Below are 144,179 nucleotides of genomic sequence, written 5' to 3' on the forward strand. Positions count from 1 at the left end.
ACTAAAGATACAAATTTCGTTAACTGTTGTTGATTTTTATTCACGACATGCTTTTTAAAGAGATATTAAGGTGTAAGTAAGGTACTGAACCTGAAAATATTGAAATGGCATTGATTCTGTGACATCTACTTAGACAAAAATTGGGGTTAAGTTTAACTGAAAAGATTAAATTATTTGTAGAATCTGGTAGAAGAATTTATTTAAAATAATAAAAAAAAATTTTTTTTCAAAATTTTAAAATATGAATTAACTGAATAGATCACAATATTTTCAAAAGGTAGATATAATTTACCCCCTCCCTCTTGGTATTGTGAGGGTTGAACTTTTTAATTGGAGCCTGAATGTTGATGTTGTAAATGAGTTTTAAAATGTTCATAACACAATAAAAATTACTTTCGTAAATAACCTAAATCTTCGAGAAAATGCGTTATGAAAAGACGAAAAAATATCTTTGAGATATAAATAAACGGTAGGCTCAATAAATTAGTCTGTTATCATTTCCCTTTGTGGTGTAGGGGTAGCGTCTTCGGTCCCGGGTTCGATCCCGCCACTGCTTAAATTTTGATAAATAATCAGCATTGGCGGGCGAAGACTCATTCTGCCAACGGCCTTGTCAAAGAGGGCGGAGGAGCGGATAGAGGTTCAGGGCACTCTCTTGTCCTAGGGGTGGGAAATTGCCCCTAAAGGCGAAAGAATCACCAATGATTAGCGACATGAGGATGCAGAAGGCAATGGAAACCACTGCATTAAAGACACGTAACGTGTATCCACAGGACATGTGGCCTGTAATTGAAGAAGTGTCATGATGATCTCTCCATTGGCAAAGGATTCCGGAATAGTCCCCCATTCGGATCTCCGGGAGAGGACTGCCAAGGGGGAAGTTACCATGAGAAAAAGATTGAATAATCAACGAAAGGATAACGTTCTACGAGTCGGGGCGTGGAATGTCAGAAGCTTGAACGTGGTAGGGAAACTAGAAAATCTGAAAAGGGAAATGCAAAGGCTCAATCTAGATATAGTAGGGGTCAGTGAAGTGAAGTGGAAGGAAGACAAGGATTTCTGGTCAGATGAGTATTGGGTAACACCAACAGCAGCAGAAAATGGTATAACAGGTGTAGGATTCGTTATGAATAGGAAGGTGGGGCAGAGGGTGTGTTACTGTGAACAGTTCAGTGACCGGGTTGTTCTAATCAGAATCGACAGCAGACCAACAACGACAACGATAGTTCAGGTATACATGCCGACGTCGCAAGCTGAAGATGAACAGATAGAGAAAGTGTATGAGGATACTGAAAGGGTAATGCAGTATGTGAAGGGGGACGAAAATCTAACAGTCAAGGGCGACTGGAATGCAGTTGTAGGGGAAGGAGTAGAAGAAAAGGTTACAGGAGAATATGGGCTTGGGACAAGGAATGAAAGAGGAGAAAGACTAATTGAGTTCTGTAACAAGTTTCAGCTAGTAACAGCGAATACCCTGTTCAAGAATCACAAGAGGAGGAGGTATACTTGGAAAAGGCCGGGAGATACGGGAAGATTTCAATTAGATTACATCATGGTCAGACAGAGATTCCGAAATCAGATACTGGATTGTAAGGCGTACCCAGGAGCAGATATAGACTCAGATCACAATATAGTAGTGATGAAGAGTAGGCTGAAGTTCAAGACATTAGTCAGGAAAAATCAATACGCAAAGAAGTGGGATACGGAAGTACTAAGGAATGACGAGATACGTTTGAAGTTCTCTAACGCTATAGATACAGCAATAAGGAATAGCGCAGTAGGCAGTACAGTTGAAGAGGAATGGACATCTCTAAAAAGGGCCATCACAGAAGTTGGGAAGGAAAACATAGGTACAAAGAAGGTAGCTGCGAAGAAACCATAGGTAACAGAAGAAATACTTCAGTTGATTGATGAAAGGAGGAAGTACAAACATGTTCCGGGAAAATCAGGAATACAGAAATACAAGTCGCTGAGGAATTCGCCCCTACTCTTCAATCTGTACATCGAGGAAGCAATGATGGAAATAAAAGAAAGGTTCAGGAGTGGAATTAAAATACAAGGTGAAAGGATATCAATGATACGATTCGCTGATGAGTGAAAGTGAAGAAGACTTAAATGATCTGCTGAACGGAATGAATAGTCTAATGAGTACACAGTATAGTTTGAGAGTAAATAGGAGAAAGACGAAGGTAATGAGAAGTAGTAGAAATGAGAACAGCGAGAAACTTAACATCAGGATTGATGGTCACGAAGTCAGTGAAGTTAAGGAATTCTGCTAACTAGGCAGTAACATAACCAATGACGGACGGAGCAAGGAGGACATCTAAAGCAGACTCGCTATGGCAAAAAAGGCATTTCTGGCCAAGAGAAGTCTACTAATATCAAATACCGGCCTTAATTTGAGGAAGAAATTTCTGAGGATGTACGTCTGGAGTACAGCATTGTATGGTAGTGAAACATGGACTGTGGGGAAACCGGAACAGAAGAGAATCGAAGCATTTGAGATGTGGTGCTATAGACGAATGTTGAAAATTAGGTGGACTGATAAGGTAAGGAATGAGGAGGTTCTACGCAGAATCGGAGAGGAAAGGAATATGTGGAAAACACTGATAAGGAGAAGGGACAGGATGATAGGACATCTGCTAAGACATGAGGGAATGACTTCCATGGTACTAGAAGGAGCTGTAGAGAGCAAAAACTGTAGAGGAAGACAGAGATTGGAATACGTCAACCAAATAATTGAGGACGTAGGTTCAAAATGGTTCAAATGGCTCTGAGCACTATGGGACTTAACATCTATGGTCATCAGTCCCCTAGAACTTTGAACTACTTAAACCTAACGACATCACACAACACCCAGCCATCACGAGGCGGAGAAAATCCCTGACCCCGCCGGGAATCGAACCCGGGAACCCGGGCGTGGGAAGCGAGAACGCTACCGCACGACCACGAGATACAGGCTGAGGACGTAGGTTGCAAGTGCTACTCTGAGATGAAGAGGTTAGCATAGGAAAGGAATTCGTGGCGGGCCGCAGCAAACCAGTCAGTAGACTGATGACAAAAAAAATTCCCTTTCTACTCTTTATCTCTTTTTTATTTTCTCTTAATTGCCCCATACTTATGTTTAGATTCCGTAATGTTAATATTACTTAATCAAGTTTGCACATTTGTTAACCAAACTCACAACTGTAAAAGTTTGTAAAACAAATCATTGTCATGTTGCAAACTCAGGGAAATAAAGATGTGGTGGTAGCAGACTGTGGTCAGGTTTTGTTATCGCTATGTACGAAGCCATATGGTAAGCCTTACAATGTTATTACTCTCCGGTAGTTCCCACATTCTGGGTGTAGGTGACGAGGATAGTTATCTTTTGAGGAATAGCAAGGGGTATCCTTGCGACCGCGTAATTACAGTAATTCTTCTTTTACGTTGAGAATGTGGGTTTCGCGGGAGGCGTGCCAGAGATAAATCCCTGCAGTCGCACTCCCTTCTGTGTGCTCGGTGGCTCAAATGGATAGAGCGTCTGCCATCTAAGCAGGAGATCCGGGGTTCGAGTCCCAGTCGAGGCACACATTATCATCTGTCCCAATTGACGTATGTCAACGCCTGTAAGCAGCTAACGGTGTTCATTTCATTGTAATTTCATTCTTTACTTCGGCACTGAAGAGAAGTGAAAAATAAAAGATGAGACGAACCTCCCCTTGCAATCTTATGTTAGTGGAGGTATAGCTATAATATTGCAGACTTGGCAGCACTGACTTCTGTTATGAACTGTAATTAATGTTGTCATCTTTGGTCATTTTCTAAAGCCCAGTATGATACAAAATTTATTTTACAACAGCAGTCCGATATTTGCCAACTGAGTACCCTGAGGGATCCGAACCCATGAGAGAACTGGGGCCATCATGATGCCCAGGTATTTTTATCTTCCCCCCCCCTCTCGTAGGGACTCTTCTCTCTCGGTTACGGTTTCTCCTTTCGTCTTTTTTTTCCCAACGCTACTGTCTCCGCAATTTCTCGGCAGTTCAGAAATTCTGTATGGCCCAACTTACTTTTTCCCCGTTACCCATTTGTTTAAAATTTCGGCCCAATGTGCGCCCTCCACTGTAGTTGTTAAAGTTCGCCGCTCTGAAAGGGTCCAGACCTCCCAAGCATATGTATGGTCTCGACTCAACTGTATTTTTAATTTCCAGTCTCCCCTCAATTTCTCTGTCTCTGTCGGTCTGTCTGTCTGTCCCTTTCTCCCTCCCTCCCTCTCACCCACTGGCACTGTCTCCTGTCTCTTCCACAGTCACTGTGTCTCTGCTACTGTCTATTGGCACAAAAAAAAAAACGCGAATACGTTCGCAAGCTAAAATTTTTTGTGAGGAAGGCGGAATGAGGAATAAAGCGGCTGTTTCCAGATTTTTCTGTGAGTCTTTTACAGAAAAACGTATTTGATTTTTGCTGGTCCTATTCCGCTAGTTTTCTTCGTTTTCCTGCTACAGACGGGTGTGCTGCTTATATAAAACGAATTCTACAGGTCAGTAAAGTTTCGAAAGTTTATTTGTACACTTTGACACTTATAAATAACAAATAAGTACGCTTAATATAAGATTAGTATAACATTATTTCCTGTACGTGCCTTCTGGATACTTTGCACATCGATCGCAATTTACCGAAAACGCATCTTGTATCTTAAAAAAGGAAATCTGTTATTAAAAATATTTTACTGAATTAGCAGTCTTTCCAGTTTTACGTAATTTTTGGCAGTCATTTTAAGTTCTTTTCAGGCATGTTTAAGACCCTTTTCAGCCCATCTTTTGTCATTACATGACCATTTTGTGCATATTTGTGTTGGCGTGATGTACCCCATTATACGGAGACGGCGCGTCATAAAGTTTTATGGTTGAAAAAATGGTAACCAAACATGTGGTTCGGTTACCTGAGAACTCTTGCAGCGGTCCTAGAACAATCGCCTTGACACTTAAATCTACAGTTATATCTCACATCGGATATTACATTAAATTTTACGCCGATAAATACAGTAAAATTTAACCTCTTTATTTCGGTAATGGATAATGATGCCGAAAAACATTCAGGGTTTCCCGAGAACATCATCTTAAGGACAAGTGGTGCAAATTTCGACGATTTGCCGTGAACAGAAATTATAGAATTGACCGCCCCATAATTGCTATTTTTGGTAACCGAAAATCATAGTTTTCCGCATGTATCTTGTAACGGTTACAGGCTTTCGAATGAGGGAAAAGGTGTTACTAGATGAATGTCCAAGGAATGTACAATTAAAATTTCAGTCATTTGCTTTGGTTAGTTATTTAGATAATTGCGGCCCACGGCGCAAAAACGGCTAAAAACCGGTTTTCTGCACGTACGCTAACTTTGAACATCTGGATATCGGCAGCGGTTAATGATATGGATAGAAGTTTCGCGAGAATGTCGTTTTTAGCACATATGGTAAAAATTTCGCCGATCTGCCATGAACAGAAATTCTGGAAGTGTCCGTCCCCACACCTGTTAATTTTCGTGCCCAAAAGTCGTGGTTTTTCAGGGTTTTCTTAGGAACCGCCCATGAACAAATGGTACTTTTATAAGCCGCCAAACGTCCATCCTAGACCAATCCTAATGCCAAAGAACCAACGGATTTGCTCAATTTGTCTGGGTTGGAGGAAGTGTGTAATCTGTAAATTTTGACCTTGCGCTGTAGGATTGCTTCGCTATGCCCGTTTTTTTTCCCCCGAAAGGTATATACGTAAATGGTCGTTAGGCCGAGGACTACCCAACACTTGGCCCCGTATCTTTGTGATCAATAGAACCCGAGATGGGGCCCCCCTGAAAAACCGCATTTTTGTGAGCGACTTTTTGGAGCTTATATTGGTACCGTGCACGATTCGTTGCGTTCAGCCAGTGAGCAGTATTGAGCTCACTCAACCTCATTGCATTTTTCCGGATTGAAATATGGACTGACTTTCCCTCAGCGATAATATGTTGACTAATCGAGGGCAGTGTTGTTTACATGTATACATGTTCCGTCAGTTGCTCGTGAATGTAAATAAATGCACGGATTGATATTAACTCTTAGAGCGCATGTTGAAATTATATGTACCCATCTAAAAGTTAAAAAGGTACCCATTATAGACATGATATTTTGTATGAATTTAACTTATTTGGAAAAGATTGACTGTACTGGAAGAATTGCTGTAATGTTGGCGGCCTTAAGCTTGTGTGAGGGTCGAAATTAAAGATGTCGGTGAACGCTTTGAGTCAGAAGGAGTATCTGAAGAAATACCTATCATCGGGCTCAGATGATAAGAAAAAGAAGAAGAAAAAGAAAAACTCGAAATCCACGGACGACAGGTATACATAACATTATGAATTGGTTTTAAAGAAAGATGGTAGGCATCAGCTGCTGCACTAGTTCGTAGAGGGAAAGGTTAGGAGAAATGTTTTCTTCAACGCCTAATATTGGAGAGAGCAGTGATCGTTTAACGGCACATCATCTGGTGTGTGGTATTCCTGTGTATTATTCGAAGAGCTATCTCTTCGATATGCCAACTATGTAAAGCGTCATGTCATACTTTTTGTGCTAATTTGCAACTCTTGTACCAGCGAATACAAGATGATTCTTTGAGACATTTGAGAGGATTAAGGTAACGTAGAGCTCTTGCTTTCGTTGCAATTTTATTTTCTTCGTATTTATTACTATCTCATATTGACTTCTTGCCTGATGAACTAATTGTTTTCTTCCTCATTTTAAAAGTTCCACTTGTCATTTATTTTTTGGACAAAAAAATAAAGCATTAAATGCTTTTGCGACTGTTAGTTGCCGTTTTAGATGTGTATATTTGTAACAGATTTGGAAGGGTATAAAATGTCTGTTATATCTTTTGCACTGTTATCCTCTTACAGAGGGCATATTGTACTGCCGGAATGTAGGGTTAATTAGTATATACCTGAATACTGTTCACAGATTCACAAGGAATTCCACAAATCTGAAATACTGTATTTTTGCATATTACATCACATTTTGCATCTACAAGATAATGGCTGAGTGTGGGGATAATCATATTGTTGTAAGTGCCCTCTGTATATCTTGTTACATTTTTCCCATTATTTCATGTAATATATGCTGAATGACAGCAAACACAGCAGTGAACATAATGCTGGACACTGAAACAGTATGAAGGACATTGGTATTTTGTTTCTCTTAATTGCTTCATAGCACAAGTTAATGAAACACTATAAAAGTCATATGCTGAATCTAAGAATAGGCTATATTTACTTTGTGCACACACAATCATAGTGTTTGTAATTGCGGCTAATAGTTACGGGTCAAGAGAAATGTTCAATACTAGTTATTTGTTTTCCCAGTGACATAATGTTAATGTCAGATGTCGTCTTTTGGTGTATATTTTCACATTATAGTTGTTAGTTGGCAAAATCAGTGGTTGTGAAAGCAGAAAAACCTTGTTGTGGTAACAGGCTGATCTGTAGCATACCCTATTAAATAGTGACCCATCCCTTTCAAATTCAATATAACTGATGTGAAAAATATGTTCATAATAGGCACCAAAATACTCATTGTAGATTTTCTGTTAGGTGCTACATTGTCTCACTTTTATTTACTTATGGCATAATAGTAATTAATTAATTTAGTGTAGCTCTACGGCCTGGTTCAAGTTTTTAAATTGGATGCTGCGGAGTCAAGCATGTCCCCAACCTGGCTCACACCTTTCTTTAGTCCTGCCTGGGAAAGAGGACCTATAATTTAATATGGAAACGGAACCATGTATTGTGCCTGAATCTTCACATCTAAATACATACATTACAAACCACTGTGTAGTGCATGATATTGAGTACTACCCATTTTACCAATTATTAGGATTTCTTTCCATTCCAGTCACATACAGAGAGCCATAGGTGAATCTGGTGGATGGGGGCCTATCTGGCTACAGCCCCCCCCCTTTCCCCCAAGTGACCTGTTTCTTTTTAATCTCAAGGCAGAAAAATTGCAACATAGCTGTCAGAAATTTTCATGTTATTGTAGTTAGTGTTATAATAGATTAAGAAAACATCTACATTTATGTTGGAGAGTTTGGAGGGGCAAGGTGATACAAAGTTGCTGCGAGCTCAGCCCTCATGAAAATCATGTATTTGCCTCTATGGAAAGCAGGAAGAATAACTGTTCATATGCCATGTGTATGCTGTAATTAATCTGTGTCTTCACAGTCCCTACGGGTGTGATACGTCAGGAATTTTCATATATTCCAGGATTCATCATTTAAAGCTGGTTCTTTAAACTTTGTAAGTAGGCTTCGTCAAGATAGTTTGTTTCTATTTTAGTGTCTGCCAGTTCAGTTTCTTGAGCATCTCTGTGATACACTCCCACGAGTCAAACAAACCTGCAACCATTGAAACTACCCTTCTGTCAGTGTCCCCTGTTAGTCCTATTTGGTATTCGAGAATGACTCACACAGTTGTTTTGTAAGCAATCTCCTTTGTAGACTGATTGCATTTCCCCAGTATTTTATAAGTGAACTGAAGCCCGCCACCTGCTTTACCCCTGACTGAGCCTACATGATCATTCCATTTCATATCCCTGGAGTTTGATGGTTGGATATTTGTATTAGTCGTCCAGTTCTGTGACTCATATGTACTTCAGTCATAGGAGAGACTTTCTTTGTGAAGTGCAAAGTTTAACATTTCTGCACATTTAAACTGAGTTGCCAATCTTTGCACAAATTTCAATTAATCTTATCAATTTCCAACTTAATAGTTGTGCAGCATTCTTCAGACAATAATTTCATTGTATAAAACCTGCATCATCTGTGAAAAGTCTGACATTCTGGATCCTGGACTGCAGGCAGGTGTCTCATTGTGTTCTTAAATCTTCTTGTAGTCTAAGCTTCTGCAGTATAATTTTCTATAGTCACCCAGCAAAGCCTTGTACTTAGAAAAACTGCATTCTACTTCAGCTGATACAGGAGAAGTGTACCCGAGCATTTGGGAGGATGGCAGTTCATGCTCATGTCTGGTCATCCTGATTTAAGTTTTCTGTGATTTCCCTAAATTGTCTAAAGCAAATGCTGGATGATTCTTCAGAAAGGTCACTGCTGCTTTCCTTCTCCATCCTTTCCTAATCTGAGCTTGTTCTCCATCTCTAATGAACTCGTTATCGACAGGATGTGAAACACTAATTTCCTTCTCTTCCTCAGGAGGAGTGTATTTAAAATGGATGGCTAAAGTTATACATTGGTTTCCCCCTGCCCTCCTGAAACTTGGTTGTGGTGACAAACTGATCTTTAGTGCAGCCCAAGGTCTAGGTTAGGTTGGAAGGTGGCAGTTTGGTTAAGAGTTGGCGAAGCCAACAAATGTGAAAGCAGAAAATCTGGTTGTGGTAAGAAAATGGCTGGTTGCGAAGCACATGTTTACATTTGTGCCATATTGAAAAATACAAAGAGGTTCTAATACATAACTGTTAACAAAATGGACACTATCATGTAGATGTAAATGATTAAGACAGAACTTTTCATGCAACAAAATCATTGAAATGGAACACAGGGTATGATACCCTTTGTTTTCATTATCTTTGACATTTCTTTTCCCACTTTACAAAATACAGTTTCTAATTCATTTTTTTTTTTTTTTTTTTCTGGTAGTACTATCTGCTTCTCTAATGGCAATTCCAATTACTACAAATCAGTTATGGCAGCAGGAAAAGTTAAATAAATTGATTGTATGTGTGATATATTACCTGAAGTTTCAGCATAGTCTTTCTTATGCTACTCTGATCGAAGTGAATTCATTGCTGTCAAATAATCAACAAGTCTTTTCTCAATATTGAGGTTATGGTAGTAACAGTTGTAGACATCGGTTCTGGAGCCCCATGTTTTCAAAATGTTGTTATAAGAAATGTTTGGAGCTAACAGCTTAAATGCTGCAACACATGAAATGGTGCACAAAAATTACCCTTTTGACACACCTAGTAAATACCACGCTGTTTAGTGCCCGAAAACCTCAAACCACACACACACACACACACACACACACACACACACACACACACCTAGTAAATCTGTCAACATCACTGAATTTATTACAAACCTGTCCTGTAACTCCGTGTACAGTGTGAGCCAAACAAGTCAAATACACCATTTTACTCTCAAATGGTTTTAGTGAATCAGCAGCTTTCACCATATAAGGCACAGCATCTGTATGAAGAGTATTATATTGTCATGCTTAAAGCCAACAAGGCATACAGCACCCATAGATCTGTCAAACAGTCAACTAATGGTGGAAAAATCGAATAATTTACTGATTGTGGAAAAACTTGCATTTTCTGAATGTTCACAGTTTGTTAGACACTCTTCACCAGGACCATCCTCTTTCAGAGTTCCCACAATGACATTTGCAATATATCTACTCATAGTGTCTGTGGTTGCAACAACTGATACTGGTATTTTTTGTTTGCAACTTGTTGTCTGATTTGTTGTATTATTTTTTATAGCTTCTGGTGACTTAGTCCTTTCTTAATGTGGAAGATCCAGGAAGAGATTTGTCTGTATTTTTCTAACAATTCGTAAAATTTTTGATGGTTTAGCTTACTTAAGGGAATGTCAGCATAAAGCAAAGCTGTAAAATGTTCTTCACATAAAGCTGAATAAGTTTGGCTACATTTCCTGTATAAACAAGATGTAATAAGTGCAGTAGAAGGTTCTGAATCTCAGACATTGTATAGGTGATGCAGTTATATACAATGAAATTATTGACCAAAAAAAGCTGCACCAATATTCAGTTGGAACTTCATAAGATTTAATAGTGGTGCAAAGATTGAAAACTTGCTCTAAAGTTTAGAAGTTTAAAACCGTGCGCTTAACAAAATGGAAAAAGAAAACCTAGTATCCTGTGAGTACAAATCCTACAAGTCACGGAATTGATCAACTCGTACAAATATCTAATTTTCATTTTATTTTTAAATGAATAGTTGATTGTGATGAACTGACTTACTATGAGGGGAGTCAAATATAAACGGGATTTTAGTTCCTGAACATCAGCAGTTGGTAGGACTGGCCCTGCGCTTCTGCAATGCTTGGATGGGACCATTAGAAGTGAGCAGTGCGTACTGTTAGATATTTCCCGCTGTTTCGTCAGTAATGCTCATGATGTCGCAGCAACAGGTACACTCCTCCATTGGGCAACACAAAATTATCAAATTTCTTGCTCGTGACGGAGTTACAGCAGCGGAAATTTGCGAAAGATTGACTGCACAGTTTGGTGATAAACATTATTAAGGATGCGTGTGTTTGCCTGGCATAAAAAGTTCAAGGAAGGACGAACATGTGGAAAACCAGCAACACGATCGCCGTCCTCGGAGCAGTATTACAGATAAAAACATTTGTGCGGTTAAAGACATTATTGATGACAATCGGCGGGCAAGAGTATCAGAAATTGCACAAAAACTCGGACTCAGTTATGGAAGCTGCCAAGCAATCATCAAAATGACCTACAGTTCCGTAAAGTGTGTTCCAGATGGGTCCCTAAACTTTTGACCGAAAATATGAAGTTGAGACATTTGGAGGTCTGTCAGAGGCTTACAGCAAGGTTTGTGAAACAAGGTGAGGTGATGCATTTTTGAGTCAGGTCACCTGCGACTTAACATGGGTTCACCACTACACTCCAGAATCCAAACAAGCTAGTAAGGAGTGGCGGAGGAAAGGGGAGGCAGCACCAGTGAAAGCCAAGACTCGGCTGTCAGCTGGCAAGATTCTTTCAACAGTTTTTTTTAAATCAGTGAGGCATTTTGCTGATTGATTTTTTGCATGAGCGACACACGATCAATGCTGATTACTACTGTAAACTGTTGAACAAGGCGAGAGGTGCATATCGCCGCAAAAGATGAGACCAGTCGATTCAACAGATCATCCTTCTCCATGACAATGCACAACCCCATACTGCAGCTCTAACTGCCTCCAAGCTACAGGAAATGCACTGGACTACACTTGATCATCCCCCTTACAGCCCAGGCTTATTGCCTTGCAATTTCCATTTATTTGGATCACTTAAAGAACCTCTAGCAGGGCGACGATTTGAAGATGATGAGAGTGTGAAACACTCTGTGTGCAACTGGCTGGTGACACGACCCAGTTCTTTTATGATGAGGGTATCAATAAGCTGCCCATAGGCTGGGACAAATGCATTTCCAAAGCGGGAGACTATGTGGAAAATTAAATTATAATTGCATTGAGTTTTTCAATAAATTAATTTAAATTAAAAATAAAATCCCATTTATATTTGATCCACCCTAGTAATTTCTTTTACAACAGATATTTTAAGTCATTTCGACATTTTAGCTCAGACTTTTTATATTATTGTGCATACATTTGTAATTTTTAGGGCATAACCAAATAATTTTGCGCACATTGTGGTGGTTCTTTTAGGTTATAAAAATCCTAGCCTTAGTCATTAACATCCAACATGAACTGCATGGGTCTCAACACACTTTCCTGGGGTTCATCCAAAGATACTTCTACATCTGTGGATGATTCTCCAACCGAGATAACATGCTGTGTCCTCCCTACCAAGATATCTTCAATCTAGTCACAGATTTTGCTTGATACCCCATATGATCATACTTTGGGTAATAATAAATGCTTTTTGTAAATTGAGAAATTCTATCTCTGTTGGACTTCCTTGGTCTGTGGCTTTCAGGACGTCATGAGAAAAGTCTGCATTGGGTTGCACATGATTGAGGTTTTTGGAATCCATGACTGGTGGCATGGAAGAGGTCATTCTGTTAGAGTACTTCATTATCTTTGACCTCAGAATATGTGGATCATTTCTGCTAACCTTCTCGTAGATGGGTGTGATCTGTACTTTCATCCACTGGGCATAGTGTTACCTCGAGGGATCTGTGGCATATTACGGTTCAAAGATGAGGTAACTCAGCCGTAAATTCCATCAGGCCCTAATGGTTTGTTCAAGTTTAGTGTTATTGGCTGCTTCCCCAATACTACTTACATCAATATCTGTATCACTCATTTTGCAATGGTGTGCGATTTAAATTGGGTCACTACACCTGGATTTTTCTTTCTAAGGGAACAATTGAAAATTGAGTTAATCTTATTACTTTAATTTTGCTACCTTTACAGTAAGTCCCTCTCTTGGCTACGAGTGTCTGTGCACTAACTCTGGTGCCATGATTACATTTACCTATGATCAGAATTTGGGTTTTATGAAAGAGCTTTCGATAATATTCTGTTGTGGTAGTCATTGGAGGTTTCATACATTGCCCTCTTAAGGCAAAATGTATTTCAGTCAGCATTTCTGTACCTATGGCCCCATGCTGTGTTTTGCACCTATTGAGTAGTAATCTGTTTCTTTGTAAGTTTCTTTACAGTGACTGTATACCATGCAGGGTCCATGCTCCTCTCCAGAACTAAATGTTTAGAGTTCAATATTAAGATTGGATACTACCACCACTTCATCTGTTTTACTGAAAATATAAATCCCCCTGCTTGCTTTAATTGCCCTTTGTACCTTGGGAATTATTTCTCTAGAACTGCCTCATGTTCACAGATACCAGTTTCTGTATTGATTTCCTGAAAGGGATCAGGTCTATTTGTTGTTATTAGATCCAGTATAATTCCATCATGATACTGCGTATAGTATTGTTTCAAAGGACATCTTGTCACATCCACTACTTACAAAACTAGTTTTTCCAAGTGATTGTTCGAAGATTAAAGTCTACTCCAGTGATTACAGTTTGATTTGGGACCTAATGTACGTTAGATTTTCAATAAAGTTTTCAGTTCCATCTGGAGGCGAGTCTGATGGTTGAGAGGAGGTCTGAACTAAAAGTTTGTGCACACCTTTGGTACTGAGTCTTGCCCAGACAGTTTGGGTGCAATTTCAGTTTTGATCTTGGTGGTTTTAAGTTTCTGTACTGCCACTGATGCATCACCTCCATTTACCATTAACCTATACTTTATCTATGAACTTAAATTTGCTCAAAAACTCTCACTGCTATCAATTTCATGTTTCAGCCATCTTTCTGTACCTAGTATTATGTGAGAAGGTGAAGGCTGGGTTAAATGCAGACTGAAATATTCCGTGATCTTACATAATTTTCAGAAACTTTGTTCTAGCAAAACAGCGATCTCAGGTCTATCAATAAAATTTACTAAAAACATTCTTGATCACATGTTTTTTATTAAAACTGGTGACTGGTTTTAATCCATTGTAATTAGATCTTCAGATACTCTGCAAAGAAAGTAGTAAAGCAGCTAAGAGGTAACAATTCACTACAATGATAAAGTGAAATAGTTATATAAAACAATTACTATGAATGGTACACCCATGATGGTACCAGGAGCTGGGCTGGCTGAGCAGCCTGCACGAGAGATGTAGTAGGTTGCTGACTGTCGCTCAGCTGCTCTTGGTTAAGTACCATGAGCAGCTGAGAAACAGTCGGCAGTTGATTATATCTCTAGAGCAGCTTGTTCAGCCAGCCCAGCTCCTGTCGTCATCATAGGTATACTATTCATAGTAATTATATTTTATAACTATTTCACTTTATTGCTAATCAAACAATGGAAAATTCAGGAAGGAATGTAACAGTAATATGAAAAGTCGCCACTCATCATATAGCAGAGATGCTGAGCCTCAGATAGGCACAACAATGTGACTGTTCCAAGTAAAGCTTTCTACCCATAAGCTCTTCATCAAGTGTGATAGGGGTGGCAGACAGTGCAGTGCTGCTAGGGAGTATGCAGGGATGAGGTGGTGAAGGTAGGGCAGCTATGTGCAGTCAGGAGGTTAAATGAAGGCCTGGGGAGAAGGGGTAGCAGAAAAGGAGAGAAGTAAAAAGACCGGGTGTGATGACGGAATGAGGGCTGTATAGTGCTGGAAAGGGAACAGTGAGGCTGGATGGTTGAGGACGATGACTAATGAAGGTTGAGGCCAGGAGGGTTACGGGAGCATAGGATATATTGCACTACCTTTCATCATGCCCTGAAATGAGAAATTTCCTGCCCAATATCCTTCCCACCCCTCCCACAGTGGTATTCCACCGAAACTACACAATATACTCGTCCATCCCTACACACACCCTGCTCCCAACCCCTTACCTCATGTCTCGTACCCCTGTAATAAACCTAGATGCAAGACCTGTCCCATACATCTTCCCAGCACCACCTACTTCGGTCCGATCACGAACGTCAGCTATCCCACCAAAGGCAGGGCCACCTGTGAAACCAGTCATGTGAACTACAAGCTAAGCTGCAACCATTGTGCTGCATTCTATGTGGGTATGACAACCAACAAGCTGTCTGTCTGCATAAATGGCCACCAACAAACTGTGGCCAAGAAACAAGTGGACCACCCAGTTGCTGAGTACCCTGCCAAACATGACATTCTTCACTCCATTGACTGCTTCATAGCCTGTTCCCTATGGATTCTTCCCACCACCACCACCACCACCACCACCAGCTTTTCTGATTTGCACAGGTGGGAACTTTCTCTGCAGTATATCCTACATTTCCATAACCTTCCTGGCCTCAACCTTTGTTAGTCATTGTCCTCACCCATCCACCCATTGAGCCTCCCTGTTCCCATTCCAGCACTATACAGCCCTCATTCCACCATTGCACCCAGTCTTTTTACTTCTCTCCTTCTCCGTTACACCCTCTCGCCCACCACCCCCCACCCCTTCCCGTCTAATCTCCCAACTGCACATCGTAGCTGCCCTACCCTTTTCTTTTCACCTCGTCCCTGCATGCACCCTGGTAGCACTGCACTGTATGCCACCTCTACCCTACTATCCCTCTCCCTCCCTGCCCCAGCCTCCTCCTTACCCCCACCCAGTCGCCATTCCCATCATACACTGGTGCTGCTGCTCGCAGTGTGGCTACAGTTAGCTTAGGCTGCAGTTGTGTGTATGAGTCACGTTTGCCTGTGTGCATGTCTGTTTTTAATGAAGGCCTTATACAAGGGGCATTCGAAAAGTCCGTGCAAAAATAAAAACTACTTGCATGTTTGGGGTAAACCTTTATTTTTCAACATAGTCTCCTTTTAGACTTATACACTTCGTCGAACGCTGTTCTAATTTGTTGATCCCTTCGGAATAATAGGAACTGTCCAAGTCTGCAAAATAGCTATTAGTTGCTGCAATCACTTCCTCGTTTGAATAAAACCTTTATCCCGCAAGCCATTTCTTCAAATTGGGGAACAAATAGTAGTCTGAAGGAGCCAAGTCTGGAGAACAGGGAGGATGTGAAATTAGTTGGAATCCTATTTCCATTAATTTTGTGACCACAACTGCTGAGGTGTGTGCTGGTGCATTGTCGTGATCAAAAATGTATTTTTTTTTTATTTTTTATTTTTTTTTTATAGTCCAATTTCCGGCGTTTTTGTTGCAGCTCGATTTTCAGATGGTCCAATAATGAGGAATAATATGCACCTGTAATAGTTGTACCCTTTTCCAGATAGTCGATGAGCATTATCCCTTGCGAATCCCAAAAGACACTCGCCATAACCTTTCTGGCCGACGGAATGGTCTTCGCCTTCTTTGGTGCTGATTCTCCCTTGGTAAACCATTGTTTAGACTGTTGTTTGGTCTCAGGAATACAGTAATTTATCCATGTTTCATCCACAGTGACTAAATGACGCTTAAAGTCCTGCGGATTCTTCCTGAACAGCTGCAAACAATCCGTGCAACACTTCACACGATTCCATTTTCGCTCAAGCGTGAGCAATCGCGGAACCCATCTTGCGGATAGCTTTCTCATGTCCAAATGTTTATGCAAAATATTATGTATGTACCCATTCATTCAAGATTCCCACAGCACTAGCAATCTCACATACCTTAACTCTTCTATCATCTATCACCATATCATGGATTTTATCAATGATTTCTGGAGTCATAACCTTCACTGGGTGTCCAGAATGTTCAGCATCATTTGTGCCCATATGACCACTCTGAAAATTTTGAAACCACTTATAAACTACTGTTGTAATCGAAGGTGCAGAGTCACCATAATGTTTATCAAGCTTCTCTTTAGTCTCCTGAGGCATTTTGCCTTTCATAAAATAATGTTTATTCACCACACAAAATTATTTTTCGTCAATTTTTTTAACAATCACTCGACTTCTTTGATTCACACAAATGCCAAACACAAATAAATAGACCAATATGGCTGAAACTTGGTGTGCATTCTTTCCAAAGATGCTACTAACTGAACATGACCTCGATACACGCCGGTGGTGCCATCTCACGGACTTTGCATGGACGTTTCAAACGCCCCTCGTAGGCCGAAAGCTTTATTTGGAACAGTCATTTTGTTGTGCCTATCTGCGACTTGGCATCTACGCTATATATTGAGTGGCAACTTTCCTTTTCATAATATTGTCACTTTATTGTTATGATTTGTCATCTCGAAGCTGATATACCAGTCTCGCTAGTACAAGATCTGAAGACAATCTAAGTACAATAAATTGAAACCGGTCGCCAGTTTAAATAAAATATTTATGTGATCAAGACTTTTTTTAGCAAATTTTATTGACCTAGATTTTATTCTGCAACCATTTGGTTTTTAGTCACAAACTTGACTGCTAAACTTGCCATGTCCAACATTTGTAATTTAAGACTGCACTACATATGCAGAAAATGAAAGCAACAATGGGGAGAGTGGGGGAGGGGGAGACACTGTCACACACTAACCATAACTATAATGCAGTGTTGGTGCTAAAAGTGACAAGAGACACTACTTTCCAAATGTCCGTGTATAAATGTATCTTGTGCAGATGGTGCAACACACCTTGCAAGACCTTGAAGAAAGAAGACATGACCAGAAAGAGCCTGCTGTATGATTTCCTCAAATCGTGACTGGATTTGATAGTACTGTCATCTTCTGGTTGGTGTGACCAATTCTTACCGGAGCAGGCCATTTTCATAATATATAGCTGAGTATTTCGCGTTGTTGATGGCAATGTCTACACTAGCAAGCCAGTGTGACTTGGCTATTTTGATCAGAAAATGAAGGGTCTATTAAAGCTTGTGGTCAATAAATAGTCAGATGCCAACTTATTGGGGGGGGGGGGGGGGGGTCTTATGTTGAAAATTTGTTGGAAACTGTTTTTCTCAGCAGAATTGGTACTGGGACACAGTGTGTATCACATATCATTGCTTAAGTCAGATTATTAAACCAAAGCTGCAGAGATCAAATGCCTCACCAAATCTAGTTAAAAAATTCGAAGCATCTGTTTTGTGGCTGAAGTCTTGGGAAATTTAATATCCAGTTGATGTCTTCACATAAATTTTGACGATAAAATAGACTAGTAAGAGCAAGAATACACGTGGATGCACAGAAGCAGTTGTACTTTTTACAGACCTTGTGTGAAAAAGGTGAACGTCAATAAAAAATACTTACTTTAGATGGAGCCTAATACAGTATAAAATTGTTTCAAAAATGTTTGCTATAAGACTGACAAGGGATAAATCCTGAATGTCAAAGATGACGCTGGAATGGCCACCGCTGATGTAAATGCAGCACTGTGCTTGATTTACCAAGCTGTGAGCCACACATTGGTCTACCTGAAGGGTATCAACAAAGCATTTTCAATGCTCTGCTTGTACTTTTCCAGTGTATGAAGATTATTTCAGTGCATGTGACTCTTCAGTTTCCCCATAGGAAAAACCACAGGAAGAGGACTCGGGCAGTTAAGGTGGACAGGAGATTGCACAGCCTCCGCTGATTGTCTTCATTCATTCATTCATTCATTTTCTGTGAGTTGATTCAAATATGGATTAAACAGTTCAGGGGATACTGATGAACAGTAACAGCTTAGTGAAAACACCGTGTTACAATACAAACACCAAACATTGCAGGCCAAAGAGTCACTGATGGTTTCAGATTAATCCAGGTTCAATAAAGCATGTGATTGTGCACTCCAGCTGGTGTTGAGGGAATGGGGAACATTGGTGACCATGGGAGTGTACGTTTGGGTGTCTGTTGTTGTTGTTGTTGTTGTTGTTTGTACTTTAGGTAGAAAAAGAGCTAATGCTATAAAGCTAGAGCGAATGCTATTTTCTGTTACATGTTTCTGTGCTCCACGCATTAATCTGCTATAGTTAGACACAGAAAAATTTCACAAAAATGTTAATGTGAAATTAGCAGTTATTTGTGAAATAACACAAACTCTGTGACTGTTACGAGATAACACAATTTTTTAATATTGGTGATTAATAGTTGTTGAATTTTAAAATTGTGTTTCGACTGCTAATCTTGTCATATCTGAGGTTCATGTCTAATCTTCATGTCACGTGTAACAGACTTTGATGTTACGTTGAAAACAGCAGCAAAAGTGGCAAAAATAGAATTTGGCAAAACATCACCTAATTTGGAAAAAAACAATGAAATTGCCAAAAATGCAACCAATTGTTTAAAAAATGCAGCTATTTAAAGAAATAACACCAAATGTGGCAACAAACTAACACCAAATTTGGCAAATAAATAACTGATTTATCAAAAATGCTAAGAATCTGGTAAAAGTGACACCAAATTTGCCAAAAGGAACACTCAGCTTTGCCAAAAGTAACAGCTAATTGGACCATAAAATAAAATGGTATTTTCCTGTCCCTACCTGTAGGTGAGTGGTTGCCTTTCCCTTATTTTATGTGTTGCTCCAGCCAAGAATTTCCATTCTCGTTGTATTCTTAAAACCTCTTGTAGATAGCTGTTTAAACAGTTGTCCTAATTGATAATAACTTCACAAGACGTTTATTCACTTAAGTTTATCTACAATCAGGCAGAGGTCAAAAACAGCAGTGTCATTCATAAAAGTAATACTAGAAGGAGAAGTGGCTTCTACTATATATCAGTCAGCCTTAGTGTGGAACAGAAAGGAGTGACATAATGAAGACAAAAATTTTTACGACTTGACCCAAGATGTAAAGAATTAATTGATAATAAAACTAAGTTCAAACACGAATTGAAGTAATATCTGCTTGACAACTCCTCGACCTTGATAGAATAATTTGTCTACATAAAATAATGATTGTAAGGGCAGGAGCGAGGATTTAAGTGTTATTCACAATATGTAAACAACAGAAAAAGTTCCACAAGATTATTGTAAGAGATGGTAATATAAATGACATACATGTTGCTACATTTTTCATTGAGAAAGTGTGCATCCATACCCTGCGAACCACTGTGAAGTGTGTGACGTAGGGTAATTCCCAATGTACCACTTTCCTAGGGCTGCTTTCTGTAATATTCATGTAAGAAACACTTGAAGAATGATTGCTTAAACATCTACGTCTGTGCTGTAATTAGTACAATTTTATCTTCAGAGCACTACAGGAACAAGGAAGGGTGGACTGTAGTATTTCTGGATTTCTCATTTAAAGCTGGTTCTTGTAGGTGTGTGGGATAGCATACAACTATCTTCAACCACTTGCCAGTTTATTATTTTCAGCATCTCCATCGTGATCTCCCCTGGGTCACACACATGACCATTTATGCCCCACTCTTTGTTGTATGTGTTCAGTATCCTCTGATTGGTCCCATTTGGTATTGGTTCCCCACACTTGAGCAATATTCTAGGATGGGTTGCAGAAGTGTTTTGTCAGCAGTCTCGTTTGTTTATTGATAGCATTTCCTAGTAGCATACTAATTAACTGAAGACTGACGCCTGCTATGCCTAGGACTAAGTCTATACAACTGTTCTAGTTCATATCCCAAGAAGTTGTTGTTTAAGGTGACTGATTTAGACTGACTCACTGATACTATATTCACAGGATACTAAGTTTTTTCACTTTTTGCAGTAAGAAATTTTACATTTCTGAAAATTTAAAACAAGTTTGCTAGGGTATGCCAAATGCTTCCTGAGCTTTTTTTTAGACTGTACTTCATCATAGATGACAGCACCATCTGCGAAGTCTGAGGTTACTATTAATATTGTCCACAACGTTATTAATGTACAACATAAACTGCTAGCATCACAAGACACTTCTTGGTAACACACATGAAGCTACTTCTACATCTGTTGTTAATTGACCATTCTGTCTAACACACTGTATTCTCCTGACCAAAATATCCTCAGTCCAGTCACAAATTTTGCTTGATACTCCATATGATCCTGCTTTTTGTAGTAATTATAGGGGTGGCTTTGAGTCAAATGCTTTTCAGAATTCAAGAAATACTGAATCTACGCTACTGCAGTTATCCACATCTTTCAAGGATCTCAAGTGAGAAAAGTGATTTGTGTTTTGATAGTTGGAATGCTATTGGTAGGCATGGAGGGGAGGTCATTCTGTTAGATATATCTGGATTCAGAATTTATTCTATGTTTCTACAGTGTTGTTGTTGTTGTTGTGGTCTTCAGTCCTGAGACTGATTTGATGCAGCTCTCCATGCTACTCTATCCTGTGCAAGTTTCTTCATCTCCCAGTACTTACTGCAACCTACATCCTTCTGAATCTGCTTAGTGCATTCATCACTTGGTCTCCCTCTACGATTTTTACCCTCCACACTGCCCTCCAATGCTAAATTTGTGATCTCTTGATGCCTCAGAGCATGTCCTACCAACCAGTCCCTTCTTCTTGTCAAGTTGTGCCACAAACTCCTCTTCTCCCCAATTCTCTTCAATACCTCCTCATTAGTTATGTGATCTACCCATCTAATCTTCAGTATTCTTCTGTAGCACCACATTTCGAAAGCTTCTATTCTCTTCTTGTCCAAACTACACTCCTGGAAATGGAAAAAAGAACACATTGACACCGGTGTGTCAGACCCACCATACTTGCTCCGGACACTGCGAGAGGGCTGTACAAGCAATGATCACACGCACGGCACAGCGGACACACCAGGAACCACGGTGTTGGCCGTCGAATGGCGCTAGCTGCGCAGCATTTGTGCACCGCCGCCGTCAGTGTCAGCCAGTTTGCCGTGCCATACGGAGCTCCATCGCAGTCTTTAACACTGGTAGCATGCCGCGACAGCGTGGACGTGAACCGTATGTGCAGTTGACGGACTTTGAGCGAGGGCGTATAGTGGGCATGCGTGAGGCCGGGTGGACGTACCGCCGAATTGCTCAACACGTGGGGCGTGAGGTCTCCACAGTACATCGATGTTGTCGCCAGTGGTCGGCGGAAGGTGCATGTGCCCGTCGACCTGGGACCGGACCGCAGCGACGCACGGATGCACGCCAAGACCGTAGGATCCTACGCAGTGCCGTAGGGGACCGCACCGCCACTTCCCAGCAAATTAGGGACACTGTTGCTCCTGGGGTATCGGCGAGGACCATTCGCAACCGTCTCCACGAAGCTGGGCTACGGTCCCGCACACTGTTAGGCCGTCTTCCGCTCACGCCCCAACATCGTGCAGCCCGCCTCCAGTGGTGTCGCGACAGGCGTGAATGGATGGACGAATGGAGACGTGTCGTCTTCAGCGATGAGAGTCGCTTCTGCCTTGGTGCCAATGATGGTCGTATGCGTGTTTGGCGCAGTGCAGGTGAGTGCCACAATCAGGACTGCATACGACCGAGGCACACAGGGCCAACACCCGGCATCATGGTGTGGGGAGCGATCTCCTACACTGGCCGTACACCACTGGTGATCGTCGAGGGGACACTGAATAGTGCACGGTACATCCAAACCGTCATCGAACCCATCGTTCTACCATTCCTAGACCGGCAAGGGAACTTGCTGTTCCAACAGGACAATGCACGTCCGCATGTATCCCGTGCCACCCAACGTGCTCTAGAAGGTGTAAGTCAACTACCATGGCCAGCAAGATCTCCGGATCTGTCCCCCATTGAGCATGTTTGGGACTGGATGAAGCGTCGTCTCACGCGGTCTGCACGTCCAGCACGAACGCTGGTCCAACTGAGGCGCCAGGTGGAAATGGCATGGCAAGCTGTTCCACAGGACTACATCCAGCATCTCTACGATCGTCTCCATGGGAGAATAGCAGCCTGCATTGCTGCGAAAGGTGGATATACACTGTACTAGTGCCGACATTGTGCATGCTCTGTTGCCTGTGTCTATGTGCCTGTGGTTCTGTCAGTGTGATCATGTGATGTATCTGACCCCAGGAATGTGTCAATAAAGTTTCCCCTTCCTGGGACAATGAATTCACGGTGTTCTTATTTCAATTTCCAGGAGTGTATTTATCGTCCATGTTTAATATGAAATAGTTATCCGGCACGTTCCCTGACTCGTGGAGGGAGGCGATTTTGATTCCCCTCCTCAGACCGGGGAAGGACCGAAGGCATCCCAGTAGTTATCGGAGTATTGCTTTGATGAGCTGTGTTGGGAATACATTGGATTGCATGGTCAACCGTCGCCTGGTTTGGCTGCTCGAGACCAGGCAGCTCCTTAGCCACTCTCAGTGTGGCTTTCAGAGATGTCGTTCAACTATAGACAACTTGACCCTGCTTGAGGCAGCCATCCAGCAGGCCTTCCTAAGTAACCAGCATTGTCTAGGTGTGTTCTTTGACATTAATAAGGCGTATGACACTACTTGGCACCGCCTTATCCTCAGTCAATCCATCAGTGGGGCTTTCGTGGCCATCTCCCCATCTTCATTTGGTCCTTTCTTTCCCGCCGCCTCTTTCGATATCGGGTTGGTAATGTGCTATCTGATTTGTACGTGCAGGAGAATGGTGTTCCTCAGGGAAGCGTTTTAAGTGTCACCCTCTTTGCTGTCTCCATTAACAGTATCGCGTCCACTATCCGGAGTCCTGCCCAATGCTCCTTGTTTGTGGACGATTTTCCTGTTTTCTGTTCTTCCTCTAGTCTTGTCACTGCTAGTCGGCAGTTGCAGCTTATGATAAAGCGATTAGAGGCATGGACTGCGAAGACGGATTTTACCTTTTCTGCAGACAAATGAGTGTGTGTTCATTTTAATCGTTCTCGACGTCTCTTTACCTCCCCAGAATTGCGTCTGAGGAACACCATTCTTCCTTTTAGAGACACTGTGAGGTTCCTGGGCCTCACATTTGATTCCAAGTTGTCGTGGTTGCCTCACCTTAAAGACCTCAAGGTGCGGGCCCTGAAGGCACTGAATATTTTGAAGTGTCTGAGCCATCGGTCCTGGGGAGCAGATCGGGCGCGTCTGCTGCAATTTTATAGGGCTTTTGTCCGATTGCGTCTTGACTATGGTTGCACCGTGTATGGGTCAGCAAGGCCTTCGTATCTGAAGATTCTTGACGCAGTACACCATGAGGGTATCAGGCTGGCCACTGGTGCCTTCCGTACTAGTCCCATCCCCAGCCTGTGTGCTGAGGCAGGGGAACCGCTGCTTGCCATCCGGCGGAAACTCCTCGTGGTGCGACGGGTGTGTCAGTTCCTTGCCTACCTCCCCTGCGTACCCTACCGTTGCCCGACCGCCTATGGAACGTCTCTTTTCCAGTCGTCCCAGGGCAACGAGACCATTTGGGATTCGTGCCAAGCATCTGCTTGCGTGCCTTGGTGTGGAGCGTGTGGCCCCCCAATGACTGGGTTTTACTCGTCTCCCTCCCTGGTTGCTCCAGAGGCCCAGCATCCTTTTAGACTTGTCGGAGTACCGGAGGAGCTGCACTCATGCATTTGTTTTTACCTCCTTATTTTCCGATATTTTACACCAGCATCCGGCCCATGTACCAGTATTTACGGATGGCTCTAAACGGGGGGACTCTGTTGGTTGTGCTGTTGTTTTCCCTGATAGAGTCGTCAAGTTACAGCTTCCTGCGGCGTTTACCATCTTTGATGCCAAATTGTTTGCGATCCTGCGGGCATTGGACCAGATGAGATGTTTTCCCAGTCGTAAGTTCCTCATCTGTTCTGACTCCCTGAGTACCCTTCAGACCATACAACACTTGTACGCAGCGGATATGGTTGTCCAGAACATCCATGATGCCCTACTCCACCTGCAACGGCAGGGGAAGGAGGTTTCTTTCTGCTGGGTGCCGGGGCACGTGGGTATTAGGGGAAACGAACTGGCGGATGTGGCTGCCAAAGATCCGTGTTCCCTCCCTCACGTTGTTGAATGTGCCGTCCCTCTCCATGCTGTTACCTCCCTTTTGCGTTTTCGTGTTATGCGTCAATGGGAAGAGGAGTGGCTGGCAGTCGGTGAAAATAAGCTGCGTCTGGTTAAGGCCACCACGTGGCCATGGCATACGTCCTACCAGTCATGCAGGCGGGATGAGGTTCTCCTCACTCGCCTCTGCATCGGGCACAGTCCCTTAACGCATGGTTTTTTACTCTGGCGGGTGGACCCCCCAATCTGCAGTGCTTGTGGCGTCCAGATTACTGTCCGCCACATTTTACTTGACTGTCCTTTATTCTCTGACCAGAGGGCGGTGGTTTCCTTGCCACCGGATTTGCTCTCTATTTTGCAAGACGACGCAATGCCTGTGGCTAAGGTCTTACGGTTTTGTGTCCTGTCCAATTTGTTGCCTCGGATTTTAGGGAGAGGATTTTAATGTGCTGCTGGGTAACTGGCTCACCCAGGATTTAAGTAAGAGGTCCGCCAGTCACAATTACCTACTTGTTTCACTTCGATTTCTGTTCTCTTTTCCTTGTGTTTTCTTTCCTTTTTTAGTTTGTTTCTTCTCCTTTTGTTTTGCCTCTGTATGTGAGGATTTGGAACTGCGTCAGGTCTGTGTCTTTTAGCCGTTCTCCTTGTTTGCTGTCCGTCTTCGTCCCTTCACCGCATGTGTTACTGTTTCTGTGCGTTAGGGCGCTGATGACCACGCTGTTTAGCACCCGAAAACCGCAAACCACACACACACTCTTCTTGTCCAAACTATTAATCATCCATGTTTCACTTTCATACATGGCTACACTCCATACAAATACTTTCAAAAACGACTTCCTGACACTTAAATTTATACTCGATGTTGACAAATTTCTCTTCTTTAGAAACGCTTTCCTTGCCATTGCCAGTCTACATTTGATGTCCTCTCTACTTCGACCATCATGAGTTATTTTGCTCCCCAAATAGCAAAACTCCTTTACTACTTTAAGTGTGTCATTTCCTAATCTAATTCCCTCAGCATCACCTGACTTAATTCGACTACATTCCATGATCCTCGTTTTGCTTTTGTTGATGCTCATCTTATATCCTCCTTTCAAGACACTGTCCATTCTGTTCAACTGCTCTTCCAAGTCCTTTGCTGTCTCTGACAGAATTACAATGTCATCGGCGAACCTCAAAGTTTTTATTTCTTCTCCATGGATTTTAATACCTACTCCGAATTTATCTTTTGTTTCCTGTACTGCTTGCTCAATATACAGATTGAATTAAATCGGGGACAGGCTACAACCCTGTCTCACTCCCTTCCCAACCGCTGCTTCCCTTTTATGCCCCTCGACTCTTATAACTGCCACATGGTTTCTGTACAAGTTGTAAATAGCCTTTCGCTCCCTGTATTTTACCCCTGCAACCTTTAGAATTTGAAAGAGAGTATTCCAGTCAACATTGTCAAAAGCTTTCTCTAGGTCTACAAATGCTAGAAACATAGGTTTGTCTTTCCTTAATCTTTCTTCTAAGATAAGTCGTAAGGTCAGTATTGCCTCACGTGTTCCAATATTTCTACGGAATTCAAACTGATCTTCGCCGAGGTCGGCTACTATTAGTTTTTCCAATCGTCTGAAAAGAATTCGCGTTAGTATTTTGCAGCTGTGGCTTATTAAACTGATTCTTCGGTAATTTTCACAACTGTCAACACCTGCTTTCTTTGGGATTGAAATTATTATATTCTTCTTGAAGTCTGAGGGTATTTTGCCTGTCTCATACATCTTGCTCACCAGATGGTAGAGTTTTGTCAGGACTGGCTGTCCCAAGGTCGTCAGTAGTTCCAATGGAATGTTGTCTACTCCCGGGGCCTTGTTTCAACTCAGGTCTTTCGGTGCTCTGTCAAACTCTTCACGCAGTATTGTATCTCCCATTTCATCTTCATCTACACTCTCTTCCATTTCCAGAATATTGTCCTCAAGTACGTCACCCTTGTATAGACCCTCTATATACTCCTTCCACCTTTCTGCTTTCCCTTCTTTGCTTAGAACTGGGTTTCCATCTGAGCTCTTGATATTCATACAAGTGGTTCTCTATTCTCCAAAGGTCTGTTTAATTTTCCTGTAGGCAGTATCTATCTTACCCCTAGTGAGGTAAGCCTCTACATCCTTAAATTTGTCCTCTAGCCATCCCTGCTTATTCATTTTGCACTTCCTGTCAATCTCATTTTTGAGACGTTTGTATTCCTTTTTGCCTACTTCATTTACTGCATTTTTATATTTTCTCCTTTCATCAATTAAATTCAATATTTCTTCTGTTACCCAAGGATTTCTACTAGCCCTCGTCTTTTTACCTACTTGATCCTCTGCTGCCTTCACTACTTCATTCCTCAGAGCTACCCATTCTTCTTTTACTGTATTTCTTTCCCCCATTTGTGACAATTGTTCCCTTCGCTCTCCCTGAAACTCCGTACAACCTCTGGTTTAATCAGTTTGTCCAGGTCCCATCTCCTTAAATTCCCACCTTTTTGCAGTTTCTTCAATTTTAATCTACAGTCCATAACCAATAGATTGTGGAAATGTCTTACAATTTAAAACCTGGTTCCTAAATCTCTGTCCTGTAATTATATAATCTATCTGATACCTTCTAGTATTTCCAGGATTCTTCCATGTGTACAACCTTCTTTTATGATTCTTGAACCATGTGTTAGCTATGATTAAGTTATGCTCTGTGCAAAATTCTACCAGTCGGCTTCCTCTTTCATTTCTATCCCCCAATCCATATTCACCTACTATGTTTCCTTCTCTCCCTTTTCCTACTCTCGAATTCCAGTCACCCATGACTATTAAATTTTCGTCTCCCTTCACTATCTGAATAATTTCTTTTATTTCATCATACATTTCATCAATTTCTTCATCATCTGCAGAGCTAGTTGGCATATAGACTTGTACTATTGTCGTAGGCGTGGGCTTCGTGTCTATCTTGGCCACAATAATGCATTCACTATGCTGTTTGTAGTAGCTTACCCGCACTCCTATTTTTTATTCATTATTAAACCTACTCCTGCATTAACCCTATTTGATTTTGTATTTATTACCCTGTATTCACCTGACCAAAAGTCTTGTTCCTCCTGCCACCGAACTTCACTAATTCGCACTATATCTAACTTTAACCTATCCATTTCCCTTTTTAAGTTTTCTAACCTACCTGCCCGATTAAGGGATCTGACATTCCATGCTCCGATCCGCAGAACGCCAGTTTTCTTTCTCCTGATAACGACGTCCTCTTGAGTAGTCCCTGCCCAGAGATTCGAATGGGGGACTATTTTACCTCCAGAATATTTTACCCAACAGGACGCCATCATCATTAACCATACAGTAAAGCTGCATGCCCTCGGGGAAAAATTACTGCTGTAGTTTCCCATTGCTTTCAGCCATTCACAGTACCAGCACAGCAAGGCCGTTTTGGTTAGTGTTACAAGGCCAGATCAGTCAATCATCCAGACTGTTGCCCCTGCAGCTACTGAAAAGGCTGCTGCCCCTCTTCAGGAACCACACTTTTGTCTGGCCTCTCAACAGATACCCCTCTGTTGTGGTTGCACCTACGGTACGGCCATCTGTATCACTGAGGCACCCAAGCCTCCCCACCAACGGCAAGGTCCATGGTTCGTGGGAGGAATAGATTAGAGATATTGAATGTTAGGTTGTGCCTCACTTCTGCTTTTTTCCGCCTATTTGGCACAGTTTTTTCTTTTGAGGTATCTACGACATACACTAATGAGCCACAACATTATGATGACCTACCTATTAGCCGGTATTTCTACCTGTGGCACAGGTAACAGCAGCGACATGTTATGGTGTGGAAACAATGAGGCCTTGATAGGTAACTGGAGGGAGTTATCTGTGCACACAAGTCAGTTAATTCCTGTAAATCCATGTAGGAGGGGGGAGGGTCAGCTCTAATTCCACATCCAATCACATCCCATATGTGTTCAATCAGTTTCAGATCTGACAAGTTGGGGGGGGGGGGGGGCAGGACATCAAGTGGAACTCACCACTGTGTCCCTCAAACCACTCCATCACACTCCTGGTCTTTTGTTGAAACATGCCACTCCTGTCAAAAAATATGATCATTATCAAGGGGTATACGTGGGCTGCAGCCAGTGTATTGATACTCTTTGGCAATGATGATGCCTTGCATGACTTCCACTGGATCCATGGATGCCCACGTGAATGTTCTCCAGATCATAATGGAGCTGCTGCCAGCTTGTCTCTGTTCCGCAGTACGTGTGTCAAGGAGCTGTTCTCATGGAAGACAACAGATTCGCTCCCTCCAGTCGGCCTGAAGAAGAAAGTATTGGGATTCATCAGACATTGCAACCCTCTGCCACTCTGTCAATGTCCAGTGATGATGGTCACGTGCACATTTCTGTCATAGTTGCCAAAATTGTGGTGTTAACATTGGCACATGCGTGGGTCATCAGTTGTAGAGGTCCATTGTTAGTAGTGTTCGGTGCACTATGTGTTTAGAAACACTTGTACGCAGCCCAGCATTGAAGTGTGATATTAGGTCCATCACAGTTCAGTGCCTGTCTTGTTTGACCAGTCTGCCCATCCTGTGATGCCCGTCATCTGTAATGAGGGTTGGCTACCCAACCCCATGATATCTGTACACAATTTCACCACGTTGTCGTTATGTGTTGAAGACACACACCACAGCATCCTCGAACATCTGACAAGTTGTGCAGTTTCCAAAACACTCTTGCTGAGCACCCAAGCCATTACAGTCTGCCCTCGGTCAAGCTCGAATAGATCGTGAGCCTTCCCCATTCTGCACACAGACAGCACACTTTCTGATACTCCTTACACCATGCGTGTTTCTGACTACCAATCTTTCCTTGCCAGGTGATGCTGCTTTTGCTGGGACAGGATTATATTGATAGTAGATTGGTGGTCATAATGTTCTGGCTAAGTGTATATGACATATAAAAGAAAGCTAACTTGGCTGCAAATTCTGTGTAGAATCTGATTGTTGCCTTTGCAGTGATGCGAGAATTAAACTGTGGCAATAGTCATAGATTTTCCTTTGTAAAGGAACATTAGTGAAGTGAACTCAGCCTTTCTGCTTTTGTTTGGCAAACCTCGGCTTCAAACCCTGTCTCATCCATAAGTGCCTTGGTACTAACTTTGGTGTCACTAATAGCCTTACATGTGTTCAGAATTCCTTTGGATTTCATGATATATTTTTAGATACTATTCCTCTAAAGAAGTCACATGTAAAGGCTATTAGTGACACCAAAGTTAGTGTTAAGATGCTCATGGATGAGACAGGGACTGAAGTTGAAGGTAGCAAACCAAAAGCAGAAAGGCTGAACTCAGTTCACATATGTTCCTTCTTGATAGGTAAATGTGTTTCAGTTAGGCTAGCATCTTTCTGTTCATAGCCCATGCTGTGTTTTGCATCCAATGTAGTAGTCTCTATTTCCGTAGTAGTTAAGGTGACTCTATATAATGGAGTATCTCTCCCATCATTAACTATATTACAAGAAACAGCTCTATCCACTGTGTGGTCAAATATTCTTCTAAACTTGAGCCACAGCTCTTCCACCTGCTCCTGTCCAGGGCTAAATGTTCAAAGTGTCCCATTGAGATATGACACTACTGCCACTTTTATCTAGCTTTCTGAACACGCACACCTCAGTTTTTGTGTTAGGTGCCCTATCTAGTTCAGTAATAATTGTCAGTTCTGACAGAAAGGTTGGGTACTGAGCAAGGTGGCGCAGTGATTAGCGTACTGGACTTGCATTCGGGAGGACAATGGTTGAAATCCAGATCTGGCCATCCTGATTTGGGTTTTCTGTGATTTCCCTAAATCGCTTCAGGCAAATGCCGGGATGCTTCCTTTGAAAGGGCACAGCTGACTACCTTCTCTAATCCGATAGGACTGATGATCTTACTGTGTGGTCCCTCTCCCCCAAATCAATCAACCAACCAACCAAAAAGGTCAGGTCTGATTGTTGCTGTTAGATCCAATATATGTTCAACATTAGTGAGTATCAGAACTGTCTGTTCTTAGTAAGTTTCGGAGAAAGCATTCAGTGTTGTTTTGCAGAGTGTCTTGCCATACCCGCTACTTAAAATCTGTAATAATCCCAAGTGATTGATAGATGGGATTACTGTTTTTTACTGTCATCACTCAGTTATGTTTAAACTTCAATTCTTGAAATTAACTAAATTGGATGTGTATCACTATAGAAATAAGGTCTGAATATATGACATGCACTTTAAAACCTTCTTTTCTTCCTTGTTTTTTTCCCCCTCATACATTACTTTGTTTTGTGAAGCCAGATGATGTAGTGTGTAGAACAAATGAAGCCATTTTTAAATTGATATTTTTCTAATATTTAAGGTGGTTATACTCCGTGACAGTTATCACATAAAGTGGCCAATTATTTTTAATGTAGTCCCAATTCAAAAGTGGAAATATATTTATGGGTTTGGCTTGTATGTTGTCTGATGTAATAATGTTGATGGCTATTTTGTGGCAAAGTAAATTTCAGAGTTTTCAGTGTTAAGTTTTGTAATTCTTTGCAGTAGGTAGCTTGTACCACAGTGAGCTATTACTTGCTATAAAAAATATTTAGTTCACCATTTAAAGCAGCGAAGGTCAACCTGGTCCCTACAATGCACTACTGAGTATTCCACCTTTCCTGGTGGGCAGTAGGGGTTTTAAAAAAAAATTCGTTATATTTTCATAAAATTTTGACATTAAGTACTTGGAAAGTAATTATTATTACATGTTTTAACTTGCTATAACTCTGCTTCATAAATTTTATGAAGTTATTTCCCTATTTTATAAAAGAATGTAATTGTGGAACCGGTGGGTAGTTAGAAAATTTTCTTACTGACAGAGATACAAGAGTGGGCAGTGGATGAATAGATTGACTACTCCTAATCTAAAGGAAAATCATGGGGAATAACAAAGTACCCACATGTAGTTTAGTGTAAATGACATTTTAACAATGTTTCCTTTGTGAGAGCAAAAAACTTTTTTCATTCATTTGTGAGACTTGTATCAGTTGTGGGATTGTACTATACTAATGGAAATTTTTGATCAGATGTTTACAACGATATTTAAGTATTTGTAAACTAAGATTGTGAGATAAAAGGAAACAAGCATGTGGATGTGTGTTCATAAAAACATTTCACTGAGTTCGTAAGATACTGAAGAATACATTCTAACCATGATGTAAGGTATTTGATGTCAACTGTAATCAAATAATTTTCTTTGTAGCTTTTGATATACTGTCTTGTACTCAGATGAAACAGCACATTAAGTTCTGTTGTCATACTGTTCCAGGTTCCGCATTGTGGATGATGACATCGACATAAAGAATATGCGACCACTAGATGATGATGAAATCGAGCTGTACAACTTAGCAGAAGATGCTCCACAAATTGCAGGAATAATTGATGAGCGTCCTGAAGAAGTTAAAAGATTGGAACAATTCGGGACAAAGCGGTGGAAAGTTGTAGCTGATGAGGATGGTCTTGATGATTTAAAAATCACAGCTATTGACATAAAATCAGCAGTTACAAAAAAGCCAAAGTATAATGGAAGTTCAGAAGAAGTTAGTGACCGTAGCAACTCTAAGAGGAAAGAAACATTACAGAATGAAATTATAAGAAATTCCAGCGAGTTAGATGATTCAGCAGCACCAAAAAAGAACAACAAATTGTCAAGGACTAATGAAAACTATAGTGATGCAGATATTTCCCCTCCACGCGCAAAATGGAAAAAAACTGTACATAGAAGTGATAATGACTCTGATGCATCCCCTCCAAGGAAAGGGCAAAAGTCTCGTGAGTTTCAAATGCCCTCGAAGGACAAGGAGAAAGTTCAGGAGAAACCCCATGTTGATTACTCTGGAAGACTGAAAAAACTGAGTGCAACTGAAAAAGTGCAACACCCACGGAAATATGATTCAGATGAATCACCACCTAGGAAGTCACAGAAATCGAATTCGGATGAATACTCATTACAGAGATCAAGGAATCAAAGTGATTCAGATGTATCACCTCCTAGGAGATCAAATCAGCAACAGGATTCTGATGAATCTCCTCCAAGAAAAGTAAGGAAAGATTTCATTGACAGATCATCTCCTCACAGAGTTAGAAAGCCAGGAGCAGATGAATCACCACAAGGAAGGCCAGTGAAGTATTGTAGATCACCACCCAAGCAAAGAGAGCGGCAGCATGCTTCTGAATCACCTCCTAGAAAAGTGAAACAGCATCAAACCAGCAGTCAGGGTAGACATAGGAAGCAGTATCCAGATGAACACACTGCTCAAAGATCAAGGTACCAACAAGGTTCAGAACAGTCTTCTCGCAAGAAACACAAGCAACAGTTACCAGATGGCAGTACAGAGGGAAGCTCGAAACATCGAGAGTCACCGTCCCGAACTACCAAGAGGTACAGTTCACCCTCAAGAGCAACAAAAAATCATTCTGACATTATTGGGTCATCACAAAGGAAAAATATAGACCAGTACAATGTAGAGAAAGGCCATCAAAACTCGGTGAAGAAACATGACTTTGAGCTCATAAGAAATAGAAAGTTTGACCAAAAATCTCCCGCAAAAAAGTTTTATAACAGAAATGAAATAAGTAAATCTCCAGAAAGTAGAAGCAATCAGAAGAGTCTTGGATTTGATTCTGCAAGTAAATTTATGAAAGATACTGCTGATAACTTGCATAAAAGTCACAGTTCTGAAAAAACTCACTCTAAGTACAAAGACAAAAATTCAGTGAATAGGCAACATAGCAGGGATAGTGTATCACCTTCAAGAAATTATGGAGAACCATCACGTTGGAAGCATAGGCAGAATTCACCTTCTGGTAGAAACAAGTCAGATAATGATTCTGATGCGTCACCCCCTAGGAAGTATTCACAAGTTAAGTCTTCTTCGAAGAAATCTTTTGAAACTGATGGTCAGGAAACCAGAGCAACAAAAACACGTGACACCTTTCCTGAAAGAAGCAGAAATGAGTCTAAGGATACCTCCCATAGAAAGATAAAGCAGGATGGCAGCAGTGATACAAGGAGCAGGAGAGAAAATTCTCATACCAGAAATAGTCCTGGAAGAGCAAAAAAAGGTAATGCCAAAATGTTAGATGGAATGAAAGCTGGTTTGCAATCCAAAGACGAACTGAAAAAGGAGATTCAAGATTTTCAGGAACGAGAACGTGAAATGTTTGCCCAGGTTAGTAATTCTTAATAGTCTCCCTTATTTGTCCAATTTTAACTTTTTATCACACAAGTAAAAGTAGTTAACATAAAGAATGGATTTTGGTATTCAATCAACAATGTAATGTTTCATATTAACATAGGCCTACTACTTAGACTGTAAAAAGTTCAGAAAGACTAACAGCAGCACAAAATCTCAAACATATTTTAATTTGGATAGAAACTGAATGGTAAATAAAAATAAAGTTGTTATTTTAAAACATTATAAAAGATAGGGATGTAAAATAGGCCAAAATATGCTCTTGATGTGTGTATTGGAGGAAGGGGGAGAAGTAAAATATGTGGAAGGTTTGAAAGAAATGGTGTGCCATTATTTACAGGGTGGTTATAATTAAATTTGCTACTTGAGCCAGTGTTGACAGAAAACTTTTTACCATATGGATACCCAATGGATGGAATTATGTTGAGACTGTGTGCTGCAGGATTTGCATTGTTAGTAGTGTTAGTGACATGACTTGCCATTATGTACCAGTACTGGCACAGTGACTTAGGGCTGATACACAAGACTGCATTACTGTTGCAGACAGTGAAGATGGCTCAGGACAAGGTGATCAGAACTTTGCTCATAAAGCTATTTTGTCGGAACAATAGCAACAATACTGCTGCTCTTCTTGACTATCAGTACAGTGAAAGAGTATAGCGAAGTCCTCTTTTTGCACGGTAGTAGAACAACATGATTCAGAGGTTTGAATTAACTGGTGATTTGAGGATTGCTCCTGGGATAGTCCAACTGCCAATTGTGCCACAAATTGAAGAAGTTACTGTTACCATGGTCAAGTATCTGGACACAATGTGTGATCTTTAAGCAATGCATGAGCCACGTCTCGACAGCTAAACATTCCATGGTCCACCATTTGAAAAGTAATGTGAACAGTTGCGGTATCCCTAGTGCTGTTCCAGGCTGCCGTGCATGCAGGTGGTCGTCACATTCAGCAATGTTTATAACCTGGAACTCAAACATGGTGTGCAGTTAATGAGTGTTACCCCTCAGGTGGTAATTAAAACACGTTTCCTTCAGTGGTTTATTCATTATTTCTCTTATGAATGTCCTTACAAATTTTTCCACAAAGTTTCATTGTCCTACGGTCATTTGTTTTTCATGGGCGGCCCTCTCAAGTAGCAAAAGTTTAATTATAACATCCCGGTATATTAACATTTTATATCAGTTGATCCTGCTTTAATTCCAGTTTTGTTGGACAGTGAATCCTTGAACCATGCAAATATGTTTACAATAATTTGTCTACATTAAAACTGCAGTGAGCTTTTCAAAGATGTGGGTCTGTCTGTAAACATGTTTGTGCATTTAAGAGTTCTTCTTTGCTTCTTCCTTGGTTAGTTTTACCTCAAAATATCTCAGATATCGTGGTAACTTGAATTTGACTGAACAGCTGACAGATTGTGCAGTATTGTGTCCATTTGTGATGTTATCATATCTCATTTTGATATCTTCTGTAATAAGCTCTAATGATTTACTTAATCCCATTTTTCCCTTTATAAAAGAAGAATATTAAGTATCAAAAAATTATTAAATTAAGTGATTAATCATATGTTAAATAGAAAAGTTAATAGTTCTGTTTTTAGTTTCAGCTGTGTTGGTTAATATTACTTTGCAGTTAGACCCATCAGTGTCAGGAGAAGGTGTTAGTGCTATTTTGCGAGACAGGAAGACAGGAAAAAGAAGGAATCTAGAACAAGAGGCCCGGGACCGAGAAGAGCAGCAAATAGCAGAAGCTGAACAGAAGTCAAAGTATTCCAGATGGGGCAGAGGGTAAGGTTTAACAACTAGCATACATACTACAAACGAAAGTTACAATATATTCCCCCCCCTCCCGAATTATTCAGTTTTGCAAAGAAACTGTTCACTTTATTGGAAAGAGAGAGATGGAGTGTGTGTGTGTGTGTGTGTGTGTGTGTGTGTGTGTTGTGGGGGGGGGGGGGGGGGCACAGACTGAGTAGAGTAGTTAACTGTAAAAATCACAGAATCATCTAAGGAAAGAATTCTTATTCTGCCGCATCTAATAACTTTTCATTTTCAGTTGCAAGGGAACTTTTCCTCCTCAAAAGTGCCTTTCTTTTGAGTTTTCCTTCCTTAGTCATGGATGGTGACACACAGAGTTCTGAAGGATTGTGATTTTAGGTGTGCTCCAAAGTGGACAACATGGCTGTGATCACAATCATGATTTCTGGATATTTAATTATATTTTTTGGGCCCCCTCTAGGATATGGTCCCCTACTTTTCTTCATTCTACAGCCATTAGGTCATTTAGGTGAAGACACCTTATGTGGTGCTCACGTAGTCCACACTATGCAGAGACCCTGTGCACACATTAATCATATGGGCTTAAGTACATACCAGAACTGCAGCACAGTAGCTGTTCTGACATGGAGCTGTAGGGGTACCCCTTGGCTGTAGCCCCCTGACAAAATAGGTACCATTTTGTGATTCTTGAACTGTGAACTCCCCATCCAAACCATGGAGTAGGTGCCAGTCTTTCCTGGACAATGGTACTCTTAGCAGTGACCACTAAGCAGGTGACCCATGGCCGGCTCCGCATTGGCCACGCTTGGGCGACCCAGAGTTACCTCTTGTGCCATCAAGACCTGCCTCAGTGTTGGTGTGGCACCCGGTTGACAGTAATTCATATTCTGGTGCACTGTCCTACTTTGACTGCCCTGCGACAAAATCTTGGGTTACCGGACTCATTGCTGCTCATTTCATCTGACAATGCCTCATTGGCTGATTTATTTTTATGTTTTATCCGTGAGGGTGGGTTTTATCATTTTGTCTAAGTTTGTTCGGCCAGCCACTGTAATTTAATTTTGTTTTACTCTCTTCTGTTTCTAGTGTGTCTGTTGTTTTCTTGCCCTCTTTTGTTCGTTGGCTTTCCTTTGTTCTTGTGGTTTTTCCTTTCTTTCCATTTTGTGTTATATGTCTCATCTGTTTTATTCTCACACTTGTGGCATTGTTTTATTAGGAAAAAGGGACCGATGACCTCGTAGTTTGGTCCCTTCCCCCCTCTTTTAAATAAACCAAGCAACCAACAGGTGACCCAAACAGTGGGTGATGGTGCCCACATGCAGAGCCTCGTGATTGGAGTTGCATCAGGACAAACATCCACATGAGACAAATTAAACAGGATACGGCCATCCCAGCAGACAAAGCTAGCAGTTATGATGCAGAAAGTTGTCAACCTATAGCATTTCTGCCTCTGAATATCCCATGGGACAAGGGATAAGTACTGAGAAATGGAACAGGATGGGTTACGTAATATCTGGTATGCTTGGAGAAGTAGTCACATTAGAGAGAACTAGAAATAGATCTTTATTGCTCAAAATCTGCATCATGTGCAACCAAACATGCACTGACCTGGGAGACATACTGTCACTATTATTCTGCATAAAAGCATCAACATTATCCAAGGTCAGGCTGATAACGAATGGCTTCCCAATGTAGAATGACAAATAGTCCATTTTGTACATTATAGAGAGGTCCAGAGGACAATGGTGTGGACACAGATGCCTTTATACTTGCCTTAGAAGAGAACATCCTTCCTGAAAAGATTAGTCATACTCTACATATCTGATCCTACACCTTATGTTTCTCCACCTACAAAATGTTTTCAGTTCTTTCAGTGCTGAATGTATTTGTGAAAGAGTACTGCCTGAAGTTAGGCCATCCGAACAACATCCAAAGTGTGTTATTTTTCCAGTATGTTATTATCTACACGCACTGACTTGCTTTGTATGAAAGAAAGAATGAAAAATGCAAGTGTATAAAACATTTTATCGGCTTCCTACTTTGAGGCTCTCCCCAAACTCAGCAGTCTGCAGTCTGAGTTAGCCATGGGATGAAAGAGCCATATGTGACAGGTCACATATCTGCACAATCATCATTGCCATCATCGTCATCAAAAAATATAGAAGTGAAATCAAAATGTGGTGCAGCAGTTGCAACATCCTTTGAAAACAGATGAACCCTTATGCTTGGATATCGCACCATCCTCACAGGAAGTGCAGAAACAACCAGCAAAATAACCCATACACTCTTTCACATTCACAGTTTCCATTATTCAGTGGTGGTGTAATGGTTACTGTTGCCATCTAGCAAATCTTCATCAGCTGATAACCACTGCTAAAATCAAAAATTGCCATGCCTTTTGCAAAACCGAGGAGGATTCTGAAGCAGTCTGTATACTGACATGTTCAAATACCTCATCGTTGCTTAACACCAGAGTTGAAGCTGTAGCCACCTCTGTTCATGTGTCTGCTTGGATAACAATAAGCAATACCAGTGTCCTACTAAATTATCCCTACCAGACCAAATAAATAAAGAATTCATACCAACTGGTCTCTTAAAAGTCATCATGTGATCCTACACTTCCAAAGCACTCTTCAGCATTGATCAGGAGGAAGCAATCAATGAGGTGGTGAAAGATTCTTCTGCTGCTGTTGTGCTACTGCAGTTGCAACTATCCCCTTCTCTCTGGGCTCTTGTCATCACTAACCCATTCCTTGGTGGTGTGAAGGAACCGCAAAGGCCTTTAGAGAATGGACAAGAGTGTTCCAACACTATAAATAACATCTATCAATGAACAACTTATTTTATTTAAAAACTTGTTGTGAAAGTAGAGTTTTTAATTAAAAAATGAAAAAGGAAATGTTCAGAGCAATTCTGTGGATATACTTGCCATCGTATCAAATGCTGATAAACTGTGCTACATTTGTACACATTATTTGCATTCAGAAATCTGATATCTCTGGATCATATACTGCAAACTATGGACGTAGGGCAACAGACAGCTTCCACATTTCTATATTTCCAGAAAGCATTTGACATGGTGCCCCATTTCAGGCTGTTAATGAACAAATGAGCATATGGAATAAATCCCAGATATGTGGGTAGCCCAAAGACTTCTTAAGTAATAGATCCCAGTGTGTTGACACAGTCGTGTCGTTTAAATATCTGGGCATAATATTACAAAGAGATTTGAAATGGAATGAGCATGTGAGAATTGTGGGGAAGGCGAATGGTCGACTTCAGTTTACTGGGAGAATTTTAGGAAAGAGTGGTTCACCTGTAAAGGAGACCACAGGTAGGATGCTCGTGCAAACTTTTCTTTAGTACTGCTCAAGTGTTTGGGATCCGTATCAGGTCAGAATGAAGGAAGACGTCTAAGCATTTCAGAGGTAGGCTGCTAGATTTGTTACTGGTAGGTTAGAACAACATGTAAGTGTTACAGAGCTGCTTTGGGAAGGTAACATTCTGTTTTGAGAAAAGCTACTGAGAAAATTTAGAGAACCGACATTTGAAGCTGAGTGGCAAATGATCCTGTCGGTAGCATACATTGTGCGTAAGGATCATGGAGATAAAATTCAAAAAAAATTAGGGCTCATTTGGAGGTATATAGATAGTTATTTTTTCCCTTGCTCCAATTGTGACTGGAACAGGAAAGAAAATGACTAGTAGCTGTATAGGGTGCCCTCCACCGCACACTGTAACGGTGGCTTGCTGAGTATCTATGTAGATGCAGATATAGATGTAGACCCTGAGGATATTGCAGAAAGTACGAGCAGAACATTTTTTTGGAAATATCTACATCTAGTAATTATGATCCTTTCACAGATTATCAATACTTAGCAAAATGCAGAACTTTACCCTTCTGCTCCCAGCAAGTGAAATTTATGTCCCTTTTAAGGAATGAGAATCTAACATTGTCTTATGTTGGGATAATTCTCCAGGACACTATAAAGTTCACAGTCAAATGCTGCAACACGTGGGCGATAAAAGTAGAAAGAACACTAGAATTTTTCAGTTGCATTGGGCAAGAAGGAGAATTTTTCCTCAATGGCAAGAGAGCATCACTGTACCCATGTTGAAACCAGGAAAATACACACCAAACACAGATAATGGCTGTTGTAACAAATGGCACATGTTAGTTGTTTGAAAAATAGTAATAAATTTCCACCAATCATTTCCTGCACCTATATTGCACAATTTGTGATGCTATTGCACAACACCACTCGATTGGGCCTTACGCCCCTTTTATGGAAAATTTTATATCACTTATTTAGAGTCTGAGTGAGCACACTTCTAAGTTTCATAAGGTGTGACATAGTCTCAACAAACATTCACTGTTACCCAGGACGGCATTTTTATATTTATTTCAGCTCCAGACCATGATATTTTATACTAAGTTATTAATTTCAGTGTCTGATGATGACCATCTTTGACCTGAATACAACCCCAAGTACTCAACACATTCAGGTGAACAGGATCCCTCAGGGACCATACTCGGGACTACCCTCTGTGGGATGGCAATAAATGATATTATAACTTCTACGAGACCTACCATCTCATGGGCACTGCACAATACATTGATGATGTCTGTTTATACTACAGCTCTATATCACTGCACAGTGAGGAATGGCAATTTCAAGTTCGGTGATTTTTCACATCTGTCAACAACTGCTTTCTTTGGGATTTGAATTATTATATTCTTCTTGAAGTCTGAGGGTATTTTGCCTGTCTCATACATTTTGCTCACCAGCTGGTAGAGTTTTGTCAGGACTGGCTCTCCCAAGGCCGTCAGTAGTTCCAGTGGAATGTTGTCTACTCCCGGGGCCTTGTTTCAACTCAGGTCTTTAAGTGCTCTATCAAACACTTCACACAGTATCATATCTCCCATTTCATCTTCATCCTCTTCCATTTCTATAACATTGGCCTCAAGTACATCGCCCTTGTATAGACCCTCTATATACTCCTTCCACCTTTCTGCTTTCCCTTCTTTGCTTAGAACAGGGTTCCCATCTGAGCTCTTGATATTCATACAAGTGGTTCTCTTTTCTCCAAAGGTCTGTTTAATTTTCCTGTAGGCAGTATCTATCTTTACCCCTGGTGAAATAGGCCATAAGCCTCTACATACTTACATTTGTCCTCTAGCCATGCCTGCTTAGCCATTTTGCACTTCCTGTCGATCTCATTTTTGAGACGTTTGTATTCCTTTTTGCCTGCTTCATTTACTGCATTTTTATATTTTCTCCTTTCGTCAATTAAATTCAGTATTTCTTCTGTCACCCAAGGATTTCTACTAGCCCTCGTCTTTTTACCTACTTGATCCTCTGCTGCCTTCACTACTTCATTCCTCAAAGCTACCCATTCTTCTTCTATTGTATTTCTTTCCCCCATTCTTGTCAACTGTTCCCTTATGCTCTCCCTGAAACTCTCTACAACCTCTGGTTCTGTCAGTTTATCCAGTTCCCATCTCCTTAAATTCCCACCTTTTTGCAGTTTCTTCAGTTTTAATCTACAGTTAGTAACCAATAGATTGTGGTCAGAGTCCACATCTGCCCCTGGAAATGTCTTACAATTTAAAACCTGGTTCCTAAATCTCTGTCTTAACATTATATAATCTATCTGATACCTTTTAGTATCTCCAGGCTTCTTCCATGTATACCACCTTCTTTTATGATTCTTGAACCAAGTGTTAGCTATGATTAAGTTGTGATCTGTGCAAAATTCCACCAGGTGGCTTCCTCTTTTATTTCTTTCCCCCAATCCATATTCACCTACTGTGTTTCCTTCTCTCCCTTTTCCTACTCTTGAATTCCAGTCACCCATGACTATTAAATTTTCATCTCCCTTCACTATCTGAATAATTTCTTTTATTTCATCATACATTTCATCAATTTCTTCATCATCTGCAGAGCTAGTTGGCATATAGACTTGTACTATCGTCGTAGGCATGGGCTTCGTGTCTATCTTGGCCACAACAATGCGTTCGCTGTGCTGTTTGTAGTAGCTTACCCGCATTCCTGTTGTTTTATTCATTATTAAACCTACTCCTGCATTACCCCGATTTGATTTTGTATTTACAACCCTGAATTCATCTGACCAAAAGTGTTGTTCCTCCTGCCACCGAACTTCACTAATTCCTACTATATCCAACTTTAACTTATTCATTTCCCTTTTTAAATTTTCTAACCTACCTGCCCGATTAAGGGATCTGACATTCCACGCTCCGATCCGTAGAACGCCAGTTTTCTTTCTCCTGATAATGACGTCCTCCTGAGTAGTCCCCGCCCGGAGATCCGAATGGGGGACTATTTTACCTCCGGAATATTTTACCCAAGAGGACGCCATCATCATTTATCATGCCCTCGGGAAAAATTACGGCCGTAGTTTCCCCTTGCTTTCAGCCGTTCGCAGTACCAAAACAGCAAGACCGTTTTGGTTAGTGTTACAAGGCCAGATCAGTCAATCATCCAGACTGTTGCCCCTGCAACTACTGAAAAGGCTGCTGCCCCTCTTCAGGAACCATACGTTTCTCTGACCTCTCAACAGATACCCCTCCGTTGTGGTTGCACCTACGGTACGGCCATCTGTATCACTGAGGCACGCAAGCCTCCCCACCAACGGCAAGGTCTATGGTTCATGGGGGGAGGAGACTTAACTTAGGGGGAAAAAAGGGACAGGTATACACTCGCACTCACACACATATCCATCCACACATTTACAGACACAAGCAGACATATTTAAAGATATATATTTAATATATTTTTCCCATGTGGAATATATACTTACCTTAGGGGAAAAAAGGACGGGTATACACTCGCGCACACACACACACACACACACACACACACATCCATCCACACATTTACAGACACAAGCAGACATATTTAAATATGACACAAGCAGACAAAGATGATGTGACTTACCATACGAAAGCGCTGGCAGGTCGATAGAAACACAAACAGACACATACATACACACAAAATTCAAGCTTTTGCAACAAACTGTTTCCTCATCAGGAAAGAGGGAAGGAGAGGGAATGACAAAAGGAAGTAGGTTTTAAGGGAGAGGGTAAGGAGTCATTCCAATCCCAGGAGCGGAAAGACTTACCTTAGGGGGAAAAAAGGACGGGTATACACTCGCGCGCGCGCGCACACACGCACACACATATCCATCCACACATATACAGACACAAGCAGACATATTTAAAGACAAAGAGTTTGGGCAGAGATGTCAGTCGAGGCGGAAGTGCAGAGGCAAAGATGATGTTGAATGACAGATGAGGTGTGAGTGGCGGCAACTTGAAATTAGCAGAGATTGAGACCTGGTGGGTAACGGGAAGAGAGGATATATTGAAGAGCAAGTTCCCATCTCCGGAGTTCGGATAGGTTGGTGTTGGTGGGAAGTATTCAGATAACCCGGACGGTGTAACACTGTGCCAAGATGTGCTGGCCGTGCACCAAGGCATGTTTAGCCACAGGGTGATCCTCATGACCAACAAACACTGTCTGCCTGTGTCCATTCATGCGAATGGGCAGTTTGTTGCTGGTCATTCCCACATAGAATGCATCACAGTGTAGGCAGGTCAGTTGGTAAATCACGTGGGTGCTTTCACATGTGGCTCTGCCTTTGACCGTGTACACCTTCCGGGTTACAGGACTGGAGTAGGTGGTGGTAGGAGGGTGCATGGGACAGGTTTTACACTGGGGGCGGTTACAAGGATAGGAGCCAGAGGGTAGGGAAGGTGGTTTGGGGATTTCATAGGGATGAACTAACAGGTTACGAAGGTTAGGTGGACGGCAGAAAGACACTCTTGGTGGAGTGGGGAGGATTTCATGAAGAATGGATCTCATTTCAGGGCAGGATTTGAGGAAGTCATATCCCTGCTGGAGAGCCACATTCAGAGTCTGGTCCAGTCCCGGAATGTATCCTGTCACAAGTGGGGCACTTTTGTGGTTCTTCTGTGGGGGATTCTTGGTTTGAGGGGATGAGAAAGTGGCTCTAGTTATTTGCTTCTGTACCAGGTCGGAAGGGTAGTTGCGGGATGCGAAAGCTGTTGTCAGGTTGTTGGTGTAATGGTTCAGGGATTCCGGACTGGAGCAGATTCATTTGCCACGAAGACCTAGGCTGCAGGGAAGGGACCGTTTGATGTGGAATGGGTGGCAGCTGTCATAATGGAGGTACTGTTGCTTGTTGGTGGGTTTGATGTGGAGGGTCGTGTGAAGCTGGCCATTGGACAGGTGGAGGTCAACGTCAAGGAAAGTGGCATGGGATTTGAAGTAGGACCAGGTGAATCTGATGGAACCAAAGGAGGTTGGAGAGGAAATTCTGGAGTTCTTCTTCACTGTGAGTCCAGATCATGAAGATATCATCAATAAATCTGTACCAAACTTTGGGTTGGCAGGCCTGGGTAACCAAGAAGGCTTCCTATAAGCGACCCATGAATGGGTTGGCGTATGAGGGGGCCATCCTGGTACCCATGGCTGTTCCCTATAATAGTTGGTATGTCTGGCCTTCAAAAGTGAAGAAGTTGTGGATCAGGATGAAGCTGGCTAAGGTAATGAGGAAAGAGGTTTTAGGTAGGGTGGCAGGTGATCGGCGTGAAAGGAAGTGCTCCATCGCAGCGAGGCCCTGGAAGTGTGGAATATTTGTGTATAAGGAAGTGGCATCAATGGTTACAAGGATGGTTTCCGGGGGTAACACATTGGGTAAGGATTCCAGGTGTTCGAGAAAGTGGTTAGTGTCTTTGATGAAGGAAGGGAGACTGCATGTAATGGATTGAAGGTGTTGATCTACGTAGGCAGAGATACATTCTGTGGGGGCTTGGTAACCAGCTACAATGGGGCGGCCGGGCTGATTGAGTTTGTGAATTTTAGGAAGAAGGTAGAAGGTAGGGGTGCGGGGTGTCGGTGGGGTCAGGAGGTTGATGGAGTCAGGTGAAAGGTTTTGTAGGGGGTCTAAGGTTCTGAGGATTCAACACAATCTGGAACCACAACACTCTAATTCAGTAGTTAACCTTTCCTCCAAAACTCTCTCCCAATCTGAAACCTCTGTCCTGTCCAAAGGCCTCACCTTCAGCCCCACTCCCAGATTCAACCAAACAGCCCTTGTCAAAGATTTACTGTCCTACACTTGTACTCTCTGCTGGAAATATCACTTTGCCACGAAGAAAAATGATCCTAATCCTACTCTTAATGATCCAAATCCCCAAGACACTATCCAAATTGAACCCTGCCTGGAACAGTTCTGTCCTCCGTCATAGCGGGACCCACCTCCTCTTCCTCAAAATCACCCTCTCCAAACCTTCCAGGAATTTCTGACTTCCAGCCTTGCCTCTCAGTCCTTCTTAAAAAACCTTAATCCTACTCCCAACCTCACCACTGCTGAAGCCCAGGCAATCCGTGATCTGATGGCTGACCGATCCATCGTCATTCTTCTGGCGGACAAGGGTTTCACGACCGTCGTACTTGATCGTCGGGAGTATGTGGCTGAGGGACTGCGTCAGCCTTCAGACAACACCACATACAAAGTTTGCCAAGGTAATCCCATTCCTGATGTCCAGGCGGAGCTTCAAGGAATCCTCAGAACCTTAGGCCCCCTACAAAACCTTTCACCTGACTCCATCAACCTCCTCACCCCACAGACACCCCGCACTCCTACCTTCTACCTTTTTCCTAAAATTCACAAACCCAATCATCCCGGCCGCCCCATTGTAGCTGGTTACCAAGCCCCCACAGAACGTATCTCTGCCTGCGTAGATCAACACCTTCAACCCATTACATGCAGTCTCCCATCCTTCATCAAAGACACCAACCACTTTCTCGAACACCTGGAATCCTTACCCAATCTGTTACCCCCCGGAAACCATCCTTGTAACCATTGATGCCACTTCCTTATACACAAATATTCCACACGTTCAGGGCCTCACTGCGATGGAGCACTTCCTTTCACGCCGATCACCTGCCACTCTACCTAAAACCTCTTTCCTCATTACCTTAGCCAGCTTCATCCTGACCCACAACTTCTTCACTTTTGAAGGCCAGACATACCAACAATTATAGGGAACAGCCATGGGTACCAGGATGGCCCCCTGGTACGCCAACCCATTCATGGGTCGCTTATAGGAAGCCTTCTTGGTTACCCAGGCCTGCCAACCCAAAGTTTGGTACAGATTTATTGATGACATCTTCATGATCTGGACTCACAGTGAAGAAGAACTCCAGAATTTCCTTTCCAACCTCAACTCCTTTGGTTCCATCAGATTCACCTGGTCCTACTCCAAATCCCATGCCACTTTCCTTGACATTGACCTCCATCTGTCCAATGGCCAGCTTCACATGTCCGTCCACATCAAACCCACCAACAAGCAACAGTACCTCCATTATGACAGCTGCCACCCATTCCACATCAAACGGTCCCTTCCCTACAGCCTAGGTCTTCGTGGCAAACGAATCTGCTCCAGTCCGGAATCCCTGAACCATTACACCAACAATCTGAAAACAGCTTTCGCATCCCGCAACTACCCTCCCGACCTGGTACAGAAGCAAATAACCAGAGCCACTTCCTCATCCCTTCAAGCCCAGAACCTCCCACTGAAGAACCACAAAAGTGCCCCACTTGTGACAGGATACTTTCCAGGACTGGATCAGACTCTGCTCCAGCAGGGATACGACTTCCTCAAATCCTGCCCTGAAATGAGATCCATCCTTCATGAAATCCTCCCCACTCCACCGAGAGTGTCTTTCCGCCGTCCACCTAACCTTCGTAACCTGTTAGTTCATCCCTATGAAATCCCCAAACCACCTTCCCTACCCTCTGGCTCCTACCCTTGTAACCGCCCCCGGTGTAAAACCTCTCCCATGCACCCTCCCACCACCACCTACTCCAGTCCTGTAACCCGGAAGGTGTACACGATCAAAGGCAGAGCCACGTGTGAAAGCACCCACGTGATTTACCAACTGACCTGCCTACACTGTGAAGATTTCTATGTGGGAATGACCAGCAACAAACTGTCCATTCGCATGAATGGACACAGGCAGACAGTGTTTGTTGGTAATGAGGATCACCCTGTGGCTAAACATGCCTTGGTGCACGGCCAACACATCTTGGCACAGTGTTACACCGTCCGGGTTGTCTGGATGCTGCCCACTAATACCAACCTGTCAGAACTCTTCTCGTTATCTGCCAGGCCTCAACCTCCGCTAATTTCAAGTTGCCGCTGCTCATACCTCATCTGTCTTTCAACAACATCTTTGCCACTGTACTTCTGCCTCGACTGACATCTCTGCTGAAACTCTTTGCCTTTACAAATGTCTGCTTGTGTCTGTGTCTGTGCTGTTGGATATGGGTGTGTGTGCGCGAGTGTATACCTGTCCTTTTTTCCCCCTAAGGTAAGTCTTTCCGCTCCCGGGATTGGAATGACTCCTTACCCTGTCCCTTAAAACCCAAATCCTTTCATCTTTCCCTCTCCTTCCCTCTTTTCTGACGAAGCAACCATGGGTTGTGAAAGCTTGAATTTTGTGTGTATGTTTGTGTTTGTTTGTGTGTCTATCAACCTGCCAGCGCTTTCGTTTGGTAAGTCACATCATCTTTGACACACACACACACATCAAAAAAAGTTTTCATCACCTCGGTTCCGGAACCTGTACAGATAATTGAATAGAGATTAACATAAACATCATTTCCGCCCTTTTTATTGCTCATGAAAACCACACACTGCATGTTGTATCACCATACAGTGAGACCTTCAGAGGTGGTGGTCCAGATTGCTGTACACACCGGTACCTCTAACAACCAGTAGCACGTCCTTTTACATTGCTGCATGCCTGTATTCGTCATGTTATACTATCCACAAGTTCATCAAGGCACTGTTGGTCCAGATTGTTCCATTCCTCAACAGCAATTCGGCGTAGGTCCCTCAGAGTGGTTGGTGGGTCACGTCGTCCATAAACAGCCCTTTTCACTATATCCCAGACATGTTTGATAGAGTTCATGTCTGGAGAATATGCTGGCCACTCTAGTCAAGTGATGTAGTTATCTTGAAGGAAGTCATTCACACAATGTGCACGATGGGGTTGTGAATTGTCTTCCATGAAGAGGAATGCCTCGCCAATATGATTGCACTATTGGTCGGAGGATGGCATTCACGTATTGTACAGCCATTATGGTGTGTTCCATGACCACCAGTGGCTTACGGTGGCCCCACATAATGCCACCCTGAAACAGCAGGGAACCTCCAACTTGCTGCACTCGCTGGACAGTGTGTCTAAGGCATTCAGCCTGAGCCGGTTGCCTCCAAACATGTCTCCGACAATTGTCTGGTTGAAGGCATATGCGACACTAATTGGTGAAGAGAATGTGATGCCAATCCTGAGCAGCCCATTCAGCATGTTGTTGGGCCCATCTGTACTACGCTGCATAGTGTCGTGGTTGCAAAGGTGGACCTCGCCATGGATGTCGGGAGTGAAGTTGCACATTATGCAGCTTGTTGCACACAGTTTGAGTCATAACACAATGTTCTGTGACTGCACAAAAAGCATTATTCAGCGGGGTGGCATTGCTGTCAGGGTTCCTCCAAGCCATGATATGTAGGTTGCAGTCTTCCACTGTAGTAGTAGCCCTTGGGTGGCCTGAGCGAGTCATGTCATGTTATTGACAGTTCCTGTCTCTCTTTATCTCCTCCATGTCTGAACATCACCACTTTGGTTCACGCCGAGATGCCTGGACACTTCCCTTGTTGAGAGCCCTTTCTGGCACAAAGTAACAATGCGGACATGATCGAACCATGTTATTGACCATCTAGGCATGGTGAATTACAGACAACATGAGCTTTGTACCTCGGTGGAATGACTGGAACTGATCGGCTGTTGGATCCCTTCCATCTAATAGGTGCCACATGTGTATGGTGGTTTACATCTTCAGACGGGTTTAGTGACATCCCTAAACAGTCAAAGTCATTCACACGATGTGCCCGATGGGATGCAAATTGTCGTCCATAAAGATGAATGCCTCAATGTCTGTGATACAATATCCACAGTTAATGTCTATCTTCAGGAGTTCTGGGAACCGGAGCGATGCAAAACTTTTTTTGATGTGTGTATTTATGTGACTGAGGGTTGCACATTCCATCCTGAGCTTTACTTAGGTGATCAGCTGCTACAAGTAGTTTAATAATCCTGCATTTTATGACTAATATTTGACAGTAATCGTGCATATTACACACACACCAATTCGAGGTAAACTTGCATGAGGAACTTTAACGCTACCCATTTCCTCAGCTACAGTCCTGTGGGAACAAGTTGGATGGTTTTACTAAGATTTTACAAAATGTTAAATTTCTTGCCTAGACTATGGTTGTACAACAGCATTATCCAACTTCAGGTATCGAACACTGTACTCCATAGTATAATACTAGCAACTGGAGCCCTTAATACTAATCCTGTTGACAGTCTCCTTGCAGAAGTGTGTGTCCCACCTTTGAGAGACCAATGGTGGCAACTCCAGTTCAGCAATCACTGCCAACCACAGGGCAAAATATGGTTATAGCATTCCTACCAAAATGGCAGTATCACATCTCATGTGCAGTTCCACTTGCTGCTTATTTTCCCCTAAACTATGTATAACTGTTCTTTATGTACTGTGTAACAAATTACATCAAACTCCTTTAAGAATATTGTGACGCACACACACACACACACACACACACACACACACAATTATGCACATATGACCACTGTTAACTAACTGTTCAAATTTTATTCACATTGTGTATAATTCATAAAAAATTGTCAGCAGGCAAAGATTATTGTTACTTTTGTTTACGGTTTAACCAGTTGCTGTTGCACCCCTGTCAATATACCATATTACACCTCAATATGCAGCCACATGTAAGAGTAAGTTTAAGAAAAATATTAAAAAATAGCAAACAACAGTAATGTAAGGGGTTATAGTATCCTAACATCATGTTACCTCACGCCATTCCAGAACCCAAGGATTTTGCTGCTTATGAATCATCTCTGAACAGGCATACAGGCCAAGGTGTAACTTCAGGATCTGTCTTAAGTGTCTGCCTCTTTTTAATTGCAATTAATGGGCTCGCTGCGGTGGTGGGAATGTCTGTCTCAGCTTCCTTGTATGCTTATAACTTCTGCCTATACTTTAGCTCTACTGGCATTGCAGCTGCTGAATAGCAGCTGTTGGGTGCTATCCGCAGGGCACGGTCTTGGGCTGTAGTGCATGGCTTCCAGTTTTCGGCTGCCAAGACCTGCGTTATGCATTTCTGCCGGCGACGCACTGTTCACCCTGAGCCACGACTTTATCTTGATGGCGAACCTCGTGCTGTGGTGGAGATGGATCGGTTTTTGGGATTGGTTTTTGATACCTGGTTGGCTTGGCTCCCTCATATTCGGCAGCTGAAACAGCTGTGCTGGCGGCATCTTAGTACTCTTTGTTGATTGAGTCACACCAGCTGGGGAGCCGATCAGTCTATCCTTCTACAGCTGTACCAGGCGTTAATTCTGTCCTGTCTGGATTATGGGAGCCTGGCTTATGGTTCGGCATCACCTTCCGCATTGCAGTTGCTTGACCCCATCCTTCACAGCGGGATCAAACTCGCCACTGGAGCTTTCCGGACAAGCCCTGTCAACAGCATACTTGTGGAGGCTGGTGTCCCTCCATTGCGGTTCCGGTGCCAACGATTACTGGCTGCTTATGCTACACACATTTATAGCTTGCCGGGCATCCCAATTATCGTCTCCTGTTCCCTCAGTCGGTCGTCCATCTACTGGAACGGCGGCCCCGGTCAGGGTGTATGATCGCAGTTTGAGTCAGAGCTCTTCTCTATGGGCTTGAGTTTTCCTTCTCCCACCTCTTTTCTGGGCCCCCCTGCATATACCCCCGTGGTGAGTGAGTGCCCCGCCCATGCCTTCGGCTCGATTTGGCACAGGGCCTGAAGGACTCAGTCCCTCATGAGGCCCTCTGCCGCTGCTTTCTTTCAATCCTTGCCGCATTTCAAGGCTCTGACGTTGTGACGTTGTCTATACTGACAATTCTAGGGTTTCTGGTCATGTCAGTTATGCTCTTACTCTAGGGGATCATTATGAACAACACTCATTGCTGGCTGGCTGCAATGTTTTCACTGCAGAGCCATCTCTCGCGCCCTAGAGTATATCCGCTCCTGCTCAGGTGAGTCCTTCTTTATCTGTAGTGACTCCCTGAGCGGTTTACGAGCTATTGACCAGTGTTTCCCTCGCTCTCATCTAATGATGGCTATCCAGGAGTCCCACCATACTTTTGCCCGTTGCGGCTGCTCTGTGGTCTTTGTGTGGACCCCGGGTCTGTCGGCATCCCGGGATACGAACGTGTTGACATGCTGGCCAAATAGGCTGTCGGTGCACCAGCCTTGGAGATTGGCCTTTCGGAGAATAACCTCAGGTCAGATTTATGGCAGAAGGTACTTCACACCTGGGGTGAAAAATGGTGCACCCTTCCTTCACCCAACAAACTTCGGGCCATTAAGGAGGCTACCGGTGCGTGGTGCTCCTCCTTGCGGGTCTCTCGCAAGGACTCTGTCGCCCCTGCTGGCTGCGCACCTGGATAACACACAGCCATTTATTGCGCTGCGAGGACCCACCTTTATGTCGCTGTGATTCAGATTTGACTATGGTCCAGATCATGTTGGACTGCCTGCTTTTAACTCTGCTCAAGCAGACGTTCCCGCTGCCTGATGCACTTCCTGCTCTTTTATCAGATGATGTTGTGATGGCAGATTTAGTTTTGAGTTTTATTTGTGCAGGGGGTTTTTATCGTTTGATCTAAGTGTTTGTCCTTTTTTTTGTGTGTTGAGTCTGGCCTTTGGCCTACGATTTTAGACTGGGGTTTTTAGTGCTTTTCTTGGTGGTTGGCTTTTCCTTTTTTTGTTTCTATGGTTGGCCAACCACTGTCACACTCAGTGTGATTTTAATTCCTTTTTTCTGGTCTCTGTCTGTGTCTTTCTTGTCCTGTGTCGTCTCTTGTCATCTCCATCTCCTCTATATATATATATATATATATATATATATATATATATATATATATAGACACACACACACACACACACACAAAATTCAAGCTTTCGCAACAAACTGTTGCCTCATCAGGAAAGAGGGAAAAGACGAAAGGATGTGGGTTTTAAGGGAGAGGGTAAGGAGTCATTCCAATCCCGGGAGCGGAAAGACTTACCTTAGGGGGAAAAAGGGACGGGTATACACTCGCGCACACACACACATATCCATCCACACATATACAGACACAAGCAGACATATGGTCTTTAAATATGTCTGCTTGTGTCTGTATATGTGTGGATGGATATGTGTGTGTGTGCGAGTGTATACCCGTCCCTTTTTCCCCCTAAGGTAAGTCTTTCCGCTCCCGGGATTGGAATGACTCCTTACCCTCTCCCTTAAAACCCAAATCCTTTCGTCTTTCCCTCTCCTTCCCTCTTTCCTGACGAAGCAACCGTTGGTTGCGAAAGCTAGAATTTTGTGTGTATGTTTGTGTTTGTTTGTGTGTCTATCGACGTGCCAGCGCTTTTGTTTGGTAAGTCACATCATCTTTGTTTTTTTATATTTGTGGGTGTTTAAAGTTTGTGGAAAAAGGGACCGATGGCCCTAGTAGTCTGGTCCCTTCAATCCCACAAACCAACCAGCTGGCAGGATTGCAATTTGCTACACTGGCCTTCTGGCCTTTGCGCTTGGGTTCACTGAAGATGGTATGGATACAGCAATTATTCGTGTAGAACCACCCATAAAAGAGAATGGTTCACACCTTCTGCTGCTGCCAGTCACCGCACACTGGTTCCAGGTCATAAGTCCAGTAAATGCAGCACATGCTCCTTCATGTGTGTGGCTTGCTGTATGTGAACTGACAGACGCCATCCACTGTTCGTATTTTAGGTGCTAGAGAGTCTCTGTCCTTAAGATGCTGAAAAAGTTGGCTGAACACATTATTGGATGATGCTCTGTGATGTGGATATTTTTTTCCCCCTTAGAGGGCACGGGCTCACGGTCTCCTTCCATTGGCCAACCCGTAGCAGAAAATCATTTCCACCATATCACTTGTGAAGTAGTACACTTCCATTGCTGACATGGGGTAGAGAAAAGAAAATGCACTGAATGATTTGTGTCAAGAACAGAACAAACATAATAATAATAATAATAATAATAATAATAAACATAACAGTAAGCAATTTTTGTAAGTAGATATGAAGCCATGATACAAACACAGTGTTGCAGTTAATTTACTGTGCAATATCGTGTACTAACAAGACTGAAACTTCAGTACCTACATTTCAAAGCAAACACAATAACTGCCTGTGGACTACTTAACACTCAGATTAATGTGTACACTAGAGTAGTTCAATACAGAGAGACATGTAAAGTAGTAAACCCTGTTGACAAATCGCTGTGACAGTGACTGTGGCTGTACAGTATTTGTTCCCTTAATGTTTATCTTGCTGTTGTCAAAGAGACAGGCATATTGACAACCAAATGTCTTCAGCCACCAGGAGCAAATGTACAGATTTGAGAAAGTATTCATTTCTCACTACCAAATTTCAAAATAGTTGACAATTACTTTTAAATATGCTGTATATGTGTGTCTTTCACTCTTTTGGCATATTACTATTATTAGGTGCTTATTTCTTTTTTAATCCTCTTTATGTAAAGTGACACATTACAGGTATTAATCAAAAGTAATAGACCTATCAATTTTTGGGAATTTTTAACAATTCTCTCTTGCTTTATTTCTCTTCACCAGAGGCTGGAAGGACTGCCAACTTCATAGTTGAGTCCTTTTAAATCCATCAACAACAATAGCAAATGTTAGAGTATTGTAGTGTAAGACAGATTAAAACGTGTATTACATAAAGCAGATGATAGAACAATCCTGTGGACATGTCAACAATTGATAGATTGCTACTCCCCACACAGAGGTGGTGTTGAGCTGCAGTCAGGCACAATGATAAGACCACTAAATATTTATTTCATCCTGGACTTCCCAGACTTTTTTGAGGTAGAAGTGAAAGACATAGATCAGTAAACTGTTTGATCCTTTCCTTCTGTTCAATATGCAACATTTGTTTACTTCTCTTAGTAATATTTCCCTCACCCACCCACCTAAAATACTGTAACCCAGTCTTCTTCCCCATTTCTTACTGTACTTTCCTCTCTCTCTCTCTCTCTCTCTCTCTCTCTCTCTCTCTCTCTCTCTAACAGTCTATCGTATTTTGGGTTAAAACATTGGCTTAATAACTAAGAGAGATCATCTGGCCTCCAAACAGACTCTGGCATGTCTATCCTGTATCCAATCAGTATTGTCAAATTTTAAGATCCCAACCTTTGGATCGGTCGGATGTGTCAGTTTTCTAATGCTGTAAACTCCGGGTACTTAGTGTGACCACATTGGGTATGCCTATGAAATGCTGTGCATGTCAGTGACTAGATATTGTGGCTTAAATTTTACCAAAGGGGATGGAAAGGGGGAGGGGGGGGGGGGGGGGGGGGGGAGCAGTGCGTAATTGTGTTGGTGGTTGTTGAGGAAAAACAGTCATAAGTGGACAATCTGTGTCATACATGCCTAGTTCTACCAGACCATCCCAGATGTAACAGGACTGTTTGGATAGAGCTGTATCTTCCCGGCTACTCAAGAAACTATGATGACATCACATGTTACTCTTAACACTCCATGCAATATTGGTTGTTACCAAATTAGCTCGGGTCTTCAGTTGTAGTAGTAGTAGCAGTAGTAGTATTCTACCTGTTAACAAGTGTTTTCATAATATTACCCCCAAATCTTTCTGCCTTCTGTCCTTTTTTTCCATATCTGTTTTTCACTTTATCTGTCAACTACTGTCTTTCCTCCTCCTCGTCCTCCTCCTCATTTTTCCTTTCTCCATCCCTTCTAAAGCACCGGTTTGTAAGCATTGTCTTATTAGACAAGTGTTCTAGTCAGCTTGTTTTTCTCTTTAATATCTCTTGTATTATTTTTGCTGACTCTTCATAATACTTCATTCATAATACTTTGTCCGCATTATCTTTTCTGTCCTCTTACATATATATGTACCCACATCTCAAACCCCTCCATTTTATTTTCAGCTTCTTTCCTTGTCAGCCATGTGTCTACACAGTATGAAACCACACTCCACACAAAGCATTTAACCAGTCTTTTTGTCATTTGTTTGTTCAGTATCCTGTATAGTAGCTACTTCCTTTTCAGTGCTTGCTTAGCTTCATTAATAAGGTGCATAAATATTTTGATTTTTTTTACTTTTTCAGTTTGTCCCTTCCCAATATTGTGTGTTTCTTACCTGTGACCATACTCGTGGTTTTCTTGCTATCAATTCTCATCCCTCATTCATACCATGTCACACTCAGACCATGAGTCATTTTATTCCATGTTCATTATCTGTCAGCCAAAAGCACCATGCTGTCAGTGAATTTTATGTATTTGATTTTAGTCTTTTCCCATCAACTGGTGTACCCTTGTTCCCTTCAAAACATTTCATTACAGTTTCCTCCAAACATATATTGCTCAAGACATGAGAGATACAGAGTTCCGTGTCTGACGAAAAGGGCTATTAAGAACATTAAAAGATTGAAAAATGAGAATCCTCTGATACATGGCATTGTTATGTTAAGTCACTATATTTCTGAATGCAAAATTTCTTTCATCTTCACTTAAGACAGTTCTGTTCTACTCTTAATATTTGAAAAAGTGTTATTCCTCACAGACTTGAAGGGCATGAATATTAATAAACAAATAGGAGGTAGCTGGGAATGTTGACATTCTAAATTATAAAGAAAATTAAAGATGTAGCTTCCACAACATACTACACCTGGCATATTAGCTGTAAGGTATAGCTCTCTATCTGCACCTATTACAGTGTTCCAGATGCCATCAGTTTTTGTCACATCACACTGTGATGCAAGGGCCAAGCAACATATGGGAAATATGGGCACAACTCCCATGAAGGCAGAATGTGATTCTCATTCCTGCATACATGTATTACTATTAGTCAAAATTCGTATGCCTTGCTTAGGCTTTTGACCATTCTGTTATTTCCATCAGCCACCGCATTGAATATCTTCTCAGTGTGTGTGATTAGTACTTGTAATGGAGAAAATCCTATGTGCTGATGGAGAGCCTCATTAATTTAGAATACCAAACCCCATGAGAATTAGCTGATTTGACAGCTAAGAAAGCATATAATGGAAACAATTATACAATGTCTGATTCTCTTGTTTGCTGTTGTTGTTGTTATGTGATCTACCCATCTAATCTTCAGCATTCTTCTGTAGCACCACATTTCGAAAGCTTCTATTCTCTTCTTGTCTAAACTATTTATCGTCCATGTTTCACTTCCATACATGGCAACACTCCGTACAAATACTTTCAGAAACGACTTCCTGACACTTAAATCAATACTCGATGTTAACAAATTTATCTTCTTCTTGTTTGCTAACACCATATTATTGCAGTACAAGGTCATGTATCAGTGGAAGAAACGGGAACTAAATGTGATTGAGGCCTAACAAACAAGAAGTGTCAAATAATGCATTGTGGTGTTTTCAACATTAATTTGTAAAAGGATCCTGAATGAACTTCTAAAAATATTTTGTGCTTTGCAGTGGACATCAGTTGTTAATCTTACCATCAGAATTGTACGGAGCAGTTACAACATAACAGAAAATGTTTTATGTATAAAAATATATGCAGTGTGCTCTAATTTATCTATTCATTAGTGTATGTGGTGTTATTGAAATCTAGGTGGCCATAGTGGATAACGTAAGTCATGTTTAAGTATTAACAAGGAAAACAGAAAGATTTATAATATTACAACAGGTAAGAGAAGAATGTGCAATTTGCCACCTGAGAGTATATAAATGTGATGTGTATGGTATTGATCATAACTGTTTGCTAGCAAAAATAGTAATTGTTGCCATAACATAGTATGAAAGAAGCCATGGATAAAGAAAATAATTTAAATGGATTCAACAGCTTGATACACGTTATTGCTCTCATAATGAATATTTGTATGTAGTGAGAAACATTACGAAAATATCAAAAGCTGCATATTGTTCCAGAGTTAATAATGTTTACTAGATGGCACAGTCATCTTAACATCTCATGCATATAAGATACTGATAGGAATAATATGCAGAAGAGTGTAAAATAAAATTGGAAAGCTGCTAGATTGCAATCAGTTCGGCTTTTGTATAGGTAAAAGCACCAGAGAGGCAGTGGTGATACTGCACTTGATAATGGAAGCAAGACTTGAGAAAAATCAGGACACACTCATAGGATTTGTTGACCTAGAAAAATCATTGGACAGTGTAAAATGGTAAAAGATGTTAGAAATTCTGAGAAAAATAGGACTAAGCTGTAGGGAAAGGTGGGTTATAGAAAATATGTTTAAGAATCATGATGGAACAATAAGAATGGAAGACCAAGAAAGAATTGCTCTGATTAAAAGGGAGTTAGAGGGCCTGCATGCTTTTGACTCTACCGTTTGGTCTATACAATGAAGAAGCAATGACAGAAATAAAATGTTCAAGAATGGGGTTAATATTCAGGGTGAAAGGATATTAATAATAAAATTTACTGATGACATGGCTAAACTCAATGAAAGTGAAGAAGTAGTACAGGATCTATTGCATGAAATGAACTGTCTAGTGAACACAGAATATCTACTGAGAGTAAACTGAAGAAATATGAAAGTAATAGGAACAACAGAGAACAGATTAGTAATAAACTTACCATCAAAATTGATGACTACAAACTGGACACTATCAAGGAATTCTACTACTGTAGTAGCAAAATAAACAGAATAGACAAAGCAAAGAGACAAAAAAAGTAGATTAGCACATACAAAGAGGGCATTCTTGACCAAAAGAAGTTTACTGTTATCAAATATAGGCCTTAATTTGAGGGAAAAATTTCTGAGAATTTCCGTTTGGTGCACAGCACTGTATCATAGAGAATCGTGGACTGTGGGCAAACCAAGAAAAGAAAATTGAAGCTTTTAGGATGTGCTGCTATTGAATGATGTTGAAAATTAGGTAGTCTTTTAATGAATGAAGAGACACTCTGCAAAATTGGCAAAGAGAGGTGCATATGGAAAACACTGAAAAGGAGGGACAGGATGGAAGGATGTTTGTGAAGACATCAGGGAATAACTTGCATGGTGCTAGAGGGAGCTGTAAAGGGTAATAACTACAGCAAAACATTGGAATAGATCTAACAAATAATTGAGGATGTTGGGTGCAGGTGGTAGTCGGAGATAAAGAGATTAGTCCATGAGAGGAATTTGTGGCAGATCACTTCAAATCAGTCAGAAGACCAATGCCTCAAAAAGATGGTTGAAAGGAATCTGTTGTAGAGTTGACAAAAGAGGTTGCTGACAGTTATTTTGGGTTAGGCACTGCTGCTTTGCACATGTATCTTGACCATTCGTGTAACACAATTTTGTATGTGTCATCTCAGTGTTGTTGCAGCACAGTAGACTACTGAGCCACTTGTGCTTTGCAGTTGGAAGGTGACAATAGCACTGCCATTGCCCAGGGGTCATTTTCGCAACCTTATCTGTAGGATCTTGGTCAAGGAGCATGTTTGAGGTATTATGGTGAAGAAATACAGCAACCAATCGCTTTTTTTGTGTGTTTTTATTTATTTTTGTTTTGATTGCTGGATTTCTAAAAATAATAAATTTACTGCCACAGAGGTTAACAACTAGTAAAATGGGTAAATTGTTTTTAGTTATTAAAGAAAGGGGAGCTGGTACATGATGACAGAGGCCTAGACCTTTTCAATTGTCACTTCGTGGACCTAATTGGAAAAACTGATGTAATAAACTCGGGAGCTAGACTTGCAGTATATACAATACTGTGAACTTTCTGACTCGGAGGTAACTGCAGCCTTTAGTGGAAGACTCACAAGAAAACAAAAAGTTGAATACATTTCATGGAAAATACCATGTGTCTGTTATATTCATGTTGATTTTGCAAGATAACTTCTAACTTGTGAATTCCTGCCTAGAGAATATACACAGGTTCTAAAGAGTGATGTGTTTGAGGTCTACATGGTATTTATTGATTCATTAGTCCTATGATAAAAAGTTCAATTCTTAAAGTATTTCCATCCAGAATTTTCTATAATTTGTCATGGTATTTTGTTAAATAGAGCATAACCTATGTAGATAAACTAAAATTGTATTGTATAGAAGACATAGCTAGTGACCAGTTTACTTCATATGTAATTATGCAGAAGCTTAGAGTTACATCCAAAAACTTTCTTCGTATTATTAAGCGTCATCATCTACATATTTAGGATGAAACATTAAAATCTACCTTGTTATATATTTTAGGTTGAAGCAAGTGGAAGATCAAACAGAGAAGTTAAAGGAAGATTTGTATGAAATGTCAAAACCATTGGCCAGATATGCTGATGATGCAGATCTGGAGAGACACTTGCGGGACCAAGAGAGAGAAGGTGATCCGATGCTTGAATACATCCGAAATAAGAAAAAGGAAGAAGGTGTCAAAGGTAATTAACTTACTTAAAAAAAATTAAAACAAAGACATTAACTTTTTAGGTGAAGAGATTTATTTATGTCTTGTAAATCATGGTATTGGTGGAGATTGCTACTAGGGCATTGTATTTAACTTATCATAGGTAGGGCATTATAGGTAAGATGTTTCCTTTATTTCAAATGATTGAAACCTGCAATCACGAAGGTCGCTTTAAACCACAGTGTGAAACTTAGACTTCATTTATGGTTTGAAACACATGTTCCATTTGTAACATTTAAATGGGATCTATTATGTTATATGTTTTAGCAGTAAATAATTCAATTCACAAATGCTCTTATAATGATTGGTTTTTGATAAATGGATAATGGTAAGTTATCAAGTAAATTTTTGGTAAGTTAGTAAGTGAAATTTTGTTGGTGATTACATTTCATATTGTAAAATATTGACAAATTATCATTTAGTTTGCATTTTATCCTCAGCCAAACATTAATGCATTTGTCATTGTCATCCAGTGCAGCAAGAAATAGTTATGGTTTTTGCCACTTTTTAAACATTTGCGGTTCTCTGATATGATGTAGAAGCTATTTTGCCTATCCTGTGGTCTGAACTGTAATTTTATTGAAAATTTTCTTGCTGTAACTTGCTGTATGTAACTCTGTGAAGTGTTGATTGGGATGAAAGGATGTTTCAGACATTACTTGCAGATAATTTGATACTCTTTTATTGCCTTGTTGAATTCTAAATTGAACCTCATAATAACACCATGAACCATGGACCTTGCCATTGGTGAGGAGGCTTGCGTGCTTCAGGGATACAGATAGCTGTACCGTAGGTGCAACCACAATGGAGGGGTATCTGTTGAGAGGCCAGACTAATGTGTGGTTCCTGAAGAGGGGCAGCAGTCTTTTCAGTAGTTGCAGGGGCAACAGTCTGGATGATTGACTGATCTGGCCTTGTAACACTAACCAAAACAGCCTTGATGTGCTGGTACTGCGAATGGCTGAAAGTAAGGGGAAACTACAACCATAATTTTTCCCGAGGGCATGCAGCTTTACTGTATGGTTTAATGATGATTGCGTCCTCTTGGGTAAAATATTCCGGAGGTAAAATAGTCCCCCATTCGGATCACCGGGCAGGGACTACTCAGGAGGATATTGTTATCAGGAGAAAGAAAACGCGTTCTACGGATCGGAGTGTGGAATGTCAGATCCCATAATTGGGCAGGTAGTTTAGAAAATTTAAAAAGGGAAATGGATAGGTTAAAGTTAGATATAGTGGGAATTAGTGAAGTTCGGTGGCAGAAGGAACAAGACTTCTGGTCAGGTGAATACAGGGTTATAAATACAAAATCAAATAGGGGTAATGCAGGAGTATCGTTTAGTAATGAACAGGAAAATAGGAAATCGGGTAAACTACTACAGACAGACATAGGAAAATAGGAAATCAGGTAAACTACTACAGACAGAAAATAGGAAATCGGGTAAACTACTACAGACAGAAAATAGGAAATCGGGTAAACCACTACAGACGGCAACGCATTATTGTGGTCAAGATAGATACGAAGCCCACTCCTACCACAGTAGTACATGTTTATGCCAACTGGCTCCGCAGATGATGAAGAGATTGATGAAATGTATGATGAGATAAAACAAATTATTCAGATAGTGAAGGGAGACGAAAATTTAATAGTCATGGGTGACTGGAACTCGATAGTAGGAAAGGGAAGATAAGGAAATGTAATATGTGAATATGGAATGGGAGTAAGGAATGAAAGAGGAAGCCACCTGGTAGAATTTTGCACAGAGCATAACCTAATCATAGCTAACACTTGGTTCCAGAATCATAAAAGAAGGTTGTATACATGGAATAAGACTGGAGGTGCTGGAAGGTCTCAGATTATATAATGGTAAGACAGAGATTCAGGAACGAGGTTTTAAGTTGTAAGACATTGACAGGGGCAGATGTGGACTCTGACCACAATCTGTTGGTTCTGAATTGTCGATTAAAACTGAAGAAACTGCAAAAAGGTAGGAATTTAAGATGATGGGATGTGGATAAACAGACAGAACCAGAGGTTGTACAGAGTTTCAGGGAGAGCATTAGGGAATAATTGACAGGAATAGGGGAAAGAAATACAGTAGAAGAAGAATGGGTAGCTTTGAGGGATGAAATAGTGAAGGCAGCAGAGGATCAAGTAGGTAAAAAGATGAGGGCTAGTAAAAATCCTTGGATAACAGAACAGATATTGAATTTAATTGATGAAAGGAGAAAATACAAAAATGTAGTAAATGAAGCAGGCAAAAAAGAATACAAACATCTCAAAAATGAGATCGATAAGAAGTGCAAAATGGCTAAGCAGGGATGGCTAGAGGTTAAATGTAAGGACGTAGAAGCATGTATCCCTAGGGTTAAGATACTGCATACAGGAAAATTAAAGAGACCTTTGGAGAAAAAAAGAACCACTTGCATGAATATCAAGAGCTCAGATGGAAACCCAGTTCTAAGCAAGAAGGGAAAGCGGAAAGGTGGAAGGAGTATATAGAGGGTCTATACAAGGGCGATGTACTTGAGGACAATATTATGGAAATGGAAGAGGAGGTAGAAGAAAATGAAATGGGACATATGATACTGCGTGAAGAGTTTGACAGAGCACTGAAAGACCTGAGTTGAAACAAGGCCCCAGGAGTAGACAACATTCCATTAGAACTACTGACAGCCTTGGGAGAGTCAGGCCTAACAACTCTACCATCTAGTGAGCAAGATGTATGGGACAGGTGAAATACCCTCAGACTTCAAGAAGAATATAATAATTCCAATTCCAAAGAAAGCATGTGTTGACAGTTGTGAAAATTACCGAACTATCAGTTTAATAAGCCACGGCTGAAAAATACTAACACAAATTCTTTACAGATGAATGGAAAAACTGGTAGAAGCTGACCTTGGGGAAGATCAGTTAGGATTCTGTAGAAATGTTGGAACACGTGAGGCGATACTGACCCTATGACTTATCTTAGAAAACAGATTAAGGAAAGGAAAACCTAAGTTTCTAGCATTTGTAGACTTAGAGAAAGCTTTTGACAATGTTGACTGGAATACTCTCTTTCAAATTCTCAAGATGGCAGGGGTAAAATACAGGGAGCGAAAGGCTATTTACAATTTGTACAGAGATCAGGTGGCAGTTATAAGAGTCGAGGGGCATGAAAGGGAAGCAGTGGTTGGGGAGGGAGTGAGACAGGGTTGTAGCCTATCCCCGATGTTTTTCAAGCAGTAAAGGAAAAAACAGAAAAATTCGGAGTATGAATTAAAATCCATTGAGAAGAAATAAAAACTCTGAGGTTCGTCGCCGACATTGTAATTCTGTCAGAGACAGCAAAGGACTTGGAAGAGCAGTTGAACGGAATGGACAGTGTCTTAAAAGGAGGGTATAAGATGAACAGCAACAAAAGCAAACGAGGATAATGGAGTGTAGTCGAATTAAATTGGGTGATGCTGAGGAATTAATTAGGAAATGACACACTTAAAGTAGTAAAGGAGTTTTGTTATTTGGGGAGCAAAATAACTGATGATGGTCGATGTAGAGAGGATATAAAATGTAGACTGGCAACGGCAAGGAAAGTGTTTCTGAAGAAGAGAATTTTGTTAACGTCGAGTATAGATTCAAGTGTCAGGAAATCGTTCTTGAAAGTATTTGTATGGAGTGTAGCCATGTATGGAAGTGAAATGTGGAGGATAAATAGTTTAGAGAAGAAGAGAACAGAAGCTTTCGAAATGTGGTGCTACAGAAGAATGCTGAAGATTAGATGGGTAAATCACATAACTTCTGAGGAGGCATAGAATAGAATTGGAGAGAAGAGAAATTTATGGCGTTACTTGACTAGAAGAAGGGATCAGTTGGTAGGGTATATTCTGAGGCATCAAGGGATCACCAGTTTAGTATTGGAGGGCAGTGTGGAGGATAAAAATCATAGAGGGAGACCAAGAGATGAATACACTAAACAGATTCAGAAGGACGTAGGTTGCAGTAAGTACTGGGAAATGAAGAAGCTTGCACAGGATAGAGTAGCATGGGGAGCTGCATCAAACCAGTCTCTGGACTGAAGACCGCAACGTCAATAACAACAACAACAACAACAACAACAACATGTGCCAGTGCAGGCAACCCCTGCTCTGAGCACAGTACATGCGATGCATTATGTTAGAAACTGTGACACCATTACTACCCTTTACAAGCCACATATTTCAGAACTTATGAGGTTTAGAAATGTGAAACAAAGTGTGTTACCACTAATTGTTCCTCTAGTTGTCATTTTGCAGCAATAAACATTATACACAGGACATGCATGATTCTGATACCGCATTATTTGAGACATTATAAGAGGTGGACTGGTTCAAGTAAGGTACAGCTCAAGAAGGGGCTGAACTATCCCCGTTTAGGAGTGCCATCAGTGAAATATGGGTCAGTGATGTGTTGTCATACTATACCACACCATTCATTAACACTCCACTGACATAGTACGTCAATCACATCACGATTACTGGCAGCGTGAAGTGCGCACTTGAGTCTCAGGACGTGTGCTAACTGTGCATTTCATTTATTTCAAACGTCAAATTCGCTTTGCAATTTCTCGGGATGTAATTGACGTATTGTGATGCAACCAGTGGGATTATTTTTTTGATTTATCATGCTCTTGATTGCATACGAAATAATAGGGGGTGTCCATTTAAAAATACAGAAGTTTGTGTTGAAAATAGTATTTGTTTATGTTTTAAAATTTGTCATAGTATTTGGTTTCCTAAGCCTCTGCTGTACATTCATGCTAGTGAAAATCGTTTTTGAATATCTATAGTTGTTCCAGAGATATTTGAGGTGGCATGGTTAGGTGAGACACCCTGTATATCATTACGGTGATGATGGCCAGTGATCCCTTCAGTGCAGATGCATACCTAGCTCAAACTCATACAGGAATGGGCTAGATGTCGCAAGTAATGAGGCTAATGAGCAGGGGCACTACATCACTAGTGTGTGATGCAAGTTGAGAATTTGGATGTGTTGAGAAGCATGCTAGGGTAGTCTGTACGATTGTGGTTACAACTGTGTCCGTGAGGCATAGTGGTCAGCGCATTTGCCTACTAAGCGAGAGACCTGGGTGTGGCACAAATTTTCAACTTGCATCATTGATATAAATCACTGCCTATTGGCAACTAACACCTTTAATTCCTTTGTGTCTTTATTTCCATCATGAATGGGGCTCCAAATTATCTGTTCTAGGTAGTTTTCAGAGAAGACATTTACAGTGGAACTTAAATTTTACGTTCTCCGATTTTACATTCTCCGATTTTACATTTTTCGCGATTCTACACCATAAATTCTTAGTGCTTCTCAAAAACCCATAAGATCAATATCCAATTTTATGTTGCTTCCTAGTAATGTTTACCTCAATTCTTTGTTCATACTTGACATTTTGCTTGACTTCATTCTGTTTCCTACTTATTGACATATGATGATACTGAATGACTTGCAAGTGGCACAGAAGACAGACGGTTCTTAACGTGGCTGGTGGCGGAGGTAAGGGAATATTTTAGACTGTTGAGGAGAGGGGAGACGTGAGAGAGGAAATGCTGATGTAATCCATGATAGGCATTGCCAATGCCATTTGCAATATGCAATGTTTAGCTCCACCGCACAATTATGATGAAACTACTGCTGGATTGTGGCATCAATAGAAAACCAGGACAGGCAGAGTGAAGTGTTCCGGATCGAGCCAGTAAGTGAGGAAGCAGCCCATCTGCCATCTTTTCTTGTGCCACTTATAACTCTGTCTTATCTTTTTGCATGTATTTCCGACGTGCTACTGTATTCAGCAACAATATCATCAACCTTTTATCTTCAAACACCTAGACTCATTCTATGCTTGGTCAAAATTAAGGAAAGGTGGACCATTTCCTGCTATTGTACTCTTACTGGCTGGCAACTTGTTATGTCACCCAACATCCAGTGCTGCTGCCACACCACACTAACACACGTAATAAGTTTACAGACCTTACCTTACGAAACATCTGAAATTCCTAAAGTACTGGATTATAAACTATAAATGGGCACAGAAGCTATAAGCCAAAGTTGATGGGAGATTTCTTTTTTCTCCTCCTAGGTACCAATTTTACCAATGCTCATAGCCTCAACTGACATAACCAAATTGCAAATTCATAAACAACCGAGAAAGAAATTTCAAAATTTTACGTCATATAATAGATCTATTAGGAAAAAAGTGGGTTTTGCTGCTAGGAATACTGTACAGTACATAACTGAAAAGACTATCACTTTCGCTATCGCTTTTGTATGAGGTAATTCAGTCATTTCCCAACACATTACTACCACAAATTATCCTTAAAACATGCAGTTTTGAGCAGTATTTCATTTTATTTTCACCTTGAAAATAGCAAAAATGTATAGCCTGCATGGGGAAATAAACTGGAATCTGTGAAAGATGTGAAAATTGTTGGATTACATCATCTCAGATGTTTGTTTTCCATCTGCAGCCAATAGCTGTATAGCATGGTCACATCACACTAATGCAGTGGCTTCTAGCATATAGAGTGACAAGCAGCAAGCTTACTTGGTGGCTCTTTCCAAAGTATGGCTGATGTGATCGGTGTATAGCAAATGGAGTGACTGCAGCTCCCACTTAGGTTTACTTTATATAATTACACCTCGTACGCCCTTCACTACTGTGCATTAATTTAGCTTACAGTAGTTTTGCTCGGAGCCTGTTGACAGAATTCAGAATGTATCATGCGTCTACCAACTGTAGCCAGTGTATGCTACTCCATTTGCTATGTGCAATTAACAGGATGTATTTGGTGAATAGTTGTGCAACGGCTTGTTCGTCTTTGTTGCAGTCCTCATTGAAGTTTAATGTGTTGTGAAGGGAGGCAGAGTGTTGTAAATGTATGGATTGCTGAGACAGAGAAACACTGAAATCACAGGAGGCTTAACTTTAATTCATATTCATTGGTATAAATAACACATGTGAAGGAAACTTTTGTGTATATACGTGCTTTTGTGAAACTTGCTGTGTTTACCCTACAGCAAGCGACGAGTCCAAAGTGCAAACAGTGCACGTTGGCAATACTGCAGAACACTTCACTTCAACTAATCAGCACAATAAACAAGGAAAAGTTTACAACCAATATACTAGAGGTCATTGCACTTGTGTCACCAGAGTATGCTGCACTGCCATTGGCTATAGGAGGGAAACACATACCCCGCATGTAAGATTCCAACGCCTTTCACTGTACTTCAGTTTTTGGTTTAATTCACCACATTCATCAATTTTTGCTTTTTTTCTGTGTGAGCACAAAAGAAAGATCTCTCAAAAACACGCGTTTTGACTTATAATTTGTTGTAGCGTGTTGGAAAATAACTCAACTACGTTGTACCCAGAACACTAGTGTCAGTTTTTACTTGCTGTTACACATCTGTGATTGCTTAAGAACTGGTAAATTTATTACCACAAATAATTGTATAAACTTTGTATTGTACTTTAATTTCTTTCACATATACAGATTTTGTACAGTGTATTGAACAGGATTATGATTTTTAATCATTTATGCGAGTTTCATGTGTTTTTGCTCATATTTTGGAGGTTTTAACATTGTCCTTGATTCTGCATTTTATCTCCAATTTTGTGTTTTTTTTTTAAGTCTGGACCTCGAGAAAATGTAAAATAGGGGTTTCACTGTAGTAATGTCCTGTCATGCCCACCACTAACAAAACTGTTATTTTCCCAGTTGCTCATTGGATTATTAAAGTCTCCACTGATCATCATACCTTCTTCAAAAGCAACAAGTGCCAAAGCTAGAAGATTTTTTTTTATTTTTATCTATTTTTTTTATTCATATCTTCCAGTTTTTGTTATGGTATTGTCTTGCAGTGTAGCTAGTAACATGTCAAAATGCAGTGTTCCTTTAACACAGCAAATTGCCAAGTTACTTATGGTTCTAGGTCCAATGTTTTGTCTGCTGATGGTAAAATATTTCTGTGCAAAATATGTGAGCAATCGGTAAATTATGAAAAGAAATATTTCATTTCTCAACATGTTAGTTCAACCAAACACAAAAACGCACTGTCCAAGACTACTGAGAGCAAGATTTTTTTGCTTCCAGCAGCAGTTGTAACATTGCGTCAGAAAGAACAATTTGCATTTTATTTATGCAAAATTTTTATTGATACCATAACCCTTTCTGGAAACTACAGAATCCTACATTAAGATAGTTTTTGGAGGAGTATAAGGATGAATCTGTGTCTAGTGAGTCACGTTTGCAAAAAAAAAGTTACATAAGTGAATGTTACCATAAAGATGAAGTAAAGAAAATAAAATTATTTCGATCGACGAGTCAAGTGATCCTGTGGATGGTTTTATTACCAGTGTCATTGCTGGACAGTTAGATCCTTAAGAAGGCAAATCAGTAAAAGCATTCCTGCTTATAACAGTGTATCTGGAAATGGTTAACAATTCAACTATTGCACTGTTATTTACTAATTTGTTGATGTTATTGTAGCCTGAAGAAATTCAGTGAAACAGTGTAGTACTTTCCATCTCAGATACTGCACCATAAGTGAACAAGGCTGGGAAAACTTTAGAAGTCCCATTTCCAAACATGCTCCACATGGACAGTGTAACACATGGTTGTCATAGGGTTGGCTTTTTCTGGGTGTCAACAAGTTGATTTCCAGTATTAAGAAAATCTTTATAAAAGCTCCAACATTTAAAGATATTTAAAAACATTGCACCAGATTTACCCCAATTTCCCTCAGACTACCTTAACAAGATGGGAGACATGTATTTCAGCAGTAGCTCACATTACTTAAAATTTCCCCAAGTTTATTGCTCTGGAGGATAAGGCATCTCTGATTGAAGCTGCAAAGAAAATTCGTGAACCTTTGTAAGTGAGAAATGCCTTACCATAACTTTTCCTATGGCTGAGTTTGGTTCCTGGTTACAAGTGATCAGCCATCTTCAAGAAACAGGGCCCCTTTGGAAAGGTCAGTGCAAATTGTGTATGTTGGCCTGCAAAAGTTGTAGAGAGTGCCAGGGGAATGGGCTGTATCAGTTATCAAAAAATATAAAATGCCAGGATGAAATTTTTACTCTGCAGTGGAGTGTGTGCTCACAGGCAAGTGCACTTGACCATGAAAGGCAAAGATCCCGAGTTCAAGTCTCGGTTCGGCACACAGTTTTAATCTACCAGGAAGTTTCAAGTATAAAAAGTTTTTTGAAATTCCTGATCCAAACATTTCAAAAATTTTACAAGATGGCAAGTCTGTTTGCAGTAGAAGTGGGCCATACAATTGTTTACTGTTTCTAGTTTGCTACAATTATCTCTGTTAATGTTGAGAAGCAAGACATTGTAACGTGTAGGCTTTCAAGAAACATTTTTACTTTTCTGTAATGTACAATTAGCATTTTGTTTAAAACTTAAAGGTACTTTAAAAATATAATTCAAAACAAACGTAACATATTTATGCTGATTGTGTTTTTTTGTAGTGCAGTCTAGTAAATAAATGGACATACAGTAAGGTTTACCTTTATTTCCTGTTTCAGGAATTTATAGTGCCCTTTTGCCTTCTTATTTTAGTGATTTATAATGTGTAAACTTCCTGTCTGATGATCACTATCACTGTGCTTTTGATGAAGCGAAAAACTTTGGTGTAGGCTGCCAGTGATATGAAAGGGACGGCAAGGTTGCCCCCTCACATTGCTCCTCTCCCTGTGGTGGTCTTAAGTTCTGGTTTGTTTACACTCGTGGCTGACTGATACCCTAATGTGCACACTATAGTAGTAGTAGTAGTAGTAGTAGTAGTAGTAGTAGCAGTAGTAGGCCAAAAATTATTTTCTGAATACATGTTGAGTTGAAGAGAAGCACTGCACTGGTTCATTGTTCATGTGTACAGCCTGCAGATAGTGTGAAAAATGAAGTTCCACTCTAAATTTTGTCATGATTTGGTTCTGGAAGATGTATAATTTTCCCCTCCCTTCCCCCCTTTTTTATTTAAAAGAAATAGACATACAAATTTAAAAGGCTGTCATGCTGCATGAGTGAAACCAAAGACTTAGTGTTTTCAAATCATTAAAGAAAATGATTGAGGAACTTTTTGACTGGAATATTTGCTTTTGTGAAAACTTTAACAGCTTTTTGTTTAAATTGGCCTTTCATTTTCTTCTTTTGGCTATATTTAAGTTCCACCAAATGACACTTCTGTTGAGAAGCAGCAACATTTTCCCACCAGTTTACTGAATGTGTGTCTTATTTAAGATGTGTCTCAACACTATTTTTCCTTTCTCACCCAATCTGATAATTAAAAAATCTGCAGAATATTGATTTGACCTTCTACGGGCACTCTTAGCCATGTGACCCATATGTGACAATGCTAAGGATAGAAACTTCAAGACACTTAGTGTAGAACTGAAAATAACTATATTCAAATGCTATGGTATGTATTTCAGTGTGATCAAAATATGTGATAGGTATTGTTTTCCAGTCTCTACACTGTAGAGTGCAGACACATGAACTAACAGATGGCCATGAATATAAGCAAAGTAGAATATTGACCACTTGAGGGGAAAGGAGCAGTGCAGGGAAACAAGCCCTGCCTCCCCTCTCATAGGGCAGCAGCCTACATTGCCATATTGTCAGAGGGATCACTGATATCTTTTGGTGTTGTGAGAGTGGTAATTGAAATTTCAGGATTAGGCTTTTACTCAGTTCAAAATGTGAAAACAACTAACAATGCACAACACAAAGCTTTTGGAAATGGCAACCACACATTTGCTAGCTGAAGTTGGCAGAGTGTTGTTAACAAGATAGTTTGGGTCATCCCTCTAATGCTACTTGATTCAGCCACTGTTCAACCTCCCCCCCCCCCCCCCCCTCCCTCATGGCTCCCCTGTTCCCAGGTACTAGATCCCATGGCTCAGTGCAACATTGCATAATGTGGGTTATATCTTATACAGACAGTTTGAATCTCTACAGACGGCATGGCACGGCATCAGAGTGTCAAGTGCACTGATATGTTGTTGTGTTAGTCCACATTTTATTGTGCACACACATTCTTATCCACATTATCTTTCCAAACTGGGCTTTGCCAGATGATGTGCAGTACCAATAACCAAAAATTGGTTATGTTTTTGACATTTGTATGCAGAAAATAGTTATTTCAGACTATCTCTGATAAAATAATGTATCTGGAAATAATTCTTTATTAAATTGTGTGTATTAGGTAAGTTTGTATTTCTACATTTTCAGCAGACTTTGCGACTGTATTCACATTTATCGTAAAATGGGAATTATCTGGTCCCTAGTCATAAGTTCAGTTGATGCAAATTTAGTACAGCAGCAGCTATTCAGTAAACATAAGAGAGGGGAGCAGTATGTTTGCAAATTATATATGAAGTTCTTTTAAAGTAATGTCTTTTTTTTTTTTTACCAAGTTTCGAACAGATATGAGACATGTAAATAATCTCAAATTTCATGATCTAAATTTAAGGTTAACTTCGTAGTGCTCATTTTAAGTCATTTGAAAAGCTCTTAGTAGTTTCTAGTTCTTACCATTGTAATCTGTTATGTTATTGCATTAAGGTGTTGCCCTCTTTCATAGTGCAGTTGGTTTTATGCCACTTTTGTGACTTCTGAAGACTTTTTGTGAACTGGGTGAAATTTCCTGCAGTATGGCCTTCATTCTTAGGTAGAGTAAATACATTTCACACTGGTAGAGCACACTGAATTTTTGCTTACTTTTGTTGCACCTGATTTTCTCAGGATCATAGTATATGAAGCAGAAATCCTAGAAAGAAAAAAAGAAAGAGTGTCAATGGTCAAAAATGGTTTCATCATGATTTTGTGCGTTTGTCTGATGTATTTGTCTGACTGTATGAGGGTAGTGTTATTTATTCAATAGTAAGCTTCTGTTTTATGTTATTGGGTTTGAAACACATTTTGAAATGATTTTTAATTCTCATTATTTTCATTTCAGAAAAACCTAAATACCAAGGATCATACTTACCAAATAGGTTTGGTATACCACCAGGACATCGCTGGGATGGAGTTGACCGTTCTAATGGCTATGAAAAGAAATGGTTTGAAGAATTAAATGCAAGGCGAGCTCGAGAAGAGGAAGCACACAAATGGAGCACCTCAGATATGTAGTCTGTAAATATGGAACAGTTCCATGATTTTAATTTTTTTATCTGAATGATTTTGTACATACTATGTAGCTGAAAATAAAAAAAAAATGTATAGTGATATTTTTTATAAAATGTGTACATTCATTTTTTTTCGATTTAGTTTATATGGGACCCAAATTTCCTGAGCTACAAATGTTCCTGAATTTAATTGTTGAGTTTTACAAGTTGCTTATTAATTTACAATGCACACCTTAAAACTTTCCATGTTACCCTTAAATTTAAGAGAACTGTTCATGAAATTTTGAAATACATGATTGTGTTCAGTTTTTATGAGATATGCTTGAATTTTTGTGCAGTCTGTTTTGTAGGTATTTTAAAGTAAATTTCCTAAAAGCAGCTAGCTGATGTCATTTTTAACTGTTCATTTTAACCATATTTATTTGATTCACAATTTGAAGTTATCTAAAGGATTAGTTGCAGTGACCAAGTGTATGTGATCTCCAGTTGTCACACTCTCTTTTATTTACAACCACATTCCACACTCTCTGCCCCCCCTCCCTCCCTCCCTCCCTCCCTCCCTCCCTCCCTCCCTCCCTCTCCCCCTCCCTCCCTCCCTCTCCCCCTCCCTCCCTCCCTCTCCCCCTCCCTCCCTCCCTCTCCCCCTCCCTCCCTCCCTCTCCTCCCTCCCTCCCTCCCTCCCTCCCTCCCTCTCCCCCCTCCCACCCTTCCTCTCCCCCCTCCCTCCCTCCGACTCCCCCCCTCCCTCCCTTCCTCTCCCCCTCCCTCCCTCCCGCCCTTCGACTCCCCCCCTCCCTCCCTTCGACTCCCCCCCCCCTCCCTCCCTTCCTCCGCACCACCAAAGAACCTAAATAGTCTCCAATCTAGAGGTAAGACTCATGTCTGTTTTGGAAAAACACATTAAATTTTTTTTATTTTATGAGGCAAAATCATCTCCACCAGTGCTTATCTCAGTATAATTGCAATTGAAGACCTTTGATTTTATCGGTAACATATGCCACTCAACAATGCATTTCCTTTTGCCATGCTGGTGAGAGTGCTGTTACAGCTCTCACTGTGCTAATGTAAGTATATTTTGTTCTGAAGCTTCATCATCATGTACACTGAAATCAGATTTATTTGTAACTAGCTGACAAACCCAGCATTACCCAGGTATTCATTTTACCGATTTTCTATTACAAATGAAGACAGAAAATCAACTGTGTTTTAGTGTAAAATAGAAAAAATTTCATTTCCATTTATTGTTGAAAATACCTTTCAAATTATAAAAACAGTGTTACAAGAAAAATGTCTAATGTACAGATGTGTAAGTACAGTATCCAAGTTAAGAAACATAATATGCAAAATGCAAAATCTGTGTAGTGTTTAATTACCGTATTTACTCGAATCTAAGCCGCACCTGAAAAATGAGACTCGAAATTCAAGGGGAGAGAAGAGTTTTAGGCTGCACCTCCAAATCAAAACAAAGTTGGTCCATTGTAATAGGAGACACAATTTAGGTCAAATGAATGACGATACAGCTACAGTAGTTTGGTTTGAGTTGTAAGCTTAGCAGTGAAGCTTTACCATGTAGCCATTGCTATGTGTCAAGCGCTCCGTCCGTTTTTATATGGGTACCCTTCCTTTTCCACGTGCTTCGTCTGGTTTGAATTGATTGCTTAATTTTCTTTGATCTGATAAGTGCCGTTCTCTTTGTTATAGGTATTTACATTCACTCTAATCTGAAGATGCATTACTGTACTGTATCATGCATTGTTTGTCGCATTCTGATAATGAGCATTTACGACCTATCGCTGCTCGCGGCATGGCTTGCTTTTGTACGTGCTACCACCGCTTACAACTGAAAAAAAGAAAGAAAGAGAGAGGAATCGTCTCATTAGCGAAACAATGGCAAGAGACTGCTATTTGTTGTTACTTATACCGTTGCTTTCTTTGATAATGATCAACAAAAACCAAACAATAGACTGCATATGATGGAAGATGTTCTGAACGAGAGTTTAGTAAAAATTTTTCTCCGTTTGAAAATCTTTGCAGACGCCTCTTTAGTACATTACATTCTGCACAGAAATTAGTCATCTTAGATTTAAAAATCTAGTCAATTGCCGTGCTTCATTTCTGACTGTATCACTATTACGCTTAAGAATAATACGAATATAAGCATGACATGATATGTATATTCTTCTCCGTTTGCTGTTGTCTCACTCTAGTTTCGTAGTTTATTAGGCAGACAGAATTTAAATGAGATAGCAGCAAACACGAAAGAATACATGGCAAAATGTTTATATTCGTATTATTCTTATGGTGAAGAGAATACTGCATGTGATTCACAATTCATAAAAGTTCCTATTAGCAACCATCTCATCTCGCAGGTAGGAAAAAATTCAGAATGTAGAGTTGGCCATATTGACAAACATCCCTAACAGTTTTGCCAGTCGGATTTTCATAGTACATTGAAACGCTGCAAAATTCAAAGATGAACAATACGGAATTTGTATTTACTTCGATGGATAATGTATGAAAATGCAGTGGTTGAAACTTGGGGCGGAGGAAAAAAAAGCTCGTCTTCCACTTATTTTTTTTTTAATTTATTTACTGACACAGAGGTTTTGTCACCAGTATTTATCTTTATGCCTGCAAAGCATGCCTGTGTAGCGCTACATATATTCGACGGCAGAAGTTAGTTGTGGCGGCACCTACCAACATTTTTCAGTACTTCCGCTTACTTTGCACTCGATTCTAAGCCGCAGGCAGTTTTTTGGATTACTAAAACCAGAAAAAAAGTGCGGCTTAGATTCGAGTAAATACGGTGAATCAGAACTTGATTATAAACAATATTTCGAGTTACACGTGCAGGTAGCTGCGCAAAGCATGTCTGCAACACAATTTTATAACTGTCATTATGGCAAGGCTTTTGTATAGCTCTATTGTTTTGCCTACAGCTGTTTGTGCTTCACAGTTGACTCGACTGTAGCAGTGTGTTAGTAGTAAAGGATAAATGGGTTAAAACTTCATGCACGATGCAGCATTTTTTCATGCATCTCATTGTTTATGATGACATATCTCGTGAGCTATGACGGGTTGGTGGTTCTTACCCATAACGATTGTTGCCTGAAAGTAAGGAGTATGTGTGCCAAATTTGGTTGAAATCATTTCAGTGGGTTTGGAGGAGATGTGGAACATACATGAATACGTAGACACATCAATTGTTAGTATGTACAGATATTATTGGACTAAAATACTGTACCAATTTTTATAGTGGGCTTACTTCAGCGCTGTCATTCCTTAATTCTTTTGCAACTTGACATACTGGACCTATGGGTCTATCTTCAAGATTGACCAACTTCAAAAAGGTGGATATTTAGTCTCAATGGTGTACTTCCAGGTGTCCAACCTAGTTTTTATTTCTGTTTTCACACAGTATTTCAACAACTGACCCAGTCATCTTCATCAAGTGATGTGGGTCACGTTGTGTGTACTCACTGCCTGAACTACAAGCAGCAAGTACATGTAATGTAACTCACAGCACCTGAAGAAGACAACTGTGCTTGTTGAAACACTGTGGGAAAATGGAAAAAGAAACTCGGCCGAATACCCAGAAGTATACCATTAACCCTCACACCAAGAGAAACTGAGAGATCATAACATTCAGTCTCCCTGATTGGCTATTTGAACAAAGTGCTATACCACAACATGTGGAAGTTACAGTGTGTGGAAGCTGCAGTTTATATAAGCCACCATGACTGCAAATAAATTGCCTCGAAATGACATCTTAATAAATATTCCTAAAAATACCTCTATTTGATTGGCTTTTGTGTTTAGTTACATCCTAGTACATATGAATGACATCTAGTTCTTAGATGTTGAGACTAGGTCAGAAGTCTCTGTTGTGATGTTTTTTTATGAAGTCCTGGTGAGGTTAGTTACATATTCCTTCCCAAACTGCTTTTCCTAAAGCTATTTGAGCTGCAAGGGTCCAAACATATCTGCATGGCACCAAGGGGGCTTTTACTTCATCATTCTGACAGAAGTAATAGTGGAGCTGCCATGTTTGAATTATCATCAGATTACAATACTACAGATTCTGTGTCAGTTGATGGGAAAGCGGTCTTATTAGCCTCATCACCACTTGATGATTCATCAAGCGCCTCTGCTAAACTTGTGCCCTATGATAGAAGCAACAGCGATTGCATCAAAGTAATTGTACAATTCTAACATTAACTATGGTAACATGATCCGACTAATATACTGACAGTGATTGCGAACTGCAAAGCTGCACGCCGCCACGAAAGGCAAATTGGACAGTGACTGTGGCTGTCTTAAAGTGCATGGCGTGGGCAGTGAAAATTCACCTTAAAAATTCCTGCTGTGCTAGAGCTGCAGAATCTTTACCATACACCATCTGGGATCAGCAATGTGGTGACCAGTGTGCCCCTGCATCCACTGAGACAGTGGACCTTCATCTTGTTCTCCACGTGCAAGTCCCAAATCCTCACTCTAATACCTATAATGGTCATTGGCTGACAACCCAATTCAACACCTCCCATAGCCTAAGCCTGATCTTACTCGACTTGAATGTTCACTCCATCTTTTCACTATGGTTTTCCAAAAACATGGCATGTGGGGTACTCTCAAAAAGCTAAATCAAGCAATAATAATGTGTCAGCATTTCCACACACCAATTGCAAAATTCTCTATCCTCCATACAGCCTCCCTCCAGAAGGTGGGCAAATTCTCCTCCTCCAATCCTGTTGCTATACATGACAAAGAATAGGTGCCACTGGCACATCTTCTGACGTGACAATTGGTGTCCCAATCAAGAGACTATTTCTCTGTATGCATGGGAAGCAGCTTGTTGAGGGTGCCTCCATGACTCTAAAAAACGAGAGCTGTCCTGGCAACATTCTGATGAGCATCCTGCCATGCTGGTCTATTTCAACCACCATGGCAAAATGTTTTTCACGATCCTAGCAGATACGGATATTGGCAGGAAGGACCATAGGAAACATTAGGTGGATACCTGGAGATACAGAAGAATGCTCTCTCCCTGGATAAGAACAGTTATCAAGGCACCGGGCCATCACAGCTCGGCAGCAGCTCACTAAGTGCTTATCTCTCCCTGAGGCTATGAGACTTCCTCCTCCTCCTCCCCCCCCCCCCCCCCCCCCCTGCTCAGTCTGTGACCACCAGCATGAGTTTCACTGTGTAATAGTGGCAGCCGGGGCTCCCAGGGTCATCTGACATACTTGAGTCCAAGTCCCTCTTGTTCCACAAATTGATAGCAGTAAAGCAGCCTTCTTCGCTATCTACACACAGTGAGCCTTCCCTCACCTAGCTACAGACGTAACTGTCCACCAAAGCATATGTAGTCATGTCACCTTTAATTACTCCATGCAATAAGGTACTAATGGATTTAGTACTTAGCCATTGTCAACCCTCCTTAATATGTCAATCACAATGTCATCAGATATCAATACAAATTCCCTAATTGTACCTGTCTTCATGAACTGAATAATTAAGAGTGAAAGAAAGCCAAATCCAAAAGTCTTGCCACCTTTCATAGTCTGTTCACAAAAAAAACAGCATTGGTTCAAGATAGGATGTGGATCAATTAATGAAAACATACTCTTATAAAATCTTAACATCATTTTGCTGTTCTTACACTGTGGATGTCAGATAAACAATAGCTGATTTGGTAGGTGATCAGATTATTGACACATGTATCTTTGGCATTGCATGGGTTCTGTATGGATACAAAGATTACCACTTCTGCATGTCATATATGACAGGTGGGATGTGAAGAAGATAATAAACCACTAAGAAATTTCAACGGATGCCAAATTTTTGGTTTAAAAACTCTGCAGACTCGCTTATTATTTTCAGTTTGCTGTGGAGCAGCATTTTTGAACAGTTGTACTTTTTCACTACTATGAGATCTGGGTGGAGAAAGACAGAAAATAAATAACGTAAGCATACCATTGGCTTTCGGAATCCATACACCAGTTTTCAAAATTTTTGCTGTTTGCTTTTATGAGATTTGAAACCAAACGTGTCTAATATATTTAGAGCATGTAATTATCTTTTCACTCACCATAATGGACAGTTTGGACTGGTTAAGAATAGTATTAGTGTGTTAACAAATTTTAACTGTAGTTTGAATTAGAAGAGTGTATACTTAGGACTCAGCATCACTTGCTTTTAAATATTTTTCTTTAATTTTATTTTAGTATTCTTATATATTCTTTTATCATTCATAGCATAGTTTACCTACTATTCCTTCATCATCATTACTTCTAAGGATCAATGGTGTACAGCTGAAGACTTCGGTTTTCACTGATTGATCTCTTGATCATTTAAAACTTTTTATTAAACATTTTTTACAACAAAACCCTACCCAAAAGAGCAGCACACATTTAAAGACAGCTTTTCATCAAAAATTAACATTGTACATCCCTTTGGCAAGCCCTAAAACAGTACTTAGGCTACTAAATGCACCCTCCAGAACAGACCCAAAATAGAATTACAACTTTTTTACCATTTCTAATTATATTATCATTACAATGAAATTTTCTTTTTTTGTGTCCAGGCTTATTCATTTATAAAGAATTCAAGGTTTTTTCTCCCACTTCCATCACATATCAAACCCATGGACTTTGGTCCCTCGCGTATGCTTCCTTTTGTAAAAAAAAAAAAAAAAAAAAAAAAAAAAAGGCCGTTTTCAGACTGTAAACTTCCAACTTCCAACTCCCTTTAACATAATAACTGCTGGAACCCAAAAGGCAATATATATTTATTACGTGTTCACTTAAATCGAATTACAACTTTTTCATTATGTCTTTCAAATAATTTTCTTACCTACAGTCATTAATCTGACCACAGATCCATTTCAAATCAGTAATTTTATCTAATCTTTTGTCCCATTTCTTAAAAAAAAATCATTCTTTCTACACATCTTATATCAGGCTAGTATTTACTAAAGAGCACATTAACTAGATGTGGTCAGTCACTATTGCTTGGTCCTTGCTGCACAATGGTTTATGCCTGTTATACCTCAGCAAACTGCCTTTAATGAATGTGTTCATTAAATATGGTCAGTAATTCAAACTGCCTTGCAAATAAGAGGGAGTGATACAAGGAAATTTTATGAAGAGAGATAATTAAGATAGATGAGGTGAATAAAAAGTAGAAATAAAGAGCACAGGAAGACAGAACCAAAGAAAGAACCATCTCCCCATCCCATCTTCAGTAGGGATTGATCCCGCCCCCGGTAGCTGAGTGGTCAGCGCGACAGTCTGTCAATCCTAAGGGCCCGGGTTCGATTCCCGGCTGGGTCGGAGATTTTCTCCACTCAGAGACTGGGTGTTGTGTTGTCCTAATAATCATAATTTCATCCCCATCTATGCGCAAGTCGCCGAAGTGGCGTCAAATCGAAAGGCTTGAACCAGGCGAGCGGTCTACCCGACGGGAGGCCCACATCACACATGTTATTATAGTAGGCCAGAGCACCACTGTGTCTATTAATCCTACAGAATATTAACTGCCAACCTTCACTTCCACAACCTGTTGATGACAAAATTCGACTGTCGCACTCCTTCAAAGGCTTACACACTAATCAAGGATGTTTTAAAGACATACACAATTATTATTACTATCAGTAATTCCTTCTTTATCAGAGCACAAAAACCCAATCTATTTTCATTGCCTTTTTTCTGTCTCTTCCTTCCAAAAATTTCTCATGTATTCATTGTTTCTTTCTTCCTCTCTTCTGCCCACTAATTTTCTGATTTTCCTTCATTCTTCTCCAAAAGTTTTTCATTTTCTCAGAAAGAGCTCTTTTCCTTTCATCTGGCCATTTGACTCTAGTTGTTTCCTAGCAATCTTCCTGAAAACCTGTTAATTTCTTGATTACTGATCAGAATTTGTTTCTCTCATGCTCAATTTGGATTTAAGTCCTTTTTGTCTTGCCTCTCCACTCATTTTCTTTGTCTATTTTCCTGTTTTGAAAGAATGTAGATCTTTGTTAATCTATCTTCCTCCACTCTCTTTAGATGCCCATAGAGTATAACATGTCTTTTCCTGATCTCATCTTTTATTTTATGGCAGTATGAGTATATTTCCTTATCTGATCTCAAAACCAATTTGCCTTCTTTATTGTTGATTGGACTAATATTTTTCACAAGATATTTTTTTTTTGTATCTTTTCCAAATCTTCCAAAGCAATTTTTGCACCCAAATGAAAGTAGGACTGCTGGCCTTACAGCTGTATTATAATGCCTTAACTTAACATCTTCAGATAAACATTTTTATATTGTACATATTTCTTACTTTCATGTATGCTCTTTCCATTTTTTCACATCTGTTCTCGGATTGGGTGGTGTTTGGTCAGTGTCTGTACCTCATGTTTGGGACAGCTGGAAAATAACACTCTAGGATTAACAATTTGTGTTTTAACAGTGGTAGACAAATGTCTTCCCACATTGCAACTACTTTGTTACTTCAGATGGCCACTCCACGATTCCTGAAAAGAGTGCAAGTAGTCATCGTAAAATTGTGTAATCTGATACTATTTATTATGTTTATTTCTGGAGTCATTTATAAGATAATAATATAAATTATAGAAATTCATTTCTCAAGAAAACTTGTAAACCTTTTGGAATACTGTTATTACTGCGGAGTAAGCAGTAGTGGGCATGCCTCTGATGTCATTGGACGTGATTTTATATTTTGGAAGAACAATGTAATTTTGGCTTTGTTAATTTGAAGATTCAAGAGACATGTAATACAGTAAAATGTGAGAGAATAAATTATCGTGAAAAGAAAAATACAGTGCAGGCATTCTTCTAAATTAATTACATCAGTTGGAACCATGAGGAACTAAAATGTCAACAATTTCAGCTTCAAGAATCAGCCCCTAGACATGAAGAAGTGGAACCAACTATGAGAAAAGAAGATAAGTAAAAAGTTTATTGTAAACCTTTCTCCTCTCAAAACTTAAAGAGTTAACCATAAAGATAGTTGCGACAACAAAAGAAGGAGGGGTAGATTAAAATTTTCAGTGTCTCAAGCGTGTGCAACATCGTGCAAGGAACATTTGGGGGATCCTGAAAAACCTTTGTAATCTGAAACAAAGTTCCATTCCCCGATTTTTTTTTTTTTTTTTTTTTTTTTTTTTTCTCTCTGTCCTTCTCCATCTGTCTTGTCATATGTAGATATGTTTAGTTTGTGAAGGTCTTCCATGGTTTCTGTGGCACAGTTAGTTTTCAGTCATTGGTCTGTTAAAAATTTTCTTGCTCAGTCGGCCTTTGTTCATCCTATGTATGTGTCTGTAAACTTTGTCCTCCTTTTCCTGGTGTTTATAATCATCACTGTCTATTCATACAGTTCCTTTATCAGACTATTTATCCAGATATCCACTTTCTGAATTGGCCGTAGATCTTTCTCAGTATTTTCCTCTCTTATTTTTCTGTCTCTTTGATTTTTGTTCTTCCCTTGAATGCTGATGTTTTTGAGGCATACGAGGCCTTTTGGTAAGACTACTGTATTATATATCTTAATTTGGCGTTGATGGAGATATTGCTTTGTTGTTGTAGTTCCACATAAATCTATATGCTATATGTTTTGTAATCCTTTCTTCATTGGATGTCGAGTTCAGTCCTATTTTCTGTATACTCCCTCCCACATATCTAAATCTTTCTATTTGTGTTATCTTTTTGTTTTTCGCTTCCAGTGGGTGTCTGTCTATGGATTTTGTGTTCACGTACTATGTATTTTCGTATTAGGTTTGTGGTCTGCTATAGGGTGAGATTTCATGTAAAGTGTGTAGAGCTTTGGATTTTTTTCTATTAATTGTTGTGATGGCTACATCACAAGCAAAGACCTGACATTTCATGTTGATGTTACTGTCCTTGTGTTTCCCAAACTTTACCCCATTGACTCCTTTGTCCCATGCCCTGATTATTTCTCTAAAACTGAGTTAAATAGAATGTGTGAAAATATAACATTAACTTGCATCAATCAGTACAATGAGCAACCATCAAAAGTTACAAATTTTACTTTTTTTATTCACTTGATGACTAGTTTCAGGCTGAGACCCACTTTCAGATCATTGTAATATAGTCGAAAATTGCATTTCCATAGACTGGAAAACCATGTCAAAAATGTGCAATGAACAGTTATAATGCATACAGATAACTCTGAATGTGCTGTTCATTGCACATTTTTGACATGGTTTTTGCATCTATGGAAATGCAATTTTTGACTATGTTACAGTGATCTGAAAATGTGTCTCAGCCCGAAACTAGTCATCCAGAGAGAGGAAAAAAAAAGTTAAATTTGTGACATTTGACTGGTTTTTCGTTGTACAGAAAATTGTTTTATTTGTATTTATCACCTGTCACAGCTCCATAATGCCATCCTTGGATGAAATATTTACTGTTAAACATTTAACCGTGAATCAGTATGTAACGAGAAATGACAATTTGGAATAGAATTTCTATTGTTGGTTTTGGTGACCATTCTCCACTAGCACACTACCATTCATTTTTGATGTTATGGTCTTTGAGACCGCTCTCTTGGTCTTTGTGTCTTCATGTCATTATGAATTGTTCAGTTGTATTGTGCTTCTATGTATGATTAAAATTTTTAACAACAAATCACTTATTATTGATTTCCATCCTCTCCATGTCATTGTTGGGACTGGAATTGCCACATTGGTAATGCTAGCAGTGCTCACGAACATCATTTTTGATGCCTATTGTGTGGATTTGCACTTATTCATGGACTGACAATGCAGCTACTTTTGCTTGGACTTCTATGTTTACCAATTTACAGTTCATAGCATCTGGATGCATTGTACCAGAAGTGTAATTGGTGTGTTTTCTTGACCTGAGTGTGTACAGCCCCAGACCGACCTACATTCTGTTAAAAGTTATTCTGGTGTTTGTTTACTTCCAAGTGTTCCACCTTACTAACTATGAATCCTGCAATGTACAATGTGTCAAACCCTGTACTACACTACATTGCATCAGTAGACTGTGAATCTCAAATGTGTCATCCTCCACATCCTATGGTTAAACTGAAGCTGGAACAATTCTGCCCCTACGCAATTTGAATGGATGCTCTAACCTCACCGACTGCATAATGGCATGAAAACAGTGCACCAGCTTCACTGTTTCCACACAGTTATGTCAATCTTAGCACGTATGACATTGCCCAACCTGTTAACCTAGCCTTGATCTTACCTCACAATGTGCAACTACTGTGCAAATTCTAGGAAGTTCTGGTCTTACATTAAATCAGTAAGTGGCTCAAAACAGCATATCCAGACACTCCGGGATGATGATGGCATTGAAACAGAGGATGACACGCGTAAAGCTGAAATACTAAACACCTTTTTCCAAAGCTGTTTCACAGAGGAAAACCGCACTGCAGTTCCTTCTCTAAATCCTTGCACAAACGAAAAAATGGCTGCCATTGAAATAAGTGTTCAAGGAATAGAAAAGCAACTGGAATCACTCAACAGAGGAAAGTCCACTGGACCTGATGGGATACCAATTTGATTCTACACAGAGTACGCGAAAGAACTTGCCCCCCTTCTAACAGCCGTGTACCGCAAGTCTCTAGAGGAACGGAAGGTTCCAAATGATTGGAAAAGAGCAGAGGTAGTCCCAGTCTTCAAGAAGGGTTGTCGAGCAGATGCGCAAAACTATAGATCTATATCTCTGATGTCGATCTGTTGTAGAATTTTAGAACATGTTTTTTGCTCGAGTATCATGTTGTTTTTGGAAACCCAGAATCTACTCTGTAGGAATCAACATGGATTCCGGAAACAGCGACCGTGTGAGACCCAACTCGCTTTATTTGTTCATGGGACCCAGAAAATATTAGATACAGGCTCCCAGGTAGGTGCTATTTTTCTTGACTTCCGGAAGGCGTTCGATACAGTTCCGCACTGTCGCCTGATAAACAAAGTAAGAGCCTATGGAATATCAGACCAGCTGTGTGTCTGGATTGAAGAGTTTTTAGCTAACAGAACACAGCTTGTTGTTCTCAATGGAGAGACGTCTACAGACGTTAAAGTAACCTCTGGCGTGCCACAGGGGAGTGTTATGGGACCATTGCTTTTCACAATATATATAAATGACCCAGTAGATAGTGTCGGAAGTTCCATGCGGCTTTTCGCGGATGATGCTGTAGTATACAGAGAAGTTGCAGCATTAGAAAATTGTAGCGAAATGCAGGAAGATCTGCAGCGGATAGGCACTTGGTGCAGGGAGTGGCAACTGACCCTTAACATAGACAAATGTAATGTATTACGAATGCATAGAAAGAAGGATCCTTTATTGTATGATTATATGATAGCGGAACAAACACTGGTATCAGTTACTTATGTAAAATATCTGGGAGTATGCGTGCGGAACGATTTGGAGGGGAATGATCATATAAAATTAATTGTTGGTAAGGTGGGTACCAGGTTGAGATTCATTGGGAGAGTCCTTAGAAAATGTAGTCCATCAACAAAGGAGGTGGCTTACAAAACACTCGTTCAACCTATACTTGAGTATTGCTCATCAGTGTGGGATCCGTACCAGATCGGGTTGACGGAGGAGATAGAGAAGATCCAAAGAAGAGCGGCGCGTTTCGTCACAGGGTTATTTGGTAACCGTGATAGCGTTACGGAGATGTTTAACAAACTCAAGTAACAGACTCTGCAAGAAGGCGCTTTGCATCGCGGTGTAGCTTGCTCGCCAGGTTTCGAGAGGGTGCGTTTCTGGATGAGGTATCGAATATATTGCTTCCCCCTACTTATACCTCCCGAGGAGATCACGAATGTAAAATTAGAGAGATTAGAGTGCGCACAGAGGCTTTCAGACAGTGGTTCTTCCCGCGAACCATACGCGACTGGAACAGGAAAGGGAGGTAATGACAGTGGCACGTAAAGTGCCCTCCTCCACACACCGTTGGGTGGCTTGCGGAGTATAAATGTAGATGTAGATGTACTACGTACTTCACTATTGCCACTCGGTGACCTGGGGTCTGTGCAATACAAATAACATCCACACTCTATATGTTCCAACTTCTCTGTTTTCACATTTTGCAGCAACAACTATACCTTCCATAACGGTCAACCACACTTCTGCACCTCCTGTGTTGTGCGTCCTCAGCCCCCTTCACATGGGCCTTGGGTGACACATCACATCACATCCATCTTCTGCATGTTCATGCAACATTACCTTCGATGACCGTGGTCATCCCTAGCCTGCCATCCTACCCCAGACTTGTTCCTACTGTGTTCTTTGCTGCATGCGGTCATCACGTCAACCCACCATGATAAACCCAGGTGATGCCTCACTGGGACACCCTCAACTGCTCAATCAAGATTTCACCGCTGCCAACACTGTACTGCCTTCACCAGTTACTGCAGTTTTACCTCCTACATCAACATCTATGCAAACTGTTTCATCTCGGTGGGTTTCCGTAATTACTTCCATTTTGAATGACAATCCATGTACATGGTTCACCTCGGGGGACAACATTTTCGACGTTCCAAGCTTGTGCATCATATTATACACAATGAGAACTTAGGATGTAGGCCCCCATCCCAACTTTGGTGGTAACTCTGCATGTCACTGGATGTCAAATTGTTGTGGGATATTGTATTGTGGACATTGTGTCTCTCCAAACTCCTATACGGACTGCAATTACAATTATTGTCACATGCTTCTGACCCACTGCAAAGTAAGTTACACCTTACGGATCAAGCATATAGCATTCTGTGGCAGTCACATTCTTGCAAGCCTGAATGGTCATTTGGATGATAATGTTGACCCAGCCCTCCCACCCCCCCCCCCCCCCCCCCCTGCCCCCCTCCGCACACACACAAACACACCACTTCCCACCTTCCCGCACCTCACTCCACTTCTGCTCAGTTAGCAGAGGGCATGCGAGAGTGCACACGGTTGCTCAGGGCGACACACAGCCCTCTGGCAGTAACTGTCATGTACTACCCGCACTATCTCCTGATCACTTCCCACCTCTACCGAGGAAGCAACCAAACCACAGGACAGCTCTCCACAGAACCAATATAGGGCATGCATGCAGCACTGCTTAATCCTCATCCTGTGTACTGTCTCTACTGGTTTCATGCTACATTTGAAGATGCCACTTGGAACTGCCACCCTTCCTGTGCCATGAACTCTGTGCACAGACTGGTTTAGGCACCCCAGCCCACATCCCTCGTACAGTGCACTCCTTGTCTTCTGGGGTTTACATTGCAGACTGGACGTGAGGCTTTTGATTTCTCATTGATACTAATGTGGAGGCTAGTGTTGCACTTATGGCACTGGCCCTGCTGCACATGTTCCCCACCAACCTGACATAGTGCCAACTTAATAGTGGCACCCCCGCCCCCCTCCCCCGCCCCCTCCTTGTGCGTTTGAGACAGTACACCATAAATTTGAAACAAAAAAAAAATGATTTTTCAAAATATATTCATTTTATAGCACACGTATTTCTGAAGAGTATGATATAGAAAACACATATGTTCGAGGAAATGTAAGGCAAGTTATTCAGTCTTAAGTGTCCCGAAGTGCAGTGCCACACCTCTTCACACAGTATTCTTCTATCGCACATCACTGCATTTTGCTCTGTGGAATTCAAATGTGTATTTTACAATGGAAGCTGTCGAACTTTTATTCAGGACTGTGGAAATTAAAATGTCCTGTTGTGCCTATTCTGCTCCCAGTCAGCCAGTTTGACAACTTACCCCTCTTTTTAAAAAAATTGCAATTAATACTAGGTGGGATTATTTGTTACCCAGAGAATAAGAACCCTTCAGAAAATTTGCACTCTTTATTGCCAATTAGCTAATAATTTTCTCTTTTGTGTGACATAAAATTAAATATAGGAATCATAAAACCAGTTAGGACAAACAAGACAATACACATTTCTTCAATCCTCAGGTCCCAGGATTTCTTTCTGTCTAATCTCACTACAGCTTTACCCTGCGTGCTTTCCTTTCTGCGAAAGAGTCTATTACCTCATCAACTGGTAGTGTAGCAATCTGGCAAAAAATTTTCTGTCAAGATTTCATTTTCTTGGATATGCCAAGAAAATAATATGTAATCTTTCTTACTCATTATTCTTGTTAGTCACTTATTTTCACTCTGGTAATCTGAATCTATGGATTCTGATAATAATTATAACAATGCTGCCCCTTCGTACACCCAATCAACCACAGAAATAAACAGCAATTGACATTCACCCTTTTGGCTTTAATTCGTTCAGCTCGTATAGCACCGTTTCCTTTTCTCTTCTGTAGAGTTTTTTTTATTTCTAGAGGTGATGGGGATTCCCCTGGCAGAGACATAACATACATTATGCATGCATTCAGAAATCAACTTATGATTCTTTCAGAAATCAATGTTCAAAAACCAACTGGGACGCATTTAAAAATCATATGCATAATTGATAGACCAATGTGTGCTGGATGCTAGGCCCTTTGTGAGACAAGATTTTTTTTTCTTCAACAATATGAATTTGGCACCCCCTGAAACTGCAGTCTGGGACAGATGCACCGGTTTGCCTCCCCCCTTTCCCCTCCCCCCCCCCCCCTCCCCCCACCACCCCCACCCCTCAGATCCAGGCCTGCATAGTACACGGCACACAACTCCTGTCCTCGTTACTGTGGATCTCCAGGTCCGTCATGCTTGGCATTGATTTCCTTAGACATTTCAGATTTTCACCCCCATATAGTCAGCTATAGTGCTACACCATGCATCTCGTTAAGCATTGCCCCTTCTGTGCTGCCTATACAAGGACCCCCTCCTACATTTCCTCTCTTAGTACTCTATGTTATCAGTCCAGCTCACCATTTCATTGGTCAAGCTTTCACTTGAGTGCTATGCTGTTGATGCTCTCCAAGTGCTAAGCGCTTCATTGCATTAACAGATAGATGCTGCATATGTATGGCTGGCACAGGCTCTTCACATACTACACTAGCTCACAATTGGGTGACATGGCTGCTATCAATCTGCTCTACCTTCAACGCTGTTGATGCCTTAGGACTCCAAGATCAGTGCATTCATCTCTCTAGTGTATCACACCAGTGTAGTTCCCCCTCACATTCTGACAGTGATGCTCCTCAGGTGAGTTGCAACAACATGCTCGCTGCAGTGATCTCACATGATACATGCCACAGAATTAATGCAATGGAAGGTCCATCCACCCATCATCACAGCAACTGATCTTCCCCCTACAGTATGTCCAGATGTCCAGAAGAAATGTGTCCCATTTCATCTCTCTGGGGATTACCGGGTCCTAAGCTCTCAGACTATCATAGATAACTAGCCAATCCCTCTCATCCTAGACTTTACCCAACTACTTAATGGTGCACAGGTGTTTAGTTTCTGGACTGCTGCAAGGCTTATCACTGACGACATTCCAAAAACTACACTGACTACCCTCTTTTGGCTTTATGAGTACTGCATCATGTGTTATGCCCTCAAAAATTTGGCCCAAATGTGGAAGAGATTTATTGAATCTCTTTTATTCAACCTGCCATTTGCATATGCTTTTGTTGATGACATTTTGTTTTTTTTTATCTACCATTGAGCAACACGAACAGCTCTGTCACAGGTCTAATCAATGCTCCACTGCAAAGGTGTCGAAATCAATCACGAAAGGTCACAACTGATCCATGACAATATCACCTTCCTGGATTATACCATTTTATTTGACAGCATCTGATAGATGTCTGACTGCATTGAGTTCATTCACAATCTACCTTTATTTACAGACTACCGTGAACAAAGTAGGTTCCTTAGTATCAAAAATTTCCACTGCCATCACTTCCCACATTCTGCCTCTATTCAGCATTCCCTTATTGACATCCTCATTGGTAGCCAGGAAGGTGCCTTGGACAAATGATATGATCATAGCTTTCAAGTCACTCAAGACTGCTCCTTTCCCATTCTGTCACACTGGCTCAACCAGTGCCCGATGCTCACATCTCAGTTACTGTGGATGCGAGTGACACATCGATTGGCAGCAGCATATTGATGATACTACCAAACCTCTTTTGTTCATTTCTAAAAAACTTTCAGCCTGTCAGTGTAAGTGGTCAACATTTGACCATGAACTTCTCACGATCTATGAAGCAATTGAACACTTCCATGATGATATCAAGAGATGCAAATTGACCATCATTACAGACCAACATCCACCGACTGATGCCATCTGTAATACTGTTTGACCTCTCCTCGATGGCTCTGGCACATGGATCTCATCTGCCAATATTCCATGGATGTAGTGTATATACATGGGTCTGATAACACCATTGCAGACGTATAAACATCATCTCGACTCCCCAGACATAACAAGTTGACAAGACTTCAGACTGATGGTCCCAAGCTAGCCAAAATGTTGACAGACACAAAACGCTCTTTAATGCCTGACCACCACCTCCTCCTGGGTTCCCTCACATCCATCATGTGTGACACATCAACGGGCATGCTCCACCTGGTTGTGCCTGACCCTCTACACCAGACAGTCTTTGTATCCCTACACAGACTGGCTGAGCTGCATATCAAATCTACCATGAAACTAATCACAGCACTTTTTGTTTGGCCAGGTGTAAAACACGATTGTCACACTTGGACACGTGCATGCATGCCATGTCAGATGAAGAAGGTTGGATGGCACATTTAATCACCTCTTGCACAATTAAGCATACCTAAGGGTCACCTATGTCATATCCATACTGACATTGTGGGTCCACTTGCACCCTCAGATGGTTTTTGCTACATTCTGCCTGTCATTGACAAATTCACAAGGGGATTTGAAGGTGTTCCCCTCCCTAGCATTACAGCTGGAACAGTTGCTTTTGCTTTCATTAACTGACAAACTACATGTTGGCTTCTGTCGTGGATTCTCCAGCCGACGTTTGTTGTTTTTTTTTTTTTTTTTTTTTTATGTCTTTCCAGTATGAGTAACTGCCAGTGTCAAAGCTTCACCTCCATTGCTGGTGATGGACATCGCCCTTTTAGGGGTACACACTGCTTACAAGGAGGATCACCAGGCATCACTCACAGACATCTTGTCCTACACACCAAATTTGTCACTCCTCTTACTCCTCGAAAAGACAATGAGCTGCTAACACTAGTTGATCATGTCCATGCACACATTGCACATGTCCATTACACTACCTCTGCAGCTACATTCCCTACCCTGAGTTTTTGTCCACAAAGAACTGCTACTTGCGATTACGTGATGCTTCATGATGGCTCAGTTCACACGTCACTTCAGCCTCCTTACTCGGGCCTTCACCAAGTCTTCACTCACAGACAGAACACAAACATTAATGATAAATGTCAGATGGTCTCAGCGAATTGATTGCAACCTGCCTGGTCACTCTCTGATGACCTTACTTAGGCTGCAGCTACTGTCCCTCTGAGCCCACCCAATGACCCCTCCCCTCCTTCTGTGGCCTCAGTTTCATCTTTAACTGATCGAACATATAATGTGTGTGCTGACAGTGATCACACCCCCTCAAGGTTCCATCTCAGTTTAGTACTTGAAACTGGAAGTTAACAGCCATGAATTCGTAAAATCAAATTGGAATATACCTCATAAGGACATATTAGACACCAGTGGTGCTGGCATGTTTATTATCACAAAGGACTCAATAATTTTTAGTGAGATTATTGCTGACAGCAAATATAATGTGGATAGAGATGTGGTAACTTCTGCCCCTAGCAGCAGATGAGGGAATAGCAGCGCCAACACACATTTTATTGTCAAGTAAACAGTACACAAACCAACCATCATGTGAAAATGAAGTTAAACCAAAGAGTTTGTTCAGTCAAAGCACAGAGGTGCTGTCTGACTGAATGACAGTCAACAAAGATCCCTCCCCCACCCCTCCAGGTAGTGCAGAGCACGGGGAAGAAGCTGGACAGATTATGCTGTCGCAACAAAGTCCTGTAGCCACATAAGAGAGCAAAGGTGACATCCTGCACAAAAGGGAGGAAGCTCATCAACCTAGGCGTAATCAATGGGTGGTGGGCATAGAGGGGTGGTAATGGAGAGTATACTATCATCTCAGATTTTGGCCCTTGTCTGTGTTGCTGGCAGCTGAAAGATGTCCATTAGTTGAATGTTGGTTGTGGATGCATCAGGTCGCACTATCAGAGAGACAAGGAAGACAAAGGCTGTGCTGTCTCATATCTCAGTAGAGACTGCAGGTAAGTTAAGGCCCTCAATTTTGAGTGATAACACTGTAGACAGGGAGCATGAAGGGATGAAGAGGAAACTGTCACTCTTAGTGCACAATATTCGGTAAAGAAGCATCATTTACACCATTGGAAAGAGAAACATCATCGCTCATGGCACGAGCATCACAGGTTTCAGTTAGGGACAGGTCATTGGCTAATGTCCAGGCCAGTTTCACTACATTCACTGAGATAGTTTCGCATTTGCTATTTAACAGTATGTCCACAGTGTTTTTTCCTCAGCTAAGGACTTTGTGAGGACCCAAGTATAGAGGCCGGAGATATGCAAGAACTGAGTCATCATGAAGCATGATATATTCACAGTTAGTGTTCTTTACAAATGAAGGTTCATAGCAAACTATGCAGCTTCAGCAGTGGAGCACAAATGTGAGAAATATGTGAGTGTACTTGTTGAGCTAGAGTGGGGAGATTGTCTTGAGTTGGTAGTTTGGTTGCTATACAAAGTCAGCTAGCAGAATGAGCAGTTCACCACACAGAATGTCAGCGAGTGAAATGTGTAGATCCTCTTTGTGTGCAGAGTGGATGCCAAGGACAATCCACAGTGGCACCTCTGATCAGGAACTGCCATGGCACATGAGAGCCACCTTGATAGTGTAGAGCCAGCATTCAACAAGTCCACAACTTGCTGGTGATAATCAGTGGTGTGGAACTTGTTGACACTGAACAGCTCACATAGTTTGTTTCTAATTGGTGGCACTGATCAGTAGTAATGAAGGAAGTGAGAGATCCATCATTTGTTAAAAGTATGAGCATTCAAGTCAGCCATTAAATCAGATAGTGGGACTGCCTCCACCACCTCATGACTCGATTGATGATCGAGAGTTTGTGTCAAATATGTTCAGAAGCAGGGAGAGGACGAACAATGTCAATGTGTATGTGTTGTAGGTGACCTTTGGAAACATTAAATTGATACAAAGGGGGGTGTGTGCATCTGCCTACTTTGCTTTTCTGACAAGGGATACGTGGCAATTGGTCTTGACTGCAGGCCAGATGAAGCATTCAGTAACAAGTCATGTAGTGGCTTTATTGCCTCGATGAGTGAGGTCATGAAAGAATGCAAACACTGCTCATTGGAGTGAAGGAAGTATGATTGGGCAGACAGTATCTGTCAAAGCATCATACACAGTTGGCAGTGAGGAGCCTGGCAGTATGCAAAATTCAAAAGTGGTGCGCATTTGGGATTCTTTTGATTGCTTCCAAGTACAGTGTTATCTCTTTCTAAGAGAGGCATCTTGTTCAAGTCAATGAGAGAAGTGATGATGTTCACACATGACTAATAATTATTGATGATGTTTCAGCTCTACATATGTAGTGGACTTCTGTGGAATATTGACAGATTAAGTCCATGTGCCTGAGCCATCTGGAGGAAGTATCTTTGCCTTGGTTGTGGATGGCATCTACGAGCAAAAGGATGATCAATGCAGATGATAAATTAATGCCCTTTGCTATTGTGCCTGACCACCTCGTAAATCATGAGGAGCTTATTGTCGAAAGCTGACCACTTACGCTGAGAAGACAATAGCTTTTGGGAGAAAAATCTGAGAGTGGTCATTGGTATTGCTGATGTGCTGCTGCAGGACTGAACCTGTTGACGTAACACTCATCTTAGCGATAACAGATATGAGTGCATCAGGTACCGGGCATGCCAGCATAACACTGTGGGCTAAAGCTATCTTAAGAGTGTTGAAGAACTGATCATTTCATCTGTCCAAGATACTCTCCTTGTACCGGAGGTGTTTTTGCCAGCCAGAACATCAGTAAGTGCGGCCTAGATGTAGGCAGCAAGAGGCAGACGATGGTGACAGAAGTTTGTAATGCCAAGAAATCTCTGCAGTTCACAGTAGTCAGTAGGCCTTGGGAGATTAAGAATGAAATCCACATGGTAGGATGTCAGATGGATGCCTTCAAAATAAACAGTGTAGCCTAGGAAAATAGCACTGACAAAAGTTAGTTCTGACTTCTCTGGATTGATTTCAATGCTGTTGTCATGCAATGTGGCCTTGACTTGGGCCAGATGCTGTTCCTGCTCCTTGACAAAGGAGAAAAAGATGAGGATGTCATCAAATTTTGACAATAAAGAATCAATGAATCATTTCCAAGTCTGGGCGTCATTCCTGAGATTGCGAGGTATGAAACAGTACTCCAAAATCCTGAAAGTGTGATGAGTGCTATCTTAGGTATGTCATCTTTGAACATGGAAATTTGATGCTTGGTGCCTGTCAAGTAGACTGAACACTTGCTTACCATCGTGTAGTTGGGTGAAGTCCTATATATGCAGGATCTGGTAGTTGTCCATAATAGTGCAAATGTTCAGGGCTCTGTAGGCTCAACAGAAACTAGGATGGAGTGCATGCAGGAAGGCCAGTTGATGTGCGAGAGGTGGATAATGCCTGCATCTAGCAGGTCCTCGACAGCCACTTTTGTGTGATGCTTGTTTTTGGGAGTAGACAGTGAACCTCATAGTGCTCATGCGGTCCTTCCATGGTGCATTGTTCATACTCACAGAAGTGGAAGAGGTGCGAGAGGGGAGTGCACTAGGCAGAAACATGGAGAAGCCAAGTGCCACTGACCTTAGAGTGTTGTAGATGGGGCGACATTGAAGGGGCAAGCGTCTGGCTGCAGGTATGTTCACTGTACATGGTGGCTGTGCACCAGTGAGCTGGTGTAGTGTCTGATGTGCCTGCAACAATTTCTTGGATGTTGCATCAATCAGCTGATGGAGTTCAGTATTCTGTGCTCATAGAGCATTGGATGTGGAGCACTCTAGCATAAGCTCAACCAATGTTGCGGTGAGATGAGCCATCAGTGTAGGGCACTCAGCGTGAGAGTCAAGCAGAGGGTTATATGACTGTGGAATGAGAGAGCTTAAAGACTGGTGGAGTAAACAGTCAAACTGAATGTTTGGTGATAAACCGGAATGTTTAAAAAAGTCAATACCAAGCATATGTTCTTCACCATTGGCAATGTGGAATGTACAAATAAAGTCCAGACCAGGAGCGAGATGCAGTTGAAGGTCTGCTGTGCGGAATACACTGGTGTTAGACTTGTTAGCTGCACATAACATGAGCTTAGTTGGGGATGCGTGAGCAGGTGCCAATGCAATAGGGCTGATGATGCCTCCAAACCTGTATCAATCAGGAATCCTAAATTCATTGTGTGACCCAATACACAGAGGTGTCCACTGGGGTGGAAGTGGCATTCACTGACTGTTGGATAATAAGGCACAATATGCAGTCATCACAGACTGGGCTGCGTAATCTAGTCTGTGGGAAGTGTTTAGGTACACACAAGGCACCTGGCATTTCCACTCTGCATTTCGAAACACGCTGTGGAACCAACAGAGAGGGTATGTCGCGTGGGGAGTGCTCTGTACCACAAACACACCATCTCTTGAGTACCATATGGACTCAGCAGAGTGTTTGGGTGTGCCTTCAGCAGGGCCAGAGGCAATCAGGAATCTGGCTCAAGTAGTGCATGGAGGCCTCCACCAGATGGCTGCATGCCTTCCCGTTGAGCTGCACATGCTCTGGCACTATCCCTGCCACCAGGATAAGCTGGAGGGGGAGGGGAGGGGGAGTCACAGTTACCAACTTTATCCTCTGAGTAGACACCAGGGTAGGCAAGAAGACATCTGTGTTGAAGAATCTTTATCTATAAGATGAAGCTTGGTCTCCAATGAGTCAGAAGCATGTGATTGGAGTTGTAGCTGCAAGTCATGTGGTAGTTTAAGCAGCCACAGAGTCCATTGTGCAATATTAGGCATAAACTTAGCATCAACCAGAGCTCATAGACAGCATCAGAGTTCAGACAGAGTCAGAGAAGTGAAGCTATCTTCATGTACAATGTGATGAATGACAGCTGACGGGCATGACAAGCATTTGATGATAGTAGATTTAGTGGCAGAGTACTTATGATGAGTAGGTGAGCAGAGGGCCAAATCACTGATGAGATTAGTGTGGTCAAGCAGGTGACTGATTAAGCAAATGAAATGTGAGTCGACATCTGTGATCGTGTGGATGTCGGGGAGTTTGTCATCTAAAGCAAACCAAGTATTGGGATTGTTTTTCAGCAAAGGATGGAATTTTGGAAATCTGCCAGTGAGAGCCTGTTGTATAGGTGTAGACTAAGCCGGGGACTGAGGGACCTCCAGCAGGGACGAGGAGCTGGAGTCAGCAAAATCTTGATTGAGCACCATGTACAGAGGTTGATGTTGCAGAGCTGTGTCACTCAAGGTCATTGTGGGAGGCCGAAGTGAAATCTACATGTAACACACAATGAGATAGGCATGAGAGTGCAGTTGACACATGTAGCAGAGATGATTGTGTTCATTGGATGCAATAGCAGTGTGCATTCCTTACATGAGGGAGCATTGTGAGTTGAGACACCATGGTATGCTGTCTCACTCAAGGCCTCTGTGGGTAGAGTGAGTAGACATGATGCAGAATGGGCATGAGCATGGTTGACTGGCAATGGTGGTACAGCTGTGACTGTGAAAAAAGATAATGGCAGATGTGTAGAAAACATATCCAGTGATGATACAGTACACTAAGGCACATTGTGCGTGTAGTAGTTCACAGTTCGACGGTCACTGAACACTGGTATCAAAGTATGTTACATTTTCACGCACTCAGTGGTGATTTGGGTCTGATAAGAGCATGTTCACAAGATTGTGCAGCTTGCGGAATGGTAAGGTTGGCATGGCCTTGAGTGAATACTGAAGTTGATGCAAATGGATCGAGCCATTGTGAACCCAGGGAGGATAGGGAGCTCACGTATGTCGCATGTGAAGGTAAATGTTCCTGGTCCATTTTAACTGTGGCGTGTATCAGCAGAAATACTTGAGCTTCAAAATCTGGAGCCAAGAAGTAAGGATAAAGCATGGTATTCATTATATTGTATAGTGAATGGTTCATTGTTTACAGTGTACATGCACCACACAAAAAACAGATATCAGAATAAATTGCAAAGAGACAAAAATGAGTCGAGGATCACCAATGTGGTAACACCTGCACCATTGCAGTATATAAGAGCTTAGTAGCACCAGACATACATTAACTTATTTAACACAATTTTATTTGCTAATATTTAATGTAGGAGAACACGGTATGCAAACTGGCCCTTGTGGAAAAATGAAAGTGAAATTAAACCACAGTGTTTGTTCAGTCAAATCACAAAGCTGCTGTTTGAATGGTTGATAGTCACCATAAAGATAAACATCAAATTGTATCAGCTACAATATCGGGTGGTTCTATAGACCACTTTACTCTGGATCTGTAGAGCAGAAAGCTGCACTTGGAGCATACTTCAGGCAAATTTCCTAGTAATGTTATTGTAATGAACCCAGGGACACAGGATAGGATGTGGAGCAGTGAGTAATAATCAAATGGTCTATGTCTCATTATGTTATTATGAAAAGACACTTAAATTGTCTGTGTGTGCTTTACACCTACATTTGCCATTTACAGTAGCCTAAAAACTACTTTTGCAGTCAGCCAGAAGGTGATGATGAACATACTGACCATAATTTCCAGTCTGAAAGTCCACATGACTCTTTGTGCTCACTGAAAGAAACTGTTCCTCTTTGCTATTTGCTCAGAAGGATCAGGAACTATGACTATAAAAAAAGTTTTAAGTTTTAACCGATTGATATACTCTGTAAAAGTTCATATGTATAAAATATAAATCATCATGTTCTAGCTAATATATCAATCAGAAACAGCACTATTAATAGTTCAGAGACGAATTCTACAGGAAGCTCCAAGTAAAATGGTCTGTTGCCCTGACTTCTAATCACCAAAAGTTAACTGCTCCCCTTAAAAGTGGAAAATAATCTCACCACTTGCCATGTAGTTTTATCAAAATTACAGGTGACACACTGACAGCAAGTTCCGTGAAATCTAAACAATCCAGGATGGTGTACAGTCCAGATAAGGTCGCTTCCTACATTTACCGAAAACACTTTCAAATTTGCCAGCTCTGGTGTCAGCTGAGGCACAATGCAAGAAGTTGTTCGACTGATGCAGACAGTTTGATATCTTGGTGTGAAGTGTGTCTTCTCACTGCCTGTTTAGCCATATTTACATATGGGTGCAGCAGAGTGCCAAACAGAACATCTACTGTCAATTGCCCTAGGTACAGACAGCAGCATCTAAATGGTCCCTTTCTCGGACACGTATTAGTTAATAACTCTGTCACTTAACAATTTACAATCTTCTTAATTCTTGTATAAATAAAGTTAAATTTGCTTTAGTTATCAAAAAAGTTTTAGCTCATCTGCTTTTAAATTGTGACAACTAGAATTTTTAGAATAGAACCGACAATAGATCATGACCTCTGAACTGCCTGTTTAAGATTCCTTGTAACCACAGTTATTTACAATACAGTCTTGAAACTTGATACAGCTGTATTATTGCATGAATATAATTGAGTGCTGTATTTAGACTTTTCTATGACACTTAATCTATCGTGAATGAGGACGATTTTATTCCAAATTTTGTTTTTAGTGAATAAATTGCAAACTAATAGAGATAGCCTACTGGTGTCACATATTTAATGTTTTTACATGTAACTGAAGTTACATATGAATTTTCAGCTTTCTGAGTCTTAGTGGCTCTAATATATTTTTTTAAACATTGCTGATTTTAACCAAAATTTGCTCTGATCAAGTGAGACTTGTAATTTATGATTGTGACATACATTTGCATTTCTGAACAGTTTTTAGCTTTTTATTCAGAGCCAGATATTTTTTTTCTTAAGATCATGTATTTTGCCTAACATATTCATTTGATCATCATGTGACCTCACAATGTTGACATTAATATATTGAAGCATACACTGGTGAAGTTCGGAAAAGTTATTTTAAGTCTTAATTTCGCTCTTAGATTACGGTGCAGTCATTGTATGTTAAGCACAGACATGTTATGACGGAAGTGGTGCTGCTAGTAGTGAACGGCGGCAAATACCAGCACACTCGCTCAGCTCTGTACCTCTTTCAATGATACGGTGCTTATTTTGCCTCATCACCCCTAGTTGTTTTTGTGAAAAAATTATTTTTGAACAAAATTAAATATTACAAACAAGTAATGTTACTGTAGCTGAAGTTTTTTAAATTAATACATGCATATAAAAACATAATACAGGAAATCTTTACAAATCATCTACATGAAATAACATAGAAACATGAAATAAAATTTTTGATTATTACAAAATTGATTTTGTGATTTAGAATGTCAGTCTTTTCCTGAAAGAGAAATGCGCAAAAATGTTTCACTCATTTATACATTTTCAGTATTCATTTATTTAATCACAAATGTAAGCACTGTGGTGTCCACCCTTATGAACCACTTTCACTAAAAGATTTAAGGTAGAGGGTGGGAAGTCACTACGGTTGGTGCCCTTCTCAACACACTGTTACAAATAGGGGAAGGTCAGTTGCAAGAGGAACAGGACTTCTGGTCAGGTGAATGCAGAGTTATAAATCCAAATCCAAATAGGGGTAATGAAGGAGTGGGTTTAATAATGAATAAGAAAATAGGAATGTGGGTACACTACTGTGAACCGTAGTGAAGATAGACACAAAGTCCATGCCTACCATGATAGTACAAGTTTATATGCCAACTAGCTCCACAGATGAAGACCTCAAGGAAATGTATGATGAGATGAAAGTAATTATTCAGTTAGTTAAAGGAGATGAAAATTTACTGGGGATAGGGGACTGGAATTTGATAATAGGAAAAGAAAGAGAAGGAAAAATAGTAGGTGAAAATGGACTGTGGGAAAGGAATGAAAGAGAAAGCCCCCTGGTACAGTTTTGCACAGAGCATAATTTAGTCATCACTAACACTTGGCTTCAGAATCATGAAAGAAGCCTGTACACATGGAAGAGACCTAGAGGCACTGGAAAGTTTCTGACTGATAATATAATGGTAAGACAGAGCTTTTAGAACCAGGTTTTAAATCAGGTTTTAAATTGTAAGACATTTCCAGTGGCAGATGTGGACTGAAACCACAATTTATTGGTTAGATTGGTAGATTAAAAGTAAAGAAATTGCAAAAAGATAGAAATTTAAGGAGATGGGGTAAACTGAAAGAAACAGATGTTGTCAAGAGTTTCAGAGAGAGCTTAATGGAATGACTGACAAGAACAGGGAAAAGGAATGCAGTAGAAGAAGAATGGGTAGCTTTGTGAGAGGATATAATGAAGGCAGCAGAAGATGAAGTAGGTGAAAAGGGCTAGAAGATGTCCATGGGTAACACAAGAGATACTGAGTGTAATAAATGAAAGGAAAGAATATAAGAATGCAGTAAGTGAAGCAGGAGAAAGGGAAGACTTGTACAAATGTCTAAAAAATGAGATTTACAGGGAGTGCAAAAGGCTAAGCAAGAATGGCCAGAGGACAAATGTAAGGATTTAGAAGAGTATATCAGTAGAGAAAAATAGATTCTGCCTACAAGAAAATTAAAGAGATTTTTGGAGAAAAGAGAACCACCTGCATGAATATCAAGAGCTCAGATGGAAAACCAGTTCTAAGTAAAGAAGGGAAAACTGAAAGTTGGAAGGAGTGTGTAGAGGTCTGTACAAGGAAGATGTGCTTGTAGGAGATAAGATACTGTGTGAAGAATTTGACAGAGTACTGACAGACCTAAGTCAAAACAATGCTCTGGGAGTTGACAACATTCTGTTAGAACTACTAATAGCCTTTGGAGACAAAACTCTTCCATCTGGTGAGCAAGATTTATGAGACAGACTTCAAGAAGAATATAATAATTCCAATTCCAAAGAAAGTAGCTGCTGACAAATGTGAAAATTACTGAACTATCTGTTTCATAAGTTGTGGTTGCAATATACTAACACTAATTCTTTACATAGGAGTGGAGAAACTGGTAGAAGCTAATCTCAGGGAAGATTAGTTTGGATTCCAGAGAAATGTAGGAACATAAGAGGCAATATTGACCCTGCAACTTCTCATAGAAGATATTTTAAAGAAAGGTAAACCTACTCTGTAGCATTAGAGAAAACGTTTGACAATGTTGACTGGAATACTCTTTTCGAAATTCTGAGGGTAGCATGGGTAAAAAACAGGGAGTGAAAGTCTATTTACAGCTTGTACAGAAACCAGAATGGAGTTACAAGAGTATGAAAGGGAAGCAGTGGTTGATAAGGAAGTGAGAGAGAGTTGTAACCTATCCCCAGTGTCATTCAATCTAGACACTGAGCAAGCTGTAAAGGAAACAAAGGACTTGGAAGAGCAGTTGAACAGAATGGACAGGGTCTTGAAAGGTGGATATAAGATGAACATCAACAAAAGTAAAACAAGGATAATGAAATGTAATCAGATTGAATCAGGTGATGCTGAGGGAAGTAGATAGGAAATAGGACACTGAAAGTAGTAGATGTGTTTTCCTATTTGGGCAGCAAAATAACTGATGTTGGCCAAAGTTGAGAGGATACAAAATGTAGACTGGCAGTGGCAAGAAAATTTTTTCTTAAGAAGAGAAAGTTGGTAACATTAAGTGTAGATTAAGTATCAGGAAGTCTTTTTGAACGTATTTGTATGGAGTGTAGCCATGTATGGAAGTGAAATGTGGATGATAATTAGTTTAGGCAAGAAGAAAATAGAATCTTTTGAAATGTGGTGCTACAGAAGAATGCCGAAGATTACACTAAGTGGCTCTCATCAAATTCAATCTTTCCTTGATATTCAGTTAAAAGTTCTGTATCAATCAACATTTCAACACTTAACCCACACACAGTTAAGTAAGGATGAACTGTTATTGTGTTACCTTTACCAGTTGGTATCAAAGCTTCATGCTGTACTGGTCTAGGAACTCTTCCTGTAGAACACATTATTCTTAAACTGCTTACTTTCTTGACAGTTAACTCATTCTTATCAGCAATAGAACTGAAGAATGCTTGGGTCAAAGCAATTGTTTGCTGCCACTATCAAGAAGAGCACACACTGTTATTCCTGAGATGTTAGTTTTTATAATAGGGTGAGTTATGAAAGTTTGAACAGGTTTCTCATGAAAGTCTTCTAAAAATCTTTTTCAATCTGTCTCCAGCTAAAGTAATTTTGTTCAGCTGCAAGTACATTTATACTTATTCTTGAGGTCATAAATCTCTACATCCGCAACTGCTTTTCCTAACCTGTCCACCAATTTTAAATCAATACACTTGACAATTTTCGTTTGCTGCACATCAGCGAACTACTCTCCACTTCCGAGCAACTGCATCCCTGCACAACATTGCTATCTATAACACTGTCATCAACTTTTACAGTTTGTGGGAAGTCAATATAGCTAATAGGTTCCCTGACCTCAATATTATTGCTACCCCCTTCACCTAACAACTCCTCCTCCTCAGCATCTCGGAAAACTGACTCTATTTCCTCCACCAAAACTATAGCCTTCAGATCACTGTCAGTGTTGAAGACGTTAGCCTTTACTCCATCTTCTCCCTCATCTGAATCAGTTATTGTTATTCCCTATTATCTGTAGCATTTTCTATTTCCTTCTTGTCCCATGTTTCTAATGTGTCCAAAATGCTGTCAACTAGATAATGAGAGTGGCTTAGCATGTTACTGTCACTGTCTGTTCCTATTTCATCATCCCTGTTATCAGGTTGCATACGGCCTGTTGTGTTCATCCAATTCAGAATCAGATAGGTAGCATCCTGCACCCATCTTCTCTCAACAGTATGTTACTTATATTGCTATCTTCATCATAATAATCATTACAAAAGTGCAGTAGCTGTTTACTTCCTCTTCCTCTGCTAATGCCTTGACTATACTAATTTGATCATGTATTCTGAGCTTCCATGATTCTAACAGCCACATTCCAATTGTCATCATTTCTGTTGTTTATATGACTGTTAGAGGGCCTATTATTATTCTGCATCTCCTCCTCAACAGCAACTACTCTTTCCACTTGCTCTAGATACTCAGTGAACCTATCTATGTTATCCCTGGGTGAGGAAATGATTCTTTTCTGCCAATACTAAGGCAGCTTACCTTCTAGTGGTTTCATCTTTCCTGTCAGATGTGGCAGCCATGAAACCCACTTGCTAGAAAACTCTTTAACTGATTCACAACCTGGACCAAACTTTTATCACAACAAAATTCTCTCAAAACATCATTTTGTTTGTTGTGTGACCAGTACTCATTAAAAAGTGCAGTTTTAAATTCAGAAAGAGTTTTGCATCCATCTAATCTTATCATCAACTGACCATTACAAAGCATCTCCTCACAAATGACTTCTTATGAAAGAACTTTTCTTATGTTCTGACCACGCATTTGGTAAAACATCCTCAAAATCATTCCAGAACTCTATCACTGAATTTGTTTGTCTGGATCAAAATGTAAAAATTGACATGTGATAAAAGCTGCACCAACTGAAGCAACATTCCGTACAGTAGTATTACAAGAGCTACCTGAGGTTACTCCATTTTCTATGTTAGGAATAGTAGCATTTAGTTCTTCTACTTGTAGTTCTACTGCCTCCACTCTGTCAGAAAATTTTTATCAACATTCTCACACAATTTCACACAGAGTTTACTTTCTTAATATCCTTCTGAAAAGCACTTAATTGATTAGTTTCTTCCTCAAACTGATTAAAGCAAAGTTTGGATTCATAGCCAGTTCTTTCTGACAACCTCTCTTCCATAAAATCATCTGTGTGTTTGAAATCTTTACAAACTTCACCAATTTCAGTTCCGAAAGTACTGTGCAATTTAGTTAGTTGTTTCCCTACTTTGTCTTGCAGATCATGGTGGTTGAACCAGTTTTCTAATTTAAGCTCTTCAGTTTTGAGATCATTTCATCCTTTAGTTCTTTACTATTATCCTTTAGTTTTTTACTAGTATCCTTGATGTGACTGAAGTTTATAAAACAGTAATTGCATCCAGCTTGGTGTGTCTACCCAGCCACTTGGCATTTAAACCAGTTTTAAAGTAGTTTCTAGTATTCCCTGACTTGGCCGAATTTCAGAAATATTGAATTCAATTTCATTATCTGATACCTCTATTAATTCAACATTTTCTTTTTTCGACTTAAATTTCAGTTACATCATCATCAGAATATGGCTCTAACTTTGTTGCGAGATTGAAATATACCTGATTCTATTTTTCACAAATCACTTCCAGATTTTGAATTTATTACTTTGAAGGCACCATCCTTGTTAATTTCAATTTCTAATTCTGGAGAGTCATCATCAGAGACTGGTTCTATCATAAATTTCACACCATCTTTATTATTAGATACCATTTTTAATAACCTGTTAGAGGCAGTTAACAGACACTTTAAATATTCTTAATTGCTTGAAAAATACCAACAAGGCGTACCATCAAATGTGATTCAACATAATGCAGACAGCAGCAGCAGCTATGGCGATGGCGATGGTGGTGGGTATTGCCTGTTGCAGTAGTTCCAGGTTAGAAGGGGGGGGGGGGGGGCACTGGGCACAGGTGAGTGTGTGAGATAGCTTGTAGGTAACTTGCAGGTCCATGCAGCTCTTTGATGAGGCATGTTCTTCTAACCTCAGCACCAGTGGTAACCATGATGTAGTGTCATCTTCTTATATCCTTTCATAACGTTCAAGGTGACAGTGGCTAACATTCATAATTTAGTTTCCACACTCAGCAGAAAATCTTAACACTGTTCTTGCACTGGTTTCTGCATACTTCACTTCAGTATCCTGTTAGTACCTACCGAGTTCCCTATTTTGTATTGGTCGTTTTCATAGTTCAGTTTCCTGGCCAATTAAAACCAGGTAATAATCAAATGGTCTGTGTTTCATTATATGATAATAAAAAGGCACTTAGATTGTCTGTGCATGCTTTACACCCACATTTGCCATTTATAAGGGTCTGAAAACTATTTTTGCGATCAGCAAGAAAGCGATGAAGAACATACTGACCATAATTTCCAGTCTGCAAGGCCACATGACTCTTTGTGCCCACTGAAGGAAGATGTTCCTAGTTGTTATTTATTCAGCAAGATCAGGAACTGTGACTGTAAATAAAGGTTTTTGAGTTTTAACTGTTAAATATATTCTGTAAAAGTTCAAATATACAAAATATACTAATATCTCTAATGATAACAATAATATCCCTATTTGAAACAGCACTATTAACAGTTAAGAGGTGACCTCTACAGGAAGTCCCAAGTAAAATGGCCTATCAGTTCACCTTCTAATCACCAAAATTTAACTGCTTACCTTAAAAGTGGAAAATAATCTCACCACTTGCCAAGCAGTTTTGTCTTCATTACAGGTGGCACACTGACAGTTACTTCTGTGAAATCTAAACAATCCAGGATGGTGTACAGTCCTCACAAGGTCACTTCCAACATTTACCAAAAGTGCTTTCAAGTCTGCCCAGCTCTGGCATTGTCTGAGGCACAATGCAAGAAGACGTTTGACTGATGCATACAGTTTGATATATCGGTGTGAAGTGTCTCTTCGCACTGCCTCTTTGGCCATATTTACATATGGGTGCAGCAGACTGCCAAACAGAACATCTACTATCAATTGCCCTAGGTACAGACCGCAGGATCTAAATGGTCACTATCTTGAACACGTATTAATTAATAACTCTGTCACTTAAAAATTTACAGCCCTCTTAATTTTTATAGACACAGAAATAAGTTTGCTTTAGTGACTGAAAAAGTTTTTGCTCAACTGCATTCAAATGTTGCCGGCTAGAATTTTTAGAATCAAACCAACAGTAGAACATGACCTCTGAACTGCTTCTTTAAGATTCCTTGTAACCATAGTTATTGACAACGCAGTCTTGGAATATGGTACAGCTGTATTATTTCATGAATGTAATCACTTGCTGTGATTAGACCTTTTTATTACAAATACAAATGGTACTTAATCTATCATGAATAAGGATATTTTCGTTCCAAATTCTGTTTTTAGTAAATAACTTGTAAACTAATAGATATAGCTTACTTGTGTTACATATTTAATGTTTTTACATGTAACTGAAGTTACATATGAATTTTCAGCTTTCTGAGTCTAATACTCATCAGCTCTAATTTTTTGCAAAAATGTCAGTTTTGACCAAAATATTTGCTCTGATCAAGTTGAGACTTGTAACTTTTGATTGTGACTTACATTTGCATATTCTGAACAGTTTTAGCTTTGTATTCTTATTACTCAATGTCACTTTTTTCCCAATATCATATATTTTGCCTAACATAATCATTTGATCATTCTGGGACCTTATGATGTGAACATTGATATACTGAAGCATACACTGATGAAGTCTGGAAAAGTTATTTTAATTTTTAATTTCACTCTTAGGTAATGGTGCAGTTATTTGTCTGTTAAGCTCAGGCACCATGTGATGATGGAGCATTGTTAGTAGTGAAGTGGTAAGCCCTAGGACACCCACTCACCTCTGTACCTCTTACACTGCTACCGAACTTATTTTTGCTCAAGAAGTACCTCAATTTCCCTGTTATAGATTGTCAGCAACATGATTAAAACTGAGGCTATAAACAGGGACTTTTGTAAGAGTGTTCTGGGCCTCTGTGAAAATCGCTTCAAGCATTTGGAGAACTGACCTGTGGGAGTGCCTTCTTAGGTCTCCCAGTAACTAAGAGATACAAACTTTTTAAATCAGTTAACATAGAGGAGGAAATCAGTGACTATAAGGTTCTGACCAAGGGTATCCACATAAATTTTTCCAAGAGGGACAAGATTCAGGACTCATAAGCTTTGATATAACTGCTTTGGTATGTCTGAAAATGTGTTGTGTCCCAAGAACCAAATTTGACAAGTATACAAAATATATTGTCTCTCAAAAGCCTAATCATTATCTTCTTAGTATTTCCAAAGTAGATTACTTTTGTACATAATCAGTAAGCATATTTCAAAATTATATGCAATACACTAATTATTATGTTGTTAATATGCACATGGATGCCACCTTTTTGATTCAACAATCCGAAATTACAAACATCAAAAAAAGTATTGCATCACCTTGGTTCTGAGAGTTCCGAAACCTGTACAGAAAACTTGAATGGAGATCAACATAAACATCATTTATGCTCTTTTTATTGATCATGATAACCACACATTGCATGTTTACCACCACACAGTGAGACCTTCAGAGCTGGTGGTCCAAATTGCTGTACACACTGGTACCTCTAACATCTAGTAGCATGCATGTTCTCTTGCATTGATGCATGGCTATATTCATCATGGCACACTATCCACAAGTTCATCAAGGCACTGTTGGTTCAGATTGTTCCACTCCTCAATGGCAATTTGGCATAGAGCCCTCAGAGTGTTTGGTGGGTCACGTCACCCGTAAACAGCCCTTTTCAATCTATCCCAGGCATGTTCTGTAGGGTTCAGGTCTGGAGAATATGCTGGCCACTCTAGTCGAGTGATGTTGGTCATGAATTGTTGCTCATGAAGATGAATGCCTCGCCAATATGCTGCTGGTATGGTTGCAATATCGGTCAGAGGATGACATTCACATATACGAGGGCGGTTCAGAAAGTAACCTCCGATTGGTCACAGTGCGGGTTGTGGGGGGAGTAGCGACGCCATCTGTGCCTTCACGCACTCAACAGGTCAGTCGGCATCAAGCCGTGGTCGAGTGAACGTCGTACCTGCGCTAGTTTAGTTTTTGTGGCAGTTTGAAATGTGTGCTGCAATAGAAAACCCCGCCAAATGTGAAGTGCGTGCTGTCATAAGGTTTTTTACAGCCAAAGGATATTCTGCAGCAGCTATTCATCGTGAGCTTTGTGCCGTGTACGGACCAAGAGTTATGAGTGAAGGAGTTGTCCGTGAATGGGTACGTTTATTTAAAAGTGGACGAGAAAACGTTCATGATGAAGAGAGGAGTGGTAGACCATCATTGGTGACTGACGAACTCGTTCAGACAGCTGATGCAAAAGTTCGTGAAAATCGACGTTTCTCAATGTCGGAGTTGTCTACTGGTTTTCCACAGATTTCTAAGACCCTCTTGTACGAGATAGTGACAGCAAGATTGGGTTACCGTAAGTTCTGTGCACGATGGGTGCCCAAAATGCCTACCGACCACCACAAAACTCAAAGAATGGCCTCTGCATTAGACTTTCTGTCACATTATGAGGACGAAGGAGAACCATTGTTAAACAGAATCGTGACCGGTGACGAAACCTGGATTAAGTACGTGAACCCTGAGACAAAAGAACAATCAAAGATGTGGGCACATTCAAATTCGCCTACCAAACCAAGAAAAGCCTCGCAAGATTTTTCTGCCAGAAAACTGATGGCAACGGTGTTTTGGGATGCCGAAGGGGTGTTGTTGGTTGAATTCATGGAACATGGTACGGCCATTAAACAAGACGCGTGCTGTGAAACAATAAAAAAGTTACGATGGGCTATACAGAACAAACGCCGTGGTATGCTGACTTCCGGTATCGTTTTTTTGCACGATAACGCCCATCCTCACTCTGCTCGCAGAACAACGGTCCTTCTTGAGTCCTTCAAGTGGGACGTTATCAACCATCCACCTTACAGCCCAGACCTGGCGCCAAGTCATTATCACCTCTTCATGCATTTGAAGAAATGGCTCGGGTCACAGCGGTTTGATGACGACGAAGAGCTCAAAGATGCGGTCACAGGCTGGCTCCGGGCACAAGCGGGTGATTTTTATGCAGAAGGAATTTCAAAGCTTGTGAAGAGATACGATAAGTGCCTCAATCGCTATGGAGACTATGTAGAAAAATAGTGCAAAGATGTAGTTGTAAGATGTATATATTAAAATATTTTTATTTAACTTGGTGTATTTTTTTAAATCAACCGGAGGTTACTTTCTGAACGGCCCTCATAGTACAGCCATTACGGCGTCTTCCATGATCAGCAGCGGCATACTCAAAACAGCTGGGAACCTCCAACTTGTTACGCAGCCTACTGTGCACAGTTTGAGTCATAACATGATGTCCTGTGGCTGGATGAAAAGCATTATTCAACATGGTGGCATTGCTGACAGGGTTCCTCCAAGCCATAATCCATCTGTAGTGGTCAGCCACTGCAGTAGTAGCCCTTGGGCGGTCTGAGTGAGGCATGTCATTGACAGTTCCTGTCTCTCTGTATCTCCTCAGTGTCCAAACAACATTGCTTTGGTTCACTCCGAGACATCTGGGCACTTCCCTTATTGAGAGTCTGGCACAAAGTAACAATGCAGACATGATCAAACAGCATATTGAGCATCTAGGCGTGGTTGAACTACAGACAACACGATCCATGTAACTCCTTCCTGGAGGAATGACCGGAACTGATCGGCTGTTGGACCCCCTCTGTCTAATAGGCATTGCTCATGCATGGTTTTTTACATGTTTGGGTGGGTTTAGTGACATCTCTGAACAATCAAAGGGACTGTGTCTGTGATACAATATCCACAGTCAAAGTCTATCTTCAAGAGTTTGAGACGTAACAGTCCACTGAAACCCATTTAAAACATATATTTTTTGATCCAATTTGAAATAAACAGGAATCACTCATGTAAACAAAAGATGGATCTGTGCTTGTAGAATTATTGCAATGAAACTGGTTACTAAATTATAATTGTATTTAAGTGTATAGGTCCTGTAATTGGTAGGAACATTTTCCAAACCGTGTATCTTTTGCATTTTATAAAAATAGTAAAAGTATTCTTAATATTTCATGTTTTGAGTATTTGCACACTCCTAAATTGTCATATGCTTGAAAATCCATATATGTATTTGCTCTATAAGAGCCAGTGCAACTTTTGAAATACATATTAATTTTGAGGCAACAGTTTTAATTCTAATTTTATTAAAAAACCCTTTATAACAGTACCAAGGATTGTTCGGAATTATATATAAAGAGGCAGCCACATTAGTATTTTATGTCAGTGTCTTATGAGATTTTGTGCAAGAAGCATGTAATTGTTTAAGTGAGATGTATGTCAGTGTTGTAAGCATGTCAGTATTTTTGAGTTTTGTCAATGTAACATAATAATTATGGCACAATATAGAATAAAGGTTCTGAAATGTAATGTTAGTATTCATCATTCTTGGTGTAAAAACCAAGTTACAGTGGACATGAAAGAACAGAGTGCTTGTGGCAGCAGCAGATAAAAAGCAGTTGGATGGGTACATCCTACAAAATAGCATTCCTGAGGTCAAATCATGTCAGCACCATACTGTATGGGCACTTCAATACAAGCCATTTTTTAAACTCGTTTTTAAAAATTCTACCAGAAAGCTGTTTCAGGTTGTTTGGCATAGAATTATGAAATATTGCTCCCTTAATGAATGGGGTATTTGTTGTTAGATTCAATCGTCTGCTCACCATATGAAAGTCTGATTTTTGTCTAATATTGTAATCATGGATTTCCATATTCCTGTTTGTCACTTTTTTGTCTTTTTCACTAATAATATCAATTGAAACATATATACTGAATAGATAGTCATAATATTAAACTTAATAAACAGGTTTTTACATGAAGTTCTGGGTCTTACTTATGCTATAGTTCTTATTACTCTTTTCTGCAATACAAATACCCTTTTTATATTGTATTGGCTACACCCACCCCACAATACAATTCCATAAGATAGATGGGGATACACCAACCCAAAATACGCTATTTTTATTGCTTCGATATCTAAATATTAAACTAATGTCCTTAGTAAATACAGACTAGATGTTATTTTACCACAGACATGATCTATTTGCTGATTCCACGAAAGTCTGTCATCTATATATATCCCCAGAAATTTACATTCTGAACAGGTATTTTCCTGAATATCCTCATTTAGAACAGTATTTTTATTTGAACTACTTGTCTTAAAATAAATTAAATTAGTTTTGTTAATATTGACCCTCAGGTTTTCTTTTTCAAAATGTGTTTGGGCTTTTTCGACAAAATTCTGTACCACTGAATTTAGGTCATAATTACTACGTGCCCAGCAAACCCCAGAGGTGTCATCAGCATACATAGTAATACGATGACTGGTGTCTAATACTTTTGGGAAATCATTCACGTAGCAAATAAACAAGAAGGGGCCCAAGATAGAGCCTTGTGGCACACCAAAATTTATATTCCCTATCTTTGATATTCTTTTTGCAATTACCTCTCCATTATCATACACAACTTCTGTGCATTGTTGTCTATCTTTAAGGTAAGATTCTATTAAAAGCAACAGTTTCCCACTGACACCATTATAAGCAAGTTTACTTAAAAGAGTGCCATGATGGACTCTGTCAAACGCTTTGGAAAGATCTAAAAACACTCCTGCCATTTCGTAACCCTCATTTATTTTCTCCATCAGACAGTGTACAAACTGTACTGCTGCAGATATGGTGCTCCGACCACTTCTAAAGCCGTGTTGGAAATCTCCTATTAAGTTATTCATATTATAGTGCTCAATTAGGATTTCTAGCATTATTTTTTCAATTAATTTACCAAAAACTGAGGTTAAGGCAACTGGTCTGTAGTTCTGTGGTTGTTTTCTTTCCCCTTTTTTATATAAAGCAAGTTTCAGTTTCTTTGGAAACACACCTTCTTCAAGTACACAATTTATTAGATGGACTAATGGTCTGGCTAACTCACCCTTGGATTTTTTCAATAGAAAAGGAGAGAATTCATCTCATCCAGCTGATCTTTTATTTTTTAGGTTATCAATTAGCTCTGTTACGTCCTTGATGGTTACTGTAGGTAGCTTACAAGAGTCCCGTTCCTTTTCCTTATCATATTTAAACTGCCTCTTCTGTTTCATGCAAGTATCATTTTCAATAGCATCTAAAAAGTAAAGTTTGGAAGGTAGGAGACGAGGTACTGGCAGAAGTAAAGCTGTGAGTACTGGGCGTGAGTCGTGCTTCGGTAGCTCAGTTGGTAGAGCACTTGCCCGCGAAAGGCAAAGGTCCCGAGTTCGAGTCTCGGTCGGGCACACAGTTTTAATCTGCCAGGAAGTTTCATATCAGCGCACACTCTGCTGCAGAGTGAAAATCTCATTCTGGAAACATCCCCCAGGCTGTGGCTAAGCCATATCTCCGCAATATCCTTTCTTTCAGAAGTGCTAGTTCTGCAAGGTTCGCAGGAGAGCTTCTGTAAAGTTTGGAAGGTAGGAGACGAGGTACTGGCAGAAGTAAAGCTGTGAGTACCGGGGTTGAGTCATGCTTCGGTAGCTCAGTTGGTAGAGCACTTGCCCGCAAAAGGCAAAGGTCCCGAGTTCGAGTCTCAGTCGGGCACACAGTTTTAATCTACCAGGAAGTTTCATATCAGCGCACACTCCGCTGCAGAGTGAAAATCTCATTCTGGATCTATAAAGTAATCATTAAATATATTGATAACTATATGAGGATCAGAAAAATTATCATTATGTATACTTAACTCTATATTATTAATTTTAGTTTTTGAATCAGTGTTCCTCATATCATTAACTACTGCCCAGCAAGTATTTGCTCATTAATCTATGATGAAGATAATGTAGTTAATCGAAACAACGGAATTGGGGAGAACAGTGACCACAATAATGTAAGTGTACATTCACCTTTTTGTGGGTTCGAGTCAAGTGCATCTGTTTTTGATAGATTAGTTCAACTAATAGAGGAACAGAAGAAGTCAATTGACAAACATAAATACCTTTCGGTCCTAAACTTGACTCTATTGAAAAGAAATTAAATGTGAAACAAAAGATAGCTTAGAAAAATGTTGGGTATAAGTAGACAAAAATACCAAAAACACATCAGTTATAGAGGGCGAAATTTCTACTTTAAAACAAGAACTGCAGAATTTTGAAGGAAGGTTAGATTCTGTAGAAATAAAAGATGATAGTTTCGAAAAATTTGCAACCTCAGAATTTCAGCATTTAAAAAAGTTTAACAAAGATGTAGTGAAAAAAATACCAAGGCAGATAAAAGTATACAACACTTTAGCAAAATTGTGAATGATAATTTTACAGATCTAAAAGAAGATATAGGTACATGTTTAGGGTGAAGTTCAAATTTCAGTTCAAAAATTCAGGAAATTGAGGACACTGTTACTATGAAATCTTTCAGCAATTTCAATCAATTTTGGAATAATATCAATATCAAACCTTTTCAGGGGAAGGGAATATACATCCTGTCAACTTAATGTTTCTAATTAAAGACAATTTTGAAAGTAGCATGAGTGACAATTTAAAAATTAAATTCATTATAAAATTCCTGAATGGTGAGGCTCTCTTGTGGGCTAACCAGACGATCAAACCTGACATGACTTTTTGTGAAGTTGAATGTGCTTTTATGAATAAATTTTGGTCGCAAACTAGACAAGCCAGAATCAAGTCTGAGTTCTTAAATGATCCAAATTTCGAGCAAGGTAGTAATCGAATGAAAACATTTTGTGAACAGCAGTTAAAAACATTGGTGCATTTATATAAGCCACTAGATGAGATGATTCAAATTGATGCTATGAAAAGATGTTTGCCACAAAGAGTACAGTGGAGTCTGTTCTATGGGCCTGATGACACTATTGAGGAATTTTTGAGATATGTTGGCAAATTAGACTTAGCCTGGGAATGAAATGAAAGAAATAATGACAGGCAAGATGGCAGTGGAAGTAGAAACAACAGAGCTTTCAATGATCATTTTGAACATAGGGCTAGGAGGGGAGAGTAGATTCAGAAATGATGACAGAAGAAATGGGGAAAGAAATGACAGGCAGAGACCAGAGAATAGAAATTTTGAACCAAGAAATGGGTAGTGGGGACAAGGTCAAGGAAATAATGGTAACAATTTCGATAACAGAAGGAATGGTCTGGGAAACTAAGGCCTGCCTCTTTCAGAGTCTGGTGGAGTGAGGCAAATAGAAACAGTGTTTATAATTAGGCACATTGTGGTGATTTCAGAAAGGGAAGGGGTGCAGCAAACAGGGCACACCAAAACTGTGTATCCAGAAGACAACCTGAAGTGAACAGAATGAATTTTGATAGGGAATTTTGGGAGAATTTTTTTATCTGAAAACAAAGATGAACAAAAAAGGAAGAGAAAATCTGAATTTAAAATAGAGGAAAACATTTCAACAAATTTCTTTGATAGTAGTCATGTAACGGTAGTTACTGATAGTGATGTGAACAGATCTGATGAGTATGGTTTAGTTAAAATGTTGATTGTGAACTGAGTGAAAGAACTGATATTGGTGTTGTATGTATGGAAGCTGATGATGATGTACTTAGAAATGAAAGTGAAGATGACAGTGTTATTCCAGATAAATTTTCAGTAAGCAATAAACAGGAAAAATATGATGATGTGTTAGAACAGAATGATGATAGTGTTGAAGTTATTGGTGTATTTGAAGAAGTGTGTGAAGAGGGAAATGAATTTAGTGTTGAGAATGATACTAAGTGTGATGATAATGTTTCTGATGGTGATACTGTATTGCTCACAGAATTGGATGGAATGGTATATGCAGAAGTTAAGGTTGTTGATTGTATGTTGAATGATTCTCGAAACTCTGATGTAAGCTTGAGTGATGATTTTGAAACAATTAGAAAAGTACATGATAGTTTAATTTTGCCGGTAGATGTTAGTGATATTGTGTCTGAATGTATTAATGAAAATGAGAGAGAAAATTTGATCAGTGATAAAGTAGTAAAAGTAGTTAGTGACTATGATAACAAAACCATAGTGACCAAAGATTTAAAATGTGTCAAAATGTGTAATTAGGGAAGGAAAGTTGTTTTGAAAATCTAAAACAGTCATCTAATAGAAAAATAATCAGTGGATGTGCAGAAACAGTAGAAGAAAGACATGATTTTGACAAAGGGGTGAATTTCCGGAATATAGAGGAGGATCTGTTATTTGAAAATGAAGCCAATGAAATTGGTAAAGAACTTGGAAGTCCATATATTGTAGTACAAATTTCTGATTGGATGGGAAACTGTCTTCTGGACACAGGTAGCCCAATTACAGGATTATCAAAGAAGCTAAGAGATAGGATTAAAAATAATGAGAATTTCACAGAATTTCCAGTAACAGGGGTAAGGGTAAAGGCACAACAGGAATAAGTAGTTAATTGATTACCAGACAACTCTTACTAGAATTTAAAATTAATGATGTGCAATTTGTACAAGGATGTTTAGTAATTGATGATTCGAATGAAAACTTGATATTGGGTATGAACTGGATAGTTAAAGCAAAAGTTAATTTAACTGGGCTAACATGAAAATAACATTTGTTGAACCAAACAGTGGAATTCATGGGGAAGGTAGTATTGTAATGGAATATCATGGCCAAAGTAATCTGATTAGAGGGGTGCAAGAGACTAACAGTGATGGTTATTGTGATGAAGGGGAAGAATTTTGTATTAATGATAACTGTGTTGGCTTCAGCAGTGAACTGGTAGCTAAAAAAGTGTCTGAAACTGAAAGCCTTGATGTAGAGAACAGAAGAGAACTTGAGGATTTGTTGTGAGATTATAATGACATATTTGATGTAAAACCTGGGAGAGCAAAAGGGTATCAATGTAAACTGAAATTAAAAGTGCACGGTCCATTCTTCATTAAACCATATGCTATTCCCATCTGCAAAAGAAAAGAAGTGGACGGAGAGCTTCAGAAAATGGAAAGGTGGAAAATAATAGAAAGAAGTTGTAGTTCATACAATAACCATCAGTGGTGGTTTCAAAACGAGATGGGAGTATTCGATTAGTTCTTGATTCAAGACATCTAAATAGATACTTAGAGAGAGAAAGTGACCATCCTGAAAGTATAGATGAACTGCTTAACAAGTGTGAAAATGTAAAGCATATGACTAGCCTAGACTTAACTTCTGGGTTTCATCAGATTTAACTGGAGAGAGATTATGGGAAGTACACTGCATTTTTGTTTAATGGAAAAAGTTTTCAGTGCTGTGCTGTACCATTTGGTTTATATGTATCTGCAGCAGAATTCATTAGGGGTAAAGAACACTTGGAAAAATTAATCATATATGTGGATATGTTTTAGTATCAAGCAAGACCTGGGAATAGAATAAACAAATTTTAAAGGAAATTGGAGAGAAAATGAAACAGGAAGGTATGACTCTAAAATTAGAAAAATGTAAATTTGCAATGAAGCAATTAAAATTTCTTGGCCATTGCATAAGTGAAAAAGGGATTCTGCCTGATGGAGAAAAGATTGAGGCCTTCGCAAAAGTCCCAAAACCCAGGAATAAAAAAGATTTGAAGCCATATTTTGGATTAGTGAACTTTTATTGAAAATATATGAAAACACAAGCTCTTAATGCACCATGTTTAAATAAACTGTTAAGAAAGAATGCAGTGTGGGATTGGTCTGATGAGTGTCAATTAGCTTTTGAGGAAATTAAGAAAGAGTTGATAGAAAGTGAAATCCTTTATAGACCTGATTTATCATTACCATTTTGATTGATGACTGACAGTTGTGATTATGGTTTGGGGGTACATTTGTTCCAAGAAAAGGAAATCAATTGGGAAATAGACCATCATTCTATAGCATTTGCAAGTAGAACCTTACAACAACATGAGAGAATTTATTGATTACAGAAAAGGAACTTTCGGCAGTAGTATGGGGATTCAAAAAATTTAAAAATTATTTGTTTGGACATGAAGTCAAAGTCTATACAGATCATAAAGCATTAAATTACATACAGGAATGTAAATTGTAACATGGGAGAATTACCAGGTGGTCAATGGTCTTACAGCAGTTTAGATATAAAGTTCATTTCATAAAAGGAAAGGTAAATGTATTGCTGATGCTCTGTCAAGAATGCCAGTGGGAAATGTAAATGATAGTGAAAATGATAGTCAAGGAAAGGATTTCAAAATAATGTACTTTAAAGATGTGAAAGACGAAAAGGAAATTAGGAAAATATGTAATCATTTGAGAAGATACCAAAATGGTGATGATCATTGGAAGCTTGTTAAAAGTTATTTAGGGAAGAAAGGTCATGAGAAGGTACAAATGTACTAACTACCAAGTCCTCAAAGGTATTCTGTTTTATAGACACAACCCAGACAGTGATGTATGGAAAGTTTGCTGGCCAGATTCTTACATCAATACTTTAATAAAATATACACATGAAAGTTACGGATACTGTGATGCATTTAAATGTATTCAAAAAATCCAAGAATGTATATATTTTCATAACATGTCTAGGAGGGATAGGACTTTACTTACCAGTTACAATCGATGCCAAAGAACAAAAGTTAATAACAAAACCAACAAGGGTCTTTTACAAAATGTGATACCTCATACACAGTTGGATTTAGTAGGAATAGATTTGTATGGCCAATTCCAAGAGCTAAATGACGGTTTCAGTATATCTTGGTTATTGTAGATTTATTTTCAAAATATGTAAAATTTTATCTTTTAAAGAAAGCAGCTAGAAAGAAAATAGCAACCATATTTGTCAAAGACTACTTTATTAAAGTGGTCATACCAAAAGCAATTTTATCAGACAATGGGAGTCACTCTACTTCAAAGTTCTAGAAGGAATTTGTAGAAGAATATTATCTCAGACATATCCTAATTTCATCTTATTCACCAAAATGTAGCCCAACTGAGTGTTATATGAGGGAAATTGGAAGATTATGTAGAACTTACTGTTATAAAGATCATACTAACTGGTTAAATTATATCAGTGATTTTGAAGATATTATGAATAGCCTACAACATACTACCACAGGATACTCTCCTTATGAGATCATGTTTGATCAAAAGCCACATTGCTTAATTAAAGAACTTATAGTGTTTCCAGCATGTACAAGCATAACATCAGCTGAAAGAGAGGAAGTAGTTAGAAGAACCATGAATGAGTATTATAAAAAAAGAAAGAAATGGCTTGACAAACACATAAAAACCACAGGATTCAAAATTGGAGATCTAATTTTGACAAAAAGTTACACCAAATGTAAAGCTCTAAATAATGAAATTAAAAATTCTTTGATATTTATGTAGGACCATTTGAAATTGTTGAAAACGCATACAGACTTGTATATCCAAAGTCCAAGAGATTATTTGGACTTAGGAATGTTACACAGCTAAAATCATACAGACAATCTTAATTACCCAATTATCATCATGATATTTGTTCTTTGATATTTGACACACCATTGAAAATTTATTTGAAATGTATCTTACATTACACAGTCAAGATCATACTGTATACTTAAGTAAACCCTATGGTGAGTACTTGAACCCAGTGAAAGCGAAATAACTAATACAAAGAAATTTATTCTCAGATCTGGAACCACTGAATATTTGAACATTTTTTTTAAAATTCTTATATCCATTGTGAATTACAAATTAAAAAGTGATTCAAAGAGTTGAAATAGTTGAGACTACATTCTGTGCACTGTATAGTCAAGGCAGAATCTCAGAAACATTTTTTCAGTAATTTTGTGGTCAAATTTAACAGGTATGGATCTGTGGTACTTTCACAGATACACCATGTGGCATGTGGTGCCTTGACCCAGCCACTGACTTCATATTTATTTTCTGGAATCACTCCGCTTCTACTATCCTAGGGTATACAGTGTGCGACATGTGAGACACAAGACTATAGCTTAACTTACAGTGTGGGAAAAGAAAACAACACCAATTTCATTTTTTTAGTAACCAGTATTTTCAAAAATGATATCCATTTTTCCCACTAAGATTCAACATGTAGTAGTTTGCCACTGTGTACCAGTAAAATATGATAGAGAAAGAAAGATTTTTGTTGGAAGAGGTGGTAAGATTTTATGCTGATTTTGTAAGCCATGCCTATGAAATATAAGACAGGAGAACTTATTTTTGAAATGAACTGATGTTGGATTATGATGATAGATGTTTTTCTTATGGAGATAAGTGCATGATAACTATGTATGTTACCATAGAAATTATTGAAATTCCTTAAGTCTATGAGAGATGATGATGTTGTGGTAGTAGATTTGCAATGAAGTAGATTATACATTGATATTTACTATTTTGGTTTGATGATGATGATGATGATGATGATGTGTATATGAATGTGATGGATGTTTAGGTAGGTTAGGACATGATACTGGGACACTCTGTTTTCTGCTGAAGTTTAATTTCTTTGACTAAGAAATATCTCATACAAGTTGCTTGGCAACTACCTTTGCATGATATGATGCACACTGTAATCATCTGTTTAACTTGATCCATTTTAACTTCAGCAATTGTTGATATACTGTTACTGTAACATAATTTCCAATATTCATTTATTGTCTATGCATTCTCAAACTTACAGCTGTTTATTTACACACTCTTCTGCTTGAAGTACCTTTTACCTCTACTATATACACTATTACTTCGAGTTGATTTTCTTACATGAAATATGTCATTGGACTTATACTTTACATATACCTTGTTGACTGGCAGGAGAACATATGTGCTGCATGGATGAGAATTCTGTAACTTGATTTTCTGTCTCTCAGACCTGCCTCCTGATAGAAAATACTGGCCAGAAATGGTACATATTCATAAGTGAAACAAAAACATAACAAACTCCATAAGGTGAGATGTGGTGACAACTCATGTCCATGTTATGCTGGAATATTATACACTCCTGGAAATTGAAATAAGAACACCGTGAATTCATTGTCCCAGGAAGAGGAAACTTTATTGACACATTCCTGGGGTCAGATACATCACATGATCACACTGACAGAACCACAGGCACATAGACACAGGCAACAGAGCATGCACAATGTCGGCACTAGTACAGTGTATATCCACCTTTCGCAGCAATGCAGGCTGCTATTCTCCCATGGAGACGATCGTAGAGATGCTGGATGTAGTCCTGTGGAACGGCTTGCCATGCCATTTCCACCTGGCGTCTCAGTTGGACCAGCGTTCGTGCTGGACGTGCAGACCGTGTGAGACGACGCTTCATCCAGTCCCAAACATGCTCAATGGGGGACAGATCCGGAGATCTTGCTGGCCAGGGTAGTTGACTTACACCTTCTAGAGCACGTTGGGTGGCACGGGATACATGCGGACGTGCATTGACCTGTTGGAACAGCAAGTTCCCTTGCTGGTCTAGGAATGGTAGAACTATAAAATAAATAAAATAAAATAAAATATTAATTATGTATTATTGTATGATAGTGATTGGTTGTAATTAATATTTACGTATCTGGAACTTGGACATTTAATTATTCGGTATCAGACGCTTGACAATGGCTTTTTCGTAAATGTAATGTTATTCGTAGTTGACCGTGAAATAAGACTCAAATAATCGGACTTCGTATTTAAATCGTTTCCAAAGACTGCTGCGGTAGGTGCGGACTCAAATCTAAATCTCAATATTAGAATAATTTGCCAGCCATGCCAATACGTCGTACAGAGGTGATTGTCTACTAAACATAAAAAAGTTACACAGTTAGTTAAATCAGATATATTCAATGAATAAGCCTACAGTTCATAATCCTACTTACTTTTATAAATATAAATTCTTTACAGAATCGAGTGCCTAGTGTGGTTGCAACTCGCAGTATTCTTCTATAACATGAAATATGGCGGTGTGCCAGACAATAAAATAAAATACGTGCTTCTCGCACCACTTCAACCAGAGCTCTCCTTTCTTAATCAAACATAAGAGTAACGTAATTGTGCTTTTGTTTTATCAGCGACACAGCGCTGCAGTTGTGTGCCATAGGCTTTATTTATTTGTCACTGATTATTTATTTAATTAATATTTCGCGTTTCCGAGGAAACTCACGCTCGGCATGCAAATGTGCCTTTATATTGCCCCCTGAATTGCGAGGCGAAAGGACACACCTGCAGGCGAGCAATTCACCTAAAGGCACAAGAAAATCTAAGTTATCTACAACTATTTACATGACTTACATTACACATTATACACATTATATACAAAATTTGAATGACGCGGGTGCGCCGTAAAAGTTCTAATGTTGGCAGATAGAGTGCGCGCATGCGCAGAAGCGTCTGTGTAACTGCGACACTGCCGTTATATTGTACAGTTAAATCACGCGGCACAGTATTGCAGATCATATTGTTCATGTGCGCGCGTTTTTCAGTCGTTGCACAAAGAAAATATTCAACCAGGATTACATATGAAGACTACATTCTATGACAGGTAACTTAGTTTTAAATTTACAATATTTGTTATAACACAATACAACTTAGATTGTTGAATGTTCTTAGTTACATAGTATTGTTTTGAAATACTTCAAAGAAAAATGTCCGTATTTTTCAGGTCCGTTGACCTATACACATCGTGTCGTTATTACAGTTCATATTCATCCGCTGCACAATAATTTTTTACAGGTTAGTATCGTCGTGGTAAAGTTTTTTGATCACAGTAACATCGTTGTATAACAACGTGATTAATACATAAGCGTGTCCATTTCTCATTTCCATTATAGTCGTAGTGATGCAGTTCGTTGTGACTAAAAGCATTGCTTATTACAGATCAGACGTGACCCGTCGAGTAATTGGTCCACGTGCAGTTCGTTTTTTACATAGATACGCTGCATAATGAATGGCATTAACAGTTTCTTTCACATAGGTTTCCGCGTAGTTGCAGAGTTAGTAATGTTCGTTAATGTCCGTGAACAGTGGTTCACTATGCAATGTCTTTTTGGCACTCGTTTTGTTCAAATTTTTACATAGTAACAGTTACACTATACATCAGTTAAAAAAATAAGTAATTATACATACACACATCACATATTTTCTTAGCATAAACATAATATAGTTGCACATAAACATGTTTACATCATCATTACATCGCTATAGGTTATTACATTGTGTCACATTTGATTACACGAATTGCAGATATTTACATCCTCTTTAGCGGTTTTGCTGGGATATTATCGATGTTTTTTGTGATGTCATCTGAAATTAAGATAGGTTAGACACAACATTCATTACATCAGTAGGCAAGACCAGGCGTTTTCACTACTCAATAAATATTCAAAATAGTAAGAGAGAGAAAATGTTCGATTCCTCGCATTTTGTGCGTGTGTGTAGAGTGTCTGTGTGGCCTTGACTACTGATAGATGCTTTTCGTGTTGAGAGATGTGCGTCTAATCTATTTCTCAAAGTAAAAGATCGCTTCACAGATGACGTCTGTCAGTTCGTCAGGTGTCACACCAAGTCAGTGGTACCTTCAGTAACAAATGTTCCGTGAAAAATTAATATGTCATCCACTGCTACGTAATCATAACTTTTACTTTAATATTCCGTCTTTCAGGTGGAGGCGCGCGCTGAAAGAAGAGTTCTTCTGTCTTCAACTGCGTCACTGGAACCGCTGAAATGAAAATTTCTATACTACTTATTATCTGTGTTGTAACAACAGAGTTTTTCGAGTTGCTTAGCAATATTTTGATGGGTATGACTTTGACATTATTCAGCATGAAATGCTCTAAGATCTCGGTGTGCGTATAGCCCAATAATTTTGTTAGTTCTAGGATGTTGTAACAGATACGCACCAGGATGCGGTATGTTAACAATTATATACGGTCCTTCATATAGCAGACGCCACTTAGCGTTGCGTCGTTTGAGTGCTACAGATTTATGATGAGTACGAAGTAGTACAAGCATTCCTACCTCGAATTTTTGTTTTCTTTTTATTATGTTTCTGTGATGTTTGTTTCGTATTTGTGTGTGATGTGTCAATGTAGTCAATACTTCTTTTATTTTCTGTTCAGGTGTGATTTCCTTGTCTGACAACTTAGGTAATGGTTCTATCCACTGATCGTTCTGTTTGCAATTGAACATGATCTCGTTAGGTGTGTAATTTGTATCATGTTGGCAATGTTTACTGTTTGCAAGGTCTCTGCCCCCGCCGCGTCATTAGACGTGACGTCATGTATTAACATGGGCTCTGACTGAGACTTTGAAATTTTTGTAGTGGACGGCCTATTGTCAAAATTTCCGTTAACACTTGCGTCAATATTTGATGAATCGTCACTACCGGTTGCTGTCGTAAAGTCATTTTCTAACACTTGTCTCTCGTCCGAGTCGGATTGCGTCTGAATAGTATGTCTTTGCTGTTCCATCTTTGCGTATTGTTTTCTAGTTATGACCATGCCACACGTGATATATATTTCAAGAAATTAATGTTTGACACTGGTTTTAAAATAAAATGCAGTTGAGCATGAATCGCTCGTAGCAACAATGGCTGTTTGTTAATTTAAAAATGTAAACTGAATATGGGATTATTGTTAATGGCTGCTGTCCATGTTACAACGTATCGTACAGAAGTCGGCCATATTGTACACTCGTGTATTGGTATTGTTGCAGAAGTTATTGTTTAAGGAAAAGTACTGAGAATGAAATTTATCACTGAAAACTGCTACGTGCGAAAGAAATACTACAGAATCTACTGAAAAGCTAATACACTGAATTATGCGTCTGGTCAAGCCTGCCAATGCAAAGATGCTGCGTCTTACCTTATTTTGCTGGAAGCTTCATTGTGTCTTCCCGCAAAATTTTATAATTGGCAAATATCTTCAGATTTTTGTTATTTCTCATATAGTCAAGTCCAGGTCCAGAAAGTTATTTTTCACATGAAACAAAGAGAACAATGTAACAAATGACAAACTGAACAACGTCCTGTCACGGTCGCCAATATAAAATAAATAAAATAAAATAAAATAAAATATTAATTATGTATTATTGTATGATAGTGATTGGTTGTAATTAATATTTACGTATCTGGAACTTGGACGTTTAATTATTCGGTATCAGACGCTTGACAATGGCTTTTTCGTAAATGTAATGTTATTCGTAGTTGACCGTGAAATAAGACTCAAATAATCGGACTTCGTATTTAAATCGTTTCCAAAGACTGCTGCGGTAGGTGCGGACTCAAATCTAAATCTCAATATTAGAATAATTTGCCAGCCATGCCAATACGTCGTACAGAGGTGATTGTCTACTAAACATAAAAAAGTTACACAGTTAGTTAAATCAGATATATTCAATGAATAAGCCTACAGTTCATAATCCTACTTACTTTTATAAATATAAATTCTTTACAGAATCGAGTGCCTAGTGTGGTTGCAACTCGCAGTATTCTTCTATAACATGAAATATGGCGGTGTGCCAGACAATAAAATAAAATACGTGCTTCTCGCACCACTTCAACCAGAGCTCTCCTTTCTTAATCAAACATAAGAGTAACGTAATTGTGCTTTTGTTTTATCAGCGACACAGCGCTGCAGTTGTGTGCCATAGGCTTTATTTATTTGTCACTGATTATTTATTTAATTAATATTTCGCGTTTCCGAGGAAACTCACGCTCGGCATGCAAATGTGCCTTTATAGAACGATGGGTTCGATGACGGTTTGGATGTACCATGCACTATTCAGTGTCCCCTCGACGATCACCAGTGGTGTACGGCCAGTGTAGGTGATCGCTCCCCACACCATGATGCCGGGTGTTGGCCCTGTGTGCCTCGGTCGTATGCAGTCCTGATTGTGGCGCTCACCTGCACGGCGCCAAACACGCATATGACCATCATTGGCACCAAGGCAGAAGCGACTCTCATCACTGAAGACGACACGTCTCCATTCGTCCCTCCATTCACGCCTGTCGCGACACCACTGGAGGCGAGCTGCACGATGTTTGGGCGTGAGCGGAAGACGGCCTAACGGTGTGCGGGACCTTAGCCCAGCTTCATGGAGACGGTTGCGAATGGTCCTCGCCGATACCCCAGGAGCAACAGTGTCCCTAATTTGCTGGGAAGTGGCGGTGCGGTCCTCTACGGCACTGCGTAGGATCCTACGGTCTTGGCGTGCATCCGTGCGTCGCTGCGGTCCGGTCCCAGGTCGACGGGCACATGCACCTTCCGCCGACCACTGGCGACAACATCGATGTACTGTGGAGACCTCACGCCCCACGTGTTGAGCAATTCGGCGGTACGTCCACCCGGCCTCCCGCATGCCCAATATACGCTCTCGCTCAAAGTCCGTCAACTGCACATACGGTTCACTTCCACGCTGTCGCGGCATGCTACCAGTGTTAAAGACTGCGATGGAGCTCCGTATGCCACGGCAAACTGGCTGACACTGACGGCGGCGGTGCACAAATGCTGTGCAACTAGCGCCATTCGACGGCCAACACCACGGTTCCTGGTGTATCCGCTGTGCCGTGTGTGTGATCATTGCTTGTACAGCCCTCTCGCAGTGTCCGGAGCAAGTATGGTGGGTCTGACACACCGGTGTCTATGTGTTCTTTTTTCCATTTCCAGGAGTGTAGATTATGATTTGACTCATTGCAATTAAAAAAAAAAAAGTTATAGAATTTTTCTTTGTCGCTTTCACACCTGACTTTAAGGTGTCTAGCAATTATATGAAAGTTTATGAATACTGAGTGACACATATTGCTAATTATGACAAAATGATATTCATCAGATGTCATTTATTGTGGTAAACACACTATTCATTTAAAAAAAATTAAATAAGTTTATCTACCAAATTATGCATGAGAAACTTCTCAAAATGAGAGCATTTTTTGCACTTGGATGATTTGCCCAAAGAGGCATTCCTTTTTGTTTATTTAGTGATCTGAAACTTATAGTGATTTTATATGATATTTGTGTACCTTATTTCTATATTTTCATGTTTATGTATTAATTATGTTTGATTGGAACTGGATATCAGAGGAATTGCTTGTGAGTTAGCTGGTTGTATCTAGCATTTGATTCTTTTATTAACCAATACAAAGTTAAATATTTCAATTACTCTTTCTAGCAGAATGTTATTGTTTACCCTTCATCCATCAGTTAATAGGGAGTGTTGGGGTTTATTTTCAGGGGCTGGGAAGGTGAACCTGTGGCAAGTCTATTCTGTAGGAAATGCCAAACACACTTCTCCATCTCGTGCCACAGTGAAGTACTTGAACAGTGGGGGTCCTGGTTAGGGGGGTTGGGGGGGTTTCCTGTCTTAGGGGTCTGTCATATTTTCTTCTTCAGCTCCAACACTCTGTATCTTCAATTTCATTTCTTACTTCTCACCAGAGTACTAAGCCAGCATTTCTGCATTATTAAATATACTGAATTTCAAAGATGTCACATGTATAGATAATCTTTGATATAATTGATGATACACTTTTGCTAATTTGAGAGCAAGTATACAGTTTTCAACTTGATGTACTGGTGGTTTTTGATAAGGATGATTTAAGCATGTATTATGTATAGATGTATAACCATATTCTGTCATGATATATTACTCACTTATGTTTCATTTTGTTGTGTTTTGGAACCCAAAGTGGTGAACACATACTGATGTATAAACACATTCTGTTATGATATATTACTTACTTATGTTTTAGTTTGTTGTGTGTTAGCACTCACTGTGAAGGAAAAAGCAACAACTGCATTGTGTTAATGTTACTTAAGTAATACATTAATTAATGTTTGAATAATTCTAAGGGAAGCAAAAAAGTGTTGAAAGTGTCTTGACAAATGAAATGTAAAGAATTTGGTCATTGGTCAGACCTTTAATTCTGTGCATGTAGGATAAATAATGTTCACTGTTGAAGAACCAAATTTCAAGGAATTTCTTGTATTATAAAGTGTAGTACCATATTAAAATAACGTATTTGATGAACCAAAAAAAAATCTGGAAACAGTCTGTGTACTGTGACTCAATCAAGATTTGTACATGTAGTCCAAGTGAACTCTATGGAGAATTGTCTTTTAGTCAGCCCCAGATGTGGCAATTTGTGGAAGTGTGATTATTCAGTAATATATGTGAATATTAGTCTTAAGTGCAGAGACTAGTGCAATAGCACTTGAGAATTTTGTATTAGTTACATAATTTGAAATCCAAAGGTACAATTTTACTTCATGTAGTTAACAACAATGTAATATTAGTGATATGTTATCAAAGAATAAGTCAGAATTGCAAAATGAGATTTAAGACAGGAAATGTTTAAATGTGATCAGATGGAATTTTGCTGAATTGAACAATTCTGTTCAAAACAATCAGTTACATGAAATATGATGGTCATAAAGAGTGGAATATGAACCACATTCCAGGTTTTGCAACGAAGAACGTCCGATGAGCAGAGAATCACATTGAGCTTCAGTTCAGTGCTCCTCATTACACATGAAGGATACTGAACACTTTGGTATATTATGGTCTAATGCTGTGCATTACTAAGAAGAACTTGGTGCACCTGCCTACAATAGGAGACTGCCAAGTACAATCTGATATGGATTTTGAGTATTGTAGTATCCAATACTAATGCTTGTTCCACAGTGCATTGACAGTATTGAAAAGAGTTATATACACTAGTGTCTCCATTGCATGCGGGAGAACCTGGAGGCTCTAATGAGTGACATAATTATTCAGAAACAAGATCAATTCAGCTGACTTCCATTAGATACTTTTTCTAATTGAAATAGATTTACCTCATATTCACACTGAAATACAAGCTACAGACAATCCTGCAAATTAACTTGTTCTTTCTTTGTGCTATTAATCATTATTTTGTCTGATCCAGTTAAAACAGATACAAAATACTTTATGATAATCTTACATATTTAATTGAAAATGTAGTTTAAAGTTCACTGTGATGTATGTATACACTTCATTTTGGAGATTAAGCAGAAATCTGATCTTATATCATACGTAAATTGCTAATCCATCCAACTGATTGTAAAATGAGTACTGTTACGTAGATATGTCAGAAAAGGTTTTGTTCAACTTTTAGTTGCACAAATCCTTTTGGGGGTTGCTGAGATGTAACAGTCCATTGAAACCCATTTAAAACACATATTTTTCGATCCAATTTAAAATAAACAGCAATCACTGATGTAAACAAAAGGTGGATCTGTGCTTGTAGAATTATTGCAATGAAGCTTGTTACTAAATTATAATTGTTTTTAACTGTATAGGTCCTGTAACCCCCCCCCCCCCCCCCCCCCCCCCCCATGAACCATGGACCTTGCCGTTGGTGGGGAGGCTTGCATGCCTCAGCGATACAGATAGCCGTACCGTAGGTGCAACCACAACGGAGGGGTATCTGTTGAGAGGCCAGACAAACGTGTGGTTCCTGAAGAGGGGCAGCAGCCTTTTCAGTAGTTGCAAGGGCAACAGTCTGGATGATTGACTGATCTGGCCTTGTAACAATAACCAAAACGGCCTTGCTGTGCTGGTACTGCGAATGGCTGAAAGCAAGATGGCATGCAGCTTTACTGTATGATTAAATGATGATGGCGTCCTCTTGGGTAAAATATTCCGGAGGTAAAATAGTCCCCCATTCGGATCTCTCAAGAGGATGTCGTTATCAGAGAAAGAAAACTGGCGTTCTATGGATCGGAGCGTGGAATGTCAGATCCCTTAATCCGGCAGGTAGGTTAGAAAATTTAAAAAGGGAAATGGATAGGTTGAAGTTAGATATAGTGGGAATTAGTGAAGTTCGGTGGCAGGAGGAACAAGACTTCTGGTCAGGTGACTACAGGGTTATAAACACAAAATCAAATAGGGATAATGCAGGAGTAGGTTTAATAATGAATAGGAAAATAGGAATGCGGGTAAGCTACTACAAACAGCATAGTGAACGCATTATTGTGGCCAAGATAGATACGAAGCCCACACCTACTACAGTAGTACAAGTTTATATGCCAACTAGCTCTGCAGATGACGAAGAAATTGAAGAAATGTATGATGAAATAAAAGAAATTATTCAGATTGTGAAGGGAGACGAAAATTTAATAGTCATGGGTGACTGGAATTCGAGTGTAGGAAAAGGGAGAGAAGGAAACATAGTAGGTGAATATGGATTGGGGCTAAGAAATGAAAGAGGAAGCTGCCTGGTAGAATTTTGCACAGAGCACAACATAATCATAGCTAACACTTGGTTTAAGAATCATGAAAGAAGGTTGTATACATGGAAGAACCCTGGAGATACTAAAAGGTATCAGATAGATTATATAATGTTAAGACAGAGATTTAGGAACCAGGTTTTAAATTGTAAGACATTTCCAGGGGCAGATGTGGATTCTGACCACAATCTATTGGTTATGACCTGTAGATTAAAACTGAAGAAACTGCAAAAAGGTGGGAATTTAAGGAGATGGGACCTGGATAAACTGAAAGAACCAGAGGTTGTACAGAGTTTCAAGGAGAGCATAAGGGAACACCTGACAGGAATGGGGGAAAGAAATACAGTAGAAGAAGAATGGGTAGCTTTGAGGGATGAAGTAGCGAAGGCAGCAGAGGATCAAGTAGATAAAAAGACGAGGGCTAGTAGAAATCCTTGGGTAACAGAAGAAATATTGAATTTAATTGATGAAAGGAGAAAATATAAAAATGCAGTAAATGAAGCAGGCAAAAAGGAATACAAACGTCTCAAAAATGAGATCGACAGGAAGTGCAAAATGGCTAAGCAGGGATGGCTAGAGGACAAATGTAAGGATGTAGAGGCCTATCTCACTAGGGGTAAGATAGATACTGCCTACAGGAAAATTAGAGAGACCTTTGGAGATAAGAGAACGACTTGTATGAATATCAAGAGCTCAGATGGAAACCCAGTTCTAAGCAAAGAAGGGAAAGCAGAAAGGTGGAAGGACTATATAGAGGGTGTATACAAGGGCGATGTACTTGAGGACAATATTATGGAAATGGAAGAGGATGTAGATGAAGATGAAATGGGAGATATGATACTGCGTGAAGAGTTTGACAGAGCACTGAAAGACCTGAGTCGAAACAAGGCCCCCGGAGTAGACAATATTCCATTGGAACTACTGACGGTCTTGGGAGAGCCAGTCCTGACAAAACTCTACCATCTGGTGAGCAAGACTTATGAAACAGGCGAAATACCCTCAGACTTCAAGAAGAATATAATAATTCCAATCCCAAAGAAAGCAGGTGTTGACAGATGTGAAAATTACCGAACTATCAGTTTAATAAGTCACAGCTGCAAAATACTAACATGAATTCTTTACAGACGAATGGAAAAACTAGTAGAAGCCGACCTCGGGGAAGATCAGTTTGGATTCTGTAGAAACACTGGAACACGTGAGGCAATACTCACCTTACGACTAATCTTAGAAGAAAGATTAAGGAAAGGCAAACCTACGTTTCTAGCATTTGTAGACTTAGAGAAAGCTTTTGACAATGTTGACTGGAATACTCTCTTTCAAATTCTAAAGGTGGCAGGGGTAAAATACAGGGAGCGAAAGGCTATTTACAATTTGTACAGAAACCAGATGGCAGTTATAAGAGTCGAGGGACATGAAAGGGAAGCAGTGGTTGGGAAGGGATTAAGACAGGGTTGTAGCCTCTCCCCGATGTTGTTCAATCTGTATATTGAGCAAGCAGTAAAGGAAACAAAAGAAAAATTTGGAGTAGGTATTAAAATTCATGGAGAAGAAATAAAAACTTTGAGGTTCGCCGATGACATTGTAATTCTGTCAGAGACAGCAAAGGACTTGGAAGAGCAGTTGAATGGAATGGACAGTGTCTTGAAAGGAGGATATAAGATGAACATCAACAAAAGCAAAACAAGGATAATGGAATGTAATCTAATTAAGTCAGGTGATGCTGAGGGAATTAGATTAGGAAATGAGACACTTAAAGTAGTAAAGGAGTTTTGCTATTTGGGGAGCAAAATAACTGATGATGGTCGAAGTAGAGAGGATATAAAATGTAGACTGGCAATGGCAAGAAAAGCGTTTTTGAAGAAGAGAAATTTGTTAACATCGAGTATAGCTTTTAGTGTCAGGAAGTCATTTCTGAAAGTATTTGTATGGAGTGTAGCCATGTATGGAAGTGAAACATGGACGATAAATAGTTTGGACAAGAAGAGAATAGAAGCTTTCGAAATGTGGTGCTACAGAAGAATGCTGAAGATTAGATGGGTAGATCACACAACTAATGAGGAAGTATTGAATAGGATTGGGGAGAAGTTTGTGGCACAACTTGACCAGAAGAAGGGATCGGTTGGTAGGACATGTTCTGAGGCATCAAGGGATCACCAATTTAGTATTGGAGGGCAGTGTGGAGGGTAAAAATCGTAGAGGGAGACCAAGAGATGAATACACTAAGCAGATTCAGAAGGATGTAGGTTGCAGTAGGTACTGGGAGATGAAAAAGCTTGCACAGAATAGAGTAGCATGGAGAGCTGCATCAAACCAGTCTCAGGACTGAAGACCACAACAACAACAACAACAGGTCCTGTAATTGGTGGGAACATTTTCCAAACCATGTATCTTTTGCATTTTGTAAAAATAGTAAAAGGATGTGTAATGTTTCATATTTTGAGTATTTGCACACTCCTAAAATGTTAAATGCTTGAAAATCCATATATGTATTTGCTCTATAAGAGCCAGTGCAACTGTTGAAATATGTCATTAATTTTGAGGCAACAGTTTTAGTTGTAATTTTATTAAAAAACCCTTTATAACAATACCAAGGATTGTTCAGAATTATGTATAAAGGGGCCGCCTTGTTGGCATTTTATGTCAGTGCCTTATGAGATTTTGTGCAAGAAGCATGCAATTCCTTAAGTAAGATGTACATCGGTGTTGTAAGCATGTCAGTATTTTTGTTTTGTCAATGTAACATAATAATTATGATGTGATATAGAATAAAGGTTCTGAAACATAATGTTAGTATTGGCCATTCTTGGTGTAAAAACCAAGTTACAGTGGACATGACAGAACAGAGTGCTTGTGGCAGCAGCAGATGAAAAGCAGCTGGATGAATACATCCAACAAAATTATAAGAATTTTAATAATAATTTTACAAGTTCTGTGAACCAGGGTGATGCAAAACTTTTATTGATGTGTATATATTGACATACTATTAAACCAGGATATCCAATGAGATACAAAATAAAGCTTGATAGTATTCAGAAAAAATATTTCCATAATGTTGAAACTGAAAATCAAAAATCTGAAACAGGAAAAAAGGATCTGAGTGATTTAAGTAATCCTGATCAATATTAACAAAAATTATACATTAATACTCCTTTAAGTGGAAAATCAGGAAACAAGCTTTAGAAATCATTTATTCGCATCTGTTCATGATAATTGAGTTATTGCTTTACTTTCATGATTTTTTTTAGTTCACTAGCATTACTTAAGTTGTATGAAATTTTTTGGAAGCTACATTTTTTAGGTTAATTAGACAAAATGTATCCCACAAGCCATCTACAACTAGATGAATGTGGGACACATCCTTAAATCACACTCCATTGGCCAGCAGAATCAACTTTCAGCAGCTTAGGCCTGCACCAATGTAATTCTTGTCTCTTGAGTTTGTCACATTATTGTGCAGATAATCCAATGGTAAAGCAGAATTTATAGCTCAGTGGCTGCCTGCAGCACCGTGTTGCACCTATCAACTTTGATAAGGTTCTAATCCTGGTGAGAACAATTTTTTAAACCTTTAAAAGAGCACTTTTTTTCACTCCCTTTTAAAAATAGTATTTGCTTTTTTTAACTGAAGTATTTGGGACCATAGATTAAGTATTAATATGCAAACCTACATTGTAGATTGGATATGTTCTTCTGAGGGTACCAAAAATGACTATGTTGTGTAAAACTGAATGTAGAATTAGCAAGCCACCATGGGTTTTCCTTGTTCACAGACAAATGCTAAACTACTGTTTTGATTCCATTATGCAGCAAGGATGGATATTGGCGTGTATAATGCTAACATGTCTATGATATGTTGGGATCTGGTGATGGAATCTGTTCACTAGGGTATGAGACCAACTCTTGTTTGCAGCTTGGCAAGAGCTGAATGACAATGTCACAGAAAAAGACTGAAGCCACTATTTCAGCACTCTTATGCAAAGATTCAAAGCCAGCTTGGCTGTAGAACAGCACTGAAACTATAGCCATACTGACAAATAGGCACAATTCCCTGTGAATAGAGTGACAGCTAGAAAATTCAAGATATATAGTATTGCTAAAACTGCAGAATTTTCCATCACAGGTGGAAATGTTAAATATGTAATTCAATGAAGTTTCAGAAATTTGATGGAATTATTTAATGAATAAATGGGATGTATTCAAATTCCAAGAAGGGCAAGTGACCCCACTAGCAGCTCTTACAGCATCAGTGACCAAATGTTATGCCGTGTCTTCCAGAAGATCTGAACACAGCCATAAATAGCAGAATGCTGAACAGCCTGTAAGTCAGGGAACACTGAATTAAGGCTAGCATCCAAAGAGGGTGCCACATTGGAAGGACTGTTTTATGCTTCTGTCATTCTTAGGACTAAACTTGGATGAAAACTCAAGCTGGCAGCACACTCAGAATATTTAGTTAAGAAACTAAGTAGCCTTTCTTTTGCAATGGGAATGTTACATGACATAATAGGCATGGGCCGCCAAAAAATTGTGTACCGTAGTTACTTCAAATCTGTCATCAGATATGGCATAATTGTTTAGGGTAATTCACATTATATGGTACGGATATTAAAATTTCAAAAAGGAATCATCAGGAAGATGTGTGTCGCACATCCAAGAACCTCATGTTGTCCATTGTTTAAAAAACTAAATATATTATCTGTATCATCACTATACATTTTTGAAATTCTAATTTTCCTGTACAGTAAACCTGAACTTTTCAAAGAATTTCACTTCAAACACCACTTACACAACCAGGCAAAAATAAAATTTTATGCTCCCTCCATTCTGATTAAAGCTTTATTCTATGACTCCACAATACATGAACGTGAAAATATACAATAAATTACAGGGCTGTGATATTGTGAGCATGGAAATTGGTCATCGAAAGAAAAATTACATGAACTCTTAGAGGAAGAATGTTATTATTCAGTGGAGGAGTTTATGAATGATGAGGTGATAATTTAAATGGGGCAACAAACATTTCTGGGGGAAAAAAAATTGTAAAAGTATTGTACTGCTAGAAAATTGTTTGATAGCTATACTTGCTATTATTTTTAAGTCTGTAAACTAAATCTCTAAAATTATATATTGACATGCCTCCAGTACAACAGATCACATCATCTGACTATTGTATGTTATGAGATGAAATAAATCAAATCAAATCAAATCATCCATCACTCAAATAATTCCCAAGCGGACATCCTTCCATTAAAGGTGGGTATAAGCAGACACACAGATCCTCTCAAATCAGTAGCAGTGGCAGTATCAGCATTACTGTCCAGAGTATCAACAGTACCTCAAGATTATATCAGGACCATGTCAACAGTTGCCACCAAGAAAAGCCAAAGTGGACATTTTATAAATGTCTGTAGCTATCATTCAGCTACATGTCACATACTTTCTTAATATTAGAGTTTAGCAATTTAATATTTCTTGTAACAAATTATTATGAAATGCTGCTGAGCTATGTTGCCAAATATTTTTGGTTAGCTGCTGCTTCAACCTATTTAGTCCTGTGATGAGGCTATATAGTTGCTGCATGCAAGGAAACCACCTCGTAGCAGCAACTACTTTTGGTGGTAACAGGTTCTCTTCTTGCCATCTGTTTATGTTTGCCACCAAGTGTATTTAGTGCATACAACATGTTAGAAGAAATGCTGAGAAACATAGGAAAAACATTGTTTTGCAAAAGTGACTGTAAACAAGATGCAAACTACCTGAGGAATTAACACTAAATTTTTAATTCTGGGCACAAAGATGAGGGCCAAAAATGGATAAAATTCAAAAGCACTGTACAGCATGCCAGAGACACATATGTGCCAAGCAAGATTGTGAAGGATGGTAAAGATTCTCCATGGTTCAAAATCTGTCACAAAGTTTCCACTTAAGCAAAGGGAGATTCATAAATATGAACAATGTCAAACCTTGCTGTCAAACTCAAGCTGAATAAAGCAAAAATGAGCTACAGCAGAGCCTACTAAGACACATTAAATGAATTAGAAAGTAAAATTTTCCAAATGGCCTGATAAAAAATTCTAAAAAGTTTTGGTCGTATGCAAAGTCAGCAAGCAAATAACAATCATCTCTTCAGTCACTCTATGACCATACTGTCACCAAAATTGGAAATAACATACAGAAGACTGAAATATTTAATGTAATCTTCTGAAATTATTTCACTGTGGGAGATTGTAATACAGTTCCTTCTTCCACTCATCACACAAATACCACGATGTTAGACATCAGATAAGTGACCATGAAGCAGAAAATCAACTACAATTGCTCAGCAGTGGAGAGACCTTTAGTCTCATAAGACATCTGTACAATTCTACACAGATTATGTAAAAGTATCTGTCCCCATTCTAGCAGTAGTTTATTGTAAGTCACTGAGGCAACAAAGGGTGCCTTGAGAATTTAAAAAAGTGCACGCCATTTCCATTTTAAAGCACAACCCTCAGAAAAATGCACATAATTACAGTGGTGCACAAAACTTAAAGGCAAAAGTAACTTTTAGATGATGTGTCACTGCAAAGTACATAGCTCAATGGAACTTGAATCTTAGATTAAAAGAACTGCTACATTATGGTACAGAAGATAACTGAAAGAAATATCCAAAGAGACAAATAAAAAAGGTACTTTCATAAAAAGACAATAATAACACTGAATTCACCGAGATTTATGATAGTCCCCTTGGCCATTACAAAAGGTGGGACATGGTTCTTAATAATTATCTTGGTTCTTAATAATCATCATGGATGGAAATGCATGCTCTGCAACATGCTCCCTTGCTGCCCATGAGGTTAGTAATGAGTTCTTGTAGTAGGACATCTCTTTCATTCATCAGTGTAGTTGAAAACAGCAGGATGGTCATGAGGGCAAGTGGACAGGCTGCAGTATGCCCCCTGCCTCTCCCAATGCATTCCACATGTGCTTGAAGGAATTTGAGCCAGGAGAATATGCAGGCCATTCCATTCACTGAATATCCACTCATTCCAAGAGCTCCTCAATGTAGTCATGTATTGTCATCCATAAAAATTAAGTCAAGCCAAATGCACCCATGAAAAAATGCACCTGGGGAATGAGTACAGTGTCACAATACTGTTGACTGGTGAATGTACTGTGGTTAAAGTTTCGGAGATCAGTATGTCCATACAACATTATGGCTCTCCACAACATGACACCTGAAACCACCACAACAATTACGTTTGACAATGTTCCTTAGTACATTACGTATTCCCACCTCTTTCCATATGGGAGTATATCCAGCTTTGTTGTACACTATTTTTTTGGTGGTCCAGGTGTTATGATGTGGTGTGGCACAATGTTGCGTGAGCCTTCTGACCTCCAAATCATTGAACACAGTACACTCACCGGTCAACATTATTGTGACGCTGTACTCCTTCTCCCATATGCATGGGTGCATTTCACCCTGACATCATTTCTATGGATGACATTGTACAACTGCATCAAACTGTGCAGTTGGAGGAGCTCTTGGAATGTCCAAGGGAGCATCATAAATCATAGTGACTTCAGTGTTATTGTTGTCTACGAATACAAGACCAAGTTTCCTCGAGCTATGTTACATGGCAGTAAAACATGATGTAAAAGTTACTTTCATACTGAAGTTTTGTACACCGATTTATATGCCCATTTGCTGACAGCAGTGTCTTTTAGAATTGTGAAACACATATTATGCTAATGTATTATGATCTTTTTAAAGAACAAAAATTTTCTCTGTAGGAATCAACATGGATTTCACACTGAGAAGCTGTATGAAATTCAGCTTGCACTGTTCACCCCTGTGATCCAGAGTATCAGAGACAATGCTGCCAAGGTTGATGCCACGTTCCTTGAAACCTAGAAGACATTGTTTACAGTCCCATTTTCTGTTCAGTGAATAAGATATATACGTACTGAGTGTCAGGACAAATTTGTGATTTGATACAGAACTTACTGGTATGCAAAATACTAATGTTATTATTAACAAGATGCAATTGACGTACATGAAAGCATCTTTGAGGGAGTGCTATAGAGTCATTACCATTTACAGAATACATGTGATTAGAAAAGGCAAGGAATGTAGCGGAGGGGGGGGGGGGGGGGAGGGGGGGGGGGTACCAGAACTGCCCTCCACCACCCTTCATAAAGAATGTCAACATGATGCTCAGGCATGCCCCTCTGACTGTTGGATCTTGTGAGACTAGCTATTATTCATCATCTGACCATACATTTTGTTGCTTGCTAGACAAAGAAAGGAAACAAAAAGATTCTGAAATTCATTTCACACTAAGTTCAGTGATCTACTGGAAAATATAAAATACAGTTACAGGAAGATGATTGCAAACTGCTTGTGCAACCTTTTGATGATAGCAGTTTGAATGTCAGTGTTGCCCTCAAATGTAGCTCAGTGCTCATAGCATGGCAAACTTATGTTTCTGAAAAGATATTAGTTACATGTACAAACTTTTTTGTGGGCCTAAGTTCCATAAATCTACTGCACTTGTTAGACAATGGTCCTTCAAATGCAGAATGAAAACTATTCATTACTACAATGACTATAAAGCTGTACATGGGTACTGAAGCTTTAAAACTGTGGTTCAGAGTTCATATATCTGCCATATTACTTTAAATTATAGCACATTAGTCATATTCTGTGGATATCATAAAAGGGTTCTTGAGCATGTGGAAAGAAGTTGAATGAAATATTATTTCTTTACAGTGCTAATGTTAACTAGAAAATGATCTAAAACATCAATTTTAAAAGCTTCTGTGAGATACTCTTCATTGGCATAAAAAAGTTACCCAATAGAAAGCCACATACTTCAGTTTCAAACTTCACCAAATCATATACAAGACAATTAATATGTTTTGGCTAGTGTACCCTTGTACCTGGCTTCCTTTTGTACTAATGTTGACCACTTTAAATATTTGTAAAGGCTGTTTTTGATCCTGTTGTTATGTTCATGCTTTTGCCATTTCTTGAGACAGGACACACACACAAACAAACAAACAAATGGAAAAAAACATAAATGAAAGATGGTAGGCAATTTTCAACATCTGAAATATGATGTCTGTTCAAATTTTGCACCAGTCACATAAGAGTGGCAGTAGTAGTGCCACTACGAGAATGCAAATAAGTCTTGCTTTAAATACATGTTGTAACAGTCACTAGTGTTATTTATCTTAGAGATTGGACAAAGGAAGTTGATGCTCACCAAGAATGCCTTTAATGTGACACCATTGTCAGCACCTCACTGAGTCTGAGTGAGGCCATGTAATAGGGCTACAAAAAGCTGGATGTTCCTTCTGTGGTACTGCAGTCAGTAAACTGCACTTTAAAGAATAGGAGTACTTCTGTAATGTAAATACATGTCAGGGGAAGTATATTAAGTGATGTGTAATCATATATACATAATTCCTTTATTTCACTTCCATTATTATTCTAATGGCCCTTCAGTGCATTCTAAAAGTGCTGCAAGATACTGGAGAGTTTTTTTTGAATATGGTACCATAATGTACTTGACAGCAAATGTAGACACAGGTGGCACTGGTAACTGTTTCTGTATTTGTCTAAGTTTTCAGGGCACTTTAAGATATAACAACTTCTACTAAGCTTGTCATTAACATAATTTGTGTGCTTATGTCTGCCTGCTTAACTGAGTGGTAACATGTTTGCCTACCATGCAGTGGGTCTGCGTTCGATTTCCAGCTGGGTTAAAGATTTTCTCTGCTCCTGAACTGGATTTTGTGATGTCCTCATCATAATTTCATCATCATCAATATGCAAGTTACCCAATGTGACATCCCTTGAAATAAGACTTGCAACTCAGTGGCTGCCCTTACCTGGAAGGGGCCTCCTGGCCATCAGTTTCAAACATTCATCATATTTTTCAGTGTTCTTAATACATTTTAGATAATCTTGCAGCCATATGCCTATGTATTTTGTTTCTGATCTACTTAGCACTCATTCATTTTTAATTGAAACAACAGATTTATGTGGAGCATTATTTTTATGGGTTTGAGAGCCTTTTTGAAATTTGTGATTGACTGGTAATGATTTGTTTTAAGTCACAGTTCACAGATTGCTGTTATTCCTCACCACTCTTGCTAGTAAGTAAAATTGTTGTATCTATTAAAAAAATATGATCATTTCAAGGGAATGAAGGAATTCCATTATCCACTCAGCCTACACAACACCACTATGCCAGTCCTACTCCCAATCTCTTGCCACAGGGGTCTATCTTTGCAGAATACCCAGGAGTAAGCACTGCTCAGTTTACTCACCCAGCATATCCTAGTCCAGCCTCAACACAGGTTTATCATATCCCATCATAGGTACCAAGTGAGGTGGTGCAGTGGTTAGCGCACTGGTCTTGCATTCAGGAGGACAATGGATCAGACTCGTGTCCGACCTTCCTGGTTTAGGTCTTCCATGATTTCTCTAAATCTCTTCAGGCATGTACTGTGATGGTTCCTTTGAAAGGGCATGACTGATTTCCTTCCCCATCCTTCCCTAATCTGATGGGACCAGTGAACTCTCTGCTTGGTCCCCTCCTCCAAATCAACCAACCAACCAGCCATAGGCAGGACCATCTGTGACAGCAGCTGAGCCATATACCAACCCTTTTGGGATTTTATGTGGGTGTGACCACCCACCACTGTCCACCAGAATGAATGGACATCACCAAACTGTGGAAAGAACAGAGTTGAAAACACTATGGCACATCACTCCGTTGAGCACAACATGCTTGATTTCTATGGCTGTTTCACAATCTGTGCCATCTGGATCCTCACATCCCACACCAAATTTTCTGAACTATGTAGATGGGCATTATCTTTGAAACATATCCTTCACTCCCATAATTCTCATGGCATCAGACTCTGCTAACCCATGTCCTCACAGCCTCTACCCAACAGTTTCTCATTTCTCTGTTGGACTGTTACCTCCTCCCTATCCACACCTCCATGTCATCTTCATTGTGCACCAGGCGAACTCACCAGCTCCAGTGCCTATGTGTCACTTGCCTGTTCAATATACCTGCTGCCCCTCCTTCCTGCATTCCCACCCTGCACACTTGCTGACAACCTCTGAGTTGCTAACTACCAGAGAGGAAGGGAGGGCCTCCTCTCCCCCCCCCCCCCCCCCCAACCTATGGAGAAAGAAGTACACTGATATACAGCATGAAGCCAGCACAATTTTCTGGGAATTTCAGAAATTTCACTTTTATCTGCTTGGAAGAAAACTCTTTGTCATGTCAGATCACGAAGTTTTATCTTTTTCAATGAGGTGTCACATAATGCACAACAGTCTGACATGCTGAATATCAACTTTTCAAGAATTTGACTATGAAATTCACTATCTACCCATCCAAGTAAATATTGTTTCAGGCTTATTGTCATTAATTACTGGTGAGCTAAATGTGATGAACGTCGTATTTATGTTGCACCAAGACATGCACATTAATTTCACCATGGACATTGAAGAGAATATTTCTAAGAAATTACTGCCCAATATAGGTATCTTGATGTTTCCATGGTGCAGAGAGTTATCTATTAGATTTCTGGCATGCAGCCACAAAAACTCTGTTCCTTCACCTGGTATTTTAGCATATATCTTTTGGTCACCTTTCAAGTGAGCCGACAGAATATAATATGTGATTCATGTCAGTAGTAAAGGTTTCTATTGCATAGCATAAAAAATAGATGCATAGTATAATATTTGACAGACTTGGTCAAATGATTTCAGTTGATGTTTATGATTTGTTGGCAAGACCTAATGGCTATTTTTTGTTTATGATTGTAGTACTGGAACTTTTTCATAATAAGTTCACTTTATGCTTCCTGTAAGCTTAATAGGCATGTAATGCTCAAGCTATTAAGAGAAGATCCTCAATAATAATGGCTCTCAGTTTAGACTAAAAAGCATGGAGAATTATGTCATATAGAAAATTTTAATTTCTACTTACCATCCACCTTTGGAAAAAAAAAAAAAAAAGCGTTGTCTCAGAGCTTGGAAAATTGTTTCATGATTGCAGTGATTAACAGTTTGAGTCTTGACAGCACCAATATCCCACCACATATAGTTTTATTCAGTCAGAATCCAAACAGTATTTTATATCAATGTGTGACACACACACACACACACACACACACACACACACACACACACACACACACACACTTTAATGTATAAACTGAGTGACTGGGTCCTCATCAAAATTCATAGGAAATCTTCTGAGGTCACAGATGAAGTGAAGAAATTTAATCATTACTGATTGGCCCCTTCAGAATAAAAAACATTGTGCAACCTAATTGCACTGAAATAGAGTACATCAATTTAGGCAAACTTTATGGCCTACAACACCGGAGTATGTTCATCATCAGTTTTATGATATATTATCAAGTCATTTGTGTCTCCATTTCCTGGGATCCATTGCTTCCTTCTTAATGCTGCTGTAGGTGCTGCCACCTATTGCATTATTCAGGACCATCAAACTTAGTCTTTCCATCCTCTACAATGTCCACTTCTCATAATCCTCCAGCATTGCTCTAACTCTCTTCCATAGTGTCCATATTTCAGCACCATACAGAGTCAATCCCAACAAAACATTTTAAAGAGTACCAAATAAAGGAATCTCTGGAATAATATATACAGTGTTTTTCATTTAACTGCCCAGTGGAACTGTGATCATGTTTTACTTTTTATGATATTGTACATATAGGAAGAACATTCCTTGGATGTACTTTCTTTTCATCTCACAGACAGTGACTCATTGAATTGAGACACTGCAGCAGTGCATTATATAAATGACATTTTTGTGTGTGTGAACTTCTTCAGACAATTGTTTTAGTTTGCAAACACTCCATGAAAGTTGATCACATTTAAAGTTTGTGACGATTTACATTCTCTCTTTTTAAATTACTTCTGGTATCCTTTTTTTCATGCACATGAGCAAAGCACATAGTCAGAGAGACTGCATAGCAAAGGCATCATTCTAGATGCTATGTCACTGCAATGACATGCTGCAGCTGCCACTTATGGTGTTCTCCATGGCAGCACCAATACTGAGCTAAGTCCTAGCACCACCCTTTTTGCCTGACAAGTACAACTGTCCACCCACCTTTTCACTCCTTTCTATTTGCTCCACATTTCCTTACCCAAATACTTTGTAGATATGCTGTCAATGCATCTCATCATAAACCAGTATGAATTTTTCATATGTTGTCATTCACCTCGACAGACATGTTATGCAGTGATAAGTGAAACAAACAGCCTGTACAAAAATGTTTACTAGAGAGTCATAATGTTATAAAACAACATGAATTTTGCATGTGAACTTCACCCTAACATATAGGGTGTGCAGTGATAATCAGTACAAATAATCTGTTTGCAAAAATGTTCCAGTGATTCAGTGTCTTGATTAAAGTAAATGCATCAGTCAACAGATTAATAATTTGTTAATATTTTCTATTGCTCAGCTATTGTGTGTGTATTCTTACAATGTATATGGTATTTATATAATGACTATTGTAAACACCATGTGTGGAATTGACTTTTTCTTTTACTTATGTTAATTAATATACAAGATTAACGTTGATGTTTTCACAAGCATTTTTACATTCTGCTTAAGATACATGCTCAATTTAAACTTACTAATGCTGTACATACTAATACTGTATGCAGGAAATGAAATGAGCTATTTATTTTTTTACCCATGCAGTGAGTGCTATATGTGATTTCAGTTGACTTGAAGGATTGGAAGATTTTCTTGTCTTTGATTATTCAGCTGTATGTTATTCCATTACTTTCATTTTCTGAATAACTCTACATTAAATCAACTGTTTTCTACTAAGACTTTTATCATCAATGCTATACTGGTAAGTAACAAGGTTTTATGGACTTCTTCTTGTCTAATGATTTGATGTTCAGTTAATTTAATGAACTAGTGATATCAAGGTCATTACAGGATATTCAGTTGTTACACTCTAGGACAAAAAAGAAAAAAAAAGGTGCACCATGACAGAACTACCTAAATGGGATGGAAATCAGCAGATGTGGTGTACACATAGTGACAAACAAATTATTGCAATTTCAGAAAAAATGGATAATTTATTCAAGAGAAAATTGAGTAGATGCAATTACAGGCTGAATGTGCCTGACACTGCTGCAAACAGGCTAGTTAGTGTACAGAGATCAATGATAGTTGATGCAAGAGATGCTGTGAGCTCAGCCCCCTGTCTGCCAGCCACCTACTGATGGTCATTGTGGTCACTGAAGCACCAGTTGCACATCATATCAGTGATAATGATGAGTCCAGGGCTCTTAGTGCTGCTCTGACAGTTCCTCAGTCCTCAAGTTCTATCATTGCTCTGGGTTGATTGCTTCCTTCTTGGCACTGTGTTTGGTCATGGCTCACCCATTCATGCCAACATCATGTAACAGTGGCATTGATGGCTCCTATTCAAATGTCAAGCAATTTGCTGATTACTCAACTGACCTTCTTTAGGCCTAAATACACATTCTCTCTCAGATGATGACATCTTTGTATATTGTTCATGTGCCTGTCTGTGCAGCTTACTTACTGTCCAGCTGAGCACACAGCATAATAACAATATTATGAAAAGGGTAATTGCTACTCATCATATAGTGAAGAAACTGAATCTCAGATAGCCACAACAAAAAACCCATCAAACAAAGCTATTGACCAAACAGGCCTTCATCAAAATAATCACACACACACACACACACACACACACACACACACACACATGACCACTGTCTCTGGCTGCCAAGGCCATAGCATCTCCACTATAAAGCAAGTAGCAGCTATACTTTTCGCAATATTGTTATTATTTGCCAGCCGGTGTGGCCGAGCGGTTCTAGGCGCTTCAGTCTGGAACCGCACTACCACTACGGTCACAGGTTTGAAACCTGCCTTGGGCGTGGCTGTGTGTGAAGTCCTTAGGTTAGTTAAGTTTAAGTAGTTCTAAGTTATAGGGGACTGATGACCTCAGATGTTAAGTCCCATAGTGCTCAGAACCATTTGAACCATTTGTTATTATTCCATCCTGGATTTTCCATTGTTTGAGTACTAAGTATGAAATTTGCAAAGACTTCATACCTTGGTATTAAAATGTCCCCTGTTTACTATCATTACCAGCTGCCTCTTGAAATTGCAATGCAGCTTCACACTTTCATCCATCGCCAACCAAAGTTTACAATTTTACATCTTCCAACTGAAGTGTAACTGGGCATAACAGTTAATTAGCAAATACTCATCATTTCTTGGAAATCTCCAGTGAAACAGTAGCAGTAAAAAAATTTGCAAGTATCTGCTGCACCATAATTTGCTGCAACTTGCTGATTTCTTAACAGTGTAGCTAATGATTTGGTAGTGCTAAGAGAAACTTCAAGAAATTCAGATTTATAGTATGTTTCTCTATCAGAATTCAATGTTTATTATATAATATGTTTACAAAAGTGGCTCACGAAACTGTCAGAAAACTGAGACTCTGATGGCTGATTCAATACTCCTTGTATATCATTTTAACAATTAATGGTTATTTCATCCATTATTAGAAACTGAATATTTAAGGATTACAATCAAACACATGCTGGTGTGTCCAGGCTGACATCATGGCATTATGTATTAGTTTACTCCTCTCACATTGCAACCTAAGAGTTTTATATGGCTTTTAGCTTTAGTATTGAAATTCATGAAATATGTACAATAACAATGCTTTTTATAAAGTTGCTTGTATCTTGAAAATTATTAGTTGGAAAATGTTTTTAACATTTGATGGGTTCATTCCATAAATATTTTTAAAAATCTAGTTTTACTTCTTCTGAAAGGTGTTCTGGAATTACAAAATGAGAACTGTTTATGTTTCATGTTCAAGTATTGATCAGTAACAGTTGAACCAGTCCAGAAGTATATGTATGCTTGTTAAAGTCAAAATGAAATTAATAACACAATATGAGTCAGTATAACAAACTGAGTTCCAAAATGACAAGATAAATAAAATAAGCCTGTTATGTAATTTCTATAAGCCTGTAAATGTGGTAGACTGGCACCAGAGGTTGACACTTCTGGTCATATCCTAACAACCATATATTGGTACCTTTCATGTTGATACCTGTACGAATACCAATTTGTGACCAATTTGCATAACTCCTTCATAGTTAGTCAATTCTGTTGGGCCGATTGTTCCATCTTTTGTTTCTCTC

General features: G+C 39.7%; 1 protein-coding gene across 2 annotated transcripts; it reads left to right on the forward strand.

The window, feature by feature from the left end:
• Window positions 1-5,985: 5,985 nt before the first annotated feature.
• Window positions 5,986-72,042, forward strand: LOC126457735 (BUD13 homolog). Of its 2 annotated transcripts, XM_050094279.1 has the most exons (5): window positions 6,011-6,354; window positions 32,352-34,254; window positions 35,912-36,066; window positions 59,489-59,667; window positions 71,686-72,042. In XM_050094279.1, the coding sequence occupies exons 1-5, from the start codon at window positions 6,242-6,244 to the stop codon at window positions 71,856-71,858; spliced, it is 2,523 nt and encodes an 840-aa protein (XP_049950236.1). In that variant the 5' UTR covers window positions 6,011-6,241; the 3' UTR covers window positions 71,859-72,042. The 2 variants fall into 2 exon arrangements, with proteins under 2 accessions (XP_049950237.1, XP_049950236.1); XM_050094280.1 differs by lacking the exons at window positions 59,489-59,667; window positions 71,686-72,042 and having other exon boundaries at window positions 5,986-6,354; window positions 35,880-36,016.
• The last annotated feature ends 72,137 nt before the right edge of the window (window positions 72,043-144,179 follow it).

The sequence above is a fragment of the Schistocerca serialis genome, chromosome 2 (assembly GCF_023864345.2).
Source record: "Schistocerca serialis cubense isolate TAMUIC-IGC-003099 chromosome 2, iqSchSeri2.2, whole genome shotgun sequence".
NCBI classification, from domain to species: domain Eukaryota; kingdom Metazoa; phylum Arthropoda; class Insecta; order Orthoptera; family Acrididae; genus Schistocerca; species Schistocerca serialis.

Bases quoted from the DNA above. Each gene is read 5' to 3' on its own strand.
- LOC126457735 (XM_050094279.1), top strand. From the start codon at position 6,242: ATGTCGGTGAACGCTTTGAGTCAGAAGGAGTATCTGAAGAAATACCTA. The intron at 6,355-32,351 runs GTATACATAACA...ATACTGTTCCAG, and splicing joins TCGAAATCCACGGACGACAG to GTTCCGCATTGTGGATGATG. The intron at 34,255-35,911 runs GTTAGTAATTCT...ATTACTTTGCAG, and splicing joins AACGTGAAATGTTTGCCCAG to TTAGACCCATCAGTGTCAGG.